Here is a 144179-nt window from a genome sequence, read left to right as displayed (position 1 = left end):
TATTTTTTTCATAACCTAACACCGCTTTAAACTTCTCCAGAACTTTATCCCTGACCTGTCTGGTGTGTTTCTTGGCTTTCATGATGCTGTTTGTTCACTAATGTTCTCTAACAAACCTCAGAGGGATTCACAGAACAGTTGTATTTATACGGTGAGTAAATTACACACAGGTGGACTCTATTTACTAATTAGATGACTTCTGAAGGCAATTGGTTCCACTAGATTTTAGTTAGGTTTATCAGAGTAAAGGGGACTGAATACAAATGCATGCCACACTTTTCAGATATTATTTGTAAAACATTTTGAAAACCATTTATCATTTTCCTTCCACTTCACAATTATGTGCCACTTTGTGTTGGTCTATCACATAAAATCCCAATAAAATACACTGACGTTTTTATTGGTATGTGCAAAAATTTCAAGGGGTATGAATACTTTTTCAAGGCACTGTAGCAATTATTTCCTGAAATCCATCTGCCCATAGCTCAGGCATAGAGCCAAGAGGGTGTGCTTAGCTGAGAAACCCCCTCGTCCCCTCCTGAAGACTCCTGGGATGTATGACATCATATGCCTAGGCATGGAAACCAGTAAGTAAGTAATGAAATGTAAAAAAAACTGTGTAAAACAGGTGATATACTTTCCTATCTATTTACTAATGCTAACATCATAAGGGTTCATGTTGATGGAGAGAGTGAAGTTCCACTTTAAGCTTTGGCAATAAAACCTGGAAACTGATTGGCTTCTATGCAGACATGAGCCTGATTTTGCACTCTCCAGCTTTAGTAAATAAGCCCGTGTGCGACCCCGAACAAGAAGTCGCCTGTCCGTTTAGCAAATATAAAAAATCAAATAACAGCGCTGTTATTTGATTTTTTTATATTTTTTCACTTGGTGTCACAGTGATTAACAGCTGCTTTATATTGTGTTTTTTTTATCTTAGCGCGGATATATTTTTCCATTATAAAATAAGTATGCAGCGCTAATGTAGGTATAATCAAGTTACAAAGCAAATAAATGAATAATGCACAATAACATATGTTAAATATGTTAGATAACTCAGTCGTTATAGTAAAGTGATTAAGTGCAGGTGTTCCAAAAGTCCATAATCAAGAATAAACGTGACTCTTGTGTTGTTGTGAATGTACAAACAATGCACTAACCCTCTGAGGAAGTATTTTGACACGAAACGCGTCAGTGAGGTGCCTCTGACCTGTGTGCATATACCGCAAGGCCATCCTGATTGGTTGATATAGCAGATCCGGATCCTGTTTTTGAAGGTTCCTGAGGATTTGGATGATATATGACTCCCCCCCCCCCCTCTCCTGCTGATGATGGCCCTGGTGGAATGCTTAAGACTACACCTAGACTGATGACATCTAGTGGCTGACGTGCTGATGACATCTGCCTGGTATCACAAGTCCAGAGCACCAGGAGCAGGTCTTAATTGCTCCATGCGCAATTAATGCGCTATCTGGTTAGTGAATTGTTTGTACATTCACAACAACACAAGAGTCATGTTTATTCTTGATTATGGACTTTTGGAACACCTGCACTTAATCACTTTACTATAAGGACTGCTGCATACTTATTTTATATTTTCATACTGGGTTTTAAAGGTTGCCTTTATGCTAGCGGCTTTATATTATTTTATTATTGTTCCCAGCGCTCAATTACTACCTTTTCAATATTTTTCCATTGCATTTCCTTTAGCAAATACAGACAAACTAGGTGAATGAATACACAGACATAGGCAGATTGACCAGCCATAACGCTACAAACTTCAGCCACATGTGAAATCATCATTACAAGGGAAGGATAACAAGTGACACAGGGAATATAACTACACTAATATTCAGTTAAAACAACAAAAACATTTTAACCACCTCCCACCCACTATATAAGGAAATGACAGGCGCAAGGCGGTTTTCTCTCGCAGCGCGGTGATCGGTGGTGCGCAGTGTCCCTGGGACACAGTGGATCACCTGTCATGTGATCAGCTGTGTCCAATCACAGCTGATCACATGTAAATAAGGAAATGCCGGTTATCGGCATTCCTCTCCTCACGAGCTGTCACGCTGACAGCTCATGAGGAGAGGAGAGCCGGTAATCGACATTGCTCAGAGGGGACATCTACACTGATCATCAGTGCCCTGATGATCAGTGTAGCCCCATCAGTGCCACCTGTCAGTGTCCGTCAATGCCACCTGTCATTGCCCATCAATGTCACCTGCCAGTGCCCATCAGTGCCACATCAATGCCATATATCAGTGCCTACCAGTGCACATCAATGCCACATATTAGTGCCCATCTGAGCTGCCTTTCAGTGCCACCTATCAGTGCCAGTCAGTGCCACCTATCAGTGCTGCCAATCAGTGCCGCCTATCAGTGCCAGTCAGTGCTGCCTAACAGTGCCAGTCAGTGCCGCATATCAGTGCCAGTCAGTGCTGCCTATCAATGCTGCCTATCAGTGCCATATATGAGTGCTGCCTTTCAGTGGCCATCAGTGATGCCTGTCAATGCCTATTAGTGCCACCTAGCAGTGCCTCCTCATCAGTGCCCATCAGTCCCGCATATCAGTGTCCATCAGGGCAGCCTATCAGCGCCCATCACTGCAGTCTCATTAGCGCACATCAGAAACTAAGAAAAAATCTTTTTTTTAAAAAAATTTCAGTTGTTATTGGTTTGTTTAGCAAAAAATAAAAACCCTGAGGTGATTAAATACCACCAAAAGAAAGCACTATCTGTCTCAAAAAAAATTATACAAATTTCATATGAGTACAATGTTGCATGACCGCGCAATTGTCATTCAAAGTGCGACAGCACTGAAAGCTGAAAATTGGCCTGGGCAGGAAGGGGGTATAAGTGCCCTGTAGGCTAGTGGTTAAAGTGCTCAATGCCCTTACAAAACTATGGTAAGTTCAAGACAAATACATCAACTATACTGAAATTGTACTGAAAAACAAAAGTTGGGCTCTTTTAGTGTGAAGTGCAAGAAAATAGCACCCATTGGCCAGAAGTAATATTGTACTGGATGAAGTTCAGTAAAGTGAATTCCAGTTGCTATGAGTTATTGTAGTTTGCTCCTACTACAGTTGTTACACAGGCCAGCGTGTGTGTAAAAGATATTGTGCTGCAAGCAAACACAGGAAAGCGTGGGAGTCAGTGCAACAGATGTGTCTTGCGGTTGTGTGCACTGATAGCACCTGCAGGTTTCAATTTCTGCTCTCAGTTGCACAAAAAAAAAATTATATTTCAAACTAGTTTTGTGACAGCTTCCATAACCACTGAAACTGTCACGTTACACCATGTGTAGGCTTAAAAAGGTAACATTTTCCTTTTTCATAGACTAGAATGGTGATGCAAAGTGAATGACCTCAGTAGACCTACAACATTCACCCAGACGGTAATTTACCACAAAGGCTATAGCTTGTGGTTGCTGGATACTTATGTACTTGGTGCCTTTTAGCACTGGGGTCCTAAGTTGAGCCCTGGAGTGAACATGTTCTAACTTTTTCTGTGGGTTTCTTTAACTTTACTCATAGTATAGAAATTTGTTGTTTCTGGGGTTTGTTTTTCTACGATTGTGGTTAAGAAATGAAATTTTCATTTTCACTTGGACAGGATCTGATTTGAATAATTGATTGAACTGACATTCAAGTTTTGCAAGGTTTCCTGCACCAGGTTTCCTGGTTAGGCATGTCAAGGTGTTGTCAGGCATATTGTAACCAGGCTTTTTGTGTGGCATTGGCGCAGTAAAGGCTTCTCTCTGACAATTCAACCATGCAGCTAATTTTTGTTCAAGTATCGTCTTATAGTGCTCCCTGAAACAACCACTACATCTTTTTCCAGAGCAACCTGTATTTCTCCTGAGGTTACCTGTGGGTTTTCTTTGTATCTCAAACAATTCTATTGGCAGTTGTGGCTGCAATGGTTTTTGATCTACCTGACCTTAGCTTGGTATCAAGAGATCCCTGAGTTTTCCACTTCTTAATAAGTGATTGAACAGTATTGACTGGCATATTCAAGGCCTTGGATGTCTTTCTCCATCTGTATAAAGTTCCATTACCTTGTTACACAGGTCTTTTGACTTCCCCATGGCTCAGTTTCTAGCCTGCTCAGTGTATCCACGTGAAAGTTAACAAACTCATTCACTACTTATACACGGAAACTAATTGCAATTTAAAAAGCCACAAATATGGGAAATAAACCTTTAATTGACACTTTAACCTGAGTGTGTCACCTTCTGTTTCTGTACCAAGGCAAAACATTTAAGGGCATGTAAACTTTTGATCAGGTAATTTCTGTTACGATTATGATTTAAAAAGGAGCAAAACAACTATGTGATAATAAATGGCTTCATGTGATAACTATCTTTAACCATCTCCCGCCCTCCAAAAAATTAAGGAAATGACGGGCGCAAGGCGGTTCTCTTGTTCTGGAAGGACGTCCCCCAGGGGAATGCAGTGCGTCAATCATTGGTGCGCCGTGTCCCTGGGACACAGCGGATCACCGATCACCGGAAAGAGCTGATAACTTCAGCTCTGTCATGTTACCAGCTGTGTCCAATCACAGCTGATCAAATGTAAATAAGGAAATGCCTGTTATCGGCATTTCTCCTCACAAGCTATCAGAGGGGAAATCGACACTGATCATCAGGGCACTGATGATCAGTGTAGCCTCATCAATGCCACCTGTCATTGCCCATGAATACCACCTGTCAGGGCACATCAAGGCCTACCAGTGTCTACCAGTGCACATCAATGCCACATATCAGTGCCCATCTGAGCTGCCGTTCAGTGCCAACTATCAGTGCCAGTCAGTGCTACCCATCAGTGCCAGTCAGTGCCACCTATCAGTGCTGCCAATCAGTGGCAGTCAGTGCCGCCTATCAGTGCCCATCAGTGCCGCCTATCAGTGAATAGCAGTGCCACCTAACAGTTCCAGTCAGTGCCAACTAACAGTGCCAGTCAGTGCTACCTATCAGTGCTGCCAGCCAGTGCCTCCTATCAGTACCATATATGAGTACTGCCTTTCAGTGCCCATCAGTGACGCCTGTTAATGCCCATCAGTGCCACTTAAGAGTGCCTCCTCAGCCGTGCCCATCAGTGCTGACCCATCAGTGCCCATCAGTGCAGCCTAAAAGTGCCCATCACTGCAGCCTCATTAGTGGAAATCCATGAAGGAGAAAAATTACTCATTTACAAAATTTTATAACAGAAACTAAGAAAAAAACTTTTTTTTTTACATTTTCAGTTGTTTTTGGTTTGTTTATCAAAAAATAAAAAACCCAGTGGTGATTAAATACCACCAAAAGAAAGCTCTGTCTGTCTAAAAAAATGATACAATTTTCATATGGGTACAGTGTTGCATGACCGCGCAATTTGCATTCAAAGTGCAACAGCGCTGAAAGCTGAAAATTGGCAAGGAAGGGGGTGAAAGTGCCAGGAAGTGGTAGGCAAGTGGTTTTAAATAAAAAACAGTTTTTTGATTTCTGTAAGGGTATATAAACTTCTAAGTACAACTGTATGTAATATACACTCCCCGGCCACTTTATTAGGCACACCTTGCTGGTAGTGGGTTGGACCCCCTTTTGCCTTCAGAACTGCCTTAATTCTTCGTGGCATAGATTCAACAAGCTGTTGCAAATATTCCTCAGAGATTTTGGTCCATATTGACATGATAGCATCACACAGCTGCTGCAGATGTGTTGGCTGCACAATCATGATGCGAATCTCCTGGATATTTTCTCTTTATCGGACCATTCTCTGTAAACCCTAGAGATCGTTGTGCGTGAAAATCCTAGTAGACCAGCAGTTATTGAAATACTCAGACCAGCCCTTCTGGCACCAACAACCATGCCACGTTCAAAGTCACTTAAATCCCCATTCTTACCCATTCTGATGTTCAGTTTGAACTTCAGCAAGTTGTCTTCACCATGTCTAGATGCCTAAATGCATTGAGTTGCTTCCATGTGATTGGCTGATTAGCAATTTATGTTACCAAGCAATTGAACATGTGTACCTAATAAAGTGGCTGGTGAGTGTAAGTCACAGTGTATGCAGTGCAGCAAGTCATGAGTATGTAATGTACAACATAGCTTAAAACAGTATTAACCCCTCCAAAAAAAATGTTTATACATTGCAGCTAACCAATCATTAGATATGGGGGGAGGCTAGTGTTAGATGTGCTAGCAGGTTTAAATACACTAATAAACTAAAGCCAAACTCCAGCTCACACTGCAGTCACACAATCAGTTACAGGAACAATTTTGTTTTGCTTTTGGGATTAAGGTTTTACATTGCCCCTGTCAGTGGTAATGCTCTAAATGCTACATTTGCAGGACAGTGTGTTCATTTGAAAAGCAACAGACTGACTGGCTGGATCACAGATGAAAATAAAGGAAGGAAAGCCTAAAAAAGAAAACTAATGCAGTCATCACATCTAAGAATTGGTAGCTGAAATATAATAAATGTTTGTTTTTCAGTTTCTTACTGCATTAAAGAATGCAGAGCTCATTGTGGAATAGGAAACACAGAGTACAGAATGAGATGGTGTGAAATTGGGAACTCACAGAGTATAAAATGAGGCATTGTGGAATAGGAAATGAACAGTGCAAAGTACAAAATGTGACATGAGGAATGTACAGCTCAAAGTGCAGTATTAGGTGGTATGGAATAGGGAATGCACAGTTAAGAGTACAGAAAAAGTCAGTGTGAAATAGGGAATGTACAGTGGAGAGTGCAGAATGAGGTGGCGTGGAACAGAAAACGTACAGCACAGAGTAGAGAATAAGGAATTATGGAATAGAAAATGTACAGAGGAGAGTACAGAATGAGGCAGTGTAGAATAGAGAATGTACAGAGGAGAGTACAGAATGAGGCAGTGTAGAATAGAAAATGTACAGAGGAGAGTACAGAATGAGGCAGTGTAGAATAGAAAATGTACAGAGGAGAGTACAGAATGAGGCAGTGTAGAATAGAAAATGTACAGAGGAGAGTACAGAATGAGGCAGTGTAGAATAGAGAATGTACAGAGGAGAGTACAGAATGAGCCGGAGTAGAATAGAGAATGTACAGTGCAGAGTACAGAATGAGCCGGGGTAGAATAGGTTATGAAAAACACAGATAGAGTATAGAAAGTATAGAGAGAGGTTGTGTGTCAGATTTCCATAACGTCACACCAGGATCGCTGCTCTCTTCTTCCAGCTGTCACCTTCTACTGTGCACACAGATAATAGAAACATGCCACACACAGCATCCAGAAGAGACACAACAGTTCCTTGACCTTGTCCAAAGGCTGTCTGCAGCAGTAAATGTACAAGAAAAATGGTGGTCTTTATTGTCCCATCCTAATGCTGCTAGCCGGCCTTTACTAAATAAAAAAATAATAGTGAGCGATTGGTTGTAAATAGCTGCTAGAATTAAGGTAAAACCTCTCAACCTCAAAATTCATTTTTTTTCTGAGCTGTTTTATCCGGTGGTGTGGGAGTACCATGGAGTTGTTCCTGGATGCTGAGAGGGTCCTGTGAGAGAGGTCTGGAGTTGCCTTGTGTGCCAGATGATTCCACTATCCTTACCTGTACCCAGATGACCACAAAGGATAATACATACACATACGCTTTATTATTGCGCTTTTGGTGAGTGCAATCATATTTCCAGTTCCTGTCACGGATTTCACTAGCACAGATTCCACGGATTTTTGGACTTCAATTTACATTGCTGATTATATGTCAAATAATATTTCATCAAACACCAAAGTCACTCTGTTATTTATATATTTATTCACTGATTCATACTGCAGCTCATGACGATACACTGTATATTTTCTTATCACTTCTAGCGCAACCAAGCGCTCATGTCAGCCGGCCTTTACTGCCACGCTTCAATGCTAACATCTACGAGATTTACTGTGAGCCCTGTAATGGGCAGAGGTACTCTGCAGGAACTTCCCATGTATCTCCTATTACAGTGGAAGCCCACATGCTGAGCAGGACCGTGGTCTAGAGGGAACAATCTTTTCCATGGATGCTCTGCAGAAAACATTAGTGGAGCTGAGTGCTTGAATGGGCTTTGGATCTGTAGGATGCCGAGACTTTGTTGAAATCTGGGTGTGGTCTTGTGAAATCAGGGATGGTTGGGAGAGGTATGAAATACTATCATCCACAGACACGTTTTACCAATGTCACCTTCAAAGTCCCATTTAATTTTTGTTTTCACATTAGCACATGTCCATCATACCGGTGCCCGGTTCCTTGCGCCCTTTGTTTGATATTGCCTTGCCTATGGCCCAGGAATTGGCCAGAATCGATTTTTAAGATTTGACCCTCCAGAGATTTCAATAGGATTCAAATATAAGTTTGAAATTTTCAGACTTTACAATGGATTCAACAAACGCACTGCAAACCAAACCCAGAGGCATTCACTCATCCCTATGCATCAGTGATCATGGATCAGAGCTGTACATGGTGAACCCTGGTCCTCTCCATTGGCCCCACAATACAGATAAGGGTTAATCCTCTGCACTGCTGTGCACTGACAATTAACGGCTCTCCCACTACCAATCTTCATAAGGCATGCTTTATGTTGAGATCAGCGACATTTATTATGGCAGACCCCATCAAAATGAGTGTATGTAGTCATGTGGTTATGCCATAGTACACAATTATGGCTTGCCCCCCACCCCGCCAGAAGAAAACAGTGTCTCCATGGGAGGGATTCCCCCATCAACATTGACTGTGTTGATGGGGGAATCTAGCAATTTTCTTTCCTGCAACTCTGCTATTGTGTTATTTTATATTAACAAAGTATCAGTTCTCAGAAACCAATAACAGTGCTCAACATAGGCTGACTGATCATACTAGGAATAGCTACAATAGAAAAAAACTGAATTAGTGGTCTAGATTCAGAACAGACATACTGGAAGGGACTTTCCTCACCTTTAACAGGTAAAAAAGAGAAACAAAATGCTGTAGTTCACACAAATTATAAATTCAGTCATATGCTAGCCTTTTATATCTCTTAGTGACTAGACTGACTAGCTGTATCCATGGCCAGATTGTAGGCAACTGATGCCGTAAGCATGGCCCAACAATGGTTCTCCCCTCAGCCCCTTACAGTGCTTAATTGATAATGAGCCATTAAAGTGTAACCTCACTCTGCAAATGAAGTTTAGGTCCATGCTTATGCCTCCAACCATGTAATATTATTAGAACTTTATTTGTTGGACTAGGGGGGGACATTTCTGTTTGTTTGTTTTTCTGACGGCCAACCTCAGCCATTAGTCTAGCCTATGACAGAATGGTAAGTCCATATTCCGCACCCTCTGGGAAACCCTCATCACATATCTCTGGGGGCTCCACAAATATATTAAAAGCTGTAGCAGTCAGATCTCGAAAAGTATACAACTGTGAGGGTGGGATCAGTTACCTCAAGGCAACTCAAGGCAAAGGGGTAAACCTGGTAATTGTACTTTTCCTACACAGGGATGCAGAGGTGGGTGCAGGTCCCCAAACTCAGAGAGTGACATGAATGGGACTGCCTGCACAGGGATGCACAGAACATCTGTGCATCACCCTGCAGGCAAAAATGTCCCTCACATGGGCACATGACTACACCCATATGAACAAGGCCTTAAGTGCATGATGTGCATATGCCTATCCCACCTCCACCTAAGAACTGTATGTCATGGTTCACCCACACGCCACGCCCACAGTGACTAGCTAACCAAGGCGCGCACATGTGGCCGTGACTTGGGGTAAGAGGGAATAAGGGGGACTTAACTTTGAATATATATAAGTATATAAAACCGGCTGTGATACCCTTTCACAGCCCGCACTACCTCTTGGCCACCACTGGAGGGAGACTCCACTCCTATCCAGCTGGCCCACCACACACTGGCAGATACGATCTTACATACAATCTGGTGCACTAATTAGGGTTGAAGAGCAGCCCAGCAATCACACACCCTTCTAGGATTCCTCCAGCTATCCTCCAAGCTAGAACCCTGGTGTTAATCACTCTTCCACTGTCCACCCCCCCCCCCCCCCACACACCAGACACACCACAAAGGGTAGCTTGCCACCACCCAACAGTTTATCCGCAGAACAGTCTGTTGGGACACCACATACACACATATCTCCGTCTGGCACATCTGCTACCTTTACAATCTGCACGCAATCTTACAACACACAGTGCAATTGCATACAGATAGGCAATGAACTTGACTGAGCATTTAAAGACACTAAAATAAAATACAATCTAATCTCTCTGGAGATATGAGCTCGTTAAGTACACAGAAGTCACTTATTTATTTTACGATTTAATATCCCAAAGTGGGCAGTGCATAAAATATGTACAAAGTATAAAAAGTTACAGAAAATACAAGAAATACAAGAAGACACACAATTGGCTATTGACTATAAAATAAAAGGGAAATAAAACAGAAATAAAACTTTTACCAAGATTTATCCTGTGACTGGAGCAAGACAGAGAAAGACATGCGTGTGGAAGTCCCTGCTGTGACCCGCAGTTCTGAATTAATGGCACAGTCCATTCAGGACCCAGTGCGCATGCACCAGTGACATCATCAGCTGCTGCTAGTGCAAATGTCTCCTAAACAGAGCACTGTAGGAGATATTAACTGTACCTATAGGTATGTCTTGTTATAGGCTTACCTATAGGTAAAAATCAGTGACTTTACGACCACTTTAAGGTTTAATCCAGGTCTGGCTGTAGTCTTACCGTACTCTGTACAGAAAAGTCAGAATCTGAAAACCCTTTAGGGAAGTGAGCACATAGAATGTCTTTCAGTTCTCTAAAACTAAAAACAATTCAGAACATATGACCATACCAGGAATAGCTACAGTAGCAGGAAGACACTAAACTAGTGGACTGGAATCAAAGCACACACATCAGAAATACACTTTTCTCAAATTAAATAAGTTACAGATAAATGTACAAAATGTAATGACCCACACAGCTTATTTTATTTTTGGATAATGTAAGGAAGGGTCTAATACAGGGGTGTTGAACGTGTGGCCCTCAGATCCCTCTGATGTGGCCCTCGACTGCAAACCTGGGAAGGACACTTCTATTATATCCTGAATGCAGGGTATGCTTTCAGAAAGTGCATCCCTAGATATAATAGAAGTCTATGGCAAAGTGCAGTTAACCCGCAGGAAAGGAGCAGGTGCACTGTGCTTCACCCACGGCGTGGGTAAACCGCAGCACATCAGTGTGAAAGTAGTCTTATAGGGGGCTCAGGACTAAATGGGCTTGTTTACATTTGTGGTTTGGGGGTGGTAAAACCCCATGGTTGAGACATGCTTTTACCATACACCCCCCTTCCCCTAGCCACTAGTGTAGAGTCAGGGGGTCCCAATGATGACCTTGCTCCATGCTCCAGGGGGCCTGTGTGGCCTCCTTGTCACATTCTGTTTTACACTTGAACAGGAGGGGTGGCATATACAGGAACTGATCCTCTCCATTTTCCTCCTGCAACCGCTGAAAGCCAGCTTCTCCTCCTCCCCCTCCCACTGGCATTCAGCGGGTAAAAATGTTCATTATGCTATTCAAGATAAAACATTTGAAATTCTGAACCCATTCATATCATTGTGGCCCGTGACCGGTTACCAAATCAGGTTGGACAAAAGATTTAGTGAAGCATAACATTTTAAGTAGCTAAATATGCATTTCTATGTCTATGCATCAGACATAAAAGTGGGACAAATGAGGAGGAAAGAGGGACAAATGGAGTCCAAAGAGAGGACAAGCCCCTCCAAAAAATGACAGTTGGAAGTTATATTTTATTGATAATATTATCATCATTATGTATAGTATTATGTACATAACTTACTCTGATGGTAACATACAGTATTAGTTTCAAGCAGATAAATGTACAGTAAAAGCATTGTCTGGGACATAGAAGGTCCCTTCTCAGTCAATCTTCTTTCTTTAGGGGGTTATTGTACATAGTTAACACACACCTAGGCACACGCAAACACACGCACAGTACATACGGAGAGGTCCCACAAAACACTATACAGTAGCACTCATTTTGTCTGCCTAAATTTGTATATTTTGAGGTGTAAAGAGCAGATCTCTTTAGATCTAAAAACAAGCAAACAAATCTTTTTTTCCCTTTTTTTTCACTTTTTCTTTATATAAATTAATACAGTATTTCTATAGTGCAATCCGACAGAAAATATTGATCACTTATGTACGCATTTTCCAACATACAGCACAAAAGATGTTTAGCTAGCAGATATATAGGTAGTTCATAGTAGTCCCATAATAATTCTACTTTCAATAGTTTTTTTGTTTTTTTTTTATTTCAAGAGTTACAAAACAAAATATGCATTGCAGAGAAAATGAACATCGCATTGCTAGACCAGCAAACCTCATTCTGACATACTGAACCTGTGAAACAGCCTGAGGTCATTAACAGTCATATTACATACAGTATTGCTATATCCCTGTCCATCCAATCCAACGTGGGCTATACTGTAGAAGGATTTGGACATAGCCTGTGCGCTGTCCATAACTTAAAGCTGAATACCGGGTATGGCTATTTTTGCATAGTTCCATCAGTCCAGCTTGGACAGATATAACTATGCATCTGCCATACCTGGCCGATATCTATGAAAGTTGGACCTGTAACTATGAAAAAATTAGCTATGCCTAGAATTCAGTTTAAAAAGTGCTAGAAGTTTCTGTGAAAAAACAAAACAAAAAACCGGACAGATCCCCCATCAACACAAATTATGTTCATGTATAGATCTCTCCCACTGTGCTATTGTATTCTGACAGGGGGACATCCCTTCCCACACACACTAGAATACACTGATCTGTGCTTTTAGCCATTGGTGGCAACTAGAGATGAGCGAAGTATTCAAAAATTCGATTCGGCTGATTCGGCGAATTCGAGGAATAAATTTGATTCGATGCGAATATATTCACAGCGAATTTAACTTATAAAAGGGTGTTTCTAGGCTTCAGAGAGCCTTCATATTAGTGCAGAACACTGTACCTTTAATTTAAATGCCCTTGGAGTCTGCTGGGGAAGAGAAATAATACTGTCAGTCAGTATGACATGCAGATGAGTGCCGTCGATCTTACAATCACCGCACACGTCACTCATTTGGGCAGTCACGGGGCCAAAACCAGAGTGTGGAGCCACAGTGTGGCGGTGGAGGCAGCAGCAATGGGAGGCCATACAGCACCCTATGACAAAAATGGAACCCACCAGCAGTGTGAGGAGACCTGAAAGTGGCACATGGCAGAGTGTGGCGATGGAGACAGCAGCAATGGGAGGCCGTACAGGGACCCATGACACACTCTGGACCTGGCAGCAGCATTAGGAGGCGGTAAAGGGCCCATGGCAGATTACGGGCCTGGCAGCAGCAATGGGAGGCCCGTAATCTGCCAGCACCCTATGACAAAATGGAACACACCAGCAGTGTGAGGAGACCTGAAAGTGGCACATGGCAGAGTGTGGCGATGGAGACAGCAGCAATGGGAGGCCGTACAGGGACCCATGAGAGACTCTGGAACTGGCAGCAGCATGAGGAGGCGGTACGGGGGCCCATGGCAGATTACGGGCCTGGCAGCAGCAATGGGAGGCCCGTAATCTGCCAGCACCCTATGACAAAAAATGGAACACACCAGCAGTGTGAGGAGACCTGAAAGTGGCACATGGCAGAGTGTGGCGATGGAGACAGCAGCAATGGGAGGCCGTACAGGGACCCATGAGAGACTCTGGACTTGGCAGCAGCATGAGGAGGCGGTACTGGGGCCCATGGCAGATTACTGGCCTGGCAGCAGCAATGGGAGGCCCGTAATCTGCCAGCACCCTATGACAAAATGGAACACACCAGCAGTGTGAGGAGACCTGAAAGTGGCACATGGCAGAGTGTGGCGATGGAGACAGCAGCAATGGGAGGCCGTACAGGGACCCATGAGACACTGTGGACCTGGCAGCAGCATGAGGAGGCGGTACAGGGGCCCATGGCAGATTACGGGCCTGGCAGCAGCAATGGGAGGCCCGTAATCTGCCAGCACCCTATGACAAAAAATGGAACACACCAGCAGTGTGAGGAGACCTGAAAGTGGCACATGGCAGAGTGTGGCGATGGAGACAGCAGCAATGGGAGGCCGTACAGGGACCCATGAGAGACTCTGGACCTGGCAGCAGCATGAGGAGGCGGTACGGGGGCCCATGGCAGATTACGGGCCTGGCAGCAGCAATGGGAGGCCCGTAATCTGCCAGCACCCTATGACAAAATGGAACACACCAGCAGTGTGAGGAGACCTGAAAGTGGCACATGGCAGAGTGTGGCGATGGAGACAGCAGCAATGGGAGGCCGTACAGGGACACATGAGACACTGTGGACCTGGCAGCAGCATGAGGAGGCGGTACAGGGGCCCATGGCAGATTACGGGCCTGGCAGCAGCAATGGGAGGCCCGTAATCTGCCAGCACCCTATGACAAAATGGAACACACCAGCAGTGTGAGGAGACCTAAAAGTGGTACATGGCAGAGTGTGGCGATGGAGACAGCAGCAATGGGAGGCCGTACAGGGACCCATGAGACACTGTGGACCTGGCAGCAGCATGAGGAGGCGGTACTGGGGCCCATGGCAGATTACGGGCCTGGCAGCAGCAATGGGAGGCCCGTAATCTGCCAGCACCCTATGACAAAAAATGGAACACACCAGCAGTGTGAGGAGACCTGAAAGTGGAACATGGCAGAGTGTGGCGATGGAGACAGCAGCAATGGGAGGCCGTACAGGGACCCATGAGACACTCTGGACCTGGCAGCAGCATGAGGAGGCAGTACGGGGGCCCATGGCAGATTACGGGCCTGGCAGCATCAATGGGAGGCCCGTAATCTGCCAGCACCCTATGACAAAAAATGGAACACACCAGCAGTGTGAGGAGACCTGAAAGTGGCACATGTTTGGGGCATGATTCATGGCGGATTTAGTCAGTTGTGTCAGGAACTGGTGGTTTGAAATCCAGACTAATCCACGCCTGATTCATTTTCACAAACGTGAGTCTCTCCACACTTTGGGTGGACAGTCGTGTCCTCCGCGGAGTTACAATACCTCCTGCCGCACTAAACACGCGCTCCGATGCCACGCTACTGGCTGGGTATGACAGCCTTTCAAGGGCAAATTCAGCTAGTTGGGGCCAAAGGTCAAGTTTTGTTGCCCAGTAGTCAAGGGGATTGTCTACCTCGGTTGGCAGGGTGCTGTCCAAGTAGGCCCAAGCCTATTGTTTGAGGTCCTGCTCCAGGTCCACCTGATGCTGCTGCTGCTGCGGCTGGTTAGTAGTTTCCTCACTGCGCTGGTGAAGAAAGCTACTCATCATCGACTGCAGACTGAGGCAGCCGCTGCTGGTGGAGCTGCCACTGCTCCTACCATCCCACCCCTCCCCTGCTGTCATGGCAGCGGAACGTGAGCGCACAGGGTCCACAGTGTCTGAGGATGGACGTTGGCGCAGAAAGGCAGAGACCAAGTGACTACATAGGTGGTTTTTATAGTACGTTATTTTGGCCTCCCTCTCAGCAGGTGTGAAAAAGGCCACCATTTTTGAATGGTAGCGAGGGTCCAACAAGGTGGACAGCCAAAAGTCATCCCTCTGTCTGATGCTTATTATTCGGCCGTCGCTACGCAAGCAACCGAGCATGCTATGGGCCATTTGTGCCAAGGAATGCGAGGGACTCCCTGCCTCCATCTCCACAGCATACTGCCACGGTGCGTCTGGGTCCTCTGTCTCCTCCTCCTCCTCCTCTACCAGATGCTCCTGCTCCTCCACTCCTGTCCGCTGAGTGGAAAAACCACCCATTTCACTCAATAATTCCTGAGCACCAATGTCCTCCTCTACCTCCTCCTCTTCTTCCTGTCCTGCCCCCACAGGGGTCATGTGGCGTTGAGATCTGTGCGCCACGTCTACCGCACCCTGACCAGCCATTGTTAACAGCATTTGTTCCAGGACGTGCAACAGAGGAATGACGTCGTTCATCCCATAGTCCTGCCGACTCACGAATAGCGTGGCCTCCTCAAAGGGCCTGAGCAAGCGGCAGGTGTCACGCATGAGCTGCCAATGGCTGACATCTAAGTTACACAGGGGAGTATCTTTATCCGCTTGTAACATCAGGAATCTGTGATGGCCTTTCGCTGTTCGTAAAGGCGGTCTAACATATGTAGGGTTGAATTCCACCTTGTTGCAACGTCACAGCATGAGGAGTCGGTACGGGGGCCCATGGCAGATTATGGGCCTGGCAGCAGCAATGGGAGGCCCGTAATCTGCCAGCACCCTATGAAAAAATGGAACACACCAGCAGTGTGAGGAGACCTGAAAGTGGCACATGGCAGAGTGTGGCGATGGAGACAGCAGCAATGGGAGGCCGTACAGGGACCCATGAGACACTGTGGACCTGGCAGCAGCATGAGGAGGCGGTACAGGGGCCCATGGCAGATTACGGGCCTGGCAGCAGCAATGGGAGGCCCGTAATCTGCCAGCACCCTATGACAAAATGGAACACACCAGCAGTGTGAGGAGACCTGAAAGTGGCACATGGCAGAGTGTGGCGATGGAGACAGCAGCAATGGGAGGCCGTACAGGGACCCATGAGAGACTCTGGACCTGGCAGCAGCATGAGGAGGCGGTACTGGGGCCCATGGCAGATTACGGGCCTGGCAGCAGCAATGGGAGGCCCGTAATCTGCCAGCACCCTATCACAAAAAATGGAACACACCAGCAGTGTGAGGAGACCTGAAAGTGGCACATGGCAGAGTGTGGCGATGGAGACAGCAGCAATGGGAGGCCGTACAGGGACCCATGAGAGACTCTGGACCTGGCAGCAGCATGAGGAGGCGGTACTGGGGCCCATGGCAGATTACGGGCCTGGCAGCAGCAATGGGAGGCCCGTAATCTGCCAGCACCCTATGACAAAAAATGGAACACACCAGCAGTGTGAGGAGACCTGAAAGTGGCACATGGCAGAGTGTGGCGATGGAGACAGCAGCAATGGGAGGCCGTACAGGGACCCATGAGACACTGTGGACCTGGCAGCAGCATTAGGAGGCGGTACTGGGGCCCATGGCAGATTACGGGCCTAGCAGCATCAATGGGAGGCCCGTAATCTGCCAGCACCCTATGACAAAATGGAACACACCAGCAGTGTGAGGAGACCTGAAAGTGGCACATGGCAGAGTGTGGCGATGGAGACAGCAGCAATGGGAGGCCGTACAGGGACCCATGAGAGACTCTGGACCTGGCAGCAGCATGAGGAGGCGGTACTGGGGCCCATGGCAGATTACGGGCCTGGCAGCAGCAATGGGAGGCCCGTAATCTGCCAGCACCTTATGACAAAATGGAACACACCAGCAGTGTGAGGAGACCTGAAAGTGGCACATGGCAGAGTGTGGCGATGGAGACAGCAGCAATGGGAGGCTGTACAGGGACCCATGACACACTCTGGACCTGGCAGCAGCATGAGGAGGCGGTACTGGGGCCCATGGCAGATTACGGGCCTGGCAGCAGCAATGGGAGGCCCGTAATCTGCCAGCACCCTATGACAAAAAATGGAACACACCAGCAGTGTGAGGAGACCTGAAAGTGGCACATGGCAGAGTGTGGCGATGGAGACAGCAGCAATGGGAGGCCGTACAGGGACCCATGAGACACTGTGGACCTGGCAGCAGCATTAGGAGGCGGTACTGGGGCCCATGGCAGATTACGGGCCTAGCAGCATCAATGGGAGGCCCGTAATCTGCCAGCACCCTATGACAAAATGGAACACACCAGCAGTGTGAGGAGACCTGAAAGTGGCACATGGCAGAGTGTGGCGATGGAGACAGCAGCAATGGGAGGCCGTACAGGGACCCATGAGAGACTCTGGACCTGGCAGCAGCATGAGGAGGCGGTACTGGGGCCCATGGCAGATTACGGGCCTGGCAGCAGCAATGGGAGGCCCGTAATCTGCCAGCACCTTATGACAAAATGGAACACACCAGCAGTGTGAGGAGACCTGAAAGTGGCACATGGCAGAGTGTGGCGATGGAGACAGCAGCAATGGGAGGCCGTACAGGGATCCATGAGACACTGTGGACCTGGCAGCAGCATGAGGAGGCGGTACTGGGGCCCATGGCAGATTACGGGCCTGGCAGCAGCAATGGGAGGCCCGTAATCTGCCAGCACCCTATGACAAAAAATGGAACACACCAGCAGTGTGAGGAGACCTGAAAGTGGCACATGGCAGAGTGTGGCGATGGAGACAGCAGAAATGGGAGGCCGTACAGGGACCCATGAGAGACTCTGGACCTGGCAGCAGCATGAGGAGGCGGTACGGGGGCCCATGGCAGATTACGGGCCTGGCAGCAGCAATGGGAGGCCCGTAATCTGCCAGCACCCTATGACAAAATGGAACACACCAGCAGTGTGAGGAGACCTGAAAGTGGCACATGGCAGAGTGTGGCGATGGAGACAGCAGCAATGGGAGGCCGTACAGGGACACATGAGACACTGTGGACCTGGCAGCAGCATGAGGAGGCGGTACAGGGGCCCATGGCAGATTACGGGCCTGGCAGCAGCAATGGGAGGCCCGTAATCTGCCAGCACCCTATGACAAAATGGAACACACCAGCAGTGTGAGGAGACCTAAAAGTGGTACATGGCAGAGTGTGGCGATGGAGACAGCAGCAATGGGAGGCCGTACAGGGACCCATGAGACACTGTGGACCTGGCAGCAGCATGAGGAGGCGGTACTGGGGCCCATGGCAGATTACGGGCCTGGCAGCAGCAATGGGAGGCCCGTAATCTGCCAGCACCCTATGACAAAAAATGGAACACACCAGCAGTGTGAGGAGACCTGAAAGTGGAACATGGCAGAGTGTGGCGATGGAGACAGCAGCAATGGGAGGCCGTACAGGGACCCATGAGACACTCTGGACCTGGCAGCAGCATGAGGAGGCAGTACGGGGGCCCATGGCAGATTACGGGCCTGGCAGCATCAATGGGAGGCCCGTAATCTGCCAGCACCCTATGACAAAAAATGGAACACACCAGCAGTGTGAGGAGACCTGAAAGTGGCACATGTTTGGGGCATGATTCATGGCGGATTTAGTCAGTTGTGTCAGGAACTGGTGGTTTGAAATCCAGACTAATCCACGCCTGATTCATTTTCACAAACGTGAGTCTCTCCATACTTTGCGTGGACAGTCGTGTCCTCCGCGGAGTTACAATACCTCCTGCCGCACTAAACACGCGCTCCGATGCCACGCTACTGGCTGGGCATGACAGCCTTTCAAGGGCAAATTCAGCTAGTTGGGGCCAAAGGTCAAGTTTTGTTGCCCAGTAGTCAAGGGGATTGTCTACCTCGGTTGGCAGGGTGCTGTCCAAGTAGGCCCAAGCCTATTGTTTGAGGTCCTGCTCCAGGTCCACCTGATGCTGCTGCTGCTGCGGCTGGTTAGTAGTTTCCTCACTGCGCTGGTGAAGAAAGCTACTCATCATCGACTGCAGACTGAGGCAGCCGCTGCTGGTGGAGCTGCCACTGCTCCTACCATCCCACCCCTCCCCTGCTGTCATGGCAGCGGAACGTGAGCGCACAGGGTCCACAGTGTCTGAGGATGGACGTTGGCGCAGAAAGGCAGAGACCAAGTGACTACATAGGTGGTTTTTATAGTACGTTATTTTGGCCTCCCTCTCAGCAGGTGTGAAAAAGGCCACCATTTTTGAATGGTAGCGAGGGTCCAACAAGGTGGACAGCCAAAAGTCATCCCTCTGTCTGATGCTTATTATTCGGCCGTCGCTACGCAAGCAACCGAGCATGCTATGGGCCATTTGTGCCAAGGAATGCGAGGGACTCCCTGCCTCCATCTCCACAGCATACTGCCACGGTGCGTCTGGGTCCTCTGTCTCCTCCTCCTCCTCCTCTACCAGATGCTCCTGCTCCTCCACTCCTGTCCGCTGAGTGGAAAAACCACCCATTTCACTCAATAATTCCTGAGCACCAATGTCCTCCTCTACCTCCTCCTCTTCTTCCTGTCCTGCCCCCACAGGGGTCATGTGGCGTTGAGATCTGTGCGCCACGTCTACCGCACCCTGACCAGCCATTGTTAACAGCATTTGTTCCAGGACGTGCAACAGAGGAATGACGTCGTTCATCCCATAGTCCTGCCGACTCACGAATAGCGTGGCCTCCTCAAAGGGCCTGAGCAAGCGGCAGGTGTCACGCATGAGCTGCCAATGGCTGACATCTAAGTTACACAGGGGAGTATCTTTATCCGCTTGTAACATCAGGAATCTGTGATGGCCTTTCGCTGTTCGTAAAGGCGGTCTAACATATGTAGGGTTGAATTCCACCTTGTTGCAACGTCACAGCATGAGGAGTCGGTACGGGGGCCCATGGCAGATTATGGGCCTGGCAGCAGCAATGGGAGGCCCGTAATCTGCCAGCACCCTATGAAAAAATGGAACACACCAGCAGTGTGAGGAGACCTGAAAGTGGCACATGGCAGAGTGTGGCGATGGAGACAGCAGCAATGGGAGGCCGTACAGGGACCCATGAGACACTGTGGACCTGGCAGCAGCATGAGGAGGCGGTACTGGGGCCCATGGCAGATTACGGGCCTGGCAGCAGCAATGGGAGGCCCGTAATCTGCCAGCACCCTATGACAAAATGGAACACACCAGCAGTGTGAGGAGACCTGAAAGTGGCACATGGCAGAGTGTGGCGATGGAGACAGCAGCAATGGGAGGCCGTACAGGGACCCATGAGAGACTCTGGACCTGGCAGCAGCATGAGGAGGCGGTACTGGGGCCCATGGCAGATTACGGGCCTGGCAGCAGCAATGGGAGGCCCGTAATCTGCCAGCACCCTATGACAAAAAATGGAACACACCAGCAGTGTGAGGAGACCTGAAAGTGGCACATGGCAGAGTGTGGCGATGGAGACAGCAGCAATGGGAGGCCGTACAGGGACCCATGAGAGACTCTGGACCTGGCAGCAGCATGAGGAGGCGGTACTGGGGCCCATGGCAGATTACGGGCCTGGCAGCAGCAATGGGAGGCCCGTAATCTGCCAGCACCCTATGACAAAAAATGGAACACACCAGCAGTGTGAGGAGACCTGAAAGTGGCACATGGCAGAGTGTGGCGATGGAGACAGCAGCAATGGGAGGCCGTACAGGGACCCATGAGACACTGTGGACCTGGCAGCAGCATTAGGAGGCGGTACTGGGGCCCATGGCAGATTACGGGCCTAGCAGCATCAATGGGAGGCCCGTAATCTGCCAGCACCCTATGACAAAATGGAACACACCAGCAGTGTGAGGAGACCTGAAAGTGGCACATGGCAGAGTGTGGCGATGGAGACAGCAGCAATGGGAGGCCATACAAGGACCCATGAGAGACTCTGGACCTGGCAGCAGCATGAGGAGGCGGTACTGGGGCCCATGGCAGATTACGGGCCTGGCAGCAGCAATGGGAGCCCCGTAATCTGCCAGCACCTTATGGCAAAATGGAACACACCAGCAGTGTGAGGAGACCTGAAAGTGGCACATGGCAGAGTGTGGCGATGGAGACAGCAGCAATGGGAGGCCGTACAGGGACCCATGAGAGACTCTGGACCTGGCAGCAGCATGAGGAGGCGGTACTGGGGCCCATGGCAGATTACGGGCCTGGCAGCAGCAATGGGAGGCCCGTAATCTGCCAGCACCTTATGACAAAATGGAACACACCAGCAGTGTGAGGAGACCTGAAAGTGGCACATGGCAGAGTGTGGCGATGGAGACAGCAGCAATGGGAGGCCGTACAGGGACCCATGAGAGACTCTGGACCTGGCAGCAGCATGAGGAGGCGGTACTGGGGCCCATGGCAGATTACGGGCCTGGCAGCAGCAATGGGAGGCCCGTAATCTGCCAGCACCCTATGACAAAAAATGGAACACACCAGCAGTGTGAGGAGACCTGAAAGTGGCACATGGCAGAGTGTGGCGATGGAGACAGCAGCAATGGGAGGCCGTACAGGGACCCATGAGAGACTCTGGACCTGGCAGCAGCATGAGGAGGCGGTACGGGGGCCCATGGCAGATTAAGGGCCTGGCAGCAGCAATGGGAGGCCCGTAATCTGCCAGCACCCTATGACAAAATGGAACACACCAGCAGTGTGAGGAGACCTGAAAGTGGCACATGGCAGAGTGTGGCGATGGAGACAGCAGCAATGGGAGGCCGTACAGGGACCCATGAGACACTGTGGACCTGGCAGCAGCATGAGGAGGCGGTACAGGGGCCCATGGCAGATTACGGGCCTGGCAGCAGCAATGGGAGGCCCGTAATCTGCCAGCACCCTATGACAAAAAATGGAACACACCAGCAGTGTGAGGAGACCTGAAAGTGGCACATGTTTGGGGCATGATTCATGGCGGATTTAGTCAGTTGTGTCAGGAACTGGTGGTTTGAAATCCAGACTAATCCACGTCTGATTCATTTTCACAAACGTGAGTCTCTCCACACTTTGGGTGGACAGTCGTGTCCTCCGCGGAGTTACAATACCTCCTGCCGCACTAAACACGCGCTCCGATGCCCCGCTACTGGCCGGGCATGACAGCCTTTCAAGGGCAAATTCAGCTAGTTGGGGCCAAAGGTCAAGTTTCGTTGCCCAGTAGTCAAGGGGGTTGTCTACCTCGGTTGGCATGGTGCTGTCCAAGTAGGCCCAAGCCTGTTGTTTGAGGTCCTGCTCCAGGTCCACCTGATGCTGCTACTGCTGCTGCTGGTTAGTAGTTTCCTCACTGCGCTGGTGAAGAAAGCTACTCATCATCGACTGCAGACTGAGGCAGCCGCTGCTGGTGGAGCTGCCACTGCTCCTACCACCCCACCCCTCCCCTGCTGCCATGGCAGCGGAACGCGAGCGCACAGGGCCCACATTGTCTGAGGATGGACGTTGGCGCAGAAAGGCAGAGACCAACTGACTACATAGGTGGTTTTTATAGTACGTTATTTTGGCCTCCCTCTCAGCAGGTGTGAAAAAGGCCACCATTTTTGAACGGTAGCGAGGGTCCAACAAGGTGGACAGCCAAAAGTCATTCCTCTGTCTGATGCTTATTATTCGGCTGTCGCTACGCAAGCAACCGAGCATGCTATGGGCCATTTGTGCCAAGGAATGCGAGGGACTCCCTGCCTCCATCTCCACAGCATACTGCCACGGTGCGTCTGGGTCCTCTGTCTCCTCCTCCTCTACCAGATGCTCCTGCTCCTCCACTCCTGTCCGCTGAGTGGAAAAACCACCCATTTCACTCAATAATTCCTGAGCACCAATGTCCTCCTCTACCTCCTCCTCTTCTTCCTGTCCTGCCCCCACAGGGGTCATGTGGCATTGAGATCTGTGCGCCACGTCTACCGCACCCTGACCAGCCATTGTTAACAGCATTTGTTCCAGGACGTGCAACAGAGGAATGACGTCGTTCATCCCATAGTCCTGCCGACTCACGAATAGCGTGGCCTCCTCAAAGGGCCTGAGCAAGCGGCAGGTGTCACGCATGAGCTGCCAATGGCTGACATCGAAGTTACACAGGGGAGTACCTTTATCCGCTTGTAACATCAGGAAATCGGTGATGGCCTTTCGCTGTTCGTAAAGGCGGTCTAACATGTGTAGGGTTGAATTCCACCTTGTTGCAACGTCGCAGATCAGGCGATGCTGTGGAATTCCGTTCTGCCGCTGCAGCTCAAGGAGGGTGTGCTTTGCGGTGTAGGAATGGCTGAAATGCATGCAAAGTTTACGTGACATTTTAAGGATGTCTTGCAGTGGGATGGTGGATTTTAGGAACCGCTTGACAACCAGATTTAACACGTGAGCCATTCATGGCGCATGGCACAACCTTCCTTGACGCAGAGCAGACACCATGTTCTTTCCGTTGTCGGTCAACATGGTTCCGATTTTCAGTTTGCGCGGAGACAGCCATCTGTCGATTTCTCTGTTCATTACACTCAGAAGTTCCTCCCCTGTGTGACTACGTTCGCCAAGGCATACCAGGTGCAGCACAGCGTGACACCGTTGCGCCCTGCACATGTGATATGCCGGTCGGGTAATGGGACTTGGCACGGGGGTGGCGGCTGAGGACACGGCGGAAGAAGAGGTGGTAGAGGCGGACATCTTTTGTGGACCAAGGACGTGCAAACGTGGAGGCAACAGCGGCGTGACCTGTCCAAGTTGCTGGTGCGGCTGTGCCGGCACCACGTTCACCCAGTGGGCCGTAAATGACATGTACTGTCCCTGACCGTAGTTACAGCTCCACACGTCGGCGCTGCCGTGCACTTTGGCAGAGACCGACATGCTCAAAGACTGGCCCACCATCTCTTCTACATGTGAATGCAGGGCTGGCACTGCCTTTTTAGCGAAGAAATGCCGGCTTGGCACTCTCCACCGCGGCGCGGCACAAGCCATCATTTCTCTGAAAGGTGCTGAGTCCACCACTTGGAAAGGGAGGGACTGCAGCACCAGCAACTTGGACAGGAGGACGTTCAGCTTTTGCACCGTCGGGTGCGTGCTCGCAAACTGTTGTCTCTTGGAAACGGATTCCAAGAAAGACTGCTGACGGAATCCGTGAAGAGGAGTAGCAGGAGAAGGAGCATCTGAACGAGCGGAAGATGCCAACGAGCGACAACTCCCCTCAGCAGAGGTGTTGGAGCCTTGACTGGCTGATAGAGGGCGATTGACGTCGGGTGACGGAGCAAGTAACGGAGCGGGTGATGGAGCGGGGGCTGGGGCAGGCAGAACCGCCGTATCTTTATCACGGTTTTCCCAGGCCACCAAATGGCGACGCTGCATATGCTGACGCAACGCTGTAGTCCCAACATAGGCCCCCTGGCCACGCTTGACTTTCTGGCCACATAGTCGACATACGGCTACGTTTACTTCCTCGGGCGGCTTGACGAAAAATTGCCACACCGCCGAGTAGGAAACTTTGCCCCCGATACTCCTCACTGGCTGATTGCTACTTCCTCCGTGCACACCGGCACCACTACTGGCCGTGGTGGTAGGCTGCAGTGGAGCTGGTGCTCTACTCCGTGGCCGTTTGCCTCCACTGACACTGCTGCGACCCTGCTGCCTCCTGGGCAACCCACCGACTGTTTTGCTCGCTGCCAAGCTGCCACCCTCTTCTCCTGATGATGCGGAAGCAATAGCCTGATGACGACGAGGCTGCCAAGTGCGATCAGCCTCATCATCATCAATTAGGGTCTCCGCCTCACTACTAGCCCCCTCGGCTGCGTGTGGGTCAGGAGACAGACCTGTCTCTAGACCGGCTACCGAGCCACTCTCCTCGCCAGTACTTCTTCGCCTGGCTGCTGAAGAGGCGGATGTCTCCCCCCGTTCCTGACCGCCCTCTGTTAGCTCTTCCTCACTGTACAGTGGGGCTGAGCCCACAGCATGCGATACTTCGCTTGGTGAGGGAACACCAAAGAACAGGGGCAGGTAGAGGACACGTGATTTCAGTGGGCTTGCTCCCGGGCCATGCCAACTAACGGTTGTGTCTGACGTACCCACCGACAGTTGGCTGTAGGTGTCAGAGGTGACCTGGGAAGAGGAAGACGACCGAGCCAACCAATCGATGACGGCAGGGTTGTCGGTGGAGACACGACCGCTGGATGACACCGGGAGCACTGGCCTCTGGCTGCGACTAGTGCTGCCTCAACCCCTTCCTCTGCTGCCACGTCTGCTCGCTCCTAAAACATTGCCTCCTCTGCCACTCCTCTGCATGTTGTCTGACATACTCTTTAATTCAACGATTCTGTGTCCCTGAGTAACAATTCTGTGTCCCTGAATAACAATTCTGTGTCTGTCCCTGAGTAACAATTCTGTGTCCCTCAGTAACAATGCTGTGTCCCTCAGTAACAATTCTGTGTCCCTCAGTAACAATTCTGTGTCTGTCCCTGAGTAACAATTCTGTGTCTGTCCCTGAGTAACAATTCTGTGTCCCTCAGTAACAATTCTGTGTCCCTCAGTAGCAATTCTGTGTCTGTCCCTGAGCAACAATTCTGTGTCGCTCAGTAACAATTCTGTGTCCCTCAGTAACAATTCTGTGTCTGTCCCTGAGTAACAATTCTGTGTCTGTCCCTGAGTAACAATTCTGTGTCCCTCAGTAACAATTCTGTGTCTGTCCCTGAGTAACAATTCTGTGTCTGTCCCTGAGTAACAATTCTGTGTCCCTCAGTAACAATTCTGTGTCCCTCAGTAACAATTCTGTGTCCCTCAGTAACAATTCTGTGTCTGTCCCTGAGTAACAATTCTGTGTCTGTCCCTCAGTAACAATTCTGTGTCCCTCAGTAACAATTCTGTGTCCCTCAGTAACAATTCTGTGTCTGTCCCTGAGTAACAATTCTGTGATTGTCCCTGAGTAACAATTCTGTGTCTGTCCCTGAGTAACAATTCTGTGTCCCTCAGTAACAATTCTGTGTCTGTCCCTGAGTAACAATTCTGTGTCTGTCCCTGAGTAACAGTTCTGTGTCTGTCCCTGAGTAACAATTCTGTGTCCCTCAGTAACAATTCTGTGTCCCTCAGTAACAATTCTGTGTCCCTCAGTAACAATTCTGTGTCTGTCCCTGAGTAACAATTCTGTGTCCCTCAGTAACAATTCTGTGTCCCTCAGTAACAATTCTGTGTCCCTCAGTAACAATTCTGTGTCTGTCCCTGAGTAACAATTCTGTGTCTGTCCCTGAGTAACAATTCTGTGTCCCTCAGTAACAATTCTGTGTCCCTCAGTAACAATTCTGTGTCTGTCCCTGAGTAACAATTCTGTGTCTGTCCCTGAGTAACAATTCTGTGTCCCTCAGTAACAATTCTGTGGCCCTCAGTAACAATTCTGTGTCTGTCCCTGAGTAACAATTCTGTGTCTGTCCCTCAGTAACAATTCTGTGTCCCTCAGTAACAATTCTGTGTCCCTGAGTAACAATTCTGTGTCTGTCCCTGAGTAACAATTCTGTGTCTGTCCCTGAGTAACAATCCTGTGTCCCTCAGTAACAATTCTGTGTCCCTCAGTAACAATTCTGTGTCTGTCCCTGAGTAACAATTCTGTGTCTGTCCCTGAGTAACAATTCTGTGTCTGTCCCTCAGTAACAATTCTGTGTCCCTCAGTAACAATTCTGTGTCCCTCAGTAACAATTCTGTGTCTGTCCCTGAGTAACAATTCTGTGTCCCTAAGTAACGTTTCTGTGTCCCTAAGTAACGATTCTGTGGCCCTAAGTAACGTTTCTGTGGCCCTAAGTAACGTTTCTGTGGCCCTAAGTAACGATTCTGTGGCCCTAAGTAACGTTTCTGTGGCCCTAAGTAACGTTTTTGTGGCCCTAAGTAACGATTCTGTGGCCCTAAGTAACGATTCTGTGGCCCTAAGTAATGTTTCTGTGGCCCTAAGTAACGTTTCTGTGTCCCTAAGTAACGTTTCTGTGGCCCTAAGTAACGTTTCTGTGTCCCTAACTCTCTCCCTCAATACAGCCAGGTCTGCCTCTCTTGAATGACTGGAGGCAAATGGAGAATTCTAAAATGGCCGCAATTTATAGCTCGACCATTACACAGTGCTGGCTGGCTGGCTGCTGATTGGCTAATGCGATCACATGTCATGAATGAATGCATTATGGGTCAGCGCGCCTTGTCTGCGCGCCTTCCCAGAGATCCCCGCTCCGTCGCCGCACATGTCGCCGCCATTTTTGGAAAAATTTCGATTCGCGCATCCGAAGTCTGCTAATTTTCGGATTCGTCACGAATCGAAATTTTCCTAATATTCGAAACGAATTCCACTTGCCAAGTTCGATTCGCTCATCTCTAGTGGCAACCACTAATCGAATTCTGGTTTTCCAGCACAATCATTTGACAGAAGCTGGTTGTTGCTAGATTGCCTTTTGTTGAATGGTCAGAGGTAAACAAGGACCAAAAGTCATCCGGGTTCCTGCTGAACCAGCTGATTGTTTGCCCATGTGTACTGGGCTTTAGGTTAATGTTCAAGAGTAAAAAAATCTAATATTGTGAAAAGAAGAAAGAGAAAGTAGAAAAAAGTATAAGAGAGAAACGGATGTAAGAGAGACACAAGGGGGATTATTTACTAAAGCTGGAGAGTCCAAAATCAGACCCTTCTGCATAGAAACCAATCAGCTTCTAACCTCAGCTTGTTCAATGAAGCTTTGGCAATGAAACCTGGAAGCTGATTGGTTTCTATGCAGAAGGGAGTCTGATTTTGGACTCTCCAGCTTTAGTAAATAAACCCCAGGATGTCCTGTGAGGATGAATTGGGGTGGAAGCTCCAACATCCCAACAGCATTGCCTCCCACCAGCACAACCAATGAGAAGAAGGGCAATTAGAGATAAGTGCCACCAGTCCACACCGGCACCCCCCACCCCTACTTCCAGGGGACCCAAGCTACCCCCGAGCCATTAAAAAAATCCAACAGGGGAAAATTTTCCATCCCACATCAGCATCCTGCCCCTTTATATTTTATCCAATGTTCCCGCATCTTTTCAAAAGAGATCTCGTTTGTCAACTATGCTTATGCTTTCCTACTAATGGTTAGCAGACAGCTAGCTAACAAAACTGACAGAAGCACCATTGTGTTTCATTCCAAAACTGAATTTACTTCTGTTCTGTGAGAACTTCTGAGGAAGTCACGTGATGTGATGTAACGCGTAGAGTGGACCAATGACGTCAAGCTGCTAAACAGGAAGTTTTACGAGCCGCCATCTTGGAAATTCCTGAACACATTGAAAATACAATATCACAAGGTTTTTTTACTGTGGTGTCCCAGCAGGACACTTTTAAATGTGAGTGCACTTTATTTTTTTAATAAATCACGCTATATTTATATACTACGCTATGGCAAGCATTTCTGTTTATATATGCAAAGTATTTGTGGGATAAGGAGGAGACGGTACCATTTGCAGCAGAGTGAGAAGGAAAGTGGAGTCATCTATGCAGTATACCTACCCGGGTTAAAAGGGAAAGGTGGTATTTGGCCTATGCAATTTGGGTCATAAAAGGAGGTGAGAGTATGTATGTCTCTCATGGAGGATCACCTATAGGAATATATGTGGATATAAGCAATAAAGAGCACCTGTTTTGTGAACAAATTATAAACGCACGGATCAAGCACACATTATGGACTTTTAAGTTGTATTCATTGTATTCACCGTTGTTGCATAATCACATGGTTTGGATGCTTTAATTCAATATGAGGTTATAGAGATATATGTGCGGCACTATTTTATGACATACTTCTGTGAATAGTTCTGTAAAACTGCAATACAATCAGACAAACTGAAATTACAATATGTTTGTACATATGTATCTCAGGAATGCCTACAATTAATACATTTCTTGCAAACAGCTACCTACAAATCACACTGAATACATTTAAATGTGATCAAGCTATGTATGTGATTTTGACAAACACAATGAAAGTACTTACAGATGTTTGTGTATCAAGAGAGGAGGGAAGCCTTCACTTGTGTGTTCTTCTGGAAGCTAAGCTGGAACTGAGCTGATGTGTGAATGAAACTTCCTGTTTCAGAAAATAGACTGCAAATGCAGTGAATGTCCAATAGATAACTCCCTACTCAACACAATGATGATATACAACATACAGATTGTTTCTCAACCTTTTCAGTCAAGGCACCCTTTAAAATTATGGACAGTCCCGAGGCACCCTTTAAAACACAAACAGCCTTAAGGCACCCCTTTCTAAAATGGGGTGCCTCAAGACTGTCCATAATTTTAAAAGGGAACCCCATTCTAAAATGTGAAGAACTATTCTAATAGTTTTATATAACGCAGCAACATCCACACATGTAGGACACCCAATATTAGAGGTGATTTATTCTTCCAAAGCAAATACACTTTTCACACTGTAACTGACTAGTATTCCTAGGTTTATCTTCTCCCTCAGTTTTATCCATCACTGAGCTAATGTGACCCCAGCACTGATGGAGAGGGGCAGGGGAGGGTCAAACTAGGATGATGTGCAGGCAGCTGACATCCTCCTTATCAGCTGATGATGTCATTGGTTGTCAGGACGCCGGCAGCTAGAAGGTTGTAATGGTGCACAATAAAAACCTGTGGCTTGTATACAGCTTTTGGGCAATTTTTAGACATTTTGCCAAGGCACCCCTGAAGAAACCTCAAGGCCAGGGCCGTGGATAAGGGGGTACCACCAGTCCTCCTGTACGGGGTCCAAGGCCAGCAGGGGGGCCCAGGAAGCTGGGTGAATCGGATGTAGGCAGGGAGGTTGATCAGCATGGTGGGGGGGGCAATTACTGGAACCGATCTCCTGTACGGCACTATCTGCAGCAGCTGGTTTCTTCTCTTCTCCCTCCCGTTGGCTTTCAGCTGCTGCATACAGAACCATACAGGGGATCAATTCCAGTAATTACCCCGCACCGTACCCATCACCCTCCCTGTGCACCATATGTTTCCTCCTGCTGCTCAGGCACCCCAGTGTGCCCCCATCCCGGCAGTGATACTGGCTTCCTCTCCTTCCCACCGGAAGCTGCAAGCACACAGCAGGATCTTTCAGGATGGTGAGTGTGGGAAGGGTCCAATAAATATGTCACATTTACCTTCCTTTCTTGAATGAACACAATGAGTAATCAGGACCGACCACTTACTGTGTTCATTCATAATTAAACCATAGTAAGCTGTGTTTTTTTTGGAGGGAGTGGGGGCCCTGTGATTTTGGCTGTATAGGGCCCCGTGGTTTCTAACAGCAGCCCTGCTCAAGGCACCCCAGGGTGCCTGGGCACCCTGGTTGAGAATGGCTGATACAGAACAATGACAGTCAATGTGCAATTGATCATTATCCAAGATAAATCAGTTTTCAAAAACTCTAAGCTCTCGTCATAAGTTTTTCCTGCCTTAGTGACCGATGGTTAAATGGCTATGAAAAAAGAAGAATATACGTCTGGGAGGACTTTAGGAACTCCGGAAAATATAAATGCATTAAAGCAGTCCAAGCATATTTTGGAGCCACCCAGTTACTGTAAGGAGTAGGAGTAGTTTGTTTCACCTTTAGACACTGCCACCAAACCTGAAACATACACCCTGGGAGAACGCACCACCTAAAACTATTTCTTAAACTACAACTACAGCTGCTTTCATAATGCACATTTAAAGTGGAGCTCCACCATTTTTTCATGTTCCTTGCAACACAATGCTCATCCGCAAAACAGTCTATAATGGCAATTGTTTAATTTTTTTTCCCTCTAAATATCTTATTTTTCTATTGCAGTCTGCACTTCTGGTCCCGGCCTGCTAGGCGATTACGTCATTAGGCGATGCCCTAGGGGTCCTGGGATATCACCGTCATCTATCTCAGGAACCTTCAGATCGCACTTGCCTGTTCAGTGTTGATTGACAGGTTGCCATAACAACGGGGTGGGAACTTCTGCCGCTGCCGCCATTGTTATGGCAACCTGTAAGCAACACAGTGCGACACGCTGTGTCCTTACTGCACAGGTGCAAAATCGGGAGGTGCATGCTGAGTAGCCAGCTGCACGGAATCCCAGAAGCAAGTAGGAGTGGGCTTCAGATGCCCACACTAGTAATGGCCGCTGCCTGTCTGCTGGGATCCTGCGTTGAATGTCATATTTCCAAGTAAGAAGAAGAAATACACTTATAACAGTATCCTTTTTATATTCTGCAACTAAAGAGAATCACAGGGGTGACTTTTGTAGAAAAATGCCAAGGTAACTGGAGCTCCGCTTTAACATTACAGATCTTCTAAGCTTTGTCAACACTCTATGGGAACTTTTTCATTTCACATTATGTAGTAGCAAACTAATAAATGCAGCATAGGAGCAGCTGTTTAATGCAGAATGCCCCCTAAAAGAAGCCTGTTTTTCAAGTAAGCATAGGATCTCTGGTCCTTGACCTGCTACTGGATTCCAATCCAAATTCCAGTATTAATGTAGGGAAGTTATGGTGCTCTCAATAATCCCTACCACACTGACAACACTGACCTAATAAAGAAGTTAATTATTTTCTTGCTGTGGTATTATATCAATTTTATCAATACATTTAGTAATCAAGTTGGCTGGACAAGTTGGCAAACAAATTGGCAGTTCCTGCCAAACTCCAACATAGTAAACTAACAAGGTTTGCTGCAAGATCTGACATATGCAAATAAATTGACTAATTTCCAGTTAATATTTTTAAAGAAAACCAGCATAGGTATGTTTTCATACTGTAAGATCAAGGAAAATATCACTGTTTAATATTAAGCATAATATATACATATGGGCCATTTTACATGAATCTACAAAGTCAATTTTACAAATAAATCACCTGTGAAAACCTTACATAGTGGTCAGCTCTTCAGGTTCTTGATACCCAGCAATGTCACCTTCCCATACTTACAACAGTATATTGGCCAAACTCCAACATAGTAAACTAACAAGGTTTGCTGCAAGATTTGACACATGCAAATAAATTGACTCATTTCCAGTTAGTATGTTGAAAGAAAACCAGCATAGGTATGTTTTCATACTGTAAGATCAAGGAAGATATCACTGTTTAATATTAAGCAAAGTATATACATATGGAACATTTTACATGAATCTACAAAGTAAATTTTACAAAATAGGCATCTTGTAGCATGTACACATTCCCCACTGTACACTATTTACATTATGTCAACATGAATCACAAATAAAATTAGGGCAATTCCTCTCTGTCACTATTTACAACATATTTTTAAATAAACATCCAGAAAGTGTTTTGTTTGTTTTTATATTGGCTATGTTATTGATTCATTCCTAAATTAAACCAAATCAAAACAAATCAAGCGATTCTGAGCCACAAGTAATGGAACTGGTAATGCTTTCCAAGAATCATGAATATGTTAAAGTCAGAATATCCATTTTATTTACCTTAACGCTGTACTCCATTTCCCCCCTTCCTTGATTTCTGCCTCTAACTTACCTTTGAAACACCTCCTACACAACCCCCAAACAATCTTTATACATATTTATTTTTCAATTGTCTTTATTCCAGTTGCATAAGGTCATTGGTCCTCTTGCTTCAGCAAGAGGCAGTTATTGAATGCTGCAGAGTGCAGAACCACCACATAATGATTTCTGCAGCATTCTCCTGTGAGAGAGGGGCACCTGATGATGTACCCCCAGAGAGTGGGTCCTTGATTCCCTAAGCTCACATGAAGTGGGTTCAGTGACACTATTCAGTATTGCAGAGCAGGTCATGCGTTGGGGGCCCTACCAGAGGAAAGGTGAATATTGCTGCAAGAGCTTTTTTTTTTATCAAGTGTTGGGAAATATTTTTTACATTTTGTTATGAAGCTGGAGTTGGGTTGTAATGTTAGCTCAATAGCATTTCCTACACCCAGAGTATACTTCAGGATAGGAACCTCTTTGTCAGCCTTTCTGAGTTGTCAAACCTTTTTCCTGTGAGTGACTGTGAATCATTTCCTTAAAATAACCTGAAGCATTCACAATTAAAATGGGGAAGAATGGGTGTGCTTATTTGATGAATGTATAGGATGTGTTTTTTTTACTTCTATTCATGATGTGGAGAACTCACAGAAAAAAACTCGACACAAAATATATACTATATACTTTTCATTTTTTATAGGAACTTATTGCATATAAATACTTCTGAGCTTTGTTTCCAGCCAGCAAATGGAAATCTAGGCTCCTTTTATTATCAAGTTTATTTTACCAGCATCCTAAAAATCTTGTTGTTTGTACAACCTAAGAGTTCCAGCTGAAATGAATACACATGGCTTAATGACTCAGAGGAGTGACTTGTTGCACCCTTCTTCTCCTACTCCCTTGCTTTTTTAATAAAGATTCAGTTATATTGAGAATAGTCTTAAAGCAAACAGCTTCTGCTCCACAAGTCATGGATACATTTTGTATTCATTTAATTTTGAAATGAATGTTAATTATAGATATTTAAAAAAGAAATAAAACATTGGCAAAATGCTAAATTTAAAAAGGACCAAAATTAATGTAGTTCCCCTTTAAATTTATGCAGAGCAGTATATGAAATAAATACTATTTAAAAAGATAAATATTTTATGGCATTAATAAATGGCTAAATTCATATACAATATTAAAAAGGGTGATCTGAAATTTTAAATTCTACCTCGAAATGTAAAATAACCACCTAATCCTTTACCACTTTAACTGCAGATGCCCGGATTGTTTTTCAGTTGTTAGCAATGTAACAGGTACCGTACATTAGTTTACCCCATCAGGGTTTCAGTTTCTGTGTCCTCTTAAACAGCCTCAGTTCACTTCCTTATATCTCCCGTGTCCATATTTTTGGCGGAGAACTTCACATTTGTATCAGTGTCTTTATTTTCACATGTGAAAACATTACATAGTGGTCAGCACTTCAGGTTCTTGATACCCGGCAATGTCACCTTCCCATACTTGTGAATGGTGTCCATATTTCCCTGGTTAAGTTTCATCACTAAATTCTTCTCGTACATTAGAGGATGGTATCCCCCAACTGTGCAAGCACGGTCATAGAACCTATCATAATAGTAGCACAGGTCACTTTGTCGAATGGATGGCAGAAACTCGTAAACATTGACTTCATCGCAGAGGTTCATCATTAGCAATATTCCTGAGAAAAGATACCTAGTTAGTAACAGTCCTAATTGCTCACCAAATAACTCAGATGTGCTTTAGCATTCCTTGTCTGCCTATAGCATTTTTCAGCTAAACAACATAAAATGGGCTGGGATCTTCCTACTTGTTTGCATTGGTAAGAAATCTATGGTTGACTCTATAAATGAAAGCACTCCCTTGCAGCTCCTGAATCAAGGAATGGAAGCCCTGTGTAAGCTCTCTGTAGTTCTAGTCAAAGCTTACACAGGGCTAAGGGCTATCTCCCTGCTCCAATGTGCCAGAGCTGGGCCAATCATCTAAGCACCAGTGCTGTCACATGACAGGAAGAGGAGTAAGTCATATGCTTCACAATACCCGGAAGTATCAGAGCTAATTCACACATGTGCAGTGCGGATTGAAGCTCAGGTTTCACAGCTAATTGATGCAGTAGTTGATCAACGGTTCATGTCAGGTTTACATCGGGTTCAGGACAGGATTAAGTCAGGATCTTATCCTGTTCACACATAAGCAGTTTAGAAACGATTCCCAAAGAAGTTAATAGCCTGTAATCCACACCTGAACCTGATGGCACTGCTCAGAAATCGTACATGACTCTGTCACGTACCTGATGGGAGACTGCAATGACGAGGTCGGCCTCACTTGTGTCACTAGCCCTGACCCCACTGGAGTTGGAACAGAGGGAGTCTAGGACCCAGGGGAACAAGAGCGCCAGTAGTTGTTGTTTGCAGCACTTGCAGATGATGACCTTGGAAGACCGATGATCTTCTGATTCAGGCACAGTAGTAACAAGCAGAGCGGGTCTTGTAGATTGCCAGGCGTGCACCAGAGCAAGGCAGGTAGTGAGGGTAAGAGACAGGAGCAGTGTCATGGGAATAGCCAGGGTCTTCAACAGTCGGGCAGCACGGTACAGAATCAGAAGGAAAGCCAAGGTCAGGAGCAGAGCCGAAGTCAGGAACCAGTATCAATCAGGAGAGCAATCAGAGTCAGGTGAGGAAGAAGTCGGGTCAGCAACAAAGGAATCACACAGAAACAAGCAGGACACGGGGGAGCTGAAGACCAGTCAGCACTTAACATGGACAGAGACACTCTTTAAATAGACAGTATGGCGCCAATCTTTGCCGTGCGTGTGCACATACGCGTGCGTGTGCGCGATCGCGCATTTCTGCGCGCATGCGCACAACCAGTAATTCTTCTCCGGGAATTCCTATGCGCATGTGCATTTCCGATTGCGATACATCTTGCTGGAAATCCCTTACAGACTCTTTTGCAAACTGCACTGAATCCGCACTGCCAGTGCACCGGACATATGTGAGCAGGCACCATAGGAAGCAATGTTTATTGACATGTCATGTGGATTGGATGCGGGTCAAACCTTTTCCAGTGAATTCTGCCTCAGCTTAGCGAATGTGATGAAAAAAATCACTTTGCAAAGAATACCCAATCAGGTGCAGGTAATAAAAAAAATCTTTAATTTTGTCTGCACATGATTGGATGATAGAAGTCAGCTTTACTTCATTCACTAAGCTAAAGGAAAATTCCCTTGCAAAATGAACGGACTAATATCCTTAATGTGTGCAACTTCTATCTGCTAACAATGCTAACATAAAAGTTGTGTGTTTTCTGGAGCTCTCACAGTTCAGTAAATTAAGTGAAACTATTTTCTTACAGAGAGTGCAATGGATCTGGTCTGGATTCTAAGGGCCGGTTCACACTGTGCCTGCACATGAATCGCACAGGAACGCACTGTGCGTTCGGCGAGTGACAGAAAACTCGCCGATTGACAGGTAAACATGGGAGTGAGGTCACCCGGTGACATCACTGGGAGACCCTGCCCCCATGTTTACCTGTCATTCGGCAAGGGACAGGACCGGCCATGTTTTTTTGTGCTTTTTTCGTGTTAGTTGGCATTGTTGGATCTACTTTAGGGGACATTTATTTATTTGTTTATTTATTTATTTTTAATAAAGGAATTGTCAAATCAGCTGCATACTTAGATAAGGGACTGGTATGGATTTTGGGGAGACCCCAGGCCATTTTATTTTATTATTTTGGCCTGGGGTTCCCTCAAAATCCAAAGGGCCTGGTATGGATTAAGGGGAGAACCCCACACTGTTTTTTTTTTTAAAAGAATTTAACCAGCACTTTTTTTTGCTGAAAGTGGGAAATCCTGCACATGAATAAAGCAATATAAGGAAACACTTTTCCAGTTACCACAAATTTAATGGGCAGTTCTGCACTGGCCACTAGTGTAAGGGAACCCTATAATTTTTCACAGGTTATGTACTTTTCTGGTCATTTTTTTTCATTTCATTCCATGAATATACAAGCATTTCTGTATCATGCACCATCCAGTGGATTCTGCTGATTTGATATTGGATGACAATACTGCTCTTTTTATTATACTGGAATAAATGTATTATCTTTTATTGGAACCAATTGCTTGGTGATTCTATAACAAGCCTATGCCGTTGAGCACTGTTTCTTTGGACCTCTTTCATCACTATTTCAAGTGTGACATTGGCAGCTGAGGATTGTTTGGCTTTCAATAGCTTTGGGGATTTAGCATTTGGAATTCTCGGTCACTATTGGTATCTAGGAAAACTTTCCCTGCCTGGGTCTTGGACAGTAATCAAGTGTAATGAGGTATTGGACCCTGCTCCACTGTACAACTCATCTGGGGTGTAATGGCACAGTGAATTGGTAGCTATCTAAAAGAGATTGGTAGTATTTAGATACCGTTCTATATTGTTTAAATCAGTAAATAGCCTCATGCTCATGCAATGTACCTACCCAGTGACCCTGAAGATGGTGGATCTGGTTGAATGTTCTCTGGTGCGTTCTCCTGTACTATATCCCACAACTTCCAGCTAGTTTTTGGATTCAGGATGTAAAATGTCTGATTAGGGTTCCGCTTGCAATAGTGTCTGTAGTGGTCAAAGAATTGATATTCTGGTTTCTCATACCACTAAGTAAAGAAATTATAGAAACAGAACATGAGACAGAGTGTTAAATCAACAGAAACCAGAATATACTGTTACATTTACACCTAGTTAGATCATACAATAGCTTTATAAACCCGCAGGGGCCACTGGTTATTCCCCAATAGTGTAGAGGCTGCCAGTCACCTAAGCAACGATCCACTCACTCCAGTAAAGCAGTCTAGGTGTTGTCTTTTTAGACATTATTGCTTGTATAACTTCAAATAAGAGAGGTGTTGGGGCATGAGATACTTCATATGTTTATAAACAGTATTAGAGCACACGCTCTTCTTTTTATGGATATGGGGCAGTCTAAGGCCTCACAACTGGGGAACATGAGGCAAGTCTCTTTAGCACCTAACTACTGGTAACAAACTCAGTTTTTAGGGTCCTACACAGTCAAAGGGAGTCAGTTGGGGTTGTTACTCTCTAAGCCCCAGGACAGCTACTTTCTTTAACCTTCCTCCGGAAATGGTCCAGCGATTGAGACTCTCCTTCTCCAGACCCGATCCTATCCCCTTGCAGAGAAATCCCACATTCAACCTCAGATTATTCCTAGAGGTCTCCAGCCCTGCCACAGTTCAGACCCTGTAGAACAGCAACTCAGTGCACAAGAGGCTCCACAGAGGCCCCCTAAAGCTCTTGGAACTTTCCCTGATGGGAAAAAGATCAGTCTCCTCAGGGTTCCAGACTATTTACCACCTCCTGGGCCCACCTCTGCAGGGGCTGGCCAGGGCATGATAAACATTCAGACTAGTTGTTTGAATTTCCCACCCTAAGCTCTGGAAGCTTCTTCCAGAGGTAGGGGGGAAGCAATCAATCTCCCAACCTGTGAAACCCTGAACAGACCAGAGCGATTGATCACTGCCTCTGTGATTACAGAAGGAGACAAAAACTAGATTTCTCTAGCATTCTACACTATGAGGGTGCTACATAATAATACAGACAAAGTGAAATTCAGATCCTGCTGAACTGACAGTTTTTGGTCTGTGTACACCCTTCATAAGCTTGTCCCACATACAAGAGACCTCATGGACATTTGCTCATATAGACCACATTTTCATTTAAAAAATATTGTGACCTTTGATGGGAATTTTACAGCTCCAGCCTGGACTACCCTCCACAATAATGATAAGCAATTTAGGAAGTCTCCACTTGGGAAGGTTCATTACAAGGCGCAAAGAGGAGCTTATGGATGTAGCGCCCTCCTAGTTAGCTAGGGGGAGCTCTAGTTTCAATTGTTAGACAGGGGCTGAGCAGCAGCCCAGGTGCAATAGTCAGAAGATCAAAATTGGGTTAGAAATGAAAGGCTCTGCAGACCAGCCCTCTGGAAATTCCCCACTTCCTTGAAGAAAGGTCTAGAAGCAGTGGGTGAATCTGAGGAGTGGCTGGCCTGAACTCTTAAAGGATCCTGGCCAATCCTCAACCGGAGGCTTGAAGAAGGGCTGGGACAACCTTTAAGAGTCATTGAGTCTGCTCAGGTGGAAGAGAGAGCTCGGGTGGAGGACAGAGATGAATATGTGAGGCTGAAGGCAGGCGCCTGGGAGGGGAATCAGATGGATAGAAGGACTCACCTATAGGCAGTGGAGCTGGGAAGGTGGAAAACTTGGGAGTTCACCAGCCCCCTGAGAGAGGACCACCTGTGTGGCAGGGAAGGAGCAGGCCAGCTAGAAGGCCTGGTAGCAGCCACCATCCCACCAGCTACACAGGGGAAAGATTGAGTGAGTAGACCTGCACCTCCTGGGCCAGATATGGGAAGGAGCACTCTGGTGGGAAACCAGATTTGCCACCTATTGGACTGTCTAATCCTTTAAAGGGACAGGCACTGGATCCCCTGCTCAGGGATACTTCCAGATAGCTGGGTAGAGGAAGAGGAGTCTATCTAGGGTCCAGGATGGTACACTAGAAGATGCTGGTTAGCTCTCCAACAGAGACTATGTTGCAGTGGAGGCTTGTAAATAGTTCAAGGAAGTTGTCCTCAGTCAGTTTCTTTGGGCATCCTGTATACTTTGCAACTTCTAAGGGGGTAGTGCTACATGGATAGGGGGTAGTGCTACATGGATATACAGTTGCAAGAAAAAGTATGTGAACCCCTTGGGATTACGTGGAGTTTTGCATGAATTGGGCATAAAATGTGCTCTGAACGTCATCTAAGTCACAACAATAGAAGAACACAGTCTGCTGAACATAATACTACACAAACATTAGATGTTGCCATGGTTTAATTGCACATATCATATAAACATTCACAATGCAGGGAGGAAAAAGTATGTGAACCTTTGGACTTAATAACTGGTTGACCCTCCTTTGGCAGCAATAACCTCAACCAAACGTTTCCTGCAGTTGCAGATCAGACCTGCACAATGATCTGGAGTAATTTTGGACCACTCTTCACAAAACTGTTTCAGTGTAGCAATATTCTTGGGATGTCTGGTGTGAATCGCTCTCTTAAGGTCATGCCACAGCATTTCAATCGGGTTGAGGTCAGGACTCTGACTGGGCCACTCCAGAAGGCGTATTCTGTGCTGTTGCAGCCATTGTTTTGTTGAATTACTTGTATGCTTTGGGTCATTGTCCTGTTGCATCACCCATCCTCTGCGGAGCTTCAGTTGGCGGACAGATGGTCCTACGTTTTCCTGCAAAATGTCTTGATAAACTCTGGAATTCATTTTCCCATCAATGACAACAATCCGTCCAGGCCCTGAGGCAGCAAAGCAGCCCCAAACCATGATGTTCCCTCCGCCATTTTTTACAGTGGGGATGAGGTTTTGATGTTGGTGTGCTGTGCCTTTTTTTCTCCACACCTATTGTTGTGTGTTCTTCCCAAACAACTCAATCTTGGTTTCATCTGTCCACAGTATATTTTGCCAGTAGTGCTGTGGAACATCCAGGTGCTCTTTTGCAAACTTCAAACGTGCTGCAATATTCTTTTTGGACAGCAATGGCTTCCTCCGTGGTATTCTCCCATGTACTCCATTCTTGTTTAATGTTTTCCTTATTGTAGATGTGTCAACAAAAATGTTAGCATGTGCCAGAGATTTCTGTAGATCTTTAGCTGACACTCTGGGATTCTTCTTTACCTCATGCATCATTCTGTGCTGTGCTCTTGCAGTCATTTTTACAGGACGACCACGCCTAGGGAGAGTAGCAACAGTGCTAAACTTTCTCCATTTGTAGACAGTCTGTCTTACCGTGGACACATGAACATCAAGGCTTTTGGAGATACTTTTGTAACCCTTTCCAGCTTCATGCAAGTCAACAATTCTTGATCGTAGGTCTTCTGAGAGCTCTTTACTGCGAGGCATGGTTCACATCAGACAGTACTTCTTGAAACCAGTAAACCCAAAACAGGTGTGTGTTTTTTAAGGGCAGGACAGCTGTCAGCAACACATCCAATATCATCACACTGATTGGAGTCAAGGTTGGCTCACTCCTGGCTCCAATTAGCTCTGAGAGAAGTCATGAAGCTAGGGCCTCACATACTTTTTCCTCCCTGCACTGTGAATGTTTACATGTTATGTGCAATTAAACCATGGCAACGTCTAATGTTTGTGTAGTATTATGTTCAGCAGACTGTGTTCTTCTATTGTTGTGACTTAGATGACGTTCAGAGCACATTTTATGCCCAATTCATGCAAAACTCCACTGACTCTGCTGACTTGCTGACTCTGAGTGCAAGTCTGTGGAAAGATGTGTGCTGCCTAGCTGTGCAGAACTATAGGGGGTAGAGCAATATAAGATTTCTATTCCTGTTTTGGTGACAACTCAAATTTGGGATTTTCTTTCACTTCAGCTTTTGATGATAATGGTTAACAAGACAAATATAGGGTGCATCTCCCTAATAGGCACACAGACAGTAATAAAAGTCTGGCAGGTGTTCTAATCTCTCTGCAATCTATCAAAAACTAAAAAAAGGTTCTGCCTTTAGTTATGCTTTATTTCATCGCTAGGGGACCCTTTACTATATTCAACTGCACGTACAAGAAAGGTAAGTGTTTGGGATGGAACTCCAAATTAAATCTATTTGCTGTATGCTTGCTATTAATGACACACACTTTTGATTCCCCCCTTGAAGAAGAAATCCCTAAATAGAGGAAGACAGCACAGTTTGTACAAATATGCAGATGTATATCTGTGTGCAAACACCGGCTCTTTACTCTTTAACCTGCATGACCTCACACCAACAGTTTCTCACCTGATGTACATCTGCGTCATATGGAGCGGGATCCCAAATAACCAATATTCCTTTTTTATAAAGGGGATCATTCAGGAATTTATAACTGGGATGAGTAAGAATCTGAAAATATTTTGAAGAGTTAGCAAAGTGGAAATAATTACAGCACATTCATGCCATTAGAAAAACAATTGTTCTCATACTGTAGTTCTATCCTGCAAGGTCATTTTTGTGTTTTTACTCAGAATAGAAATTGCGAGTTTCATAATTTTAGCATATACGTATATTGAAACCTTCACTTCTCATTAATATTTTGTAACCACAGTTTAGACCAAGAGGCCTGGGCAGATGATCAAGCAGCTGATGGGAAAAGTGGTCAAAGTTAAATGCAGCTAAATGCATGACCAAGCAGGGGGTTAAAAAGCAAGGCTTGGATTCCACATTTGTTAGAAGCCATCTTACCCACAGTGAAAGATTACATTTTTATCTTACAGTAAGCATTAAAGTTTACTACTTACATTAATTATAGAAGACCTCCACTATTCGCTAATAGTAACAAAATTACCACTTAGTCCCATTATAATTTCAAATCAGTGAAATTATTATTAGCACTTAAAAACTGCTTGATGCAATAATGTTTTCAACAAAACACAAAGTCATTTTAAAATTCAACTGGTATAATACCTACTTTTGTATCTATATCAGCTTCTTCCAATCCTCTGTGCATCAAAACTTAGACAGAGAAGCAGGGCCAGCAGTGGCAGCCAACCATTACACTGCACCAGGCTCTCAGTCTAACACAGGGAGCATGTGTACTGAAGGAGAGAACAGAAATGTCCTCATCAGTGTGCTTGTGCTCTTTTGCTGCTCAGTCAGCAAGCTAGGGCAGAGAATTACACCATTTGATTCCTAAAGCTAGCCACAGATGGATCGAAATTTGCCTGGTTTAGCAGGGAATATCAACCCATCTATGGCCCTTCCCACTCGCTACAAACAGAAATGTTTTTAAAATGTGGAGCTGTTCCCGCTATCAGAATACAATACTAGAGTACAGTGGTGAGGATTTCTCAATTCAAATCACTTGTGTGGGGGAATCAGTTAATTTTTTTTGATCAGCCTACTGGCTGATCGAAAAAAATCCCCATAAACGTCCAGCCTTAAAGTGGTAGTAAACTGCACCAAAAAAGAAAAAAAATGAGCCCCTGGGTGATTTAAATCATAATGTGCTAGTATGCTCCGCATACTAGCACATTATGATAGACTTACAGCACCTGAACACAAAGCCCTCCAGCAGAGCACTGTCACAGGTCATGGCGCTTCTATAGGCTTACCTATAGGTAAAAATCAACCCAGTGAGTTTACTAACACTTTCAAGTCAGAAAAAGAGAGTCACCCGCTTAGCTATGCTGCTTGGCAAGAGTACTTGGATCATAAGGCTGGCTGAACAATTTTAGAAATATTACAGCAGAATCACGTCTATACATTGCAATCAGGGACTAGCTGCTGGCTAGAATTTAGCTTTAATCAATGTGAGTCACCAAAATTAAAGTGAAGGTTTACATTGCAAGTTAACAGGTTTACACTTTGCAAGATGGGCCATATGTTGGCTGTGGCTTTCCTGCACATCCCTATTACCAACTTGCCTGGTCCAAAATTCCTGTGTAAGTATCAACTTGCACATCATTTGGTCAGCTCACCTAACTTAGCATTTGTGCCTAGTGATTTGCCAATTGGGCACCAAGTTCTGCATTTTTGATCTATGTTCCCTTATACCAAGGATGTTTCTTTAGTGGTCTGGTAGGGAGGGAGTACAAGGAAGGTAGGAATTGGCTACCTATGATCCCTCCTATAAAGCTTTCTGTATACTAGGCAAAGTACAAACTCATTAAAAAAAATAAAATTCTTGAAATACATATACAATGTGTGTAAAACTATGTATGTTGTATGTTCTTTGCTGTGTTTCCGTTATCCACAGAGAAATATTGCAGAAAAAGTAACAATCTAAAAATGGTTACAAGAAAATAGAGACTCTACCTCATACCTGCAAGCAGTTACATCTGTGAACAGAGCCCTTTTACCTGGGGCATTTGAGTGGTACTGTTTCTTTTTGGTTTAATCTACAAATGGTATTCATGTTGAAAAAAGACTTGGTTTAACTGAAATCAGATTTAAAAAGAAGAAGTCATTCATGGTCTATACTCTAGCTCAGGCTTTCTTAACTGGGGGTATCTCTAACTTTGGGGTATGGGATCCAAATAATGGGGCTATGGGGATGGATTGCTAGTTAAATTGTTGTATATTGGATTATTGGCTGTCAACGTTATCAATACAGTTTGAGGTGGCAAGGCTATTAACCAACCAGCAATCAAATCACTTAATACAGGCGTCTTTGTAATTTCCAGCTGCTAGTTGATTCCATTCCAAAAATCGTATTCGTTGTAGTTAGCTTGTGTATTTTGGATTTTCTGTTTTTATACAAAAATTATAAAATTCATATTTTACCTATTCAGTTCTTAGCTATCCATATGTAAAGTAAAACCAACTTATTCACATCTTTGGAAGTAAAAAATGGTACCTAATAGAGATGGTGATGTTAATTTTTACAAACTTGCAAAAGGGGCAAGGGGACATATTGGGCAATTAATTGGGGTTGTTTAGTTGTAAAAGGGTCAGACTATGAATATTAAACAGATTTAAAAAACTCTTTTATGTTGTCCTTTTTGTGTAGCACATACAGCAAAGCTGTGCTTTAAAAAAAATGAAAACACAAAAGATCCAAATGCCTTCCTCATGAATACTAACAGGATAGGGACACTATCAATGTGTCAGTATCTATGTACAAACATACATGTAATATAAAAAAAAAATATAAAAATATATATATATATATTTATATATATACACACACTGTATATTATATAAAAAAATCCATCTGATTCATAGGAAGGTACCTGCCTTGAGAGTTGTTCAAAAATTAATAAAGGTTTGCTCTTCTATATACCTGTGAATTTATCAGTCGAATTGTAGTTTTTGATCCAACATCAATCTCAAATCCATTTGTGGGTGCCTTGTTGAACCTTAGAACAGCATCATGGGAGTCTGCACACACAACACAAAAAACAAGATTAGTAGATCCATACAACAGCTCTATATTAGACCAATAATACGTAAAACCTTCTGCGCTTTAAATGGGTGACCTACACAAAGCTGCTATCACCTAACCTGACTTCTATAGGTAAATGGCAGTAATAGAATAAATGGTGAAGCGCTACTAACAGCAGATAGTAAAAATAAATGGTGTTTTGGGTAATAGTAACATTTAGGAAGCACACATGAAAAAGTGTTAGGCCATGTGGTTAAAATATAAGCACAGACAACCTCCATAGTGCAATAACAATTAATAGGCAAAATCAAGCAATAAAGTAAAATAAGCCCACTCACATTTGATTCAAGTAAAAAACGCTTTCACACCACATAATAAGGGTGTACTGCATGGGACTGTAAGGAATTCCAATATGGCATCCAACCGGAAGTGCGTCTCCGGAAGTGCGTACCGACGCATTGCGTCACGGTGACACATGACTTCATCAGGCTATACTTTAACCACATGGCCCTGATGGGAATCAGACCTGTGAGTGATATTAAAAGGAGCTTAAGCAGCATCTTTATCAGAACGAGTTCCATTTCCAGGGATCGTGGTGTGATTCTTAAGGCGAGTTGGCCCTTGTGGTCAATGCTTGGAGGTGAGGGGGCACTTCTGCCATTTGTAGGATTCTTTTCACCCGAGTAAAGACCACCTTATCATGAGCACCAGTGTGTTGGATTAGAAGTCAATAGTCTTATATATTTGTGGACTTTTTTATTGATCTATATATATGCATATATGTCTGTTGGACTTCCATTTATCCACTATTGACACTGTTTGCTGTGATCTGCATCTTATACCCTACCTAAGGGGTCACCCATTTAACACTTCAAGTCCCCTTAGTGGACAGGGGGAGGTTGTGTTTTTTTCCTGTCAGGGAAAAGGGGTCCACTTTCTTTGTTGCAGTATATTACCTGTCAACTTCACTGTGTTTGCACTTTATAAGATCCAATTGGATCAGAACACTGAGTGAAACACTGTACTGTTTTTCATCACCTCATATTGTACTGATTAACACTTTTTCATGTGTTCTTCCTAAATGTTACTATTACCCAAAACATCATTTATTTTTACGATCTGCTGTTAGTAGCGCTTCACCATTTATTCTATTTCTATATTAGACCAGTAGCAACCAGGAGAACTGAATTGTCTGTCTAGATGGAGAGAGGTAAGGTACTATACTCATCCTCAGTGCTGTTCTGGATCTGCTATCTCAAAGTTCTCCATAATGCATCTTCTTAAGAATGTATTTTTAGGAATAAATCACTGAGGGGTGCAATACTATATCATACTGGATTCCCCATGGGGACATATAAAGCTCTCTCTGGCTGATGACACAAGTACTTTCATTGGTGGTATTAGAATATTATTGTGGTAGGAAAGTCCCAGACACCAGTAAAGACCAAGTGAGGGAACTTTACCTTACCTGAACCAAAATGGATTTTACCTACCTCAGCTTTCTCACCTGTACTCCTTATGAAACAGAAAAAGGTTTATATTTCAGCTATGGGCCTGTTGATATGAGTCTGTGTCATTTGATATGACACAGTAGTAATACATATAAACACTAAGAACAACACAAAGAACATTTGACCAGAAGGGGAAATAATGTGAGGAAGACCTCTGCACCATGAACAGCCCATGCAGATTTCTGTGTGAACTGCTGAACGAATGGGTGTTTGGCCAAAAGAACCTCCAGCTGCAGTGTAAAGTGAAACATTCAACAGTGTATTACTACCACTTCTAAATGTGACAGCAAAGCTCAGGGATCCTTGGTGGTAGGGGACTGGCATGAGCAGGTGTCCTAATAGCTATTGATTAATTCCCTCCTGGCAAATTTAGCTGTCAACTGGGAATTCCCAGCTGACAGGTGAGTATAAACAAGTAGGGTGAATAGTGTATAAAAAACAGCTTGGGGTCTCCCGTAAGATTCAGAGCAGGCCCTTCAGGTTTGAAATGGATTTTAAGATGAATCTAACTCAAGAAAAAAAAGCATGATTTCTCCTCAAATTCGATACAAGACCCTTATCTGAGCATGCAACCTGTATTATTTTTGCTTTCACTGATGTCATGTACAGATCAATTGACACCCCTTTGATTATGATAGAATGTGATCAAAGAACAATGGTAAATATTTTTTAACAATAATATTGTTACAATAGGATTATTAATGATGCCCGCAAACACTGTTGGCAGACATTAATAATATAGGATCCGCCTCAGTGGTCACAATGCCCTAGAAACATATATAATCTTTTTAGGGCATATGCCATATAACCAAACTCCTTAAAGAGTAACTTTTGTTAAGAAAAAAACACCTCCTTTTTTCCTCTGGGTGAACAATGTACATTGCATGGATTTTAACATACTTTGGGCATGTGTTTCCTATGGGGGAGATTTACTAAAATGGGTGCACCCAGAATCTGATAGAAAATCAGCTTCTAACTTCATCTTGTTCAATAAAGCTTTGTCAATAAAACCTGGAAGCTGATTGGTATCTATGCAGAGTTGCACCAGATTTTGCACTCTCCAGCTTTGGTAAATAACGCCCTATGCGTTTCTGCACTGAAGAAAAAGCTGTTTTTGTGTACACAATTAATCTGAATGGTAGTGACTTTTTTTTAACCACTTGCCCTCCAGAGGATTTACCTCCCTTCCTGACCAGGCCTTTTTGTGTGATATGGAGCTACGTTACTTTAACTGACAACTGCGCGGTTATGCAATGCTGTACATAGTTACATAGTTAGTCCAGGCTGAAAAAAAACAAAAGTCCATCCAGTTCAACCATAGAAAAAAAAAAGTCATAATTCTACACCCACAGTTGATCCAGAGGAAGGCAAAAAAAAACCCCCAGCAAAGCACGATTCAATTTGCACCTGCTGGGGAAAAAAAATTCCTTCCTGATCCCCTGAGAGGCAATCAGATATTCCCTAGATCAACTTTACCTATAATGTTAGTATCCAGTTATATTCTGTGTATCTAGGAAAGAATCCAGGCCTTTTTTGAAGCAATCCACTGAGCTGGCCAGAACCAACTCTTGAGGAAGTCTATTCCACATTTTCACAGCTCTCACTGTGACGAAACCTTTCCGTGTTTGGAGATTAAATTTCTTTTCCTCCAGACGTAAACAGTGCGCCATTTTCCTCTGTGATGGCCTCAGGGTGAATAGCTCTACACTGAGTTCACTATATGAACCACTGATGTATTTATACATGTTGATCATATCCCCCCTTAATCTCCTCTTCTCAAGAGAGAATAAATTCAGTTCTCTAATCTTTCCTCATAGCTGATCTCCTCCATGCCTCTTATCAGTTTAGTTGCCCTTCTCTGTACTTTCTCCAGTTCCCGAATGTTCTTTTTGTGAATTGGTGCCCAAAACTGAACTGCATATTCCAGATGAGGTCTTACTAATGATTTGTACAGGGGTAAAATGATATCTCTCTCTCTGGAATCTATACCTCTTTTAATACAAGAGAGGATTTTGCTCGCTTTAGAAACCGCAGCTTGGCATTGCATGCCATTATTAAGCTTGTGATCTACCAGAACCCACAGATCCTTCTTCACCATTGATTACCCCAGTTGAACCCCCCCCCCTAGTATGTATGATGCATGCATATTCTTAGCCCCCAAGTGCATAACCTTACATTTATCAACATTAAATCTCATTTGCCACATAGTTGCCCAATTAAACAGTGCATTGAGGTCGGCTTGTAAGTTGAAGACATCCTGTAAGGACGTTATTCCACTGCACAGCTTGGTGTCATCTGCAAAGACTGAAATGGTATTTTTAATCTCAGACCCTATATTGTTTATGAATATATTAAAAAGTAAGGGTCCCAACACTAAACCTTGGGGTACACCACTGATGACCCCAGACCATTCAGAGTATGAATCATTAACCACTACTCTCTGAATACGATCTTTTAGCCAGTTTTCTATCCATTTACATACGGATTTTTCCAAGTCCATAGACTTCACCTTACACATTAGCCGTGTGTGAGGAACTGTGTCAAACACTTTTGCAAAATCCAAATATACCACGTCCACCACCACCCCTCTGTCCAAGGTTTTGCTCACCTCCTCATAAAAAGAAATCAGATTTGTTTGACAACTTCTGTCTTTCATGAATCCATGCTGTCTGTTGCTTAAAATATTTTTTCCAGCAAGAACTCATCTAAGTGGTCTTTTATTAAACTCTCCAGTATCTTCCCAACTATAGAAGTTAAACTAACAGGTCTATTATTACTTGGTAAAGATTTTGACCCCTTTTTAAATACTGGCACCACATTGGCCTTACGCCAATCCAGTGGTACTATGCCAGTCATTAAAGAGTCCCTAAAAATGAGAAACAATGGCTTTGAAATGACAGAGCTCAATTCTTTAAGGACCCTTGGGTGTATGCCATCCGGTCCAGGTGCTTTATTCACTTTTATGCTGTCTAAATATTTTTGTATCATATCAATTGTGAGCCAATGTGGATCATCTGAAGCTGTGTCAATACCATGCCCATTATAGACAAGAGCTCCCCATGCTCCTTTGTATACACAAAGCTGAAGAAGGTATTAAATAAATTTGTCTTCTCTTTATCCCCAATTACCCACTCTAGATTATTTTGTAAAGGGCCTACATGCTCGGACCGGACATTTTTACTATAATATATTTGAAGACTTTTTGGGGGTTGGTCCTGCTATCTTTTGCAATCTGTCGTCTGTTTTCAATTTTTGCAGCCTTTATTTCCTTTTTGCATATTCTGTTATATTCTTTGTAATGTTTAAACGATGATAGCGTTCCTTCATTTTTATATTGAATAAAAGTTCTTTTCTTATTATCTATAGCCTTTTTAACTTTGGCCGTAAGCCACATAGGTTTGATTTTTAGCCTTTTAAACGTGTTGCCCATGGTAATATATTTTGCAGTGTGTTCACAATCAGTATTTTTGAAGAACTCCCATTTCTGTGTTGTGTTCATCAATGCCAATATTCCCTCCCAGTCTAAGTCTTGGAGAGCAGCTCTCAGCCTTGGAAAATTACCTCTCTTGAAATTGAGTGTTTTTATTTTTCCCGTATGTGCTTGCTGTTTACAGCTAACAATAAATGAAATCATGTTATGGTCACTGCTACCCAGATGTTCTTTTATATAGACATTCATAATAAGCTCTGCATGGTTTGAGATTACCAGGTCCAGCAAAGCATCATTCCTAGTTGGGGCCTCTATGAACTGTACCATAAAATTGTCCTGTAGTAGGTTTAAACATTTTTGCCCTTTAACTGTTTCTGCAGTACCATTACTCCAGTTAGTTTCCGGGTAGTTAAAATCCCCCATTATTATCACTGTCCTAGCCCTTGCAGCCCTTTCAATCTGTTCAAGTAGCTGAGTTTCCACCTCCTCATTAACACTGGGAGGCTTATAACAAACTCCAATGATTACCTTTGTAGTACGCACTCCCATGTGCAGTTCCACCCATAATGCTTCAGCCTCATCACACTCTCCATCAACTAGGTCCTCTTTCACACTCGCTCTGAGATCACTTCTCACATAGAGTCAGACACCACCACCTTTCCTATTTACTTTGTCTCTCCGAAAGAGAACATAGCCAGGAATAATAATGGCCCAGCCATGCGAAGAATGAAGCCAAGATTCAGCAATACCAATTAAATCATAGCTCTCTTCATGCAACAAAGCTTCCAACTCACCTATTTTGCTTGGCAGACTTCTGGCATTGGTGAACAAACACTTTAATTGATTGACACCTTGTGCACACGTATTTTGCTTATTTTTTAGTTTCATACAAATGGTACCAATTCCACTGGTTGTTTGTAACATGGGAACCTTCTTATCATCATAGCCTTCCTCCCATCTTTCCCCATTTCACCCACCAATAAGTATTGACCCCTCTCTGATCTGTCTACCCCGTTATAATCTAATTCTACCTCCCCCCTTGATCCTAGTTTAAATACTCCTCCAGCCTTCCCATAAACCTCTCCCCCAGCACAGCAGAACCCCTTCCATTTAGGTGCAGAACATCTCTAGCATATAGGTTGCACCCCAATGAAAAGTCATAAATTAAATATATGTTATGTTTTCCCCACAAATAGAACTTTCTTTTGGTGGTATTTGATCACCTCTGAGTTTTTTCATTTTTTGCTCCATACATCAAAAATAGACTGTCAATTTTGAAAAAAAAAAAAATCTTTTTGACTTTTTGCTATAAACCATATCCAAAAAAAAATGTAAAAAATTTAATTTCTTCATAAATATAGGCCAAAATGTATTCCACTACATGTCTTTGGTTAAAAAAAATCCCAATATGTGTAAATAATTGGTTTACGTGAAAGTTATAGTGTCTGCGAATGGCGGTATATACAGTATACTGGAATTTTTATATCTTTATGCTAGTAATGTCAGTGATCACCGACTTATAGTGGGACTGCGGCAGGCATTCTGACACTGGGTGGGAACTGACTAACGACCAATAACATCTCCAGTGACACTAATACTGTGATCAGTGCTAATAAGCAGGACTAACATTGTACTAATGACATTGGGCAGGAAGGGATTAACATCTTGGGCGATCAAAGGGTTAATTGTGTGTTGTGTTGTGCTTGCACTGTTTGCTGTGTGCTGTTTTACTAGAGACACCATGCTGACAGGAGAGAGATCTGAGTTGTTTACACACAGATCTCTCCCCTCTCAGCTTTAGCAGTGATCACCGAGTGCTGGCTGAGAATCAGTGCTGCATCAATGGCAGTGCGGGTAGGGAGGCGCGCGCACCCCCTACCCGGAACTGCAAAATCAGGTTTTGTTTTTTTTAAAGAAAGTGGATTTATTTTTTAACTAGTTAAACATCTCAGCAGAGATTACTATATTTATTGTAACGCTAAGTAACCTTTGTCCTTAATTTTTTGGCCCAGACCCATTTATGTTTCTTTTACGTATTATCATCTGTAGTTTGTTATACAGAGCTGTATCACTAAATGTACTATTTAGCTATCAAATGCTCTTAATTTTTTTGTCATAATCTTTCCCGTAACGGGCCTATTCACACTGCCTTTTGCAGTGTTATGCATCAATGTATGTAGAGTTAAGGCAGCCTTTTATTTCTGAATGGGCTAGCAACACATGAGAATTGACTAAATAATAGACAGGCAGCATTATTCCTGCACTGCAAACCACAACATATGTGTGTCAAAGCTTTGTGGCATTAGTGTTTTAGGGTGCCATTGAAAATGGATGGCACAACAACACAGAAACACAGGTAAAAAGTGATTCAGACCTAAATGTTTGTGTTAGTTATTTTTCAAAATTGAAAAAAGTAGCAATGTTGTACACAGCAACTTTGCATTATTGTTTTCATTTTCTAACTTTGGAAACATGCTATGGTAATACAGCTATAGTATTTGAACAAACTAGTACTAATATATTTAGGTGTGTTTGCTAGAGATGCGCAGCATCAAAAAATATGTTTAGTTTCGGATTCCTTCTTTGTTTTGTCATATTCGTTATTTTAGAATAATTTGTATTCGGAAATTATTTCATATATTTGGATTAGTTTCATATATTCTGATTTGTTTAATATATTCAGATTAGTTTCATATACAGAGATTCGGCTAGTCCAACCCACAAAGAGAAATGGAATGAGTTGATTGGACGACATTTGAAAAATGAATGAAACAAAATTAATTTTGGATTCATTTGTTATATTCATTCGTTAAAAAGAGAAATGGAATGAACTGATTAGAAGATATCCAAAAGAAAGAATGGAACAAAATACAATTTGGATTCATTCGTTATGTTATGCTTTGGAGATTCTGATGGATCCACATCCATCCAACGCAAACACAATAAATAGGAAACATCATATTATTTCACTTTTATACCTTACTGTATTTTTTTCATTTCATATGTAGTGCATTTTTTTTAATAATGAAAAATGTTAATACAAAATAAAAATGAAATAGATCCAAAAGAATGAATGGAACGGAATTAATTGCAGATTCATTCATTATGACATTATGTTATTTTGGATGCTTTAAACATTAACAAGAGGCCCAAACTATTGCATCATGTCATTCAAATGAAATGAATGAATATGAATGAATTTGTTTCATTATATTTATTTTGGATTCGTTGAAATTCCTTACTATTGTGATTCAGAGATTCGTATACATCCGAATCTTCAACTAACAAAAATTTTGTTCAAATTTCGATTTGTAATAAAACGAATCTCACAAGTATAGAGTTTGGTAGTATCATTTTTTTAGAGTCTTGTGGTTGTCTATATAGGCTCACAAATGTTTTCAGATCAAAAAGTATGTATGGCATTTTGTTGTTTTTGAAATGCCAGAATACTTTCTTATTTTAGAAAGCTAAAAAATACTGCTTTTTGGTATAGCTCACCAATCTCCAACCCGAGTTTTGAGAATTTCATAGATCCTGCTGATGTTACGACAGCACAACGTCCAAGCTTTCCAATCTTTTCTTGAAGACTCTTCTTGGGCATGTATTGGCTCCAGGAAATGGCAGTAGGAGGGAGATCAGTGGCCATAAGGGGTGACATGTTTACCCTGTTCTTAAGATGACATAGGATTTCCGCTGCACTGTTATTCTGTTTAATCTGTCCTTTGAATTTAACTTTGTATTTGTTCATATTTTGGTAATTCTTCCTCACACCCTGTAATCTCCTTATAAGGTCCTTGGATGTCATTTCCTTAGGCCACAACTTGGACCGATATCTTCTTCCCATGAACATCTCATTTCTATTTTTAACAGAGTTAGTTGGTGCCCAAAGAGTATTTTTCACGATTGTCAAGTTCTCTGTAATATTTGTATGGAGCAAATCTATAGTTCTCTCAGTTGTAATCCTTGCTGTGTGAACCCTTAATTGCCGGGGTTCAACAATCTGATAATCACTCTGTGATTTGGTGTCAGCATTAGTGGGATGCCAATGCAGATCAAGAAAAAGGAACCAGAAAACACAAAGGAGCAATAAGGAAACAAAACTTATTTTATAGATGAACCGGGCCATGATTATAGACCTAGAAACAAAAACACACAAAACAATATAAGTTATCTACAACATATTATTCTCATTATGATAATGAGCTTTGGAACAAAAAAGTTTAGTTTAACTGACAGGGCAATTAACAATTTACAAAATTAAATATATACTGAAATAAATATTGTATTATATGAAATTTGCATGCATTTTAAGTAAGATATTGTAAAGGGGACGAATCAGTAAAAGGCTTAAGTCACATGGTAGTTGAATGCAAATGAACACCTATTGCCCATGTTCTGAAGGACCTATTCGGGGCTTTGCTAACAATCCCCATCTGGGTGGGTCTTTGGGAACATACTGTGTATGACTGTCATAGGACAAAAAGCCTGTGTACTACATTATATCACTGCCTACTATTCCACGTTCAGATTAACACTCAGCTCTGATAATATTCTTAATAACCTTTTGAAATGATATGGTCGGTTTACATAAAGGAAAACAGGTTTTGACCAGTTTTTTTATTCTTTTTGTCTGAAAATTTTAATATTTAAAAATTGATATAATATATCATAATCCCATCATTGTAATACATTGTACAAGTGTGTGGTTCACTTTCGAGTTTGCAGACTATGTTGGGCTTTCTGATAAAGCCCAGCACTAGCTATGCACTGGTCTCTGACACCTCTAGCAGTGAGGGAGATTTCATTTAACTGTGAGTATTATGATATCCAACTTTTAATTCTAAACTTACGTAACATATAAATGATTTAAATTGTGCAAAAAATATTATACATTTTCTATACTCACTTTAACCTTAATGTGTACCCTTTATGAACATTACCCATTTTTACACTTAAAGCAATACCAAAGGCTTACCTTTTTTTTTTTTAAAATAACAATCATGTCTTTACTTACCTGCTGTGTGCAATGGTTTAGTACAGAGCAGCCCAGATCCTTCTCTTCTAGAGTCCCCCACAGGCTCTCCTGGCCCCTCCCTCCTGTTGGGTGCCCCCACAGCAAGCAGCTTGCTATGGGGGCACCCACTGCTCTGTGTGTCCATTCACACATGGAGCCATGGCTCGGTCCTGCCCCATCTTTCTTCTCATTGGCTCACTGGCTGTGATTGACAGCAGTGGGAGCCAGTGGCTCCACTTTAAGATACAGTTGTGACCAAAATTATTCAACCCCCAATGCTGTAAAGGGGTTTAGGGACTATAGTGTACATTTGGAATTGTATTCAGAATCAAATCCTACAAGGACGTTGTAACTACCCAAATGCAACTAAAATGACATCAATTGTTTATGTAATACAGTAGTAAATGGTTCTTATGTGGTTTCTTCATTGCCACAATTATTCAACCCCTTAAAGACTACCACTCTGAAGAACAGAGGTTCATACAGGTGCTTTCCATCAGGTATTGAAAACACCTGTGGATGTCACCGAGCAGCAATCAAGCATAATAAGCACCAATTAGGCAGCTTTAAAATGACTGTGATACTCAGCTCCTTCTAGACATTTACTGGTGTGGTTACAAACATGGTGAAGGCAAGAGAATGGTCCAGGAAGACAAGAGAAGAGGTGATTTCTCTTCACAGGAAGGGCAATGGCTATAAGAAGATTGCAAAGATGTTAAACATACCAAGAGACACCTTAGGAAGCATCATTCGCAAATTCAAGGCAAAGGGCACTGTTGAAACGCTACCTGGTCGTGGCAGAAAGAAGATGCTGACTTCGACTGCTGTGCGCTACCTGAAGCGTAGAGTGGAGAGAAGTCCCCGTGTGACTGCTGAGGAACTGAGAAAAGATTTGTCAGATGTGGGTACAGAAGTTTCAGCCCAGACAATAAGACGCACACTGCGTAATGAAGGCCTCCGTGCCAGAACTCCCAGGCGTACCCCCTTGCTGTCTCCAAAGAATAAGAAGAGTCGACTGCAGTATGCCAAAAGCCATGTGGACAAACCACAAAAGTTGTGGGATAGTGTTCTGTGGACTGATGAAACAAAATTAGAACTGTTTGGGCCCATGGATCAACGCTATGTTTGGAGGAGGAAGAACAAGGCCTATGATGAAAAGAACACCTTGCCTACTGTGAAGCATGGTGGAGGGTCAATCATGCTTTGGGGCTGTTTTGCTTCTGCAGGTACAGGGAAGCTTCAGCGTGTGCAAGGTACCATGAATTCTCTTCAGTACCAGGAGATATTGGATGGAAACGTGATGCAGTCCGTCACACACCTGAGGCTTGGGAGACGTTGGACCTTTCAACAGGACAATGATCCCAAGCATACCTCCAAGTCCACTAGAGCATGGTTGCAGAGGAAAGGCTGGAACATTTTGGAGTGGCCATCGCAGTCACCAGACTTAAATCCGATTGAGAACCTCTGGTGGGACTTAAAGAAAGCAGTTGCAGTGCGCAAGCCTAAGAATGTGACTGAACTGGAGGCCTTTGCCCATGAAGAATGGGCGAAGATACCCGTAGATCGCTGCAAGACACTTGTGTCAAGCTATGCTTCACGTTTAAAAGCTGTTATAACTGTAAAAGGATGCTGTACTAAGTACTAAGATTGAATGTCACTTGGGGGTTGAATAAAACTGATAATGCTGTGAGCACAGAAAAGACATTTGTGGTTATTTCATTATAACTGTTATGTTATATTTGTCTGACCTACAAGTGCCTCTTTAATGTAAATGTAAGCAAGATGACTGAATGATCAAAAGCAATGTCAAACTGGCCAAAACACTCAATTTCAGTGGGGGTTGAATAATTTTGGTCACAACTGTATTTGCCTATTGGTTTAGCTAGAACTTTGGAATGTACTATATTGACAAAACTCCACTTAGTCCATGCACATTTATTTTGATAGATTTACTGATATTCACAATACCCTCAGTGAACATTCACTGGCAACATTCAGCATGTTTATAATATGGGGAATATTGTAATGTTTATTCTAGTTATATTCTGATGAATATGACACTGGCTGCACATACAAAACACTTTACTTTGTGCTTTCACTTTTTTAACAGGTGAATTTGAAAATATAGAAGTCATAGAGAATTGTCCATAGTGATGTCACCTTAGTATCTCATGACTTCTGTACAGAAAGCTATAAATTTCACTTCATATCATATTAATAAAAATAATGTATTTCAATCACAACAGTTTATTTTAATTAGATTAAAAGTGATATGACTTAATATAATAATTTAACAATGTAACAATTAATATTACAACTATTACTATTTTATCTACACCTTCTCGCTCAATGTTATGTTCTTATGTTCTCAATAGTTATCTCAATAAAACTCCAAATTCAGTCTCAAGTTACACATAAACACACACACACATTCATGAAATTTGTATTTAATTACTGAAAGCTTTCTCTTTCCTGAGAATCACTATTTTACTTACACTTTTTGAAAACTCACAGAACCTCCAAATTTAGCCAGAAGCTATATAGACACACACATTGAGGATAGATAGAAACTGTGAGAACAGACACAGGCAATGACAGCACACACGTCATAGCACATTGATGAGGTCACAGCACATAAATGTAGCACCCCTCTAGTTATCCAGAGGAAGCTAGATAGTTTTTTTAGGCAGAGGCTGAATAGCAGTCTGGGATGAGTCAGACAGGTTACTCTAGGTCAGGGCTCTGCAGGTCAGTTCCCTGATACCTCCCCCTGCTCTGGAAGCTTGAGAAGTTTCTAGAAGGTAGTGGACAGGGGTGAAGAGGGACTGATCTGCATGTCTGAGGGATCTTGACCAATCCCCAAGCAGGAGGCTTGGCATGGAGTCAGGACAGCCCTCAGATATGATTGAACCTGATCAGCAGGAAGTAGTCAGTGTGTGCTGGGTGGATGATGGAGTAGGAGGCTGGAGTGTGGAGTCTGGGGGGGGGGGGCTCAGGAAAGGGGCCTACCTAGGGGATGGTTCTGGAAGAAGTGACCTCCAATGTGCCACCATCTATTAGAAGGGACAGCCAAAGCAGCAGGGAAGGAGTTAGTCTAGCAGAAGGCCTGAAGGCAGCCACCAAAAGCTATCAGCAAGGACAGTGTAAGTAACCTTAATGCCCTAGGCCAGATAGGGGGAGAGGGCAGTCAGGTGGTGAACCCAACTACCTCCTCAGCCGGGACTGTTTAATCTTTGGCAGCTCCTGGATTCCCTTGACCTGTAGTACTGCTGGGTGAAGAGGAGGATTCATCTGGGGTCTGAGGAGGTACACTGGAGAGCTAGAGTGCTCTCAAAGAAGAGACAGGGGTTTTTTTTGCTTCTTGTCCACAGACTTGGTTACATAGTTGATAAGGAGTTTTTCCTCTCAATTCACAGTTCCTTGGGCATCCCATGTATCCCTCAACCCCATCCAAGTTCAACACACTTTAATAAAATCACAAAAACAAGCCAAAGGACTGGTTACTGTCTCAGTAATGCATGTTGCCTGGCTGTTCAGGACTGTAGGGGGAACCAAAATCTTAGCGACTCCTAAGGGGGTAGTGCTACATAAACATGCAGTGACAACTAAAGCACAGAGTAGACATACACAGCCAGACTAGAAGCATACACAATTAGAACAGACTACACACATGCAGTCAGGAGAGACATACACAGTAACAGCAGACAAATATGCAGTGAAAGCAGGTGCACATGCACTGAAAGTAGACAAGCATGCAGTGTGAGCAGACACAATCAGTAGGAGCAGACACACACAGAGAGCAGACACACAGGCAATAAGAACAAACACATGTGTAGAAAGAGCAGACATACACACAGTGAGAGCAGAAACCCGAACATAGCAAGACTGCACACACATGCAGGCATAGCAGACATGTGCAGTCAAAGCAATCATAAATGCAATCACAGCAGAAAAAAGGCAACCTGAGTACAAAAATAAGAATTCAGGGAAGACGCACATAACTAATCAGGTACACACAAACACACACTGAAAGGACACATGGGGGTTTATTTACTAACGCTGGAGAGTCCAAAATCAGACTCCCTTCTGCATAGAAACCAATCAGCTTCTAACCTCAGCTTGTTCAATGAAGCTTTGGCAATGAAACCTGGAAGCTGATTGGTTTCTATGCAGAAGGGAGTCTGATTTTGGACTCTCCAGCTTTAGTAAATAAACCCCATGAGGTCAGGAAGCACATGCTTGAGCACACAGTCTGATAATATGTCAAAAAAGCATATTTGGACAGGTCACACTCAGACACAGCACATAGTCAAAGCAATCAGACAGATCACACAAAAAGGATAGATACAGCATCCAGAGCACACATACAACATGCAAAAAAATCAGATACAGCCAACTGGACATACTAAATCACAAATATGATACCATTTACAAGGTACAAAGTGATGACTGGGGTCTAGCTAGATATGATAGTTTGTGCACAATGTTGTTGGCAAAATATAGGAGACAAAGAAAAGTGGTCTTCAAAAAGATGGCGGTTACTGTATATGTACAAGGACAAATAATGGTTTAGAGCCAGACTATTTAAAATTAACCAGTCGCCCTATAGCAGAAATACTGCTACAGTGCAGCAGGGCTGCGCAAACTCATGTATATATACGTGATTTGCATTTCTGGGTATTGGGTGCACGCGCCACCCTACCCGCGCTGCCATTGGCGGCTACGGTTGTCAATCACCGCGATTGCCAAATAACACTGACAGGGGAGAGACCTGTGTGTAAACAACACAGGTCTCTCTCCAGCCAGAAATAACATGCAGCAGAGAAATACACAGCAGCATGTTTCCCTAGTAAAACACACACAGCACAGCACAACACAGCACACAGTTAACCCTTTGATTGCCCCAGATGTTAACCCCTTCCTGCCCAGTGCCATTAATACAGTGTCAGTACTTTTTATGAGCACTGATCACTGTATTAATGTCATTGGGATGTCAGTGGCAGTTAGTCAGTTCCCATCCAGTGTCAGAGAGCCTGCCGCAGTCCCACTATAAGTCGCTTTTTAGCCAAGACATGTAGCAGAATACATTTTGGCCTAAATTTATAAAGAAATTTGATTTTTTTAACTTGTTTACGAGATATGTTTTATAGCAAAAGTCAAAAATATTGGGGTTTTTTTCAAAATTGTCTGTCTTTTTTTGTTTATAGCGCAAAAAAATAAAAAATGCACAGGTGATCAAATACCACAGAAAGGAAGCTCTATTTGAGGGAAAAAAGGACGTCAAAATCTCATTTGGGTGCTGCATGTTGCATGACCGCGCAATTGTCAGTTAGAGTAGCGTAGCACCGTATTACAAAAAATGGCCTGGTCAGGAAAGGGGGTAAATTCTCTGGAGGGTAAGTGGTTAATGGAACCCTTTGACAACACTTTGCTTGTATGGGTCATAAGAAAAGTGTTTAATAACATGATGACATTTGGTTTTCATAAATATGGAGGATGTCAGCACAGGTCAGTGTATAATGGTATGTGACTCTGGCACAACTATAAAGTTATACTGCCATGTTTCTGAAGCCTTAGGGCTCATTGGATTGCCTCACACTGCGCTGCACTGAAAAAAAGTACTGCTTGCAGTACTTTTTTTCAGCGCACCATTCCCGCACACCACGTAGAAGACAAGGCATTTTACCTTGGCATGCCGTGGGACTGAATAGCCACCTAACACAGTCCTACTGTAAAGTGAATGAACCGCACCGCAAGGAGTAAAGCATATTCATTTTGCAAAATAAGTTTTTGCTCAGCTTAGTGGCTGAAGTAAACATACATGAAAGCCAAATTATGTCTAAGGAAAACGTTCAAATATTTGCTTGCACTAGGTTACATGATTGAACCAGCTTCACCTCATAGACTAACCTAGGTGCAAATTCACTGTAGTGAACAATCACTACACTTCCCAAGTTTGTTTTGACTGGTTTGGATTGCACTACTGGCAGTGCGGTTTTTATTACTTTTGCTTGAGAGTGCATACTTATTTTTAATAATACATTTATTTGGTTTTACACTATCTGGGGCACTTGGTCTCCTTTTATTATTGACATGAATATACACATTTGAGTGACTATTAGAAATGGAGTCTTAAGGTGACATTTCCTCCTTCGTTGCCAACTTGGTGGATGGGATTATGACATTTGGTGGAACATTGGCCATAATCATACAGAGTGCTATTTGACTTCTCTATAATTTGAGAGTCATATTTTCTGGTAAGCCTTCTGTGTCTGTCTGATGGTGGAGACCCATCTAGTGAGGGATTTATAACACTACTGTCTTCATTTGGTGCTTGGAGTGTCATCTCGAATGACATTTCATGTATCACTACACTAGTGTGGACTTTTTGGACAGTCACCCTTATATTGTTTTTTTTGTTTTTTTTATATCAAGGTGTGAATTTATGTATGTAGCATAGCACAGTTTATTTACCAATAGTTTAAAGGAAAAATACAGCCAAAACTTGTGACCATATGGTCATGGCTCTGTTAAGAGTAGCAGGGAGAACTGAGCAATCAGCAGTGTCTGATCGCTCTGTTTTCACCCTTAGAGCCAATGAGGGACAGATGCAGCATCACGTTGATACTGCATACACCTATGTAAGTATAATTAAAAAAAAATCCCACATTTTTTTTTTAAGATAGAAATACCAATAAGATAGCCTTATGTGTTCAGTGCTTTTATCCATTATCCACTGTATTCAACTACTGACATATTTTCCACTTTATTCAATCATTCACTAAATATGGGCATGTGTCCACATAGGGACACTGACATCAAGCGTGTTGTGGTCAGTGAGTGACCCTGTCTGCAGCTGATTTGAATAAAAAGAGCTGTACTTTGAAGTTTGGATAGATGTGAGTTTGGAGGATGTCTGAGCTCATATTTAATCAGTATTAAGCAAAGTCCACATACATATTCACGTTAGTGTATGCCTTTGTAGGTGCTCACAATCTAATTTTCTTACCACGCACATATACACCATAAAGTCAGTTATTGAACCACAGGTTAACCAACCATTTGTTTTAGAATTTTTTTTAACTTCAAGGCTGCCACTTTCCATTCTGAATGTTATCTTTTGGAGAAAAATGTGCATTGTGTTGTAAAACAAAAAGTCAGCTCTTTCCAATTCTCTATAAATATGTACCATAGTTTATACAAACAGTAAGCACCCAGGTTTTGCTTTTCTTTTGCCTATATAAACTTTATTGTACCTGGCTTTAGCAACACTCTAAAGAAATGAAGTGTCACACCATAAGTAGAAATGATTTACACTTTTTTAAACAGCGGCATATGTATTTAAGCTCCATTTCAAGAGCAGACGTTTATGTGAAATCCGTGTACTCTTGGTGGAGTCCAAGAGATCAAGGGGTGAACATACTGCCCTCAGTAAACAGACACGCTCATAGTAAAGTACCTAGTCCTGAACAGGTAAAAGAAAGCTAGGTTAGGTTAATACCTTTGAAATGAATAAGAGATGTTTGTATTTGCATTAGACAAAATACAACGGGGGAGTATTTTTCAAACTTTTCTGCTAGTTGTTTTTTAAACATTTGAAAGGAATATTATATCATCAATATAACTGAAATTTTGAATTTTTTTATGGCATAAAAGGGGATTTGTTTTCTCATATACAAGTAAGCAACCTTTTGTGTAGCTAAGCAAGTCATGCTGATTTTATGCAGGCAAGTCTCTTAGATCCTTCTTAATACCCACCCACACCATTGTATGTTCTCATCTGAGCACTAATGACACACAATGTATAGTTATTATGCTAGCCATACATGCCACGATTCTCACGCAATTTTAATCAGAATTATATTGTTTTTTATTTCTAATGCTAATTAACAAAGATCTACCATGGATTGCTTTTCGTTTTTTTACATTGTGTTTGACATTATGACACCTCCTTGCAGCCTGCTTTAGCCCTTAAAAGCACACACCATTGCTTATGATTGTAGGAAGGTTTACTTGAATGGATTGCGTTTAGCAGTTGGTAAAACCTTTTACCTTTAGAGCCACTTTAGTTTTGTTTATAAAGCACTCAACTGACAAGTTTTGGCACATTTCCAGTGCAAACCAGGCTGCTTCTAATTTAGGAAAGGGTTTTAAATAGGTTTCATGACCATTTGTGAACCCCTGTACAGGCATCCGCAACATTCATTATACAACTGAATGATTCTAGAAGTGAAATAAAATTATGTTTTCACCTGCAGCAGTATTTTTTCCAATGGATGAATTCTTGATATATCAAGCACTACATTTTCAGATGTAGGTTTTTCAATGGGCACTTTTTGGTGACACGTCAATAAAATGTCATAGGTTCTGCGTTTTTCAATGCTACCATGCAACAGATTGTACAAAGGAGGCAAAACCCTCCAGTGACATCAGCTCCTTTCTGCCTCCTCTGCCCCCCTTAAGGCTACTTGACAACACAATATGTCCAGTATCATGTCCATCACAGACAAAATCTCCTTGTGCCTTTGCAGCAATTCCTCCTTAGAGGTTGCCATTCAGATAAGAAGCAGGATCCTGAACTTGCAGAGACCTGCATTTTAAAGGAACAGAAAGGTGCAGGTTTCTGTAACATGGTGTGAATAAGCCCCCTTAATGAAGTCAGCATTCACTTTGTGAAGTGAAAATGCATTTAACTAAGTGAATGAGGTAAAGCTGTGCTGACTTTCATCCAATCACGTGCAAGCAAAAATGTTTTTTTTTTTTTTCCTTGCACATTAGGCCCACTTTCACATGAAGCAGAATTTGCTTTGCTCAGCAGGGGATCTGTCCACTCAGCTCTATGGGCCTCGATGGGAACGAGGGACACTAATTAGCAAAAATATGTAGGCATAGGAAACACACCCTTGCCATGCCCATTTAAAGGAGAATTATAAAAAAAAAAAGATTGGTTAAACCCCCAAGCGCTTTTGTTTACCTCTACTATTCCCTTATACTGGCTTTTGAAATTTACAAAGGCAGCAATGTAGAAATTGTATGAAAGCTTTAGTTATGTATGACACTTTTTGAAAAATAAATAATGCATTCTATTTACAACTATATATATCAGACCAAAATGAGGGACAATTGAGGGGGAAAGAGGACTTTGTTCCAAATTAGGGACAGTCCCTCGAAATCAGGGATAGTTGGGAGCTCTGCAACTGCCCTCTGATCTGCCTAGACAGACACAAGTCCGTTTACATCTGTACGCATATACATCTATCACAGGTCCACCTCTGTCTGCTGTTTAAATGCAGACACAGTCTGAATGGGTACAGATGAAAGAAATTACACCTGTCCTGGTCAGCTCTGATTCAGCAGTGAGTCTGTTCATGAATCCGCTGCTGAATGGAGCATAGCAGCTCAGTGTGAAAGAGCCTTTAGTAAATAAACCCCAAAACATCAGGCTCAGCTTTTTGTACATAAGGCCCTTTTATTCTGTTGTGCTCCTGTTCACATATAGGTAATTGCACCATTTCCCCCTCTGTGCATACACTGCATTTTATTAATTCCAAGAACATTAAGGGCTAGTTCACACTAGATGCACTTTTTTTCTGCATCAAAAATACATGCACAGTGTTTTCCATGTATTCCAATGGCCCTAGTTCACACTAGTGCAGTCAGTTCCAGTCCGTTTTCAGTGCAGAAAAAAAAGTACAACATGCTGCATTTTTTCTGCACCAGAAACTGACTGGAACATGGCAAACTGCATCAAAACTGCACCAGAACGGAGTGTGGTATAAACTGTAAGCAAAAACGTATCTGGAATGCATCCGGAGTGCATTTTTGTAGTGTGAACTGACCCTAAGAATAAGCTGACTAGACTGCTCAAGTGGCAGCTGGATATTGTGAACACTGGGTGCCATAGGCTGATGATGGAGGGGCTGTGTACAATTGCACTTTTCACGTCATCAGACTCAAATAATGGTTTGGGTTCTAGCGCTCATGCATATGTCGCTTCCAATTTCTGTTCTGCTTTCTGTCTCCTTCCATATATCTTGATATAACAATGTATATGTGCATCACTGATTATCTTTTTAATATTTCCTATTCCTTCTAATTTCATATTACCTTTATGGATGTTTTTATTAAAGATTTTGTAAACACAAAATTTCCTATTCCTGATATGTGCCTGCTGTACCATGTACTTCTAGGAAAAAGTATCCTCTTCTCTTTGTATTGCTTCCTTTGTGTCAGTTCTCTAGCTGTGCTGGAAATTCAGTGTACTCTCCTCCAATGATCAGACTTGTCCTGACACCCCCCTTCCTATCCTGAACAGCCATTCACTGGGAAGATCAGCATGCTGGTGTTTCTTCTCTCCCAGTTTTTATGCAGCTGAGAACAGAGGGAATGTGATCATTTATAAAAAAGGGAGGGTTAAGGTACTGTATTTTTTTTATATATCTATACACAAATATTTTGCCTTTCATTTCTATTTTTAAATAAATGGGTTGTTTTAAAGTGAGGGTTTACATACACTTTAAGTTTTTTCAAAGAATACAGTAATAACAGTGACATGTTATCCAAACATAAGATATACTTTATATGAGTTTTGAACAGGAGGATAAAGAGAAACAAAATTGCACACTGCTTATATAGGAGGACAACTTATTATGCCAATCATGAAATAAACAAAGCATTGCTTGTATCCAACTCATATATCTAACTGTAACCTATCATCATGGATCTATTATATGGTAGATGGCTGCTCCAGTGTAATGGATATTTCTATGTTACTTCAGCCCCAAGAATAGTACACATACCAAGACTACAAAAAGATTTGGTGCTTTATTGCTAGCTATACATAGCCATGTCTTGACATCTGATAGCATAATACTTCGTAGTGTGCACGGTTCTATTCAAGCACACAGAAAAGTGCTGTATTCAAACTGAAACTACACACCTGCAATTCACAGAATTTTATGTAGAATGTAACATACAGTATTTACATTCACACGTGTTTAGCAAATGCATTAACACTGTCACACGTATTTTGCCACTTTTCTGCTGTCTCCCATGTGCTTTACAGCTCTACAGCCATTTTGCTGCATAAAGAACGCACAGAAATAACAAATGACCCTCATATGGAAAAGTGAAATGAATGGCCCATTTCCTCTGATCTCTATCTATTATAAAATAAAAAAACTAAAAGCCAGTTTGTCGTGAATTCTGGCTGCTTGGTAGCTTTTGAAATATTATCACTGCTAAATATCTGCAAGCTCAGTTGCAATTAATCATTCATTTGTATCAATAGCTCAGAGAAAAATCAGGTCATGACATTGTAGCAAAGGTGGACAATTGCTCATAAATGGAGGCATGCAGAAACAAAAAGATACAACTATACCCTAAATTAAAAAAAAAATACAAACATCTTCAATTAATGAAAACTATGCTAAGCAGGTTAATTTTAAAGCTTATTTCTATATTTACATAAATACCTGGTGATCTTGCCAGTTAACCACTTGCCATCCTGAGGATTTTCCCCCCTTAAAGTGGAGTTCCACCCAAAAGGGGAAGTTCCGCTTTAAAGATTGGTCCCCCTTCCCCATTAAGGATTGGCACCTTTGGGGAGCGGGGAGGGGGGGGATGGTACCTGAATTTGACAGAATTGCACTTCTGCTGCGATAGCCTAGGCAATCTGAGACGGACGTTGTCCTTCTACCCTCCCTCACCGAAGTCTTGTGGGACACGTGACACGTCCCAGAAGATGAGAGGGCCATTCAGGAAGCGCAGCGCTACTCCCATATGCGCAGTGGGCACCCGGCTGTAAAGCCGCAAGCTGTCACAGCCGGGCGCCCACACTAAAGATGCCGGACTCCTGGAATACAGGACGGCCGGTGAAACAGGTTGCGGTGGCGGCAACGCGGGATCGTGGGACAGGTGAGTGGCTGTTTTTTAAAAGTCAGCAGCTACAGTTTTTGTAGCTGCTGGCTTTAATTTATTTAGTGAGTGGAACTCCGCTTTAATGACCAGGCCTCCTTTTGCTATTCGGCACTACACTATTTAAACTGATAATTGCGCGGTCATGCAATGCTGTACCCAAACAAAAATTACGTCCTTTTTTCCACACAAATAGAGCTTTCTTTCAGTGGTATTTGATCACCTGTGCACTTTTTATTTTTCACGCTATAAACATAAAAAGACCAAAACATTTGAAGAAAAAATATATTTTTTACTTTCAGCTATAAAATATATATAGCAAACTCAAAGTTAGTTATAAATTTAGGCCAAAATGTATTCTGCTACATGTTTTTGGTAAAAAAAATCCCAATAAGTGTATATTGATTGCTTTGTGTGAAAGTTCTAGCGTCTACAAACTATGGTATGGATACTGCAATTTACACCATTTTTTTGCTATACAGCACTGCACTAGTTTAACTGACAATTGCACGGTCATGCAATACTGTATATGATTGAAATTTAATTAGACGCATGGTGAGTATTTTTCAGATCTCATTTTTTCTCACAAGGTTTTGAGATCTAAAACAAGAAATATGTTTTTGTTTTCTTTCTTCATTTTCCAAAAACTTGTAGCAACAAAAGAGGTCAGCAAAATACTCACCATGCTTCTTATCAAATTCTTTGGGGTGTCTACTTTCCAAAAAGGTGTAATTTGGGAGGGTTTGGTGCTACCTGGCATTTCAGGGCCTCCGAAACTGTGATAGGTAGTCAGGAAGTGTAATGAGGAAATAAAGACCTTTAAAAGCCTGAAGGTGCTTATTGGATTTTGGGGTCCGGTACTTGGCTAGACTGCCAAAAGGTCTCTCACATGTAGTACCCCCATACTCGGGAAAAGTAGCAGAATGTATTTTGGTGAGTAATTCCATATATACCCATGGCATGTGTGAGCAATAAATCATTTAAGTGACAATTTCGTGTAAAAAAAAAAACATTATTTTTTTTTGGTCATTTTCCAAAAACTTGCTGTAAAAAAATAAATTCTTCTATTGACTATAGTTTTGGGGGGTGGGGCCATTTTATGCCCAGCATTAGAAGTTTATGCCACACATCATCCACCCGAAAACCAAGCCTTACCTGACAGAGATCAGGCCTGATTCTGCAAACATTGCAGTTTTGTGTGCAATTTATCAAGTGACAGTGACCTACTGACACTGCACTTGCTGGGGGAGAGGGGGGGGGATAAGTGTAGGGGCTAAACATAGGTGCTGGCAGGTGCTGGGGGTGATCCTAATAACGCTGTGTTTTTGGGGGACACTATACTAATGTGAACGCTGGTATAGTGCTGATCTGATCAAAGATATTGATCCGTTCAGACACTATACTAGCAATGGAGGTTTATTGTGTATGAGCGGTCCTTAAGCGGTTAACTCTCCCCTCTTTATGCTTTATGTTACATGATGTCATGACACCTTCCCAGCACATACATGCCCCACTTAGGTGTGTAAAGCCTCCAGCACCCATTCCACTGTGCAACACCCAGTCTTAGCCCTGGTTCACACTGATGCGGTGCGGAATTCACAGCGTTTTTAGTGCGAATTCCGCAAAGCATCAGAATCGCACCCCGTTCATGCGAACCGCTGCGGGTGTGTACGTTAAGTTAACAACACCCCGAAAGCGGTCCGCTAAACGTGGTGTGATGTGCATACGTATGTGATCTGATTCTAGTGCGGACCCAAAAAAGGGTCCTGCACATTTTTTTGAACAAAATGTATGTCTAAAATCGCACCGCACACAAATCGCATGTGATTTGTACAGGAATGCGGTGTGGTTCATGTGCGAATCACATGCGATATACTGCACCGCACATATGTGAACCCAGGCTTAAGCCTATGTGCATTATCTCCCCAGCGCTCAGTCCCCAGGCATAAGGGTCAGACTAAGATACCCTGGGCCCATCTTAAAACAGCATGTGCAGTATTCCACTACAAATAGAGGGTGTGGATTACTGTGAGCGGGGAGTGGAAATATTGCCATTTTTAGGGTCATGGTTTGATTTTGATAGGTCAACACATTATACAATGCTGCTATAGTGCACTATATAATGATACTATAACATACTCCATGTATCAAGCCACTACAGAATTTTTTACACTGTAGCCCATTATACAATCTTATCAAATGATATCAAGCTATATCAACAAATTGCTGAATAAAATTTGCACTTTTATTAGCTACCTAAGCTTCCAGACAACAGGAAAAATGTTGGTTATTATAATATTAATGAAAACCTACTTAAGTTTAATCATGCTTATAATGACTTTTTTTTTTTTTTTTTAGCTGTTTACTTTAGCCAGTTTTGACTATGGATTGCCAAATGAACCAAAAAAACTCCTTGTGTTTATTCATATCCTAAACTGGTTAGTGTCATTTTGTTTTTATTAACCACTTCATTACCAGGCACTTTACCCCCTTCCTGCCCAGGCCAATTTTCAGCTTTCAGCGCTCTCACACTTTGAATGACAATTGCGCGGTCATGCAACACTGTACCCAAACTAAATTTTTATCATTATGTTTACACAACTAGAGCTTTCTTTTGGTGGTCGTTAATCACCATTGGGGATTTTATTTTTTGCTAAATAAACAAAAAAAAGACCAAAGTTTTGGAAAAAAAAATTTCTGTCATGTAATTTTGCAAATAAATAATTGTTCTTCATAAATTTAGGCCAAAATGTATTCTGCTATATTTCTTTGGTAAAAATAACCCAAATCAGTGTATATTATTTAGTCTGTAGGGAAGTTATAGAGTCCACAAACTATGGTATATGTACAGGACTCAGGAAATTTATCCTGGATGGCAGATACATTTCCCCAATATTTATGGTGTGGTCTCATTAAGGGAGACAATTGCAGAGACTACCAGGACTTTGGTCCCAAAGGGGTTAAGTCCCAGGTGAGGGAGGCTTAAATGGCAGCAGAGGGAAGTCAGCAAGTATGTCAGGGAAGTAAATGGGAGAGAGACTCACAAACTGTGTGGCAAGTGGAAGCTCTCAGACAAGCTGAGGCACGGGCTGCTGATCCCCCAATGTGGCCTGCCTGGCACCCTTACTATGGAGGAGCCTAAGCCGTGTATGGGACTGAAGATTATTATTATTATACAGTATTTATAAAGCACCAATAGTTCGCTCAGCGCTGTTCATTACAAACAGAACATGTGACAGAACAACAACAATACAATGCAAAACATGAGGGGATCGAGGGCCCTGCTCTTTCGAGCTTACAATCTAGAAGGGACGGGATAGTGGTACAGGAGGAGATAGCTGTGGGGGATGGAGTGGTAGGAAGAGTGGAGGAGGTCGGCAAGTTAGCAGGGGGTGGGGTAGGCTTCCCTGAAGAGGTGGGTTTTCAGGGTGCGCCTAAAGGAGAGGAGAGTAGGTGATAATCTGATGGGTTGGGGCAGGGAGTTCCAGAGGATGGGTGACACCCTGGAGAAGTCCTGGAGGTGGGCATGGGAGGAGGAGACCAGGGAACTAGAGAGAAGGAGGTCTTGTGAGGAGCGGAGCGTGCGTGCTGGGTGGTACTTGGATATTAGGTCAGTGATGTAGTTTGGGGCAGTATGATGGACAGCTTTGTATGTCAGTGTTAGGATTTTGAATTTGATCCATTGCGCAATCGGAAGCCAGTGGAGGGATTGGCAGAGGGGGGTGGCGGAAACGGAGCGGTTGGAAAGGTGAATGAGTCTGGAAGCCGTATTCAGGATCGACTGAAGCGGGGATAGCCAGCGGCGAGGCAGGCCAGTGAGGAGGGAGTTGCAGTAATCGAGTCGTGATATGATGAGGGAGTGGATGAGCTGTTTAGTGGTTTCTGGAGTTAGGAACGTGCGTATTTTGGCGATGTTGCGGAGGTGGAGTCTGCACGAGCTTGTTAAAGATTGGACTTGGGGCTGGAAGGATAGGTTGGAGTCCAGAATGACACCAAGTACTCTGGCCTGCGGGGCGGGTTTGATGGTGGCGTTGTTGGATGTGATGGAGAAGTCAATGGGGGGGTGGGGTCCGGGCTGGGGGAAGACAAGAAACTCGGTTTAGGAGAGGTTCAGTTTAAGGAAGTGGAGCGACATCCAGTCTGATATGTCGCTCAGTAGGTGTGTGCTTCGGGCGGAGACTGAGGTGGTGAGGTGGGGGGTTGAGAGATAGATTTGCGTGTCGTCGGCATAGAGGTGGTAGTTGAAGCCGTGGCCGAGTTGGCCAAGGGAGGAGGTGTAGATGGAGAAAAGAAGGGGCCCGAGGACGGAGCCTTGAGGGACCCCAACAGAGAGGGGGAGTGAGGGGGAGGTGGTAGCATTATAGGTAACGCTGAAAGAGCGTTGTGACAGGTAGGATGAGAGCCAGGAGAGAGCAGAATCTCTGAGGCCAAGGGAGTGTAGTTTTTTGAGGAGGAGGGGGTGGTCGACTGTGATTAACAGTAACTTGTGGTTTAGCTTCTGATACCAGGTTTTGGACTGTTTATAGATTTTGGCTGAAGTATGCTATCTTTTTTGTTCATCCGTGATCCAAATAAATGAACTGATTTGCTTTCACCAAACTGGCTCATTCCAGAGCTACCCCATATTATATATATATATGATATACTGATGACCCCATTTCCTGAGGCCCAAAAATGCCAAGACAGTACAGACATCCCCCAAATTTTCCCTTTTTGGAAAGTAGACAGTCTGAGGTATTTAGAAAGTGTAAGTGTGAGATTTTTTGAGAAAATGTTTTGGAAAAAATTTCTCACAATTATTTTTTTTTTTTACATACTGCCACCAGAGCAGTACAGTGTCATCATAACTGGTGTGCTGGTGATCAGAGACACCGACTAGTGACAGTATGAACAAAAATATATTTTTTCATTTATTTTATTATATTTTATTTTATTTTTTTGCACACTGTTACCAGAGCAATATAATGTTACCAAAGTAACACTGTACTACTCTAAGGAAGTGATCAGTTTTTTTTTCCATCCTGCGCATGCACATACAGTCACCACCATTCAGTCATCTCCATCCTACACACACACCTCCATACTGCAAACACACAGCTATCTCCTTCCAGTCATCTCCTTCCTACACAAACACACACACCTCCATCCAGTCACTCCCATCCTGCACACACACAGTTATCTCCATCCTCCCTTGTTCTGCACTGTACTTTCCCTATTTAACATTACCACATTCTGCACTATGCAAGTCATCTCAGACTCTATATAACCATACCCCCTTTAACCCCTTCACGCCGGCGCCTCCCGACCATTTATGGGTTTCAGAAGCCAGGAGGCAGGGTGGGGTTTAGGGTCTTGTCACATGATCGGGAAAGGTCCCGATCGAAAGAGGAGATCGGGACCTTTCCGTGAGTACTGGACATGTGTGCTGGGAGCGCGCAGGGGTGCTCTCTCAGCACATATGTTCTTTTTTAATAGAATGTAAATGTGCGGCCCCTCGGCGTCTAGGCCCACATTTGCGTTCGGCCGGCGTGAAGAGGTTAAACTATGCCCAATATTTGGCATATTTTAAACCACACCCACTTTTTGCTGTGGCTACAATATTGCCCGTAACATATTAATGCCCGTCCCCTAATTAAAGTAATTTCCCACCTACAGAGGCTTTCCAGGCTTTCCTGCCTTTCCTGCCACACAGAAAAAAAGTGTACCTAAAAACTTTTTTCAAATGTTGGCAACTATGCCTAAACGTATGTAGCACCCTCCTAGATAGGTGCTAGGTTTAGATAGATAAACTTTAGAAGGCAGCATTAAATATTGATACAACCCTGGCCTATCCCAGAAAGAAAGAGGCTCTGATGGCGTGCTGGGTAACTGTATATATTCAATGAACACACTGAGTTCTGGGTCTTTCCTGTAAAGGATTGGTCCAGCCTGGAGGGGGCATGCTGCCCTCCCAGGCACTGCTGCTGCATCTGCTGTTGTAGGCCTCAGGTGGGCAACCTAAGGACCTGAATGCTGAGACCTGGATTCTGCCAGAGTTGAGTGAGGGGACGTCTACTGAAGATCTGGTCTGGTATCACAGAGGAAGGCACGAATTTGTCCTTGAGCCTTGTGAGTACAGGCACCCATGAAAGGATCTTAGAAACTTTGTGCTGCTAGAACCCCTCTGGTACTAGGGAGTCAGCTATGGGTCTAGCTAAAGGGGACACTGGCTGGTGTTCCAAAGAGCTCTGTATATTTATTCTCTTACTTGAAGGAACTCTGCTCTAGTTTGCTACTACTACTGCTATCTTAAAGCTTATGTCTACTGTTTGTTGCAAGCATGGACTTTGTCATAGCTTATCCTGAAGAATTCCTAAGTACTCAAGTTGTACATGGTTTTTGTTTTTTGGAATATCCCACCTAATTCCCTCAACCCTGTCCAAATTCTCCAAAAATAAAAGCAACACCCCTAGATTGCTCATTGAAGAACGTGTGAATGTGCCTGGCTGTGGGACAAAGCTTTTTGGGAGGACCTGGACAGTATTCCTGCTGCTCCTATGGGAGTAGCGCTACAAGTAATAGATCCAAGGGAACCTGATGTAAATGAATGCAAGTTATCTGGCTGCCCATAACTCGAATATGAGTCCAGAACGGTCCACTGTCAAAATGCAGGGGAAAAAAAAACTGAACAGACTAGGAGGTCACAAAAGTGACATCTGTCCTGTTCTGCTCAGATTCAGCAGGGAATTTGTTTATGGATTCCTTGCTGAATGGACCGAAAATGGCCCGTGTGGAAGGACCCTTACAAGTGCACAACTATAGGATTTAGTGAGAACATACATTATTCCACATTTGCTACTAGAACCTAAAAGGCAGAAAGTGTGAGAAATTGTGTATATACTCTGCAATAGCATTGCACTGCTAAATCCTTTCAGATACCCCACACACACTTTAGTCCCAGATCTATGCTGTTTATCATTTCTCAACAGTATGGAATGCTAGCAAAGATACACTGCACAAACCATATTGACCTTAAGCAATATTCCAATGAAGCTGACCTACAAAAAAAGATCGGACCATGGATACTGTTGTAAATGCTAGACTCTCATTGCACAGGTGCAAGTAATTGTTGACCTATACCTAGCATTTTATGTATATAGTAAGATAGATGTGTAAGAATTCATCTTTTCAGGGAATTATAGCCTATAAGGTAATTTACAGGCTGTATGGTACATTGTAATGGGGTTTATTTACTGAATGCACATAGACTGTGCACTTTGCAAGTACAGCCGCCCCAGAGCTTAGTAAATGAAGTGAAGCTTCACTTTGCAAAGAATACATAATCGCATGCAAGGAAAATACACCTGATTGCATGATGGAAGTCAGGAGAGTGTGTGTATGTGTGTGTGTGTGTGTATGTATATATATATATATATATATATATATATATATAATTATTTTTTTGTAATAAAACTGGAGAGTGCAAAATCTGGTGCAGCTCTGCATGATGGCCAATCAGTTTCTAACTTCAGCTTGTTCAATTAAGCTTTAAGAAAACTGAAAGCTGATTGGTTTCCATGCAGAGCTGCAGCAGATTTTGCACACTCCAGTTTTATTTTTTTTAAAAATATAATTTTTTTTTTTAAATAAAATGGGAGAGTGCAAAATCTAGTGCAGCTCTGCATAGAAACCAATTAGCTATCACTTTTTTTGTTTTTTTTTTTCGTTTTGTCAAAGGTTAATTGAGCAAGCTGAAGTTAGAAGCCGATTGGCTATCATGCAGAGCTGCACCAGATTTTGCACTCTCCAGTTTTATTAAATCTATATATTTTTGCAGAATATGAAACATTTTGGCAAAAGCTAAATTTGGCTTTCCCTGAAAATCATTAATATAGTCAAGTAATCATAGACGGAATTAAGAGTTTCATGTCATAAAAGTTGTAAACCACACATGCAAGAGCTCACTAACTATGCTATACAGACCAACCTATGGGACATACTATTCACATGTCTTGAAGTTGCAGCCAGGTAAAAATTCCAAACTACATTGGGCACAGCAAGTGTATGATTTCAATAGTCACCATTCTATACAGACTGAGCTGTGAAAAGAGAGACAGAAATGTTAATTCATCCCAGTTTGCTGAGTCACCCAATATTGAACCCCGTCTATTGGTCTTCTGACAGTGGCAGTAAATTACCTGGTCACAATATCCCAGACTTGGAGCAAGGACAGGTCCAGAGGCAGCAGCACTCTCATTCTCCTTCCTAGCTGATGTTTAGCTCCACTGCACCTGCTGCTGTCTGAAGTTACAAGTAAATGGTTTGGTGTGCAGATATGTGTCTTCACCTTCGCACAGCTTAGGAGATGTGAAGATGTGAAGATGCAGCTTGCTGTGAGTACTGAGAGTGGCTGATCTTTCATAATTATTAACCAGTTCGGCTGTCACACCTGTACACTCCCTATTGACCACAGCAATTTTTACTTTTCTGATATTGGTCTTGCTTATATGGAAATAACTTTTTTGATTCTTAATACCACTTGCCTACCGGGCACTTTTACCCCCTTCCTGCCCAGGGCAATTTTCAGCTTTCCGTGTTGTCACACTTTTAATGACAATTGCGCAGTCATGCAACACTGCACCCAAACAATTTTTTTTTTTACATATGGGGGTTTATTTACTAAAGCTGGAGAGTCCAAAATCAGACTCCCTTCTGCATAGAAACCAATCAGCTTCCAGGTTTCATTGCCAAAGCTTCATTGAACAAGCTGAGGTTAGAATCTGATTGGTTTCTATGCAGAAGGGAGTCTGATTTTGGACTCTCCAGCTTTAGTAAATAAACCCCATAGAATTTTCTTTTGGTCATATTTAATCACCATTGGGTTTTTATTTTTTGCTAAGAAAACTAAAAAAGACTGTTTTCTCCACTGAAGTGCGGTAATGAGGCTGCAGTGATGGGCACTGATAAGGAGCCACTGATAGGTGGCACTGATGGGCATTGACAGACATCACTGATGGGTACTGATAGGCGGCACTAATCGGCAGCTCTGGTGGGCCCTTGTATGTGGCACTGATGGGCAGTGATGAAGCTACACTGATCATCAGAGCACTGATCATCAGTACCCTGATGATCAGTGTAGATTTCCCCTCTGAGTAAAGCCGATTACTGGCTCTCCTCTCTTCACATGTTGTCAGCGTGAGGAGAGGACTACCAATAACCGGCATTTCCTTGTTTACATACGGTCAGCTGTGATTAGAAACAGCTGATCACATGATAGAGCCAACATCATCGCCTCTTTAGTGTGATCCGATGTGTCCCAGAGACACAGCGTGCCGCGCACCCCAGGGGTGTGCATGTGCAGGGAGTGGGAGGATGTTGTATGACATCCTCCCAGAACAAGAGAAACTCGGCCATCCGCCATTTCCTTATATGGTGGGCAGGAGACGGTTAAAGTGGAACTTCACTGAAAACGAAAGTTCCACTCTTCCACCTCCATTCCCCATCCCCACCCCCACCGCCAATAATGAGAACATTTTTTGGCACTGAAAGGCAGCTCTGATGGGCACTGATGTGGCATTGATGTGACATGCATTCACGCCTGATTCACACTTGATCCAATCACAGACTTAAAAGAATGCAAGGTTTTCTCTGAATGGAGGAGGTAATGAGTGAGTGACCCACCAAGGTCAGTATACTGAAGCCAAAACTACCAATCTCAGTGCCAGATGTTTAGCACCAACAAGATTCTGCTGAAAAAGTAAAAGAAAGATATAACAAAAGCTGCAGTAACCAGAGATGGGACACATTATTAAAGCAAACATATTTTTACTGTGAAAATGGCCAACAATTAGCTTTAAAAATGGCTCAAATAGGAACAAATTTAATTAAAAAAGAAAAAAAAAAACCTACTTGCTTTAACTGACATTACATGGAAGTTGAAGCTCATTCCTTTGATCTGCAGATAAATGAAACGAGTACATATGTTGTACAAAAGTAACAGTGTTACCTTGTATCCCATATGTGAACAATATTTATAAACACTGTGTAAGACAGTTTGTTTTTTTGACAACAGCAGCTTGTACAGCTGCTGTATTTACACAAAAACCCATATTCGGGGTGTAACATGTTACAATAGGACCGGTCCCCGATCGCCATTGTGGCAGCTAGAGGGGAGGATCTTCTGTCACAATTAAAAAAAAAACTTGGCTATGCAGGCCTCAGCCGACCCCGCTGCGTCACTCATTCACAGTATTCTGTGAAGGGGAAAACTACATGTCCCGGCAGCCTTTGCGGCTGTCAGCTTGTAGTTTTCAATGAACTACCACGGAGTTCCACAGCTCCGTGGTAGTTCATTGAGCCTTCCTGTCAGTAAGTATCTGCTTGCCCGTACAGGACGTACGAACAAGCAGATACACTGATGGGTCAGGGGGAGACCTGCATGGCACCAGTGATCTGCTGATCGCTGGTGCAATGCTCTGCAGGCTCCAGAACAAAAAATTATGCATATTTTTTTTTACCTGCAAAAAAAAAAAATTCATTCGTTGCTTTTGTTAAAAGGTGAACTTATCCTTTTAAAAAACCCTTTTATATACAGTACATGCTTCATGATTCGCAAAGCCCAATATATTTTCATGAGTGGGGAAAAAGCCTAGAAGGAGAACCCAAACACATGTGGTTGTGGGCATTACACTATTTGCTTTACTCTGTTGTTCTTTCCTGAGTGTTTTCTCGACCTTTTGTCACTTCAATTCTTACCATTTTTTTTCACAATCTAACCTCTGCCCCTCTTGAAACTTGTTTATGTTAGCCCCAGATATCAGCCATCTCCGCCCTGTCTCAGTCACAGCAACCAATGCTACACATAACAAGGTGGATTTTACAAACCATCAGCAATTTCCTCACTCCTCGTTTTTCAAGGGCAGTCCCAGGTTTGGTCATCTGTCCCTGATTTTAGCACTGACATCTATTTTTTTTTTTATATATATGCCTTATTGCTGTGTTGCGGGTATAATTCTCAATATCTGTTCTGATTTTGTATGTATGAAGGATGCACAGTACCACCTCTCTTGGTCAATAAGCCGGTGTCTGCATTAACACTAAACAATACCTCTACTCCTCCATCCTGGAAGTCATCCTCTTATTATACAATTGGTGTACATTTCACTAATCTTCTTAATATTATTAACCACTTCAATACTGGGCACTTTTACCCCCTTCCTGCCCAGGCCAATTTTCAGGTTTCAGCGCTCACAATTTGAATGACAATTGCGCGGTCATGCAACACTGTACCCAAGATAAAATTTTATCATTTTGTTCACACTACTAGAGCTTTCTTTTGGTGGTATTTAATTACTGGGGTTTTCATTTTTTGCTAAATTAACAAAAAAAGACAAACTTTTGGGAAAAAAAAAAACGTTTCTTTGCTTCTGTCATAAAAGTTTGCAAATAAATAATTGTTCTTCAGAAATTTAGGCTAAGATGTATTCTGCTACATGTCTTTGGTGAAAATAACCCAAATCAGTATTTATTAATTAGTCTGTAGGAAAGTTAAAGAGTTCACAAACTATAGGATATATCTAAAAATTGATCAATCCTGAAGTACAGATATCCCCCAAAAGACCCCTTTTAGCAAAGTAGACAGTCCGACGTATTTTGGCATGCCGAGTTTTTTGAAGTTGTAATTTTTTTTTAATTATTTGAAAAATGAAGAAATCAAAAAAATTATTTTCACTTTTTTTTTACATACTGTCACCAGTGCAGTACAGCATCAGCATATAACTGGTGTGGCGGTGATTAGGGAATCTGGTGACAGTACAAAAAATATATATATATTTTTTTTTCAATTTTTTATTTCTTTGTTAAGATGTTTTTTTTTATATTACACTATGACCAAAGTATTATAATGTTACCATAGTAACATTGTACTACTTTGGGGAAGTGATCAGTATTTTATTTTATTTTTTACACAATTTGCTTATAGCAAAGAATTTCAGATCAGGCTTTAGGGGAAAGTAAGATGTGGACACGCCTAAATCATCTTACTGTGCAAACTACGTGTGGCATTCAAGTCAAACCAGGACTTTTAAATTTACAGGTATAAAAAGGGATGCCAGGGTGGCGGTACTACACACAGTAGTAATTGGCAAGTGTGTCCTATTACTTTGACACAGTTGGCCAGCTTAAACATGTATTGCAATATGTGTGAACCAAATATCCCTATTTGTTGCATAGTTTGCTTGAAAGGGTATATACCAGTGTGCAGAGGGTCCTCAGAATTTCTAGTGTTAATATGTGGTTACACCCCTTTAGCACATGATGGATAAATGCATGTACTAGCTATTGGGATTTGAGCACAGGTATCTCTTGTTTGTTGTATGTGGGTCAGTAGCCAGACCTAAGCCTCTCAGGTATATAGCAGTGTGCAGAGGGTCCTTCAGAATTTCTACTATTACTAATAGGCGACGCACATGTCTCAGGCCAGTCAAGAGATCATTAATCAAGATGGCAGATAACAGTGTTAGTGTGTGCATGGAGCAGCGTGTGGTGATGAAGTTTCTTGTGAATGAAGGCATAAAACCCACGGATATCTACAGAAGACTTCAAGCACAGTATGGTGATGAGACGCTCAGCGGCAGTAAGACGTTTGAAAGGTGTAAACGTTTCAAAGATGGTCTTAGGTCCATTAGTGACGATCCAGGCTGTGGTGTTTCCCAGCTCACAGCAATCATTCCTGTGAACATTCAGTGCGTGGAATGCTTGATACTGGATAATTGACGCATAACCGCACAAGAGACAAATCTTTCTGTGGGCAGCATTTCAGCACTGATGACGAAGTGAAGGTGGCTGTTCTAGGATGGTTCAGGCATGCTGCCAAATCTTTCTATGCTGAAACTTTCCAGTCATTAGTTATATACTGGGATAAATGCATAAATGTAGCAGGGGAGTACGTAGAAAAATAAATGCAGTTTGCACTCCTTGACATTTGTGCTTTTATTATATAAACTCAAAAGTCCCTGTTTGACTTGAACGCCACTCGTATAGGCCAGAATCCTTCAACAATGAATCTATGCTACCCACTTTACATCACTGTACACTGCATATGCCACTACCTTATTACACTTTAAAGCAAACCTCTGGTTTCTGTGCCCCTTTCCACAAGGTCCTCTAAACAGTATGTTATGCTTTTTTAAATTATATACTTACCTTTATTCTGTTGTCTTCTGGCTGGTCACTGGACATGCTGGATCTTCTTCCTTGATGGTCTTCTCCTGGTGGTGGGTGGTCCGGAATAATGCAGAGAGTGGTGGTGACATGAAGACATAAGCACCAATCTCTGCATCAATACACTTTGGGGTCTATTTATAAAACATTCATTGCACAAATGTCAGAAGCATTCCTGCAAGCTGAACAAAATGTCACCATAATTCTTGTAGGAGATTAGTTCCTGTGTCAGTACCATCTAATAGCCAAAATGCAGTATACATTTCTCATTGAAGTATTTCAAGCTTCAGTCTTCACATAGGTGTGTGGCATGAAGTGTTTTAGAACATTTCCTAATAAGTAACATCCATAATTAGGATTGTCCTTTCAGAAGGGAAGACTGCTTCTGACCATCTTTATTATGTCTTGGCAATAGACTGGATGACAATGAGGGAATCATCACTGTCTACCAAAGTTTGCCTTATATGTAGCTAAGCAATCAGCATATATGAATTTTCAATTACTGGTGAACTTATTATATATCATATACATGAGAGAATATAGATTTGAGAATGATGACAAAATTTCCTTCGGGGTCTATGGGGTAGATTTATAAAAAATATGAAGAGCTTTTCATCCAGTGAAACTGCATGTACATTTTGTTCTGTGCAAATGGAGGAAAATATTTCATGTTAGATTATTTTCTCTCTAGGTTGATAGTTATTCATAGAGTGCAGAGAATGGAGTGAATCAGTTAAATACCTCATTATGGCCACTAGATGGAGCTGAGAATCCCAGGCAACAAATACGTGTTTACTATGATTGTCCGCTTCATAATATGGTATCTGCCTGATTCACTATTCTCTATGAACAAATCCCATTCAGCTTGGAGAGAAAATAGCCTAATAACATTCAACTTTGAACCCATTGCACAGATGTACATGCAGTTTCACAGTACATCCTTGATGAAAACCTGTTCCAGAGCGCTCTGGACCTTGGACTGGGGCAACGGTTCATCTTTCAACAGATTGCCAACCCTAAGCACACAGCCCACATAACAAAGGAGTGGCTACAGGCCAACTCTTGTGAATGTCCTGGAGTGGCCCAATCAGAGCCCAGACTTGAACCCGATTGAACATCTCTGGAGAGATCTACAAATGGCTGTACACCGACTCTCCCCATCCAACCTAATGAGAGGTACTGCAAAGAAGAATGGGAGAAATTGCCCAAAAATAGGTGTGCCAAGCTTGTAGCATCATACTCAAAACAACTTGAGGCTGTAATTGGTGCTAAAGGTGCTCCAACAAATGATTGAGCTAAGGCTGTGGACACTTATGTACTGTACATGTGGTTTTTTTCGTTTTCTATTTTTAGTAAATTGCAAAGATTTCAAAACTAACTTCTTTCACGTTGTCATTATGGGGTATTTGTAGAATGTTGAGGGAAAAAAATTAATTTAATCAATTTTGGAATAAGGCTGTAACATAAAATGTTGCAAAATTTAAGCACTGTGAATACTTTCTGGATGCACTGTGTATATGGTATGTATGTGTGTTTTTTGTTTTGTTTTTTTTTCACTAGAAAGGTAAAAACGATAACTGTAACTAATGTTAAAATGTTGCATGCTTGTCTTTTTTGGCTCAGTATTATCAAAACTATGCTCATCCCATGGCCATAGAACCTTATAAGTGTTGGGTACCTTTTTCTTTCATTCTGTCATAGATCTGGCTGAATGCTACTGTATCCATATAGCAAAGCTATGAGTTGCAGGTATTTGACAGTATTAGCAGTCACTTAATTTCTGGTACTGCAGAAAATCTCAACTGATCTTGTGAGGTCAGAACTCCTGAAACAGCAATGCACTCTATGGCTTAGGCTCCCATACACAAAGTTCCCCTTTGGGGGCACCCAGTTAGTGTTTTTTTTATGTAATCTTTATTTTAAAACAAGGAAAAACATGCATACGGGTTTGATTTACAGTTGCATCATGGCTAACACTAACTTCCATATAGTGGAAAACAAGAATCTCCATCTGCCTAAACGCCATGTGCAATAAAGTGTAAGCATGACAATAAAACAAACAAAAATAATTTAAAATAATAAAACGGGAAGGAAAATACAAAACTCCCATCAACCGCTCTGGTAGATAAGGAATCTATCGCCGGGGCTAGCTCACAGGTCCAACTCAAATGCGGACACACTAGGGTTGAAATTTAGATGGCGTATAGCTTCAGGTAGTCAGGGGCTTACATAAAGGTACTCTGGGAGCGAGTGGTGTTTGGGGGTTCCAAAACCCCTACCCCTTAGGTCCTGACAAGGACTTTGAAGACCCAGAGGTGTAGTGAATCTATATAGTCCAGATGGAGTAAGACTTACTATAGCGGTCTTTGCATGTAACCATCCATTCCTCCGCCTCCATTACGGTGTTAACCAGTTTAATCCACTCAGCATGAGTAGGGATCTGGGGCTTTTTCCAATACATTGGAATCTGGCGGCGTGCTGCATTCAGAAGATGTGGAACAACACTTTTCTTATGGAGGCTAAGAGGGATGGAAGTCACATGGAGCAAGAAATGCAGAGGGGAATCAGAAATGTCAATATCGAGAATTGTTTTATTTTGGGCTCTGATATCTTGCCAAAAAGGGGCGCAGCTTGGGGTGCTCTCACCAAATATGGAGGCAGGTACTGCGGCCGCCACAGTCTCACCAGCAGAGGTTGGATAAAGTGGGGTATATCTTGGCATTTTTGGAGGGGACTTGATACCATTGAGTGAGCAGTTTAAACCATTTTCTTGCATTTTTGTATCAACCGAGCTGGTATGAGTCAAATGGTATAGGTCAGTGGTCGGCAAGCCACGGCTCGCGAGCCACATGCGGCTCTTCACACACTTTAATACGGCTCTTCTGTGTGCCGGGCGCCCGCTCCCCTCCCTCCTCTCGGGTGGCCGCCCCAAAAGTCAGGACTCTGCAGCTAGCCCAGCAATGGGCAAACTACAGCCCGGCGGACCTTTTAATCCGGCCCGCGGAGCGTGGCAAACATTGGCTGTCAGGATGTAGGCGGGGCAGCGTGACGAACTCCTCTCCTCTCACAGTCCGCCCTGAAGACCGGAACGGCACGGGAACACGGCGAGAGGAACGCGCAGAGCAAAGGTAAGTGAATTGACACAATATGGGGAATGAATTACTATAGGGGGGATGAATTACTATATGGGGGATGAATTACTATGGGGGATGAATTACTATATGGGGGATGAATTACTATATGGGGGATGAATTACTATAGGGGGGATGAATTACTATATGGGGGATGAATTACTATGGGGGATGAATTACTATATGGGGGATGAATTACTATGGGGGATGAATTACTATATGGGGGATGAATTACTATGGGGGATGAATTACTATGGGGGATGAATTACTATGGGGGGATGAATTACTATATGGGGGATGAATTACTATATGGGGGATGAATTACTATGGGGGATGAATTACTATATGGGGGATGAATTACTATATGGGGGATGAATTACTATGGGGGATGAATTACTATATGGGGGATGAATTACTATGGGGGATGAATTACTATATGGGGGATGAATTACTATATGGGGGATGAATTACTATAGGGGATGAATTACTATGGGGGATGAATTACTATATGGGGGATGAATTACTATGGGGGATGAATTACTATATGGGGGATGAATTACTATGGGGGATGAATTACTATATGGGGGATGAATTACTATATGGGGGATGAATTACTATGGGGGATGAATTACTATGGGGGATGAATTACTATATGGGGGATGTATTTTCAGTTTTAAAAATGTGGCTCTCAAAATAAATTTCAATCGTGGTTTTGGCGAGATTTGGCTCAGTTGAAAAAAAAGGTTGCCCACCACTGGTATAGGTGATCAAGTTGTGTGTCAGAGAAGCGGTGCTGCAGATCTCTCTTCCACTCTTGCATAAACAATGGTTTCCCAACTGGGTCATCTGACTGAAGATGCCTGTACAGTATTGAGAGTGAGTGACAGATTGGGGCAGCCATGGAGCATGGGCCAAGTTATGGCTGGCCAAGCATTTCTCCAGAGGAACCGAAAGTTTATCCTTAAGGTGGTGGTGCCATTCCATAATCCTCTGTAGCACCACTGCCTCATAGTAGTGGTGAATGGCAGGGATTCCCCTGACTACCCATTTGCTTAGGGCGCTTAAAAATGTGAATGCCAAACGGCATTCACTTTCCATTGTAGACCCTTTCATGTATCTGGGCATCATTGTATTCATGGTGTTTGAATCAGAGAAAGTATGCTCTTCTAGCGGTAGCAGTGAGTACCAGTAGGTGGAAGCTGATGTTCCCCCATTCTGTTGCTAGGACATTGCTATGGTACTCCAATGGTTGATGCCCTCTTCTGTCATCACAAGAGCATGCTTTTCCAGATTCCACATTCTCTCGTGTTTCCATGGTGCTGTGCTCAGCAGCAAGAGAGCAGGGATGGTGGAGGCAAGCATCAACAGCTGGAGGGCCACAGCAACATCCTAGCGACAGGACAGGGAAATGCCAGCTATGGGGGTTTTTCAAGCAGGCTTTTGAGTTCCACTTGTTGATGCTTGCCTCTGCCATCACAAGTGCAGATATTTGCCAGCACAAAACGGATCTTTAAGTTGTCCGAATACGGCTTTATTGAAGTATGATCACATCACAAACAGAGTGCAATGTTTCAGAGTCACGCAGGACCTCACACTTCAAGCATGTGATAATCAGCACAAGAACCCAGCCCCCCCCCCCCCAACAGTGTTCCCTCATCCCACTTCTTAATTATTTATGGATAGATGGAGAACTCTTGCCAAATTGAGTCTTTACCCCAAGTGAAATATGTCTAGCTTCACCACTGAATGGTGCACTGGAGTAAATGGGTCCTTACTCTATAATAAATCAGGATTTTGCTTTCCACCAACTGAGTGCTGGGAGCATAGGAGAAAAAAAGTAACAAGCATCAAGAACAAGGTGCCTTGCATATGGTGCTAGAAAGGCCAGATGTCAAGGAATCCTTCTTTTGAGTGCATAATCTGGACATTGAGCCAGATCAAAACTGATTTAGAAATAAGGTTATTTTCTGCCACGATGCAAGTTATACTAGAACTACAATGCAAACAGTATGGGGATGTAACCAGTAGAATACAAACGAAGAGTGAAAATAAATTAAATTAATACATTTTATTAACTTTAAAAGAAGAACCTAGATTGTAAGCTCCAAGGAGAAGGGCCCTCCTATCCCTCTTGTATTGTTGCTGTATTGTCTCCCGTTACATTGTAAAGCGCTGAGCAAACTGTTGGCGCTATATAAATCCTGTATAATAATATAATAATAAGAACAAATAAGAATCTTTTATTCTAATCCTATGTATTAAAATTTATCTGGGCATTATCATTTCCTCTAACAATTACATATTATATGCCCTTATTTTGTTTCTCAAAATACTGTACATTACAGTATTCTATTCTATATTACTGTATATATATTATATAGCACCCACACTGCTTCCATCTCCCCACTACGGCTCTTACCACCTCCTCCTAATACTCCACTCTCCCACCGACCCACACGCCACCACTGACAGACTCACACACTCCTGCACATCCCGCTCCCATGCCACCTTTCTCACCCTTCTTCTCCTAACCGCCGGTGACATCTCCCCAAACCCTGGTCCCTCACCACTTCACTCACCCACTAGGCACCCTCCTACTTCCACAAACTGCCGCAACCCCCTCAACCTAATACCTGTCCCCTTACTCCCCACAACCACCCCTCCATTCTCGTGTGCACTCCTGAACGCCCGATTGGTTTGGAACAAGCTCACCGCCATCCATGACCTCTTTATCTCCCGCTCCCTCAACCTCTTAGCGATCACCGAAACCTGGATCCAAGCCACTGACTCCACCTCCCCTGAGGCACTCTCCTATGGAGCTCTTGTCTGGAACCATTCACCTAGACCGTGCGGTCGTAGAGGTGGTCAGGTCGGCATGCTCTTGTCACCACTGAAAACTTTCCAGGTCCTCCCAAACCCCCCCCTCTCTCTCCGTCTCCTCCTTTGAGGCCCACTGCATCCAGCTATTCTCTCCTACCCCCCTGAGGATTGCAGTAATCTATCGGCCTCCTGGACCCGTATCCCGCTTCTTCGACGATTTATCCGCCTGGTCACCCTTCTTCCTCTCCTCGGAGCTACCCACCATCATCCTTGGAGACTTCAATGTCCCCATCAACATCAATAACCCTGCTACATCCCAGCTGCTCCACCTCACCTCTTTTTTTGCACTCACACAGTGTACACAGTCCTCCACCCACTCCGACAGGAACACCCTGGACCTTGTTTTCTCTCATCTCTGCACCCCCCACTACCTCACAAACACCCCTTTTCCTCTCTCTGACCACAACCTCATTACATTCTCCATCTCCCCATCCTCAAACCCCCCCCCCAAACATCAAACCATCACCAGTGTCAGGAATGGACTGGCCAGCAATAGTGGGACTCAGCTGCCTTATGAGCTGCAGTACCAGGGCTGGCCAGCGGGTGCTCCCAGCAATCAGAGACTCAACCTTGCAGCCAGTCAAACACCTGGAACTAATTATACTGGTGTATTTAAGGGACATTCAGACCTGCAGACTCTGCCTTGGTGTTGTGTTTCTCTTGGGCCCTGTATCCTGTTCCTGCTCTCTGTTCCTGTCTGATTCTCTGCTGACCCTGCTCTGATCCCTGGCTTGTCTGACCATTCTCCTCTGCCTGACCCTCTGTACCACGCTGCCCGCTACCTGCTGAACCTGGCCTGTGACCCCGACCATTCTCCGCTTGCTCCCCCTGTACCTACCTGCCCGACTGATATTGACCCGGCCTGCCTGACGACGCTTGCATTGTATGTACTGTTATCTGTGGGTGGTTGGTTGGTTTGTTTGCACTGTGTTATGTTTTAGTATTGCACTGCGTTTATGTTTGTATGGTTAGTGTTAATAAATTACATTGTTTATAACATATCTGAAGTCTGCGTTTCCCTGCGTCAGTCACACACCTCTGGTCATACCCGGGAGCCCTGACATTACACCAAGGCCAATCCTGACCAGAAGTGGCTGCACAGGGAAGCCATCTTGGCTTGTTGATGGGAAGGATGGATCTGGATGAGGTTGCGTATTTATCTCTGCTAGTGTTTGATGACAGGGAGTATGCTTATCAAACTCTGAAGGAGTATACCCGGGATGAACTGCTAGAATGTATACGGCTCGCTCATGTTCTAGTAGATCAGGGCACAGAGTTCTCTGAGGTGCAGCCTTTGATTGAGGTTTGTGCTGAGTTGGTTTCATCTGGTACCCCCGAATGCAGGGATGAATTTTTGCCACCATTTAGTGCAGACCAGGTAGAGTCCCTGGTGTGGTTATTAGAGGATGATGTGGGTTACTTTCTGGAGCGTTATTCCACATGTTCACCACAGACACTAAGAGATTGTATAAATGCAGTGCAGTCTTTGGTCAGACAGGCTTTGTGTAAGCTCAGCTTTGTTCAACCCATACTGCAGACATGGACAGATTTGTTGCACCCAGCCTCAGTCAGCTTACAAAAACCCAGTCCTGCTTCTAAGCTATTTCCTCAAAACTCTATTCCTGCATTCCCAACAGCTCCTCCTGCCCTGCTATCTACCGCATGTCAGTACCCTGTTCCCACTCGCTGCACCTATCCTGCCTTTAACCCTGTAAAAAAGCCCTCTGTAGCAACTGCTCCCTCTCCTGTTCCATCCTCCAGCTCTTCTCTGTCTCCAGCTGCTCCATTCGTTTGCAGACCTGCGTTTACTTGCAGTGCTCCAGTAGTTAAAACCAGAAAAAAGCGAAAATTCTTTCCAACCAATACCATCCTGCCAGTATCCAAACCGGTGAACCTGCCTTCCGTGGTTCAGCCTGAAGCCTCTACTCAGCCTGAATCCTCTACTCAGCCTGATGCCTGTACTCAGCCTGATGCCTGTACGCAGCCTGATGCCTCTACTCGGCCTGATGCCTGTACGCAGCCTGATGCCTCTACTCGGCCTGATGCCTGTACACAGCCTGATGCCTCTCTTCAGCCTGAAGCCTCTACTCGGCCTGATGCCTCTACTCAGCCTGATGCCTCTATTCGGCCTGATGCCTCTACTCGGCCTGAAGCCTCTACTCGGCCTGAAGCCTCTACTCGGCCTGATGCCTCTACTCGGCCTGATGCCTCTACTCGGCCTGAAGCCTCTACTCGGCCTGATGCCTCTATTCGGCCTGATGCCTCTACTCGGCCTGAAGCCTCTACTCGGCCTGAAGCCTCTATTCGGCCTGATGCCTCTACTCGGCCTGAAGCCTCTACTCGACCTGAAGCCTCTACTCAGCCTGAAGCCTCTACTCAGCCGGACGCCGGCATTCAGCCTGATGCCTCTACCCAGCATGATGAACTGATCCAGCCTGACGATCCTATTAGGCCAGTTGACTCGATGCCCGCTGTTGATCCAGATGATCCGGTACCTGATCCGGTGCCCGCTGTCGTGCCAATTGACTCGGAGCCCGCTGTCGTACCTGGTGACTCGGTGCCCACTGCCTTGCCAGATGACGCGGTGCCCGCTGGCGAGCCAAATGACCTGATGCCTGGTGACCCAGTGCCCGCTGTCATACCTGGTGACCCGATGCCCGCTGTCGAGCCAGACGATCCAATGCCTGGTGACCCGGTGCCCACTGCCTTGCCAGATGACGCGGTGCCCGCTGGCAAGCCAAGTGACCTGATGCCTGGTGACCCAGTGCCCGCTGTCATACCTGGTGACCCGATGCCCACTGTCAAGCCAGACAATCCGGTACCTGATGACCCGGTGCCCACTGTCGTGCCTGTTGACTCGGAGCCCACTGCCTTGCCAGATGACGCGGTGCCCGCTGTCGAGCCAAATGACCTGATGCCTGGTGACCCGATGCCCGCTGTCCAGTCAGATGATCCAATGTCTGACCCAGTGCCCGCGGTCATACCAGTTGACTCGGAGCCCACTGCCTTGCCAGATGACGCGGTGCCCGCTGTCGAGCCAAATGACCTGATGCCTGGTGACCCGATGCCCGCTGTCCAGCCAGACGATCCAATGTCTGACCCAGTGCCAGCGGTCATGCCAGTTGACTCGGAGCCCACTGTCGTGCCTGGTGACTCAGTGCCCGCCGCTTCGCCTGGGGGCCTGAGACCTGTCGCTCCGCCTGAGGGCCCGAGACCTATCGCTCCACCTGGGGGTCCGGCGCCCGCCGCTCCGCCTGAGGGCCCGAGACCTGTCGCTCCGCCTGGGGGTCCGGCGCCCGCCGCTCCGCCTGAGGGTTAGAGACCTGTCGCTCTGCCTGGGGGCCCGAGACCTGTCGCTCCGCCTGAGGGCCCGAGACCTGTCGCTCCGCCTGGAGGTCCGGCGCCCGCCGCTCCGCCTGAGGGCCCGAGACCTGTCGCTCCACCTGGGGGTCCGGCGCCCGCCGCTCAGACTGAGGGCCCGAGACCTGTCGCTCCGCCTGGGGGCCCGAGACCTGTCGCTCCGCCTGGGGGCCCGGCGCCCGCCGCCCCGCCTTGGGGCCTGAGACCTGTCGCTCCGCCTGAGGGCCCGAGACCTGTCGCTCCACCTGGGGGTTCGGCGCCCGCCGCTCCGCCTGAGGGCCCGAGACCTGTCGCTCCACCTGGGGGTCCGGCGCCCGCCGCTCCGCCTGAGGGCCCGAGACCTGTCGCTCCATCTGGGGGTCCAGCGCCCGCTGCTCCGCCTGAGGGCCCGAGACCTGTTGCTCCGCCTGGGGGTCCGGCGCCCGCCGCTCCGCCTGGGGGCCCGATGCCTGTCGCCCCGCCTAGGGGCCCAATGCCTGTTGCCCCACCTGGGGGCCCGATGCCTGTTGCCCCTCCTGGGGGCCCGATGCCTGTCACCCCGTCTGGGGGCCCAACGCCTGTCGCCCCGCCTGGGGGCCCGATGCCAGTCGCCCCTCCTGGGGGCCCGGCGCCCGCTGCTCCACCTGGGGGCCCGATGCCGGTCGCCCCGCCTGGGGACCCGATGCCGGTCGCCCCGTCCGGGGGCCCGATGCCTGTTGCCCCGCCCGGGGGCCCGGTGCCTGCTGCTCTGCCCGGGGGCCCGGTGCCTGCTGCTCCGCCCGGGGGCCCACTGCCTGCTGCTCCGCCCGGGGGCCCGCTGCCTGCTGCCCTGCCTTGGGGCCCGGTGCCTGCTGCTCCGCCTGGTGGCCCGCTGCCTGCTGCTTCGCCTGGTAATCCGATGTGCCTCTGCCCGGAGTCCAGCCCGATGTGCCTCTGCCCGGAGTCCAGCCCGATGTGCCTCTGCCCGGAGTCCAGCCCGATGTGCCTCTGCCCGGAGTCCAGCCCGATGTGCCTCTGCCCGGAGTCCAGCCCGATGTGCCTCTGCCCGGAGTCCAGCCCGATGTGCCTCTGCCCGGTGTGCCGCTGCCCGGAGTCCCTCTGCCCGGAGTCCAGCCCGATGTGCCTCTGCCCGAAGTCCAGCCCGATGTGCCTCTGCCTGGAGTCCAGCCCGATGTGCCTCTGCCCGGAGTCCAGCCCGATGTGCCTCTGCCCGGAGTCCAGCCCGATGTGCCTCTGTCCGGTGTGCCGCTGCCCGGAGTGCCTCTGCCCGGAGTCCAGCCCGATGTGCCTCTGCCCGGAGTCCAGCCCGATGTGCCTCTGCCCGAAGTCCTGCCCGATGTGCCTCTGCCCGGTGTGCCGCTGCCCGGAGTCCTGCCCGGTGTGCCAGTCTTTGATATCCCGCCAGTTACCAGACCCGGGCGGTGGAACATTTTGCCCAGCTAGGACTGTTTGGAGCGTCCTGAGGCCGCTCCTTGAGGGGGGGGTACTGTCAGGAATGGACTGGCCAGCAATAGTGGGACTCAGTTGCCTTATGAGCTGCAGTACCAGGGCTGGCCAGCGGGTGCTCCCAGCAATCAGAGACTCAACCTTGCAGCCAGTCAAACACCTGGAACTAATTATACTGGTGTATTTAAGGGACATTCAGACCTGCAGACTCTGCCTTGGTGTTGTGTTTCTCTTGGGCCCTGTATCCTGTTCCTGCTCTCTGTTCCTGTCTGATTCTCTGCTGACCCTGCTCTGATCCCTGGCTTGTCTGACCATTCTCCTCTGCCTGACCCTCTGTACCATGCTGCCCGCTACCTGCTGAACCTGGCCTGTGACCCCGACCATTCTCCGCTTGCTCCCCCTGTACCTACCTGCCCGACTGATATTGACCCGGCCTGCCTGACGACGCTTGCATTGTATGTACTGTTATCTGTGGGTGGTTGGTTGGTTTGTTTGCACTGTGTTATGTTTTAGTATTGCACTGCGTTTATGTTTGTATGGTTAGTGTTAATAAATTACATTGTTTATAACATATCTGAAGTCTGCGTTTCCCTGCGTCAGTCACACACCTCTGGTCATACCCGGGAGCCCTGACAACAAGCCATAACCTCCGCATCCTGAACCCTGCCCCTCTTCACTCTGCAGCTGACTGACTCTACAACAGTATCCTTCTACTGTGCTGCCCTGACCTGGCCACTGCTGCTTATAACAACTCACTATCAGCTGCCCTAGACTCCTTAGCACCCCTAACCACACGTAGCATTAGACCCTGACCGATTCAACCCTGGCAGAACGACCACAGCAAAAATCTTAAACGATGCAGTCATGCACTGGAGGGATTATGGCACAAAACCAGATACCAACAAGCGTTCACCCTATACAAATCTGCCTTCCTCACCTACACCTCCTCCCTCCATGATGCCAAACAAGCCTACTTCATAACCCTCATCAATACCCTCTCCTCCAGTCCTCGCCGGTTCTTCTCTACTTTTAACTAACTACTCTCTCCCCCCCCCCCCCACCTTCACCCAGTACCTCACTCACCGCCCACGAGATTGCCAACCACTTCCAAAACAAGATCGATGCAATTCGTAGGGACATCGCCAATGCTCAGACTTCCACCCGCCTAGCCTCCCTCCCATGCGGTGTGGTTATTAGAGGATGATGTGGGTTACTTTCTGGAGCGTTATTCCACATGTTCACCACAGACACTAAGAGATTGTATAAATGCAGTGCAGTCTTTGGTCAGACAGCCAAAGCTAATGGCCACTACTCAGTGCTCCTACTCCTCGACCTCTCCACGGCCTTCGACACAGTCGACCACCCCCTCCTCCTTAAAAAACTATACACTCTTGGCCTCAGAGAAACCGCTCTCTCCTGGCTCTCCTCCTATCTATCCCAGCGCTCCTTCAGTGTTACCTATAACGCTGCCACCTCCCCCTCTCTCCCCTTCTCTGTTGGGGTCCCCCAAGGCTCTGTCCTCGGGCACCTTCTCTTCTCCATCTACACCTCCTCCCTTGGCCAACTGATACACTCCCACGGCTTCAACTACCACCTCTACGCTGATGACACACAAATCTACCTCTCTACCCCTCGCCTCACCCCTTCAGTCTCCGCCCGAATCACCCACCTGCTGAACGACATATCAGATTGGATGTCACTCCACTTCCTCAAACTAAACCTTTCCAAAACTGAGCTCCTAGTTTTTCCCCCAGCCCGTGCCCCCCCTAACCTCTCCATCACGACCAATAACGCCATCATCAGTCCCTCCCTGCAAGCCAAAGTTCTAGGTGTCACTCTAGACTCCAATCTGTCCTTCCAGCCCCATGTCCAATCGCTGGCAAATTCATGCAGGCTCCACCTCTGCAACATCTCCAAAATACATTCGTTCCTAACCCCAGACACTACTAAACAACTCATTCACTCCCTTATTATCTCATGACTTGACTACTGCATCTCGCTCCTCACCGGCTAACCTCATCACAGACTATCCCCGCTACAGTCTATCCTGAACTCTGCGGCCAGACTCATCCACCTTACCAACTGCTCCGTATCCGCCACCCCCCTCTGTCAGTCCCTCCACTGGCTTCCGATTGCCCAACGCATAAAATTCAAACTTCTAACATTGACATACAAAGCTATTCATAATACTGCCCCAAACTACCTCACCGACTTGATATCCAAATACCACCCAAAACGTACTCTTTGCTCCTCACAAGACCTCCTACTCTCTAGCTCCCTGGTCTCCTCCTCCCATGCCCGACTCCAGGACTTCTCCAGGTCTTCCCCCATCCTCTGGTGCTCACTACCCCAATCCATCAAACTGTCACCTACCTTCCTCACCTTTAGGCGCACCCTGAAAACCCATCTCTTCAGAGAAGCCTACCCTGCCTTCACCTAACTGCTGATCTCCTCCACTCCTCCTACCACTCCATCCCCCACAGCCATTTCCTCCTGTACTACTATCCCCTCCCTCCTAGATTGTAAGCTCCAAGGAGCAGGGCCCTCAAACCCCTCGTGTATTGTATTGTCTCATGTACTGTCTCCCAGTATAATGTACAGCGCTGAGAAAACTTTTTATATAAATACTGTATAATAATATTAATAATAATATTATCCTGTAATCACCAATCTTCTACTTTCCCTACTCCAAAAAATTTAATTTGCCTTTTTATGAATTCATATGGAATGCTCAAGTATTAAATAAAACACTTTAAAACGACAAGCTCGCAACCCTTCCAATGGAACAATGTTGGCTGTAATAGATGGGAATCAAAACTATCACCCCAAATAACATGCTGCAATATAGCAAATACTTATAGGGAAATATATAAAATATAAATAGCTGCTATTAGGGAGCAACAGGTAGTGCCTTAGACAGACTAATGATGCGGAGGTCCTCTCTGATACGCGTTCCTGAATGAGCACTGCAGCTGACATCACACCAAAGGATGGGACTTTGTTGGATGGAGCTTGGCTGCTGTCATCTTCCTAGTGGGACTTTCCTTCTCCACACACTAAAGCAGTTCAATATCACCTACTGTCTTCTCTGGCCAGGGCTTACAGACTGCTGCAGGAGACTGGTTTCTCTGTATAGCAATTTAATAAATCCATCTATTGCTACTTTACTATAATATTGGCTCCTGTTTGTTTCTGCTTGTATCTTTACAAGTATTATACAGCAGCACAACTTTTCTAATTAGTCCATTTGTTTCAGAAAAATAGTGTACATTTGGCACAGCTGTTACATTTCACCTCCCCACATAGACCCATAGGCTTTGAAGCTCAACAGCCAGGCAACTAGTATTCTTCAATGGAGATCAGCAATAGCAACCCCCATATTTCTTAGTAAAGCTGGTCATGGACTATTAGAACTTTGTTAGAAAAAATTTGATTTTGGAATGTTCATTCAATTTTTCAATAGGTAATGACGTCAAACTGATAATTATTTTTGACTCTAGTGTAAAAATTGAAGGGCAGGGTGGACATTTTTTTTTTCAAGCTACAAAATTCTAACCATGAATGTGGTTTTCATTTTGCAAATTCTATTCATTCAAAAATAAAATTTTTAAAAGCAAACAATCCTGTTCAAACATCATTTGTCAAGTCTCTGATGGGATTGTCAAATGGAATGACAAGATTTTTTGCATTAACATTCATAAGAAAATCTACTAGGGTATGGCCAGCTTAAGGTTTTCCTGCTAGTATCAGGAGCAATTTAAAATTGATCAGGAGCAAATGAAAATAATAATAAAGAGAATGATAAAAAATAACAATCCATAATAAAATAAAACTTCAGATCAGTACATATTACATACAATAACATAATGATGGCATGGCTAAAAATATTTTTGTTGGAGAAGTAGACATTACTAGAAAATGACTGTGAGATACTATTGTAAATACATTCAAAATAACAAATCCATTTTAGTAATTTGAAACTATATTATGCCAACCAAAAGAGAGAGATAGGGTAAAACCTATTCTATTCACACAAAATTAAAAATATAATTCGACTGGTCCAAGAACAAAGGCAAAAAGGGTCCAATAAACGGAACATTGGACTGCCACTGGGACATCACAAAAGTGGCATATTTGCCTCTAGTATAAACACTTGCATTGATATGCAATACACCTTTCACCTAATACACCTTTCACACAATAAACTCCTCCTGCTTTGTGGGGTTGATTTTCTAAAGCTGAATGCTCATTTGCAAAATAAAAGTTGATGAACAATTTGAACTTGTGTTCAGTTTGAATACTTAGCCATATATGGGAAAAGTAAGAAAAACAGAAGTAGATTGTTGCTTCTCCTTTTTTACTAAACACTTTGCAAAAGTAAAAATTCACGCTGTAAAATTAATAGTGGCAGTTTATTAAATAAGCCTCAAAGTGCAGCAGAATGTGTGGCTGGAAACATACACTGACGTGCCTTACTCCAATAATTAGCTATATAAAGATTAACGCACACATGAACTTACCAGACCTACAAAGAGATTTCTGACTTGTCTGTGTGATTGAATTCTGAGCATGCTATTCCGCTTAGTTCAACTGTACCAGCCTCGACTGACGTTTCCAGTACAACCACTGGGAGGGCCAGAAGCTAACTTTGTGTCATACTAGGAACACAGAAGTATTTTTAACATGAGCAGAGTGGGAGGCGAGACGCACATGCTAGGCAGATAACAGGTGGGCACACTTTGTAGGGCTCAGACCTGGCACTGGGAGCACTGCATGCCATATAGCAATACACAACTATTATAAGAAATAAGAGGGATTGTTACCGTTCTCTGTATTGAAGAATGAAATAAACCTACGGTCCCTACGGTTGAATGATGCCAGTTTGCATCGTGCTTTCAGCAGTGTTGCATACTATGAAATATATCCTCTTACAAAACAATTTACATATGTTTCCTGTGAGGGGGCTAGTACTTGAAAGCCCTACTCACAAAGAGGAAGAATACATTGCTATCTATTTGTAATGTAGAACAAAGTACCTTTTTAATTCACCCTTGTTTTTGGGAGGGTTTTAGACCTTTTATAAGAAAAACATTTTGCCACAGTAAATTTTAAAATATTTACAATAAAACAGTACTGCAAAAAAAAAATCTGTGCAGTTAGTGCATGCATTTTTCAGTGGATTTGTGTACAAGAATAGAAAAAGTGAACTTTTTTTTTTTATGATCTGATTTTCAGATTTCTGGCTTATGCAAGGTAGAGAAGAAACATTTTAGATAGAGATTTTCTATGCAGCAAGTGCACCCACGCAAGCATTTTGTCTTTTGGTGCAGTTTATTTATCTGCTGCATTGAAAATCTCTGCATTAAAACCTTTATGAAAATGCATGTCAAGTAAAAAAAATCCTATTTACTGTTAAGGTTATAATTCACCATTTTTATGGACTGAAAATCAGTGTACTTTTGAAAACGGAATATTCTGCATTTGTGCACGTTAAAGCTACCATGTCATCACAAAAAAACTTAAAAGCGACAGCACCCTGTGAAAGAAGGGTTATACTTGCTCATCTTATTGGCAGGATGTTAATTCTTCACTCTCTTCCAGAAATTCAGTGTCAATACTATCTGACATCATCCCCGTGGTTCATACCACCATGCCCAAGCCCACTACAGTACACAGAAATGACATAGGGATTAGCTGTAGGAACAACAAAATCCAGCAGGGAACAGGCTGTCTGACACATTTTGGATAGCAGCAGCACCTAAAGCTCTTCAAGTATAAGTACTGTATATAAAGCTCCAGGTTTGCTATCCTATTGACATGAAGTTTAAAGTGGTTCCTTCAAGGTTTTTAAAGTCTAGATTGAAAAGAATTTAACTGACAAAATCCAGATCAGTGAAATCAACATGATGCACATGATGCTTCCTTTCAGCAATGCATGGGTGGAAACAGACCTATTAGATACAACAGTGTGATAAAACTTATGTAAATGTTCAACAAGCATGAATGTGTGAGTCCATAGCATGAATATGTGGTATGTCCATGCATGGCAAAACAACATGTTCACTGTAAAATCCAAAAAGAGGGAACCTTCAAAAACAAGAGGCTGTTAAGGCACTGTGCTAAAAAAACAAAACATGAATTGCATCTAAAATTACATTTAATAAAGTACATTAAAATGGTGGACCATCTGTTCCACCAATTAGTAAATGCTTTTATAAAACATAACCAACAAATCACATAGTAAGATTTGACGATTCCATATCCCGCTGTTAACTATGACACGTTTCGCAGTCCATCTGCTTCTTCAAAGGCTTTGTGGGGGTCATCTAAAAAGACATACATAATTTTACAATAACGGATATTACAACCATTAATTCACATTTCATAAATAATTTGTTGAAACTCTTACCACAATGTTCACTTAAATAACAAGATTTTGTTTTTAGACTTATTTTCCTTTATTTCACCTGGTGATCCAGCCAGTAACACACCTCCTGTCTTAAAGTGTCTGCATTGTGGATGAAGTAGTAAAGCAGGCGCCTTTTGATAGCAGCATTGTCAGTATGGGGACAGGGTAATGCTAGACTAGCAGATTTAGATGGAGTTAGCTTATAAAGTGTTAGCTGGAAGCCAGCTTCAATTTGTTAGTTGTTTTCCTTTTGGGATGAAGATTTTTCATAAATTAAAACTGACCATTGTATATGTAGCACCCTCCTAGTTGGCTAGGGTGAGCTAGATTCTATTTGTTAGGGATGAGTAGCAGCCTGGGTGTAATAGGTAGCAGGGGTCAAATTTTGGTCACAGCTGAGAGGCTCTTCAGACCAGCCCTCTGGAATTGCCCCGTTTTAGAACTTTGAAGAAAGGTCTGTAAGCAGTGGGTGGATCTGAGAAGTGGCTGGCCTGTACTCTTAAAGGATCCAGGCCAATCCCCAACAGGAGGCTTGGCAAGGAGGTAGAACAATCTTTAAGAGTAACTGAGCATGCTCAGCTGCAGGAGAGTGAGAAAGGAGTCAGGTGGAAGATGTGAGAGAGGGTGAGATGCAGGAGCCTGTGAGGGGGCCCAGATGGGAGAGGGGCTCACCTCCAGGCAGAGGGACCTTGGAAGGAGGAAAGCTTGGGACTTCACCAGCCACCTGGGAGAGAACCACCTGTGTGGCAGGGAAGGAGCTACTCAGCTAGAAGGCCTGGTAGCAGCCACCAACCCGCTGGTGACACAGAAGAGGGACCAGGTAAGTAGACCTAAACCCCCTGGGCCAGCAAGGGGAAAGAGGCACTCTGGTGGGAAACTAGATTAGCTTTTTACCCAGGATTGTTCACACTGCAGTGGCAGGCACTGGATCCTCTGCTCAGGGATTCACCCAGTACAGCTGGATGAGGATTCATCTGGGGTCTGGGGCGGTACTGTGGGAGATGCTGCTTAGCTATTCAGTAGAATTTTTGCTATAAAGACTTGTTCATAGTTGTTACTGACACAGTTAGTCTGGCTGAAAAAAGACAAATGTCCATTCAGTTCAACCATAAACAAAAAGGAGTTTGTCCTCTGTTGCCATTGTCTTTGGGCATCCCATACACCCCTCACCCCATCCAAGTTATAATTCCTCTAATAAAACTTTAAAACAAAGCTCAAGGACTGATTACCGTCTCCTGATGCAAGTCTGAAAGAAATATGTTACCTGGCTTTAAAGGACTATAGGGGGACCCAACTTAGGCAGCTCCTAAGGGGGTTGTTCTGTTAGTCGATCCTGCTCAGGTGCTCACACACTGTAGTTAGTAGCAGACATTTTTATTAGGTGCTCATAGCTGCCATTAAACATGTGTATATCCTAAGAACTACAACCAAAGAGAGGAAATAATACAGTTGTACCAGTATCTAAGTAGTGAGACCCCTAGAGGCCATACACAGCATATAACATATTGTTACATCTTATAAATAAAAGAACAATGAAATATAACAAACACAAAATGGTGAAGTAGAACATAGCTATAAGTTAGATATAATCCTTGAGGTGAGCCGGCTTTCTGATTGTTCTGCCAGCTCGCGTAACATATGAGGTTTCTTCACAGAAATCTTGGTGTTCTTCTGATTCTGGCAGTCTATTTTCTGGGACTGTCTCTCTCTGCCTAGAGACCTCCCTATGCTCCTCAGCAGTCCCTGTTTCTTTGTTGCTGGTATTCATAGTCTCATTGCTTTGAGTGTCCATATACTGTTCCCAGGGCCCTGTATCATCTCCTTCTTGTGTTTTTCTCAGATGTCTCCGATTTCTCCTCCATCTTCTTCCTTCCTCTGTTATAATTTCATAGGACCGTGGTCCCAATTTCTGTACAACCTTCGCTTTTTTCCAGTGTTTGTCATATTTGCCTATTGGCTGAATCCGTACATTTTCATTGCTCTGGAGAACAGGTAGATCTTTTGCAGATTTATTATAATAGAAAGCTTGCCTATCTTGATTCTTCGTTAGTTTGGCTTTAACATTGCCCACAAGCTTTGGCTTTAGTAGTTGACCTGCAGTTGGTAAAAGAGTCCTTGTACGTCTACTCATAAGCCGCTGTGCTGGACTGGTGTCTAGGCCTTGTGTGGGTGTGTTTCTGTGGTCCAGTATAAACAGGTATATCTCTGTACCTGCCTGTTTTGCCTTTTGCATGAGTCTTTTGGCTGTTTTTACTGCTGACTCCGCTTTACCATTACTCTGTGGATATCCAGGAGATGATGTCTGGTGCTCAAATTCCCACCTCTCCCTGAATTTTTTGAATTCTTCCGATGTAAATTGAGCAGCGTTGTCAGAGAACACAATATCCGGAATGCCATATCTGGCAAAATGGGCCTTGAGTTTTTTAATTACTGTTTTGGCCCTTGTGTCCTGTAAGTAGTCTATCTCCCAGAAGTTGGAAAAATAGTCCACAGTTACCAGATATTCCTTGTCATTCCACATGAACAGATGTGTTCCTACTTTTGACCATGGTCTGTTTGGAATTGGATGTGGTTGCAATGTCTCTTTCGGTTGCTTATCATTGCACGATGCACATATTTCACACTGTGCTATAAAGTTTTTTATGTGGTCATTCATTCCAGGCCAATAAACATATTCTCGCGCACGACGTAGACATCCTTCTACACCTAAGTGAGTCGAGTGCAATCTTTCTATAATGTCTCTTCTAAGGGATTTTGGTATGACAGCCCTTTCTCCTTTAAAGATGATCCCATGCTGCACAGAGAGTTCATCTCTTATGTGAAAAAATGGAGAAACCTCCATTGGAGCATGCTGCTTGTGTTTTGGCCATCCCTTCAAGATGACAGTCTTTAGGATCTGTAGTTATATCTTCAGCTGTCTCATTCTTTTTGGGGTCACAGTGCTTATCAAATGCTTGCAGTATGTCTGTCAGTGCCATGCTGTCTGTGAGCAGGGTCTTGGCTAGTTCTCTGCCTTTTTCCCCAATCAAGTAATAAAACAACTTTACTTCCCTCTGCTCATCTCTGGGTACCACTGTCAGGTCCACATACAGAGTAAACTCTTCCTTCCAGTGTCTCCATGTCTGTGAGAGATTGGAAGAAGTGACATCCAGTCTCTGAGGGGGTTTCAGGCCACTCTCCATAGTGCAGTCTGATAGGGACTCTGTACTTACAGTTGCTGATTCTCTGTACGGTTCTAGTGTCACACAATCTGTATTTGTAGACAGAAGACTTGCTATTCAGAGGTCCAGTGCCCAGCTGCCACCATGTTCTGTCAGTCGATCCTGCTCAGGTGCTCACACACTGTAGTTAGTAGCAGACATTTTTATTAGGTGCTCATAGCTGCCATTAAACATGTGTATATCCTAAGAACTACAACCAAAGAGAGGCAATAATACAGTTGTACCAGTATCTAAGTAGTGAGACCCCTAGAGGCCATACACAGCATATAACATATTGTTACAGGGGTAGTGCTACATATATACCCCTATCACTGGTGGTTTATCTCAACCCACCGACTGTTACTCTGTCTGGAAAACTTGATATGTTAAAGTAAGCTGAAAAAAACCAGACTTACTGGCTAGATCACTAGGTGAAAATAAAGGCGCCTAAAAAAAGAAAACTAATGCAGCCACCTCATCCAAATTAGCTGCAGGATTGCTTTTACAAGCAGCGGGAGACTATGCACCCCTCCCCCACTGCCTTCCACGGCCTTCTCGGGCAGTTCCGTGCCTTCGGGGGAACCTGTGAATGCAGCCGTTGTTTCTGCCAGCTGACCATAGAGCTGAATGGTGCCAATCATATCTATAGCCTAAGAAATCGGAAGCTATGAGCATTTCATCACTTCAGTTTCGCAGGATATAAACAGCGCCATTTGTAAATTGGGAAAGCATTTGATCACACTGATCTTGGTGAGATTAGATAATGTAAGGGCAGAGGAGATATCTAGAGTCTGATAGACCCCAGATTTCTCAAAAAAGAATATATGACAATGCTCATTGAGGTTTATAAGGGATATTTGCATTCCATACGATAGCATTAAAAGTGATTAAAAAAAACATGAAAGGGACAGTGTAAAAATAATGAGCGTTGACCCTGTGCCGGTATATAAACAGCGGTTGCACCATGCATGTGAAGTATCGCAATGAACATCAGATCAAAGTCAGTAATTCTAGCACTAGACTTCCTCTGTAAATTTAAAATGGTAGCTTGTAAAGGCTTTTAAATTGTTGCCTATGGATATTAAAAATGTATGCAGTTTCTCGCTATTGCACGGAGCATGTGCAGTTTTAAAGCATGTCATGTTTGATATCCATTTACTTGGCATACCATCATCTTTTAAATTATACCAAGTAATTGGCCAATATATTGTGTTTTTGTGCATTAAAAGTAAAAAAGTGTATTTTTTGCAAAAAATCTGCGTTTGAAAAATCGCTGCGCGAGTACTATGTGACATAAAAAATTGCCGCATCCACCATTTTATTCATTAGAGTGTCTGCTTTAAAAAATAATTTCCTAGCAAAAAATACACATTTTTTTCATGGGAACAAAGTGTCAGAAAAGGCTTGGTATTCAGGTGGTTAGAAGAGTTTATGATGTGTGGCATAAACTTCTAATGCTGGGCATATACGACTCCTTTTTGGAAAGTAGACACCGCAAACTATTTGCTGAGAGGCATGTTGAGTCAATTGAAGAATTTTTTTTTTTAAATGACAAATATATATATATATATAATATATTTTTTTTTTTTTTTACAGAAAATTGTCTCTTAAATGATTTATTGCTCACACATGCCATGGGTATATGTGGAATTACTCCCCAAAATATATTCTGCTACTTCTCTGAAGTGTGGGGGTACCACATGTGAGACTTTTTGGCAGTCTACCCAAGTACAGGACCCCAAAATCCAATAAGCTCCTTCAGGCTTTTAAAGGGCTTTATTTCCTCATTACACTTCCAGACTACCTATCACAATTTAGGAGGCCCTGAAATGCCAGGATAGGACCAAACCCCCCAAATGACCCCTTTTTGGAAAGTAGACACCCCAAAGAATTTAATAAGAAGCATGGTGTTTTGCAGATCTCATTTGTTGCCATAAGTTTTTTGAAAATGAAGAAAGAAAACAAAAACATATTTTTTCTTTCCTTTTTTATATTTCAAAACCTTGTGAGAAAAAATGAGATGTGCAAAATACTTACCATGCCTCTTTTTAAATTCCTTGGGGTGTCTACTTTCCAAAAAGGTGTAATTTTGGGGGGGGCGGTTGGTGCTATCCTGGCATTTCAGGGCCTCCAAAACTGATGGGTAGCGAGGAAGTGAAATGAGGAAGTTACGCACCTTCAGCCTGTCAAAGTAGTCATTAGATTTCAGGCTCCTGTATGTGGCTAGGCTCCCAAAAAATCTCACACATGTGGTATCCCCATACTTGGTAGAAGTAGCAGAATGTATTTTGGGGTGTAATTCCACATATACCCATGGCTTGGGTGAGAAATATATCATATCAAAAAAAAGTTTTTGTCATTTTTCAAAAACTTCAAAAAAAAATCTTCCATGGACTCAATATGCCTCTCAGCAGCAAGCTTAGGGTGTCTACTTTCTGAAAAGGGGTCATTTGGGGGTGTTTCTACTGTCCTTGTATTTTAGCACCTCAATAAATGTGATGGGCAGTCAGAAAGTAAAAGCTATATAAATTGAAGCTGCTGACTTTTATTTTTTGACAGCGTGAGTGGAACTCTGCTTTAACAAGCAGTACGGCTAAAAATGTTGCTTCATTGCCTATGAAATAGTATATAGCATATTCCTTTTGAAGCATCTCTCATTTAGTATTTCCTCATTGTTCCATGTCACCCCCTTTGTGATCAGGACATACCTGTAATTTTTTGCTCACCTCAGCCTCGGTGGTCCTCTTTCTTCCTCCTGTGGTCAGGACTAGTGGCGTTTCCCTTCCTAGCTGGTCTAAAGGACTGGCTGTCCTTCCAGATCCAGTCTGCTGCTGGACGCAGTCCCTGCTTCCTACTGATAATAGTATTTCTGACAGGTAGCCCTACTGCTGGTCCTTGGGGTGGCATCATGCTGGGCATCTGGGGCAGTGGCAGCCCGTGGTGCTTAGCAGCAGAAAGAGTTGCGTTGTGTCTGCTGCTGGGTGCGAGCCATGCTCAATCTCTGTATATTTGTGCACTTCTCGGGTAGAAGATGCGGGCCAGCATGGACTGCATACTGGAGGTCCACTCTGAACATGTGCAGAGCAACTCGGCCAATCAGGGTAGGGGGAGGCGAAGCTTGGCTTAAGAGAACCAAATTTCTTCTCTCTTCTCTCTTTTTAATATAATATTTATTTAAAAGGCACCGTACAAGTCATCCTGGGTACAGACCATAGTAATTTTAATTATTCAGTTCCTGAGCTCAGCCCAGAATGGCCTAATCTTGGGACATTAACATTAGAGATGAGCGAATTATTCAAAAATTCGAATTTGCGGGAGAAATTCGATTCGATGCAAATTTATTCGCCGCGAATTTAACTTATTTAAAGGGTTTCTAGGCTTCAGAGAGCCTTTATATTAGTGCAGAACACTGTACCTTTAATTTAAATGCCCTTGGAGTCTGCTGGGGAAGAGAAATAATACTGTCAGTCAGTATGACATGCAGATGAGTGCCGTCGATCTTAGAATCACCGCACACTTCACTCATTTGGGCAGTCACGGGGCACGACGAAGAAGAAGAAGAAGAAGAATGAAAAGAAGAATGAAAAGAAGAAGAAGAAGAAGAATGAAAAGAAGAAGAAGAATGAAAAGAAGAATGAAAAGAAGAATGAAAAGAAGAATTAAAAGAAAAATGAAAAGAAGAATGAGAAGAAGAATTAAAAGAAGAATGAGAAGAATGAAAAGAAGAAGAATGAAAAGAAGAAGAAGAATGAAAAGAAGAATGAAAAGAAGAAGAAGAAGAATGAAAAGAAGAAGAAGAAGAATGAAAAGAAGAATGAAAAGAAGAAGAAGAAGAATGAAAAGAAGAAGAAGAAGAATGAAAAGAAGGAGAAGAAGAAGAAGAATGACAAGAAGAAGAAGAAGAATGAAAAGAAGGAGAAGAAGAATGAAAAGAAGAATGAAAAGAAGAAGAAGAATGAAAAGAAGAAGAATGAAAAGAAGAAGAATGAAAAGAAGAATGAAAAGAAGAAGAAGAAGAAGAATGAAAAGAAGAAGAAGAAGAATGAAAAGAAGAATGAGAAGAAGAATGAGAAGAATGAAAAGAAGAATGAAAAGAAGAAGAAGAAGAATGAAAAGAAGAAGAAGAAGAATGAAAAGAAGAATGAAAAGAAGAAGAAGAAGAATGAAAAGAAGAAGAAGAATGAAAAGAAGAATGAAAAGAAGAAGAAGAAGAATGAAAAGAATGAAAAGAAGAATGAAAAGAAGAAGAAGAAGAATGAACAGAAGAAGAAGAAGAATGAAAAGAAGAATGAAAAGAAGAAGAAGAAGAATGAAAAGAAGAAGAAGAAGAATGAAAAGAAGAATGAAAAGAAGAAGAAGAAGAATGAAAAGAAGAAGAAGAATGTAAAGAAGAAGAAGAAGAATGAAAAGAAGAATGAAAAGAAGAAGAAGAAGAATGAAAAGAAGAAGAAGAATGAAAAGAAGAAGAAGAAGAATGAAAAGAAGAATGAAAAGAAGAAGAAGAAGAAGAATGAAAAGAAGAAGAAGAATGAAAAGAAGAAGAAGAAGAATGAAAAGAAGAATGAAAAGAAGAAGAAGAATGAAAAGAAGAAGAAGAAGAATGAAAAGAAGAATGAAAAGAAGAAGAAGAATGAAAAAAAGAAGAAGAATGAAAAGAAGAAGAATGAAAAGAAGAATGACAAGAAGAAGAAGAAGAATGACAAGAAGAAGAAGAAGAATGAAAAGAAGAAGAAGAAGAATGAAAAGAAGAATGAAAAGAAGAAGAAGAAGAATGAAAAGAAGAATGAAAAGAAGAAGAAGAAGAAGAAGAAGAATGAAAAGAAGAAGAAGAAGAATGAAAAGAAGAATGAGAAGAAGAATGAGAAGAATGAAAAGAAGAATGAGAAGAATGAAAAGAAGAATGAAAAGAAGAAGAAGAATGAAAAGAAGAAGAAGAAGAATGAAAAGAAGAATGAAAAGAAGAAGAAGAAGAATGAAAAGAATGAAAAGAAGAAGAAGAAGAAGAATGAAAAGAATGAAAAGAAGAAGAAGAAGAATGAACAGAAGAAGAAGAAGAATGAAAAGAAGAATGAAAAGAAGAAGAAGAAGAATGAAAAGAAGAAGAAGAAGAATGAAAAGAAGAATGAAAAGAAGAAGAAGAAGAATGAAAAGAAGAATGAAAAGAAGAAGAAGAAGAATGAAAAGAAGAAGAAGAATGAAAAGAAGAAGAAGAAGAAGAATGAAAAGAAGAATGAAAAGAAGAAGAAGAAGAATGAAAAGAAGAAGAAGAAGAATGAAAAGAAGAATGAGAAGAAGAATGAAAAGAAGAATTAAAAGAAGAATGAAAAGAAGAATTAAAAGAAGAATGAGAAGAAGAATTAAAAGAAGAATGAGAAGAATGAAAAGAAGAATGAAAAGAAGAAGAATGAAAAGAAGAAGAAGAAGAAGAATGAAAAGAAGAAGAGGAAGAATGAAAAGAAGAAGAAGAAGAATGAAAAGAAGATGAAGAAGAATGAAAAGAAGAATGAAAAGAATAAGAAGAAGAATGAAAAGAAGAAGAAGAAGAATGAAAAGAAGAAGAAGAAGAATGAAAAGAAGAATGACAAGAAGAAGAATGACAAGAAGAAGAAGAAGAATGAAAAGAAGAAGAAGAAGAATGAAAAGAAGAATGAAAAGAAGAAGAAGAAGAATGAAAAGAAGAAAAAGAAGAAGAATGAAAAGAAGAAGAAGAAGAATGAAAAGAAGAATGAGAAGAATGAAAAGAAGAATGAGAAGAATGAAAAGAAGAATGAAAAGAAGAAGAAGAATGAAAAGAAGAAGAAGAAGAATGAAAAGAAGAATGAAAAGAAGAAGAAGAAGAATGAAAAGAAGAAGAAGAATGAAAAGAAGAATGAAAAGAAGAAGAAGAAGAATGAAAAGAATGAAAAGAAGAATGAAAAGAAGAAGAAGAAGAATGAACAGAAGAAGAAGAAGAATGAAAAGAAGAAGAAGAAGAATGAAAAGAAGAATGAAAAGAAGAAGAAGAAGAATGAAAAGAAGAAGAATGAAAAGAAGAATGAAAAGAAGAAGAAGAAGAATGAAAAGAAGAAGAAGAATGAAAAGAAGAGGAAGAAGAATGAAAAGAAGAAGAAGAATGAAAAGAAGAAGAAGAATGAAAAGAAGAAGAAGAAGAATGAAAAGAAGAATGAAAAGAAGAAGAAGAAGAATGAAAAGAAGAAGAAGAAGAATGAAAAGAAGAATGAAAAGAAGAAGAAGAAGAAGAATGAAAAGAAGAAGAAGAATGAAAAGAAGAATGACAAGAAGAAGAAGAAGAATGACAAGAAGAAGAAGAATGAAAAGAAGAAGAAGAAGAATGAAAAGAAGAATGAAAAGAAGAAGAAGAAGAATGAAAAGAAGAATGAAAAGAAGAAGAAGAAGAAGAAGAATGAAAAGAAGAAGAAGAAGAATGAAAAGAAGAATGAGAAGAAGAATGAGAAGAATGAAAAGAAGAATGAGAAGAATGAAAAGAAGAATGAAAAGAAGAAGAAGAATGAAAAGAAGAAGAAGAAGAATGAAAAGAAGAAGAAGAATGAAAAGAAGAATGAAAAGAAGAAGAAGAAGAATGAAAAGAATGAAAAGAAGAATGAAAAGAAGAAGAAGAAGAATGAACAGAAGAAGAAGAAGAATGAAAAGAAGAATGAAAAGAAGAAGAAGAAGAATGAAAAGAAGAAGAAGAAGAATGAAAAGAAGAAGAAGAAGAATGAAAAGAAGAAGAAGAATGTAAAGAAGAAGAAGAAGAATGAAAAGAAGAATGAAAAGAAGAAGAAGAATGAAAAGAAGAATGAAAAGAAGAAGAAGAAGAATGAAAAGAAGAATGAAAAGAAGAAGAATGAAAAGAAGAAGAAGAATGAAAAGAAGAAGAAGAAGAATGAAAAGAAGAATGAAAAGAAGAAGAAGAATGAAAAGAAGAAGAAGAAGAATGAAAAGAAGAATGAAAAGAAGAAGAAGAAGAAGAAGAAGAATGAAAAGAAGAAGAAGAATGAAAAGAAGAAGTATTCCAGTACAGCAAAAAGTGTATCTGCAGAGAGCTCCGCTATTTCTGACAGTTCTCTGACAGTTCCTTCACATTTACAGCGGTTGAAACATTGTATCTATTTATTTCCGAATAAAAACATCTGTATCCTAAATGGAAACAAATAGATACAATGTTTCAACCGCTGTAAATGAACTGTCAGAACTGTCAGAAATAGCGGAGCTCTCTGCAGTGACACTTTTGCCAGCTGATCGGGAAAAATTCGATTCGTGCACCCGAAGTTTGCTAAAATTCGGATTCGATGCGAATCAAATTTTTCCTGAAATTCGAAACGAATTCCACTTCGCCAGGTTCGATTCGCTCATCTCTAATTAACATTTATTGTCATGATTTTATGTATTTTATTTTAATTTTGTATCCATTTTATGTTGTTGCCAAGTGTGGGTTAAATAAAGTCACACTGTTTTAAATCAGCCTTACACTAGAACAATTTACCTAAATGCCTAAGAAGGACACTTAATATTAATATTCCGGCAACGTTACTGATGTCTTTTAGAGTATCTATTTTTGCACTTAGGTACACCAAAGTCGGCACAAGGTGACTTTTATTTTTATTGATCAGCCATCCAATGTTCTCCAATGTCAGCATGGTTATCTTCTGGTGTTCCAGGAGCATGTCTCTGACTTGGTTTAGGAGTAAAATTTAGATGCCCTGCAATCTCAGGTATGCCACAACTGCCAGAAGAATGTTTGTGGACACCCTGGGTGATGTGGTCATCCCCAAGGGAAGGCATACAAACTGGTAGTAGAGCTATCCCACTGCGAACCATAGAAACCTTGGACAGATGGGAGCCACCGGCACGTGGAAATGCGCATCCCTGAGGTCCACTGACAGAAGTCAATCCCCTAGCTGTATAACCTTCAGTCAGTGATTCCATTTTGAACTGATCCTTCCTGAAGGACCTGTTTGAGACCCCTGAGGCCTATCACCAGCCTCCAAGCCCCTGACTTTTTCTGCACCAGAGACAGAGGTGACTAGATTCCAGAAAAACTCTCGAGCTGTGGAACTGCAACTACCGCTCCTTGATTCAGAAGGGTTTCTATGTACGCCCATAAGACATTCCTTTTTCCTTTTGACACAGGCATCTTTGTTGGGACAAACACTTTTTGGGGATGTTTGAGGAACTTCCAGCTGTGACTGTACTTGATGGTAAATATTACCCAAGGATCTTTTATACTTTTGTGCCCATACTTGATGGAACTTGAATAATCTTGCCCCTACACAACAAGTGTGAGCCAGTGAATAGTCAAAAGGACTTCTGGGACTCCTCTTCCAGGGAAGAAGTTGGCCTCTTCAGCTTCAGCTCTGATGGATTCAATAATACATAATACATACTACAGTAAACTTATACCACTCTTGCTCCTGCATGTGTGTAATTACTTCAACTCACTCACCAAGTAGAACGATGTTCTACCTGAGGCCCTTTATGGCCTACATAGCAGTAGTTCCTAAAGAGGGCAAAGATACTACATCATGTGGGAGTGATCGCCCAATATCTCTTTTAAATCTAGATGTTAAAATACTAGCAAAGGTTGTGGCATACAGGATGCAGAGTTACCTACCATCCTTGATTAACCTGAAAAAGACTGGGTTTATCAGGGGTAGGTAAGCTAGAGATAATTAATTAAATAGCAACCCTCCATCTAGCTCATTGGGTTTCCACACAAAAAATATGTATGCCCAGTCTACTTTCTGTCTACAGACACCGAAAAAGACGTTTGACAGGGTAGAATGGGTATTTCTAAAGGAGACCTTGATTTCCTTGAACCATTTCTTCTTTTTATTACCATTAGGCGGTTTCTGTTGGTTTACTCCAGGTCTGACACTAACTGCCTTAAGTGTATGTGAAATGGGAATGGGAAATTGCACCCATTGGGGATCTCAGAGAGGTGTTTGACGAGTTCCCAATGGATGCCTGGCGGTACCAGCAATTCAAATACTTTTGCATTGTTCATCTGCGGGGCTTTAGAACAGCTGAATCCCTTACTGACTTTGAATCTCTTTGGCATATAAACAGACAAGTGACAGAGGCCTGTCATCTATCTCTTATAAATTGCTGAATAAATGTGATGTCCCCACAGGTCTCAGATTCCTTAGGGAATGGGAAATAGAGTTCAATCTCCCTTTCACAGATCTACAGAAATGTAATATGTTAAAATTGGTACATACCTCTTCGATATGTACCAATATACAGGAGACCAATTATAAAATCATATCCAGGTGGCATAGGGTCCCGAAGATGTTGAAGGTTGCATACCCCTCGGTTTCGGACAGGTGTTGGCAAGGCTGTGGGTTACAGGGATCTCAATCCCATATTTAGTGGGAGTGTCCCAAGATTAGGCCATTCTGGGCTGAGCTCATGAACTGAATAATTAAAATTACTATGGTCTGTACCCAGGATGACTTGTACGGTGCCTGTTAAATTATATTAAAAAGAGAAAAGAGAGAAGAAATTTGGTTCTCTTAAGCAAAGCTTCACCTCCCCCTACCCTGATTGTCCGAGTTGCTCTGCACATGTTCAGAGTGGACCTCCAGTATGCAGTCCATGCTGGCCCACATCTTCTACCCAAGAAGTGCACAAATATACAGAGATTGAGCATGGCTCGCACCCAGCAGCAGACACAACGCAACTCTTCCTGCTGCTAAGCACCATGGGCTGCCACTGCCCCAGATGCCCAGCATGATGCCACCCCAAGGACCAGCAGTAGGGCTACCTGTCAGAAATACTATTATCAGTAGGAAGCAGGGACTGCGTCCAGCAGCAGACTGGATCTGGAAGGACAGCCAGTCCTTTAGACCTGCTAGGAAGGGAGACGCCTAGTCCTGACCACAGGAGGAAGAAAGAGGACCACCGAGGCTGAGGTGAGCAAAAAATTACAGGTATGTCCTGATCACAAAGGGGGTGACATGGAACAATCAGGAAATACTAAATGAGAGATGCTTCAAAAGGAATATGCTATATACTATTTCATAGGCAATGAAGCAACATTTTTAGCCGTACTGCTTGTTTAAAGCAGAGTTCCACTCACGCTGTCAAAAAATAAAAGTCAGCAGCTTCAAAAACTGTAGCTGCTGACTTACCTGTCCCACGGTGTGTCCCCTGCAGCCCGTTTCACCGTCCGTCCTGTATTCACAGCCGGGTACCCACTGCAAATGCGCGAGTAGCGCTGCACTTCATGAATGGTCCTGTAGTCTTCTGGGACCTGTCATGTGTCCCAAAAGACTACAGGGAGGGAGGAGACCTTCCTATTCCATTCGCCTAGGCGATCGAACTGGAAGTGGGAGCGGGTACCTGTCAAATTTGGGTACCTGCTCCCCCCCGGCCCCCCAAAGGTGCCAATCCTTAATGGGGAGCAGTCATTAAAGCGGAACTTCCCCTTTTGGGTTGAGCTATGCTTTAAATAAATATTCCAGAATTTTTCTGCAATCCTTCAAAAAGGTGACAGCTTCCACCAGACATATTTTTCCTGTGTTTTCATGTGCTGTTGTTATCAATAGGCCCTACAACGCATCAGAAAAAACAGACACTGCTGGTCAGTACATTGCACACATGTAAACTAGCACCATTTAGGTATCATTTATCCATATGTTTGAGGGCTGACTATAAATTCTAGAGGGAGACAGGGTTTCTGTGAACAGCAGGGGTTAAGAAGCCCTATGCATAGTAATTGGAGGCTGACAGTGGCAGCAGTTGTTACATGTTCTTGGACATGTAGCCAAAACTTGAGGATGATCGGCCAGGATGTCTGGGGTCGATTTTTCCACAGGTATTCACTGTATGTCCAATTACATGTGAGTGACTGCGGATGCTGTCAGAATTTCATTGCTTTGTATTGGGGCTTCCAGCCTGCAGCTGTTTGCAGTCTACCAAAGGGATTCGTAGTCTGCCCCTAAACATACATGTGATCGAGGCCTAAAGCAATGGCTAACCTGTGTTTGTGCACTGATGTGCATTAATATACTTGGGTTAAAACACATGTGTTAATGGGTCTTTAATGTGTAATTCCAGGTTTAACTTTTTTTAGTGGCAAAGGATTACATTCAAAATAAAAAGCCCTGGTTAGTGCTAACAATTTTTTTTTTTTTCGTATCGGTCAATCATTTCAGCTTACCTTTCCAGTTCATGTTTTGGCTTCTAACACAATTGAAAAATTATGGCCTTTATGTAACAGTGGAATTTTATTCTGTTTAGTCACCTACGTAGTAGCTAACCATAAGGTCCTCAAATTTAGCTGAAAGAAAACTAAAACTAACCTTAGGATTATTTTACCAAAAGAGTTGATGCTTGGAACAGAATTCCAACAGAGATAACTCAACAGTAAACTAATTTATTCATGCCTATGACAAACATATTTCTATACTCAGGCAAAAAAATTAGAACAAAAATGGGGCAGACTCAATGGACCACTTGGGCTTTTCCTTTAATCACTCTTCTATGTTTCCATGGGATGATTATAGGTGTTGTAAGTTCCTGATGCTGCAGGGTGTTGGTTTGCTAGCAGAAGAGGTGAGGTGAGTTTAACCGCTTGCTACCTGCAATGTACAGCGGATGGGCGGCATCTACAGGTGACTTACTAGTGACTTATGGGTACTTCGCTCTGCCTGTACTAACACAGGGGGGCGCTGCGCGCCCAAGCGGGCTTGCAGCTTTTCCCACCCGTGACCACTGTGTCACAAGGGACACAGCAGAATGAAGATCCCGGTGAACGGGACCTGGTGATCATATGATTGCTATGCGATCACATGATCACAATGTTAGCAAAAGCTCTGCTTTACTTCCTGGCAGGGGCAGACTGACCATTTCAGCACTCTGGAACTGCCCGAGAGCCCGGGGTCAGTAGGGAGCCCCATGAGATGCCCCTGGTACCTTTCATTGGCTTTTTCATAGGCTTTTTTGGGTGTGGACGAGGACACAGGGGCCTCATGATCCCTTATTGCCCAGGGGCCCCATGAGTTGTCAGTCCACCTCTGCTTCCTGGTCAGTTGTGATTGGCTCACAGCTCTCACATGATACATGGGGCCAATCACAGCACCCTGTACCATGTGACCATCTCTAGCCAATCAAAGATTGCTATTATATTGAACTGTCATGAACTTAACTCTTTCATGACAGTTTGAAGCAAGCTTTGCATTGCAGAGCAATAATCTTCATTGCTCATGCGATGCAAAGTGTAAAAAATCCTTGATCATCCCCCACATTAGTACAATGTTACTATGCTAACATTTCAGTACTTTCATTAAAAATAAATAAATTAATTAATTACTTATTTTCTTAACTACTTGCCTATCACCTGTCCGCATTGTGCAAGTAAGCAGCGGCTCTAGGCAAAGCAACGTAACCTTATGTTGCTTTCTATTTCGGATTGTGAACGCGCCTGCACCCACTGCTGCACCCCCCCTCCCTTGGTCCAAGGAGAGAGGAGAGTAAAAGCTCTATATTTTACACGCACACGTTTGAAAATGCATTTAATCGCCCCTATTAACCCTTTGTTTACCCTGGCACCCACCTAGTGCCATTATTACTGTGTCAGTATATAGAATTTTTCACAGATCAATGTATTACTACCACTAGGGACATTAGATAATGTCAATGTCATTAAGCTCCCCTCCCAGCCAGGGTCAGCTAGCGTTAGATTGTTCGCACACTATCACACTCACGCTATAGGTTACTGATCACCCATTATTAGTAGAGTGTTTGTACAGATCAATATATTGATCACGAACAGAACTATAATAATTCCTCCTTTTGGATAGTGTCCCCAAAAACGCAGTGTTATTAGGATCAGCCACGTTCGCTGCCAGCATTAGCATTTATCCCCTCTGCTGTTTTTCATGGAAGATTTGTACCAATTGATTGTGGTCCAAAGCAATTTATACGAACAGCAATACATTGCTGCACACAAAAATTCAGCTCTTTAATGACAATTCACATGGAAACATATCACAGTTTCTGAATTTAAAACTTTTTGGGCCTAACCCTCAACATGGGCATTACAAAAAGAATGAATTGTGGTCATATTGGTCCACAGACCCGATTCATCATATGTCCATTTTCTCTGCTGTTACATATATGCCCAACAAGGACCAGCAACATACTGGTACATTGCTGGGCTTTGAGTAGTTATACCAGAATGATGCCTGCAGCTACAGGCGTCATCCTGGTATCATTTTTTTTCAGCTGGTGGTCAGTTTTCATGCAAAAGCAATCCCAGTGGCTAATTAGCTGCTGAACTGTTTTTAAAAGCAGTGGAAGGGAAGGGAAGGGATGCGTCGCCCCACACCCCGCCTTCCACGGCTTTCTTGGGCTCTCCCAAGAATGCAGCTAGCAGTTCTGCTGGCTGACCAAAGAGCTGATCAGAGACCAGAATGACTCCAATCATCTCTATGGTCTAAGAAACCAAAAGCTATGAGCATTTCATCATTTCTGTTTTCTCGGATATTAACAGTGCCAATTTTAAATTGGGAAAGCTTCTGATCACACCGATCTTGGTGTGATCAGATGCTTTAAGGGCAGAGGAGAGATATAGAGTCTAGCAGACCCCAGATTTCTCAGAAAAGAATACCTGTCTTTGCCTATTGCTATCACAGGGGATATTTACATTCCCTGTGATAACAAAAAAAAGCAAAGGAAAGGGACAGTGTAAAAATAAAAAAAAAAAAAAAAAAAAACAACCCCACCCCACCCCCGTTTCCATGCTCATGCGCAAAGGCGAACACAAGCGTGGGTCCCATGTCAGTATGTAAACAGAGATTGCACAATGCATGTGAGGTATCATTGCGAACATCAGATCAAGGGCAATAATCCTAGCTCTAGGACTCTTGTGTAAATATAAAATGGTGACCTGTAAAGGTTTTTAAAATGTCGCTTACCTTATATTAAGAATTTACGTAGTTTGCTGCCGTTGCAAGGGCATGTGCAATTTTAAAGCATGTTATGTTTGGTTTTTATTTATTCAGTGTAACATCTTTTATAATTTATAAAACAATTGGACAATATATTGTCTTTGTGTGCATTAAGATACAAATAAGTGTATTTTTTTCTCAAAAAAATTAGCTGCGCAAATAGTGTGTGGCATAAAAAATTGCAACACCCACCATAGTATTCCATAATTCATTAAAAAAATATATAATGTTTGTGCAAAAAAAGTTTTTTCATGTAAACAAAAATTGTTGTACTATCCTGGAATTGTAGGGCCTCCAAAACTGTGATAGGCAGTGAGAAAGTGATATGAGGAAATATGCCCTTTGAAAGCCTGAAAGTGGTCATTGGATTTTGGAGCCCTGTATGTAGATAGGCTGCCACAAAATCTCTCTCATGTGGTATCCCAATACTTGGGAGAAGTAGCAGAATGTGTTTTGGGGTCTTATTCCATATATACCCATGGCATACATGAGCAATATATCATTTAAATCACAACTTTGTGTTTAAAAAAAAAAAATTGTAATTCAAAAATTTGTGGCAAAAAAATAAAGACTTCCATGGACTCAACATACCTCTCAACAAATTCCTTGGGGTGTCTACTTTACAAAAAGGGGTCACTTAAGGGGTCTTTGTACTGCCCTGGCATTTTAGCACCTCAAGAAAGTCAGAAAGTAAAAGTTGTGTAAATTCCAATATATATACCATAGTTTTTACACGCTATAACTTTCACACAAACCAATTAATATACATGTATTGTAATTTTTTTTTACCAAAGACATATAGCAAAATAAATTTTGGTCTAAATTTATGACTAACTTTGAGTTTAATGGCTATGTTTTTGTAATGGAAAGTATAAAATATCTCTTTTTCCAAAATTTTCTGTGCTTTTTTGTTCATATCACAAAAAATAAAAAACCCAGTGGTGATGAAATACCACCAAAAGGAAGCTCTATTTGTGTGAAAAAAAGACAACAATTTTGTTAGGGTACAGGGTTGCAAGACCACGCAATTACTAGCAGTGCCGAATAGAAAAAAATGGCTTGATCAGGAAGGGGGGTAAATCTTCCGGAGGTCAAGTGGTTAATGTTGTATGTGGGTTGGTTGAATAATTTTGCTGGCTATATTAAATAATAGTAACTGCTCTCCCTAATTTCTCAAGACTACTTATTAGGTCAAAATTGCTCTCCATATGATTTCTGCCCTCCATTGGCTGACATTTTGCTAATGAAAACTTCTGCATGTAGCCCACTGGATTTTTTAAAATCAGATTTTATTTTCAAAAAAGAGCTTTCCACTTCTACAGAGGTATACAAACAAGAGATAAATAGGTGGTACACACATCACAGAGAACAAAAGTGGCCATGATGCAATGGTGGAAGACACTGTAGGTACATAATTGTACACAGATAGAGGGCCTCAAGGAGTAGAACAGTCCCGGGTGCTGTTAGTTGTAACGCCAGTACTACTGATGTTCCCAGTCATATGTAATTGTATTTAAAGTGGTTGTAAAGGCTCAAGATTTTTTACATTCATGCATTCTTTAAAAATAAGCCCAATAAAATAATACCAATTTTTATGCTGCACCATCGTGCCATTTTTCCAATGTGTCAGAGTATTTACATATTATGTCCTTCTGTTCATGTGTAATTTTTTTCAAATGCTAGTAACTTATGGATTTCTGCTAGCAATTCTCCTACCATGGGAGTTCCAGTGGAGATCCATTTTAGTACCACCATTCTGCAGTAGCTTAAATGTTGTTGCTTCTAGTGTTGTAGATGGGTCTAAGTTAACAGAGTTAATATTTCCTAGTATACAAGGCTCCATGCACACTAGCTTAAAAAAACACTGCTAGAAGCAGCAATTAGAGTTTTTTTTTTCTGCCTCTAGAAGCAAACAATGTTATCCTATGTGTCCATGCACACTTTGTAGTCTAGAGGAGTTTTTTAAGCTCAGTATTTAGAAGCAGATATCAAACTCTGGTGTGTGCTTTTAACCTACCTGGAGGTCTGATTATGTCAATATTTTTGAATGTCAAAATGGTACATTGTTTTGCATGGAAATTTGTTGTTTTATATTGTAGGCCTGTAATTCTTAGGAATAACTCACTTAAATCTGTCCAAACAAGAGTCTAGTAAACATCCCGGGTATGATAAAGTTTGAAACACAAAGTCATAAATTATAATAGAATAAATAATTATAAAAAAAAATATAATAATTTATTTGAATAATGTAATCAAACCAAAAACACTGATATTTGTCCAAACAAGGGTGCAATATTACTACACCATGCATATTGGTTTAGTAAACATCCCGGGTATGAAAAATTTTGAAACATGGGACTGCACAAAGTTCGACGTCACAATCAGGACAATGGAACCTGGTTTCCTTTCTGATTTTATTTCCACTGCCCTCTCGCTTCAAGTAAAAAATCACGCACATCCTTGTAGGTGCTGACTTTTTCTCGGTTGGTGGGATGTAGTCCATGAAGTGACGACCAGTCAGGCGTTCTGGGTTGACAACGCCAACAGCACGATGTCTAGCTCTATTCACAGCCATTGATGGTGTTTGGTGGTTCACAAAGATACTTCCCAAATGACGTCAGAATGAATCACAAGCTTGTCACTCTTTTTTTTTTTTTAGCAGAATGTAGGTATTCCACAAGCATTGCTAAAGAAGATGCCTGAAGATCTTTTTGTAGTACTTCTTTTACTGTTTCCTCATTGCTGGGTAGAATGTCATTGCTTCGTCGGCTCTGACGACACCTCCCATGGTGTTATTGTAGTCTATTGCTACTTGTGGCTTCATGATTTCTTTCCCACCTTTTGTGCGTACCATAACAGTGGAGGTAATATGAACTGTACTCATTAGGCACACATCATTCTTGTCACATCATCGCAGTGCCATCATTTTGCCTTTCTGCCAGACAGCTATTTCTCCAGTCTTAAGCTTCTTATTGCCCTTCTTATTGCCCTAACAGTTCCATAGCCATCTGTTTTATTTTGCAGAAGAAACTCATAAAGTTCAGGACACGTATAAATGTTGTCGGTTGTTACGCAATAGCCCTGATTTAGCAATGGCTCAATGAGTGAAAGAACAGAAGATATTGCCATTCCATAGTTGCTGTATTTTGGATTGAATTTTGTTCCTTTTCCAGTGTATATGACTGAATTCCAAATGTAGCCAGTTGACAATTCGCATAGCATGTAGGATTTTACGCCAAATCATGCTTTTTGATGCAATGTATTGTACCCAGCTGAGCCTTCCCTTGTAGGCCATTAGACTTTCATCTATGCTGATATCTCTTTCTGGCACACAGCTCCGTTGGAAATTCTTTAGAATCATTTGAGATACTTCCCAAATTTTCTTTAGTTTTGGTGCAGGATGAGTAGTTTCATCAAAATCTTCATTGTTTTTGAAGTGTAAAAATTTCATGATCAGGGAATATCTGTACTTTGACATGGCCATGCCAAAGAATGGAGGGGCAAGTAATTTATTAATTGTCCAATACCACTTCTGTAGGGGTTTCCCCACCACTCCCTGACGTATTATTAGGCCCAGAAATTTCCAAATGTCATCTTTGGTCTCTGGTTCCCACTTTTTGCTTCTTGGAAACTTCTGATGCAGAGTAGCCAATTTTTGCTCTTGGTACCGGTTTGTCTCAGTAAGTATTTTTTCAATAACCTCATCGGTCAGAAATAATTGTAAGTATGCCAAGGGGTTGTCGTATTCAACGCCTACTTTCATACCAGATGCTCCAGTAAATTGGAATCTTGGGGGTGCTGCCTGATCTGCACCACAGTCAATAGAGCACCAAGTTTGCACATCACTGAGCTCAGTTGCAGAATCGTCGTTGTTGTCACTTTCAGTGTCTGATGACGAATTTCCCCACGAATCACTGTCGTTCAATTCTGCAAGTGATTCTAATTCACTATTGCTGTTTTCTAGCTGGTCTAAAACCACTTTTGAACTAAAGGGATGCTTTTTGGATGCCATGGACGTTCTCAAGTTTCCAGGCCGAAAGAACAGTAAAAGTGCATGCAGGGCACTGGACAAAGCACTAGGGACAAAATTGAGATGAAATGGTTTGATACATTATAGTAATCATAACAGATTACAATGTATTGTGTGTATGTCATGCTTTGTTTACTTTTATAAATCTCCCGCCAGTTCCACCCCCCTGCATCGTGGCTCTCGCAGGGAAGGAAACCCGGAAGACGGATGCCGGCATCGGCAGGAGGACACAATGAGAGGACATCTCGGGATTGCAGGGACAAGGTAAGTTACACTGCAGTGTAATCCAAAGTGTGTCCCGGGGTTACCGCTTTTAATTAACCCCGAGCCACATTCAGGATTACCGCCAGGGAGGTTAAGAGTGATTTTCCAGCAGAAATAAATGCTAAATGCTCCTTCAGGCTCCTAACTGCTAAGAGCTGCTAAGTAGCGAGTTTTAAGGAGCCTGATACATACAGCTGAATGTAAACAAAAGAATGCCAGCATTAAAAAAAAAATTTAAATTAAACTGCGTGGGGGTCCCCCCCAATCCATAACAGGCCCTTATGTATTTTAAGGGGAACCCCACATTTTTTAAAAATCCATACCAGACCCTTTTTCAGTCATGCAGGTCAGGAAAGAGGGGGGGACGAGCAAGCACTTTCCCCCCTGCTGAACCATACCAGGCCACATGCCCAAAACATTGGGGGATGCTTTGGGGAAGGGGGCCTGTTGGGATCTGTGGGTGGGGGGCTTATCAGAATCTGGAAGTTCCTTTTAACAAGGGGGCTCCTAGATCCCAGCCCCGCATGTGAATGAGTATGAAGTACATAGTACCCCTATTCATTCCCCCAAAAAAGGAGAAGAGTAGGAGACCAGAGACAGTTTTATGCAAGTATTTTATTAAAATAAATCTGTCCCCTCACCCCCCGGTGTAGATCCATTGTCAATCTTGCTGAACGCCACTATGCCGACCCACATGAAAAAAACAAGAGGTCTGCACTCAACGCTGGCTCCCGCTGACTGACAGCTATGCTTCATATCTGACACAAAATAAACTAAGAGGGCATGTTCACTCTGTGATGTCACCTGGTAACCCCCACCCCCTGTGATGTAATTTGCCCAGCATGCCCTGTTGATGACATCACAAGTTTATTTAGCAGCAGCTATGAAGCAGAGCTGTCAGTTGGTTTAAGCCAGCGTCAGCTGCCGAACTCGTCTCCCTTTTTTTTTTTTTAAATGGTGGAGCAGCATTCATCATAATTGACGATGGATCTAAACCAGCAGACCAATAATTTTTTTTTTCAATAAGCCTCCTGCCCGCAGAGGGTTGTGGGTAAGAGGCCCTTGTCCCCATGATATTGAGGACATGTGGCCTGGAATGGTTCAGAGGCTAGCCAGACTTTCCTGGCCTGCTGGGCTGCATGCTTGGATGATGGTCTGGTAAGGATTTTGGAGTAGACTCGTACACCATTCTTATTTATTTTTTTTTAATTTTGGAGTGGGGTTCCCCTCGAAAAACTTACTAGACCTAAGGGTCTGGAATGGATTTTTGGGGGGAACCCACACCATTTTTTTTTCTTTAATTTTTGGTGTAGGGTTCCCCTTAAAAACCATACCAGACCTGGTATGGATTGGTGGGGAACCCCCAGACAGTTTTAATTTTTATTTTTTAGTGCCGGAATTCTTTTATTTACAGTTAGCAGAGGAGACAACTGACAAATCATCGATTAAGGACATGGGTTGCTGCCTGCTCCTTAACAACCTGCTATTCACTTCTAAATGCTGGCAGAGAAGACAACTGATGAGTTACTGGTTAAGGACATGGGTTGCCATCTGCTCTTTAACAACCTGTTATTCACTTCTAAATGCCGCCACAAAAACTGAAAACACTGTCAAAAAATGCTAATATTGAGCGGTAAGAAGAGAGTTACTGAATTAACTTTGGTAATCACAAAATCCCAATAGAGTACCAATTTAGGACATCTCTAAAGAAGGTGTGCAGGATCTTCTAAAGCTCCACTGCATTTACAGGGGTTGTCCCTGACTCCTAATTGATGCAAGAAGGTTGGGGTCTATATGCCTGTGAAAGCCCACTAGATTTTTTATACAAATCAAGGCTAATTTTGTCTACACTTTATGTAAATGAATAAAATTGGTCCTTTTATGCCTTACCCTGGGGTGGCATATGTAATATAGTGTGGACCCTCTTCAGAAAACAGTATTCCTCTATTATTGATGGAGCCAGGCATATCCTGCTCGCCATCACTACAGTAACAACCATACCTTACATTACTAAACACTACATGCACACTGGGAGTTTAAATCATGTGTGTCAAATTCCTGAGTGTCCAGATGCACAGGAGGCACGGGTACAGCATCCAGCCCTGCTGCCAGCAGCCTGTCAAAATCTATGTACCAAGTGGTACTCATGTTCAGGGCTGTGTGCCCAAAACAAAGAGATTCTGCATTCGGACCATACATCGCTGAATGCATACAGCCTTTAAATGTAACTACCACTTAGTCTATCCAATGGGTATTTAAGCCTGTCATAGATTTTGGCAGGCTGCTGGCAGCCGGGCTGGATGCTGACCCTGTGCATTCCAGGACCCATAATTCCTGGGATTTGAGGCACATGGGTTAAAGTGCTGTACCCAAAACACATCCCATAGTTATTGCACAAGTGAACAACAGGGTTTTCTGAGGATTAAGTCCCAACATTAAAACTACTATTATGGCTGGACATCCGAGGGTACATATGGCTTGAGCTGTGCCCTGCCGTTTGAAGGATCTGTCAAATGTGTCTTAACAACTACACAAAAGTAGTAACACATCAAACTTTTTTTAATGAAAATTAAAAAAATGCCAAATTTAAAGGAAAGTGAATTAAGCTGGCCCATTCTTAAACCCACTTTACTTGAGCTTGATTCACCCCAATGCGCTGCATTTGTTTGTATAACCTCTTTTTATTGTAAACTTTCAAATAAACATACAGTGGTCTGATACCCTTATAAAAGCTCAAAAGCATTAAATAAAAACAAAGATTCCAAAAGGCAGCATTTCGGGGGTGTACTGAGCCATATACCACAGTGGGGTTGCACCAGAATAACCAAGAGGCCCCCACGTAAGTGCAATAGAGTATTAGGCCAGTGTTATGGCAATACAATAGAGGTATACAGACCGATGAATAACAAAAAACATAATAAATGAACAGAGTGGCAGACAAGGAGAAGAGAAAAAGATAAATATATTTTTAAAAAATAGAAGTAAAGGAGTGAACAAAAACAAGCATTCACAGTAAGCAGGTGGGCAAATGTGCATCAATCTAAACCTAAGTAGCAACTATGTGTTGCATTTTAGCATGCAATAATGCAATACATAGTAACACACAATTTGTGGTGCAATACATTGGGGCACCATTTTTTGGTAATACATCTTGCAGAAAAAAACACAATTTTTACATACAAAGCCATCTGTCATATGTAGTTTTGGACATTAAAATGATTTTCATTGGGCTACAATGCATACTAGTTAAGTTGATCACATTTTCTGGGACACTCAGCAATACAAAGCAGGAATGTGAACACATGGACTTTATACCAGTTTCATTCCTGTGTGTACTTCATCCTTCCTGCTAAGTTCCACAGTAGGGAAATGTTTAGGTGAAAACACAGCCTAAAGGAAAACTGTCAGATAACAGGTACGTGGCTTTTTATGGTCCTTGCACACAATACTGATGTATGAATGCCAGATCTTCCTGGCAGAAAGTTACAGCCCATATGGCCTATATAGTGTGCCCATTTACTCACGTACAGTATATATGTGAAATAATTCTTCTATTCTACAATGTTTCTACAATGCTAAATAATATAGAAGAGTTGTGGTTTACGTGCATATTTGCGTGTAAAATACTAACTTGTAATGCAGATTTTGGTATTTTTGTTTACTGATCTAAACATGGTCCTAATTTACTGATACTTACGTATCTGTGGGTACAGGTCTATTAAAAGCAATGGGCTGCATTTAGATCAGAAAAAAATAAAATAAGAAGAAAAAACATCTAGCACCTGTATGTAGTGGTATATTTAGATTTTCTGCTGCCCTAGGCAACACAAAACTTTTGCGCCCCCCCCCCCCCAATGAGAGAGCGAGAGAGTCAATAAGTGTATGTATATATGATTCTCTTTCTCCCCCTTTCTTTCTCTTCTCTCTCTGCCTCTCTCTCTTCCCTCTCTCCCTTCCCTCTCTTTCTTCCCTTTCTCTTCCCTCTCTCTCTCTTCCCTCTCTCTCTCTTCCCTCTCCAACCCTCTCTCCCCCTCTCTCTTCCCCATCTCTCTCTCTTCCCCCTTCCCTCTCCCCCCCTCTTCCTCTCTTCCCTCTCTCCCCCCTCTCTCTCTTCCCGCTTCTCTCTCTCTTCCCCCTCTCTCCCTCTCTTCCATCTCTCTTCCCCTTCTCTCTTCCCTCCCTCCCTCTTCCCCCCCTCTCTCTTCCCTCCCTCCCTCTTCCCCCCCTCTCTCTTCCCTCTCTTCGTTTCTCAGATCGTATGGGACTGCACACACACACCTGCACCAAGGGCTGCTGATCTCCGGGTGGCAGGAAGGGGGGGGAGGTGTGTGCAGCCCTATACAATCTGTCAGTGCAGGGAGGGAGGCAGGGAGATCCCACAGAACACAGCACAGCTCACCTCCTCCGGGCTCTCCCCCCCTGCTCCAGGCTGTCCCCTGGTCCTGGCTCATCAGCTGCTGGAGGGAGAGTTACAGGAGCATCGCTCTGCAACTGCCCTCCCCACATCGATCCTCCTGTTGTCCAGGCCACTGAAAGAGTACCGAAGGTACCCCTCTGATGGAGGCTCTGCTTGGCTCTGTCCGCTGCTGCTCACAAGGACCTTTCTTCCGGGGGGCGGTGCCACCCCCCTAAAAATTGCCACCCTAGGCAAACGCCTTGTTTGCCTCGCAGTAGATACGCCCCTGCCCGCATTCACTATACAGTGTCTGATCTCACACAGTACCCAAAACATGGAAATGCAATTATTTTAGTAAATACAAACTGCTAAATATCTTTTCTCATTAGCAGTATATAGCAATCCTGTGACTTCTATCAATGTCCAGCTGAGCACTGGTTAATCTTGCAGGAGGAGTTTTCACTCTCCTCTGTCTTATGAGGCTGCATAACCCCTGACCCTCTGTCTGTACAGCACTGATTGGCCCTGTGCCGATCACATGCACTCTCCAAAAAAAAAAAAAAAACTCTCTAGCAATACATACCAAACTGAGCATGTGCAGACTTGCAACTATGGCAGATGGATTGGGGATAGCAAAAGAAGGGGAGGATCAGAGAAAACAGGACCAAACAGCCTTTTTACACAATGCTGAGAATTAACCCCTTAGGTTCCATGGTGAGTATAACCAGCATGCTTTATTGCATATACAGACTGATTTTACTGTTGTGGGTTTAGCAATGCTTTAAATATATTTTAAGGACACTTGCTTACTAACTGTTTTCTGTATCTGTACAGGTCCTAGCTTGTTTCAATGGCCTCTCTATTTTTTCTGAAAAACTACAGAAGGTCCACTGATGTTTTGCTGACCGGTCTTTGTTACGGAAAGATACTGCACAGAAGCAAAGTTTCACACTAGATTATTGCACAAATCTGGAGAAAATACACAAAGCTCATCAAGAATCAAGGAAGATTGTACATAGTCCTTTTATTTAAACAACACTTGCTTAGCCTGGATTTCAGCTTTAAAAGTTGCCGACCAGCCACAGTACATGTACTGTGGCAGGGCAGCACCACTGTACAAACTCACCGATCACGGCCATGAGTGTCAATCACCGAGTCGGGTGATTACCCGCCAGGGCCCGGCGATTACCAGAAAACACTGACAGGGATGACGGCTGCAGTGTTTACACTGCAGCTCTCCTCCCTATCAATTTTCAGCACACTGTTCCATATTGCTGAGTTCAGCTTTCCGGATCAGTGTGTTACTGTGAAGAACACACACCCGCCCCCTAGTAAAACACTCCCTTCACACAGTTAACCCTTTGATTGCCTAAAGTTAACCTTTTCCTCTCCAGTGTCATTAGTTTTTTTTTTTCACTGATCACTGTATTGGTGTCACTGGGGATGTCAGTGACCCCAAGTCAGTTCTCCTCAGTGTCAGAATGTCCGCCGCAGTCCTGCCATAAGTCGCTGATCGCCCCCATAAGTCGCTGATCGCTGCCATTATTAGTATAAAAAAAATACAAATTCCAGTATATATACCGCCATTTTTTTAGCACAGACATGTCACAGAATACATTTTGACCTAAACTTATGACTAAATTTGATTTTTTTATTTTTTTACTGGACATGTTTTATATCAAAAAGTCCAAAATATAGCTTTTTTTCTCAAAATTGTTGGACTTTTTTTCTATAGCGCAAAAAACAAAAACGCACAGACGATCAAATACCACCAAAAGAAAGCTCAATCCGTTGGGGAAAAAAGACATAAATTTAATTTTGGTGCAGAGTTGCATGACCACGCAATTGTCAGTTAAAGTAATGCAGCGCCGTAACACAACTGCTTCTGTAAACGCTTCCTGACCGCCCTATAGCAGAAATACTGCTACAGGGTGGCACGGGTGCGCAAAATCACATATATATACGTGATTCGTGCTCCCATGGTTTTCACGCCCCTCCCATATAGCAAGTGCAGGGAGAGATCAGGCCTGATCTCTGTTAGCACTTGCCAGTAAATTTTGATGACTCTCATATGCAGCAGAGAGCCAGTACTACTGCCGCTCCATCTTTTGGTGAACTGGCGAGCACCAGCGACCTAGTACATTCTGATCTTTCCCATAAGTGCAGTACAAGCTGGTGTGGTGGTGAGCACAAGTATTGTCCCGCAGCCACCTAGAATTTGCACACAGGCCCGTAGAGCCCCTAGTATGCTTCCGGATGTGCTTGCAAATTCCGATTGGCAGCCCACAAATTCTGAAGCACCTGTACTTCCCCCATTCACTGCCCAACCCAGAATTCAGGTGGAAACAGCAAATTTAACTACTCCCCTTGATTTTTGGAGTGGTTTTCATGGAAGATCTGTATGCATTGATTGTGGATCAAAGCAATTTATATGTACAATTTACCGCCGCCAACCCAAATTCAAACCTTGCCAGACCATTCGCATGGAAACCCATTACAGTTTCCGAATTTACATTTTTTTTGGACCTAACCCTCAACATGGGCATTACTAAAATAAATGAATTGCGGTTAAATTGGTCCACAGACCCGATTCATCATATGCCGTGTTCTCTGCTGCCATGGCCAGGCATAGATATGAGAGTATAATGTGTTTTATGCATCTCAACGACAATACACTCTGTCATCCTCGGTGTGACCCTGAATTTGACCGGCTCCACAAAATTTAACCCCTCGCAAATCACCTTAACCTAAAATTTGCAGATGTCTACACTCTCCAGCAAAAAATCTGCGTTGATGAGTCCCTCATTAATTTTTCTGGCCGCCTTGCATTCAAGAAATTTCTCCCCAGCAAGCGTTCCAGATATGGGGGTCAAGACCTGTGAGAGGGCAGCAAGCTATACATATAAGTTTTGGATTTATGAGGGAAAAGATAGTCACGTGGAGCCCCCCGGATGCCCAGACTACATGGGAAGTAGTGGCAAGATAGTTTGGGACTTGGTGTCATCCTTTTTCCATATGGGGTACCAGTTATATGTGGACAATTTTTATTGAAGCGTGCCACTGCACACAAAAAAAAGAACATAGCATCCCCGGACTTTGAATGGTTATACCAGGATGATGCCTACAGCTGCAGGCATCATCCTGGTATCATTTTTTTCAGACAGCGATTGGCTTACATGTAAAAGAAATCCTAGTGGTTAATTAGCTGCAGGATTGCTTTTACAAGCAGAGGGAGATGATGCCCCCCTCCCACACTACCTTCCACGGCCTTCTTGGGCAGTCCCGTGCCATCGGGGGAACCTGAGAATGCAGCCGGTGTTTCTTCCAGCTGACCATAGAGCTGATTGGAGATCAGAATGGTGCCAATCATCTTTATAGTCTAAGAAATCGGAAGCTATGAGCATCACTTCAGTTTTGCATGATATAAACAGCGCCATTTGTAAATTGGGAAAGCATCTGATCACACTGATCTTGGTTTGATTAGGTAATGTAAGGGCAGCAGAGATATATAGAGTCTGATTGACCCCAGATTTCTCAAAAAAGAATATATGACAATGCCCATTGATGTTATAGGGGATATTTGCATTGCTGGTATGTAAACAGTGGTTGCACCATGCATGTGAGGCATCACCATGAACATCGGATCAAGGGCAGTAATTCTAACACTAGACCTCTTCTGTAAATCTAAAATGGTAGCTTCTAAAGGCTTTTAACATGTTTCCTATGGATATTAAAAACAGATGCAGTTTGTCCCCATTGTACGGGGCATGCGCAGTTTTAAATCATGTCATGTTTGGTATCTACTCGACATACCATCATCTTTTACATTTTACCAAATAATTGGCCAATATATTGCGTTTTTGTGCATTCTTTTAAAATTTGCTTTTGAAAAATCGCTGTGCGAGTACTATGTGACATAAAAAATTGTAGCACCTACCATTTTATTCACTAGCGTGTCTGCTTTAAAAATATATAAGGTTTGGGGGTTTAAATTAATTTCCTAGCAAAAAATACTGATTTGTTTCATGTGAACAAACAGTGTCAGAAAAGCCTTGATCTTCATTTTTTTTTTTACACAAAATTGTCACTTAAATGATTTACTGCTCATACATACCATGGTTATACAGTATGTGGAATTACTCCCCAAAATATATTCTGCTACTTCTCCCAAGTTTGGGGTTACCACATGTGAGAGATCTTTTAGCAGTCTAGCTAAGTAAAGGACCCCAAAATCCAATAGGCACCTTCAGGATTTTAATGGGCTTTATTTCCTCATTACACTTCCTGACTACCTATCAGTTTCGGAGGACCTGAAATGCCAGGATAGAACCAAATCCCCCCAAATGACCCCTTTTTGGAAAGTAGACACCCCAAGGAATTTGATAAGAAGCATGATGAGTATTTTGCAGACCTCGTTTGTTGCCACATGTTTTTGGAAAATGAAGAAAAAAAACAAAAACATATTTTTTCTTTTATTTTTTTATATTTCAAAACCTTGTGCGAAAAAATGAGATCTGCAAAATACTCACCATGCCTGTTTTTAAATTCCTTGGGGTGTCTACTTTCCAAAAAGCGGTCATCAAAAGGTGCTATCCTGACATTTCAGGGCCTCCGAAACTGTGATAGGTAGTGAGGAAGTGAAATGAAGAACTTACGCACCTTCAGGCTTTCAAAGTGCTCATTGGATTTCAGGCTCCTGTATGTGGCTAGGCTCCCAAAAAGTCTCACACATGTGGTATCCCCATACTTGGTAGAAGTAGCAGAATGTATTTTTGGGTGTAATTCCACATATACTCATGGTTTGTGCAAGAAATAAATCATTTAAATGACAACGTTGTTTTAAAAAACAAGTTTTTGTCATTTTCCAGAAACTTGTGGAAAAAAATAAATGTTCCATGGACTCAATATGCCTCTCAGCTGATAGCTTAGGGGTGTCTATTTTCTGAAAAGGGGTCATTTGGGGGTGTTTGTACTATCCTGGTATTTTAGCACTTCAAGAAATGTGATAAGCAGTCAGAAAGTAAAAGCTGTGTAAATTCCATTATCTATACCATAGTTTGTAGATGCTATAACTTTCACACAAAGCAATAAATATACACTTACTGGGATTTTTTTTAACCAAAAACATCTAGCAGAATACATTTTGACCTAAATTTATGATGAAATTTTAGTTTTTTTTGGATATTTTTTATGACCGAAATGAAAAAATATATTTTTTTTCAAAAAAAGTTTTTTTCTTCATAAGTTTTTTTGTTTATAGCGCCAAAAATAAAAAGCGCACAGGTGATCAAATACCACCAAAATAAAGCTCTATTTGTGTGAGAAAAGGGCATAAATTTAATGTATGTACCATATTCCATGACCGCGCAATTGTCTATTATACTAGTGCAGCGCTGTATAGCAAAAAAAATGGCGTAAATTGCAGTATCTATACCATAGTTTGTAGATGCTATAACTTTCACACAAAGCAATCAATCTACACTTATTAGGATTTTTTTTTACCAAAAACATGTAGCAAAATATATTTTGGCCTAAATTTATAACTAACTTTGAGTTTACTATATATTTTTTATAGCTGAAAGTAAAAAATATAGTTTTTCTTCAAAATGTTCAGGCTTTTTTGTTTATAGCACGAAAAAAAAAAAGCGCACAGGTGATCAAATACCACAGAAAGAAATTTCTATTTGTATGAAAAAAAGGACGTAAATTTTGTTTGGGTACAGCATTGCATGACCGCGCAATTATCAGCTGAATTAGTGTAGCACCTAGTAGCAAAAACAGGCCTGGTCATTAAGGGGGGTAAATCCTCTGGAGGGCAAGTGGTTAAGGAAGAAGTAGAAACTTAAAGGAAGAGAAACACAAATGCAGAATTATCTAGATATTCCACAGTCATGGGGAACTGTGATTGCACTGTACATGTGTGTTTAGAGATCACAATCACTTCACACAGCCTCACTATGTAAACACAATACAATGATATATCACTGCTTTTATTATTTGCTTTAGTAGATCAGCCCCAATTAATAGATACATTAGCTAATCTCAATAAAGTTCATGTATCAAACAGCCAAGAAAAGGGAGATGTCTACTGTGCTCCAGGCTCCTTACAACGTCCAAAACAAAGAAAAAGATTAGAAATGAGTCAAAATGTCAAAATGAAGTTAAAATGCCTGGGTGCACATACCTTGCAAAGAAACTGGGAATGCATTTTTTAATTTAGTTTTAAATATTTATATATAGTACATACATATATATCTGATTTTATATACATGTTTTTGAAGTTGCCCCAAAAAAAAAAATGTAGGTGAAACTCCAGCCTATAGCAATGTTGCTCAGTATCCATGATATAGAACACATTTTAAATTTCAATATAAAGCATTGTGATTTGTCTTTGAAATTGGTGACATCAGTTAGTAGTAATCGATGTGAGTGCATATATACCAGTAATTTAAATATTTTAATTGTATTTATAGACACTCACAAGGGCATGTATATAGTTTGTCCTTAAGGTTCACATGTTACAATAAGAACTGCAATAAAGCAATTTATCAAGCGACTGATCTTTTATGTTTTTTTCAGTTTTTACAATGAGCTTCAAAGAGTTTGAGAATACTTGCGATCTTTAAACTGCTCCCACTAGACACAGAGAATTCCTGATCTAAATACTGACCTTTAAATAATCTCTGTCCACAGTAATGCAGAGAATTAATTTTAACTGACAGTAACACATGCTCCGAATAGAATGGAACGCAGTTAGAAGTCCATTGCACAGGAGGCAGAACACTGGGCACGAATATTCATCGGGTAAGACCATTTCCACATATCTCTGGATCTGTAACCTATTAGATGTTGTTTAAGAACTGTGAGACATTACTTCAAAGTACAAATTTGTTCTGTGTATTTATGTATGTGTAGTATAGGGGGTCATGTTTAATATGCAGGACACTACCTACATGGAGTTTGCATGTTCACCTTGTGATTGCATGAGTTTCCTCTGTGTACTCCAGTTTCTTCCCACACTCCAAAGACATGCTGGTAGGTTAAATGGCTCCTTGGCTCCAGTATGTACATAAGTGAGTTAGAGACCTTAGATTGTAAGCTCCTCGAGGGCAGGGACTGATGTGAGCGTACAATATGTAAAGTGCTATCACTATATTAATACCCATAATAAATACTAAAATATACTAGTATAATTTTTAAAGAAGAAGTAAAGTCAAACGTTTAAAAAAACACTGGTAGGTAGGTTTATTCTCAAAGAAGAGACCCTAGTGGCTTCTTCTTTCATAAATGTTTTTCCCTGCTGTGGATGTGGTAATGTACACTGAGCCGCTCATGTGCAGCTCAGACACATTTATGGTACCAGTTTGTGCCATGATGAAATTACTCCTCTGCGCATTTGTGGGAGTGATGTCACTGGGGCCTGGCATTTCAAGTGGATGAACAGAATGCACCTAAAAGAAAGACCAGAAAAAAATGGAAGTCCCAGGACTGAGGATTTGTTTGACAGGTGAGCCTGCCATAATGTGCTAATATGTTGTACATACTAGCACATTATGGCATAAATCTCCTGAGTGCCCATTAAAAAAAAGTGACAAGGGAATTAAATCAGAATGAGAGAGTGATTGCAAAGAGTAGAGTCTGTGTAGGCTTGTATGATATTAAAGTACTGTATAACTAAAAGCAAAACTTAGTTTTTTCGTTTTAGACAGTTTTTTAGTTTTAGACCCTCTATATTTGTCCTGTTTACCATTATCATTGAGCCCTGGTTCACACTGATGTGGTTCAGATTTCGCAGTGTTTTCATTGCGAATTCCGCACTGCATCAGAATTGCACCCCGTTCATGCGAACCGCTGCGGGTGTGTATGTTAACAACACCCCAAAAGAGGTCCGCAAAACGCGGTGCGATGTGTAAAATGTGATCGCATAGGTGTGAATACCCATGCAATCCGATTCTAGTGTGGACCAAAAAAAGGGTCCTGCACGTTTTTGGTGCGGATGCAGTGCGATTAGAGCCATACAAAATGTATGGCTCCAATCGCACCGCACACAAATCGCAGGTGATTTGCACAGGAATGCGGCGCGGTTCCTGTGCAAATCACATGCGATTTATCGCACTGAATATATGTAAACAATGATATATGAATGCTAAAAGTGAAAGTAAAAGAAAATCCCAAATTTTGGGCTGTCCCTAGAAAAATAATACAAGGGAAATCTTCTAATGAGGAAAACCTTTTGTTGGCTGATGGGGAGATGGTGTTTGCAATGTTGGTGCTTTCTGCAGCTTTATCTGCCTCTGTGGATAATTTCACACTTGAGGATCTTTTGTTTCAATTAGTTCTGAATATGGCTTTCGGAGCCATCCCCATACTGGTGGATTCAAAAGTTTTGTGAGAGAACTCATTTTGGGACATTTTTCTGGCTCTTTTGAAGAGATACAATTAAAATAAAGGGGTGTAAGTGTATTTTTATGCTGCTTGGTCATCTAGTGGTGTGAACCACATTTCTTAAAGCTCATATGTCCCTCCGGTGGCTAAGACATACATCATTGTGTCTGGGCTATATAGAGGATTGTTTGTCCAATTAAATTACTTCATATGTCAGCCATTCAAAATTTCCTTGAACTTATATGGTTTTCAATTCATTGGATATGTACAGATTTATTTGGTGTTAAAAAATACCTCTTGAAGAACCCTGAAATAGGCGAAACATCTTCAGAAATATGACACCGGAAATATCTTTTGAATGAGTAGCAATCACTTATGTTTTGATACAGAAGTGTATTTTTTTATTTTTATTGAATCTTATGGATTTTTTTTATTTGAGCAATAATAAAATGTGTAACATTTTAGCTTTTGTTGTTATATCATTGGCACCTTAAACATTCAGTTATCTCCCCTGAATTTGGGAAGGTTTGCTCTTTTCTTCCCCCTTTTTTTGTCATTGTTTAAAATTGGGATGTGGTGCCATTGAGCTCCTCTTTGAACTTTATTTTTGTCTCAGTGCAATGCAATGTTACCATGGTAACATTGTACTATTCTGAGAAAGTGATCAGGATTTTTTTTTTTTTAAACACATTATGATTACTTATACCAGTGGATTTCACTAGTATAGGCAACAATTTTACTGAATGAAATTGATTCATTCAGTAGGTATTTTTGTGAAAAACCGCGATCGGCCACAGCTACATCACATGGTACAGATGGGCTGTGATTGACCCCGTCTGTACCATGTGATCACTGTGAGCAATCACAGCTAGCAACACAATTGTACACAATAAATGGCATCAATCGAAGCCGATCATTGTTTACAATTCTCATGTGATCTGCTGTGATTGGTCACAGCAATCACATGGTATCGGCAGCAAGACAATACAGTGATCTGTCAATGGCACCGCAGCATGTTCTGGGAGGACATCCACACAAAATGAGGAAAGTCCAGCCCGGCCATCATTTTGCAAGCCTATTCTATACATCTACCCTGTAAAAGAAAAAATGTCTATACTTGCCTATTCTGAAGTAGCTCTAGCTCCGATCTGGTCTCATGATCAGGTCCTTCAGTGTAGAGGAGGGACCGCCGACAAAGGATACCCCATAGTAAGTCTATGGGTGATGTCACCACCCAGGCTCTGCAGCTGTTGTTGCTGCCTCTCCTCTAAACTGAAGCCAGTGCTAGGACCTGGTTATGAGATCAGACTGGAGGGTCTTCAGGATAGGTAAGTATAGACATCTTTTCTTTTACAGGGTAGATAGAATAGTCTTACAGTGGGGGTAGTAGATGGTTTAGGCTTAGGTTTAATTTGACTGGAATTCTACCTTAAAAAGCTGCATACATAATGACTGCATATGCACAAAAGTCCTGGAGGTATTTGGGGAAGCAGTCATTAATGTAGGTTTAAAGGAAACCTGTATAGAAAATATAGACTGCCATAGCTGACCTCCTGGAAATACTAGTTACCTGGCCATCTCTGGTTTTGACACTTCATGAGTCACTGGCCCACAAGCCGTAAAGTGAAGATAGGGTAAGGCTAAAACTCCTGATATGAATACTTGTTTCAGGTCAATGATTCAGAAAGCACTGAAGCCAGAAACAGCATGACAACCAGATAACTTGTATTTTCAGAAGGCCAGCAATTGAAATCTACCCAGATGATATAAGTCATCTATTGGGTTTCTATAATTCTCATGGCCTCCACTGGTAAGTTATCTACTCACCTAACTTCACACACAATTGACATAATATGTTTATGCGATCCTTTAATGGTATCCTTAATCCTCCATTGTGATACAGGACAATGCTGCTTCCACATTCTGTGTGTGTTTTGCTTCTGTTGGCACCATTGTATTCTTTGGCTGAAGATGACCCAACACAACCCCAACGGAATCCTTGTGCCAACTGGATGGGTGGAGCACCTGGTTATCCAGGACACAATGGCCTGCCAGGAAGGGATGGTAAAGATGGAAAAGATGGAGAAAAAGGAGAAAGAGGAGAACTAGGTTAGTGTTGGGCTTAGCGATGGAATGGGGTAGTAAACGTGTGTGTAAGAAAAATTACGTGTGTGTGTGCGTGTGTGTGTGTGTATACGCACAGGTATATATAATAAATAGGTAAGCTGAACAGCCTAATTAATTGTCAAACAAACTGAACAATTTCTACAATAAATTCTGTGTGAAAGGGAGTCGAGGAATGCATATCACAGAGGAAAATTAAGAAGTTATGGTTACTCACTATTGCTGTTGTTTCCTTGTAAGAAAATAGTATGCCCAGAAAAAGCAGAACAAGGTATCATAAAGTGATGCAGACTGATGTCTAAGCATTAAAGCATACCAAACCTGTACCTACATACAAATTATTCCAGCCAGTGTGCCTATCCTATGCACAGTTCATCAAAATGGCTGGAGGAGCCTAAACCCCCTTTCTCCAAAATTGGCCAGGTTGTAGCCTCTGTTTCTGCTAGCCCATTTTTGTGCCATTATCATAATGGCAGACTAAGCCTAACTATTTGAAAAATGTATGTGTGTTGCTTTACAATTAATGTATAGTTGTTTGAATATTTGAAATATTTTAATAAATAAACATCATATTGCATACATGCAACATTTCATATGTTTTATATATATATACAGTGAAGGAAATAAGTATTTGATCCCCTGCTGATTTTGAATGTTTGCCCACTCACAAAGAAATTATCAGTCTACAAATTAAATGGTAGGTGTATTGTAACAATGAGAGACAGAATAGCAACAAGAAATTCAAAAGAAATGCATGGCTAACAAATTATGCACTGATTTGCATGTTCATGAGGGAACAGGGGCAGACTGACAACTCCTGGGGCCCCGGGCAATAGGGGATCATGGGGCCCTGTGTCCTTGCCCAAACTCAAAAAAGCCTAGGAAAAAGATACCAGGGGCATCTCATGGGGCCCCCTACTGACCCCGGGCCCTCGGGCAGTGCCCTAGTTTCCAAATGGTCAGTCCGCCCCTGTGAGGGAAATAAGTATTTGATCCCCTTCACAAAACATGACTTAGTACTTGGTGGCAAATCCCTTGTTGGCAATCAGAGGTCAGACGTTTCCTGTAGTTGGCCACCAGGTTTGCACACATCTCAGGAGGGATTTTGGCCCACTCCTCTTGGCAGATCCTCTCCAAGTCATTAAGGTTTGGTGGCTGACGTTTGGCCACTCGAACTTTCAGCTCCCTCCAGAGATTTTCAATCGGATTAAGGTCTGGAGACTAGCTAGGCCACTCCAGGACCTTAATGTGCTTCTTCTTGAGCCACTCCTTTGTTGCCTTGGCCGTGTGTTTTGGGTCATTTTCATGCTGGAACACCCATCCACGACCCATTTTCAATGCCCTGGCTGAGGGAAGGTTCTCACCCAAGACTTGATGGTACATTGCCCTGTCCATCGTCCATTTGATGCAGTGCAGTTGTCCTGTCTCCTTAGCAGAAAAATACCCCCAAAGCAGAATGTTTCCACCACCATGTTTGACAGTTGGGATGGTGTTTTTGGGGTCATAGGCAGAATTCCTTCTCCTCCAAACATGGCGAGTTGAGTTGATGCCAAACAGCTTGATTTTGGTCTCATCTGACCACAACACTTTCAACCAGTCCTCCTTTGCATCATTCAGATGTTTAGTGGCAAATGTCAGACAGGCCTGGACATGTGCTTTCTTGAGCAGAGGGACCTTGCAGGCACTGCAGGATTTTAATCCTTGTCGGCGTAGTGTGTTACCAATTGTTTTCTTGGTGACTGTAGTCCCAGCTTCCTGTAGATCATTGACAAGATCCTTACGTGTAGTTCCTCTGATGATTCTTCACTGTTCTCATGATCATTGACACTCCACGAGGTGAGATCTTGCATGGTGCACCAGACCTAGGGAGACTGACAGTTGTTTTGTGTTTCTTCCAATTGCGAATGGTTGCACCAACTGTAGTCCATTCCAGCCTTGTGTAGGTCTACAATCTTGTCCCTGACATCCTTGGACAGCTCTTTGGTCTTTGCAATGGTGCAGAGTTTGGAATCTGATTGTTTGATTGCTTCTGTGGACAGTTGTCTTTTATACAGGTAACAAAATGAGATTAGCAGCACTCCCTTTAAGAGACTGCTTCTAATCCCAGCTTGTTACCTGTATGAAAGACACCTGGTAGCCAGTCATCCTGCTGAATGATAGGGGATCAAATACTTATTTCCCTCATGAACATGCAAATCCATGTATAATTTGTTAGACATGCATTTCGTTTGAATTTTTTTGTTGCTATTCTTTCTCTCAGTGTTACAATACACCTACCATTCGATTTTTAGACTGATCATTTCTTTGTGAGTGGGCAAATATTCAAAATCAGCAGGGGATCAAATACTTATATATTTATATATATATATATATATATACACACACACACACAGTGAAGGAAATATCTAACTCCAGCTTATACAAATAAATCTAGAAACTGATTGGTTTTGCAAAGTTGCACCAGATTTTGCACTCTCCAGTTTAGTAAATCAACTCCATTGCATACATGTAATATGTTGCAGTCTTGTATGCAGCCAGAATATATCAATCTAGTCTCCTTTTTCCCTTATACTGTACAGCTAATTCAGATTTGTTTAAAGAAGCACCTTGTTTATATTATGTGGCAAACTATTTAGTGCCACATTCTACTCCAAAAAAACGCTGCAGTGGTATCTCTTTAGCTAAAACATTGATTTGGGAATTCTTTTTTAAGCATTAAATGTTTACTTGTAAAATAAAGAATGCACAGAAATCATAAAAAGCACAAAAAATGTTAACCTATAACATAACAAAAATTAAAATAAAATTGACCCAGTACCAACAGATCTTTCCTATAAAAAGAACAGAATAAAGAGCCTTACTTTAAAAAAGCTAATCCTATCTGTCATTTGCAAAGTTATCCTTACAATAATAATATGAATATCAATATTTTCAGGTGTTCCTGGGCAAAAAGGAGACGTTGGCGAGCAAGGACCCTTAGGACCAGAGGGCCCGCGGGGATTTCCAGGAGCCCGAGGGGAGATGGGGGAGAGTCCATTCTTACATCACTCAGCCTTTAGTATGGGACTAACTGGCAGAGTTCCCACCCCAAATGTTCCTATCCGCTTCACCAAAGTCTTTTACAATGAACAGCGCCATTATGATGATAGCACAGGCAAGTTCAGCTGCAATATTAAGGGTCTTTACTTGTTCACCTATCATCTAACTGTTTATATGAAGGATGTCAAGGTTGGGCTTTACAAGAATAGCAAGCCCATTATGTTCACCTTTGACCAGTTCCAGTCCAACAATGTAGACCAGGCTTCTGGTTCCGTCTTATTGCACCTGGATGCTGGAGATGAGGTCTGGCTGCAAATCTATGGGGAAGATTTTGGAGGCATATATGGAGATAATCTCAATGACTCTTCTTTCTCAGGAATCCTGCTATATCCAGACCAGACCTCCAACTGATTCTCCTCTACAGTTATATGACCATGGCTCTTCTTTTATCAGCTTGCCCCTAATAACTGATTGTCCTAAATGACCCAGAACTATCACAAGGTTAAGTTGCTCTAAATGTGTCTTGCTAAATCCTCTTAAAATACCAGGAAATGTAAAAAAAAAACATTTTGCATACAAATCTTAAGGTGGCTCATAAATGTTTGGCTACAGTTTTATAAGATGCAAACATTCAAACATGGAAAAAGCACATAATACCAGCATTGAAAGCAATTACGCAGTGGTCTTTTATTCTATCTCACTCAGAAAGTGTATCAGATATTTTGTTATTCTTCAGAGAAAAACTTGAGCATAAATTGAAATTTTTTTTAAACTGTCATTAAACCCTCAGTTTTTAAGCACTTACAGCAGCTTATTTAATCACTTATGGAGAATGCAGCTTCTTTATCTTTTAACCCTTGCCTATGCTCCAGTTTAAGCTGGCGCCATGACTTGTACCTCAGGTTTCCTGCTTCAGTGTGGCTCCTTTCTCTTACAGTGTCCTATGGAGCCACCCTTGCATGCAGGGACTAGAGTTGTGTTTCCCTAAACTGTGTGCATTAATAGACGTACACAGCATGGTGGCCTAGAGTGGCAAGGCACTTCTCTGCTCCTCCCATTTCCTCCCCCTCCCTTCTACAAACTAGCAGACCAGCTGGAGACTGCACTGTCCACTGTTAACTTTTTCCAGTAATATCAGAAGATCAGGGAAATACTGAGAGAGAAGGAGCGAGCAGTGCAAGAAAGTTGTAAACTACAACTGCTGGTAAGAATTTTAACAAATAGTGTACTGGGGAATGTTTATTTTATTGTGCTTAATGCTTGCTAGGGAGGGTACTCGCACAGGCTTGCTCCAGAACCCCACTGACTGCATCCATATACATAGACAGCGGGACTCTGCCCCACCCCTGATCCCTCCTCCTAGGATTGGATTGACAGCAGCTGGAGCCAATGGCACATAGAGTAGTAAATCTTCACCTTTTGAGTTCAGGCCCACTTAAAAATTATATTTTCCTGTGGCATGACATTATCAAAAATAGCTAAAGTATACATAGTCAGCATTCCCAAGTCCTGTTGGAAATGAAAGGGGAAAATTAGAAAACTTTCTGAGACACAAATTAGTCAAAAGTGATTTTCTGTTATGAAGAGACTTCAGACTTTCAGAGCTGTGCAAACATTATTTGTTTGCAGCTATACCAACCAGGTATCATTTTTGAAGCAAGGTAGTATAAGTGGTGGAGACTGAAGGATCAGAGCACCAAGAGTGAAAGAAGAATCTAGAGGTGCTTGGATGTCACAGAAACAAAACTACCATTGAGCTGAAGGGATCCAGCAGGATGAATTAGCTGTAATATAGTCCAGCTCTTGCAGCTCTTTTATCCTCTCCACTGAGCCAGTGGTGTGCTGTGCGTACATTGCTATAACTCCATAAACCCCAATGATGAAGCCCTCTATTTTAGCAGCAAGTCAAAGGCTTCGAGATGTTTTATTGTATCCCCAAGTATCTTTGTGGTTTGTGTGTCAGCAGACTGCCCTTGTCCATACACATGTCCAACACATGCAGCTGAGAAACCTTTCTGCAGACAGAGCATTACTCATTTAATTGGTTTCTTTGCCAGGCTCACACTTTAACCACATGCATGGATGCAGGCCATAAGCCACTCTTTCTCTTTAATTTTCTTGGTTACAGTTCATTAATCCCTTAGCGCCCAAAGCACCTTCTTTCACAGGCCTGGGTCCTACCCGTGGTCCAGGAAAGAGAGGGTCATCTCTCTCCACCAGGAGGGTGACTCTGTTCTTCCAGCCATCACCCACTCTGTGGCTGACCAGGTTTGCACCAACACTTAAAAGTTAACTTTACTTCACATGAATTGAACAGTCCTCCTTTAGTAAAACAGTTTTTTTTTCCACTGAAACAGTAATAGGGCCAGGATTTGCCTGCTTTAACTTAACCTAAATTTTGTTAAGGAACAGGTTACAGTCCCTATAGTCCCACAGTATAGCACATCTTCAGTGTAACAACACAATAAACAGTCTAGAACCTATGGTAACAAGCAGAAATAGAATCTCTTCCATAACTTGGGTCACTGAGTACATTAACACTCCACTCAAGGTACATGGGGCACCATCCTGCAGTGAGAAAATACAATCTTCACCTTAAGACAAAAAAATGTTTGGAGTGTGAAATATGGACTTTATAAGCACATAGAATAAATAAAATAGTGCAGTGCTAAAGTGATGATTCAGATGAAAGGGAGGTAAACACAATGAATAATAAAATTAGATGTAAATAAGCAATATATATGAGCACACTTCAAAAATTCAAATGAAGGCTAGTTAACAGCTTAGCACTGAGGCAACCAAATAAAACATAAAGTGTATATGTGCAATGCTTACAATTTATATAATTAAAAATGCGCAAAGATCAAATAAATAAACAAATATGACATATAGTTCATATCAGTGACTGAAAATATACAATTATATGGGGCAAATAATTTGTGTCAGTGACTAGATAGTGCCCATATAGTCCCAAAAGCTTCAATCGGTGCTTGTGATAACAGAAGAAATGCGCAAATAAGCAAACACTAAAGAAATACAGCATGTGCTTTGTTCAAATTTGAGGTCTGAGGTTTACAACCACATTAGATTTTACAGGAAGGGTGAGGGTTAGATGTTTAACCACTCCCCCTCCAGAGGATTTACCCCCCTTCCTGACCAGGCCATTTTTTGTGATACGGCGCTGCGTTTCTTTAACTGACAATTGCACAGTCATGCAACGCTGCACCAAAATGAAATGTATGTCCTTTTTTTCCCCACAAATGGAGCTTTCTTTTGGTGGTATTTGATTGCCTCTGTATTTTTAATTTTTTGTGCTATGAAAAAAAAGCTGCAGTTCCTGTTTCTGTCCACAAGATGGTAGTTTTCACTCTAATAATATTTCTTCCAGCAGCATACCAAATCACACAAAATGTAAATCCGCTCACTATTGTTAACCACTTGCCCTCCAGAGGTTTTATCCCCCTTCCTGACCAGGCCATTTTGTTTGCAATACGGTGCTGCATTATTTTAACTGACGATTGCGCGGTCATGCAACATTGTACACAAATGACATTTATGTGCTTTTTTGCACAAACAGAGCTTTCCTTCAGTGATATATGATCACCTGTGTGTTTTTTATTTTTTGTGCTATAAACACAAAAAACAACAATTTTGAAAAAACAAAACAATATTTTTGATTTTTTGCTATTAAACATGCCCAATAAAAAAATTTTAAAAATCAACTTTCGTCATAAATTTAGGCCAAAATGTATTCTGCTACATATCTTTGCTAACAAAAAATCCCAATACATGTAAATTAATTGGTTTACATGAAAGTTATAGCGTCTACATATGGCGGTACAGATACTGGAATTAAAAAAAAATAAATAAATACATGTTATACTAGCAATGGCAACGATCAGCAACTTATAGCGGGACTGGGGCGGGCATTCTGACACTAACTGACAATGACTAACTGCCACTGACATCCCCACTGACAATATTACAGTGATCAGTGCTAATAAAAAGCACTGACACGGTACTAATGACACTGGGCAGGAAGGGGTTAACATCTGGGGCAATCAAATGGGTTAACTGTGTGCTATGTGGTGTTTTAATGTGTGTGCTTTACTGTGTGAGCACCCTGCTTTGTATTGCTCTGCTATGCAGAGCAATACAAAGCAGCGTGCTGGTGCTGACAGGGGAGAGATTTATATTGTTTGCATACAGACCTCTCCCTTGTCAGTGTTTCTTGGCAATCTCACACATGAGTAGGGCAAGGTCAGGACAGAGACAGGAAACAAGGGAAGCAGGGAGCAGGGTACTGGAAGCTGGATGCAGGAGCAGGGTACTGGAAGCTGGATGCAGGGAGCAGGGTACTGGAAGCTGGATGCAGGGAGCAGGGTACTGGAAGCTGGATGCAGGGAGCAGGGTACTGGAAGCTGGATGCAGGGAGCAGGGTACTGGAAGCTGGATGCAGGAGCAGGGTATTGGAAGCTGGATGCAGGAAGCAGGGTACTGGAAGCAGGGAGCAGGGTACTGGAAGCTGGATGCAGGGTACTGGAAGCTGGATGCAGGGAGCAGGGTACTGGAAGCTGGATGCAGGGAGCAGGGTACTGGAAGCTGGATGCAGGGAGCAGGGTACTGGAAGCTGGATGCAGGAGCAGGGTACTGGAAGCTGGATGCAGGGAGCAGGGTACTGGAAGCTGGATGCAGGAGCAGGGTACTGGAAGCTGGATGCAGGAAGCAGGGTACTGGAAGCAGGGAGCAGGGTACTGGAAGCTGGATGCAGGGTACTGGAAGCTGGATGCAGGGAGCAGGGTACTGGAAGCTGGATGCAGGGAGCAGGGTACTGGAAGCTGGATGCAGGGAGCAGGGTACTGGATGCAGGGAGCAGGGTACTGGAAGCTGGATGCAGGGTACTGGAAGCTGGGTGCAGGGTACTGGAAGCTGGATGCAGGGAGCAGGGTACTGGAAGCAGGGAGCAGGGTACTGGAAGCTGGATGCAGGGTACTGGAAGCTGGGTGCAGGGTACTGGAAGCTGGATGCAGGGAGCAGGGTACTGGAAGCAGGGAGCAGGGTACTGGAAGCTGGATGCAGGGTACTGGAAGCTGGATGCAGGGTACTGGAAGCTGGATGCAGGGAGCAGGGTACTGGAAGCTGGATGCAGGGAGCAGGGTACTGGAAGCTGGATGTAGGGAGCAGGTCACAGGAACAAGGATCAAGATCAGACAGGAACACAATTCACAGGAAGAACACTCAGGGTTGGGTCACACTATAGAAATGCAGTCTAGATGCGTTCCAGATGCATTTCTGAATGCACATTTTGATGCTCCGGTGTGTTTTTGATGCGTTCCAGTTAATTCCCCCCCCCCTCTTTTTCTTAAATATAAATAGGGACAAGTGCGTTACAGTGTGTTTTTGGTGCGTTTTGGTGTGTTCGGGTGTGTTTTTGATGTGTTTTACTGCATTCCAGTACAGTTCTGTGCAGGAAAAATGCAGCCTGTTCTACTTTCTGCATCCAGAACACACTGGAACTGCAAGCACTGATCTGAACCATGACATTGACAACCATATAACCTACTTTCTGTGCATTTTGGATGCAGAAAAAAAGCACACTGCAACCCAAGTAGTGTGAACTGGCCCTGAAGCACTGAATTTCAGTCCCAATGGCAGGATTATATACCTCCCAGCAAAACATGTTAGGTGCAGTCTAATTGCTCGGACAGCCCAGCTGCTGGCCGCTGGAACTGCATCCTTCAACTTCGGGAACAACAGTGCCACCAGCAGGTAACCCAGGTAATGACAAGTACTGGCAGAAGCTGTTAAATCGATGGGTTTAGTTCTGCTTTAGGTCTCATTCACACCATACGTGTATGAAAACCGAGCAGATTTCACTTGCAAAAGACATGAGTTTATATCAGTTTCTCAGTGAGTTTTAAACACAACGCAGATTCCTGCGCAGAAAAAAATCTGCACATGATACTAGTGTTGTGGTGTGAACAGGGCACATAAAGAACTTTTTTTTTGTGCGCTTGCAGAATGCGTGCAGAAAAACTGATATCTCTGCACCATGGTGTAAACGAGGCCTTAAAGAGGTTGTAAACCTCACATATACCCAGTGAAGTGACTGGCCTCAGGTGATACACAGAGATGAAACAAATCCTCCTACATAAGTTGTACTTATCTATCTGCAGTCTTCTCATCTCTTCTTCTATTCAAAGTGCTGAATTTATAAAACTTGTCTGTGAGTTCAGAAAAAAGGGAGTGGAGAGCTGAAATGACACACTGCAGAGCTCAGAGAAGAGAGCTCTGAGAGCTGATTGGAGAGAAAAGACACACCCCCTCCACACAATACTCAGGAACAGAGCTGAGGCTGTTAATCTGCTGGAGTTCCCTCCCCTGTCTCTTTTTTCCTCTTGGTGTCAGGAAAACTTGTCAGAAGTGACTCATGCTGATAGCAGCAGACAGAAATGACACTTAGTGCTCTTAATTGGGACAAGTACACACTATAGAGGACTATGCTTTGTTCATATTTCATGTCTGAGGTTTACAACCACGTCACCTTCTGTGCCTGGCTGTTGGAAGCCTTTTGATCCACCGATCTCTAACAGCTGGTCACTATAGCATTCTGCTAGATATCAACTGAATCCTGCATTTATCTGACCAACTGGCAAAGTCAGTGCAACATCTCAGTACTGCCCTGACCTCGTCTTGCCTGCTTACTTCTCACTTGTGAATGGGGCTATTTGAGATTACCCACAGATCACTTAATGGGTTCCCTATGATTAGATGCGGACAGGAAGCCCCATTGAAAGTAATGGGAGCCTGACAGCGCCCACAGCTGTTTAAATGTTATTGTTGGTGCAGTGATTACCTGTGAATGATTTGCCCCAGGCGGAGACAGTCTGAGTTTCCCACAGGTATTCCCAAACAGTGTGTGAATGGGGCCTTAAAGTGTTACTAAACCCACAACAGTAAAATCAGTCTGTATATGGAGTAAAGCATGCTTGTTATACTCACTGTGAAACCTAAGGGGTTAATCCTCTGCATTGTGTAAAACCGCTGTTTGGTCCTGGCTTCTCTGATCCTCTCCTAATTCCAGTTTCCCCCTCTTATCTCCTGAGAAGACATATGGTGTGGAGTCACTCTGCACATGCTCAGTTTGGTGTGTATTTTTTTTCTTGGGAGAGTGCATGTGATCAGTACAGGGCCATTCAGCACTGTCCAGACAGAGGTAAGGGGTTCTGCATCCTCCTAGAGCAAAATTAAAACTTCTCCTACCAGGTTTAACCAGTGCTCAGCCAGACACTGATAGAAGTCACAAGACTGTTATATACTGCTGCAAAAAAAGGTATTTTGCCGTTTATATTTACTAAAATAATTGTGTTTCCATGTTGTGTGTACTGTTGGAGACCGGATATAGTGAATGAAGATTCCTGGGATTAGAAAACACTTTAACTGCTTTACCGCTGCCCTATAGCAGAAATCACATGATTTTGCATTTCCGGGTAGGGGGGGGCGTTCAGCGGTCAGTCACCAGGTCCCTGCTGGTGATTGCTCACTGCCACCCGGTGATCACCGAGTAATACCGACAGGGGAGAGAACTGTATGTAAACTATACAGTTCTCTCCCGTCAGCTCCAGCA

At 42.9% G+C, this 144179-nt stretch overlaps 2 protein-coding genes across 5 annotated transcripts; one reads left to right on the top strand and one right to left on the bottom strand.

The window, feature by feature from the left end:
- Nucleotides 1-32512: 32512 nt before the first annotated feature.
- Nucleotides 32513-95387, bottom strand: LOC149467030 (beta-galactoside alpha-2,6-sialyltransferase 1-like). Of its 4 annotated transcripts, none has more exons than XM_089672368.1 (6): nucleotides 95271-95387; nucleotides 53323-53960; nucleotides 44782-44879; nucleotides 41802-41903; nucleotides 37419-37593; nucleotides 32513-34623 (listed from the first exon to the last, which is right to left on the bottom strand). In XM_089672368.1, the coding sequence occupies exons 2-6, from the start codon at nucleotides 53948-53950 to the stop codon at nucleotides 34382-34384; spliced, it is 1245 nt and encodes a 414-aa protein (XP_089528494.1). In that variant the 5' UTR covers nucleotides 53951-53960; nucleotides 95271-95387; the 3' UTR covers nucleotides 32513-34381. The 4 variants fall into 4 exon arrangements, with proteins under 4 accessions (XP_089528494.1, XP_089528493.1, XP_089528495.1 ...); XM_089672367.1 differs by lacking the exon at nucleotides 95271-95387 and adding an exon at nucleotides 79937-80078; XM_089672369.1 differs by lacking the exon at nucleotides 95271-95387 and adding an exon at nucleotides 74734-74753.
- A 34307-nt stretch (nucleotides 95388-129694) lies between these two features.
- LOC149467029 (adiponectin-like) lies at nucleotides 129695-137352 on the top strand. Its single transcript, XM_089672365.1, has 3 exons — nucleotides 129695-129808; nucleotides 133293-133498; nucleotides 136449-137352. The coding sequence occupies exons 2-3, from the start codon at nucleotides 133297-133299 to the stop codon at nucleotides 136961-136963; spliced, it is 717 nt and encodes a 238-aa protein (XP_089528491.1). The 5' UTR covers nucleotides 129695-129808; nucleotides 133293-133296; the 3' UTR covers nucleotides 136964-137352.
- Nucleotides 137353-144179: the final 6827 nt, after the last annotated feature.

This window comes from Staurois parvus, unplaced genomic scaffold (genome assembly GCF_062004578.1).
Source record: "Staurois parvus isolate SC_StPar_1 unplaced genomic scaffold, SC_StPar_1.0 ptg000126l, whole genome shotgun sequence".
NCBI classification, from domain to species: domain Eukaryota; kingdom Metazoa; phylum Chordata; class Amphibia; order Anura; family Ranidae; genus Staurois; species Staurois parvus.
The sequence above is the reverse complement of the archived record's forward strand: the minus strand, read 5'-3'. Positions and strand labels throughout refer to the sequence as shown.

What these genes read in the sequence shown, in the direction of transcription:
- LOC149467030 (XM_089672366.1), bottom strand. An exon ending in TTCGACTGATAAATTCACAG is followed by an intron (nt 41,904 to 44,781) that starts GTATATAGAAGA and finishes AAATATTTTCAG; the next exon opens with ATTCTTACTCATCCCAGTTA. An exon ending in ATGACGCAGATGTACATCAG is followed by an intron (nt 37,594 to 41,801) that starts GTGAGAAACTGT and finishes TTCTTTACTTAG; the next exon opens with TGGTATGAGAAACCAGAATA.
- LOC149467029 (XM_089672365.1), top strand. Translation starts at nt 133,297, where the DNA reads ATGCTGCTTCCACATTCTGTGTGTGTTTTGCTTCTGTTGGCACCATTG. An exon ending in AGGAGAAAGAGGAGAACTAG is followed by an intron (nt 133,499 to 136,448) that starts GTTAGTGTTGGG and finishes CAATATTTTCAG; the next exon opens with GTGTTCCTGGGCAAAAAGGA.